Raw genomic sequence first — 144,179 nt, 5'->3', positions numbered from 1 at the left:
ATTATTATTATTACTACTACTACTATTATTATTATTACTACTATTACTACTATTATTATTACTATTATTATTATTATTATTATTATTATTATTTTATTATTATTATTATTATTATTATTATTATTATTATTACTACTACTACTACCTATTATTATTATTATTAAATTTTTTTTTTAAAAATCTAAAAATTTACTTTTTATTTATTATTTTAAGTTTTATAAACTTTATTCTGAAATGAATTATTGACAATTGCCAGATACAAATTTATTTTCTTTGACTATTTTCATTCTAGTATACTATTAAACGTGTTGAGACCTGTATTTAAGGATGTGCCTACTATACTTATGAGCCTTATCTTAAAAAATGTGTAGGTATATTTAATAAATAGTTAAATAAACATAAATCAAATTTTTAATTTAATATTGTGATAATTAGTCTCATGAATATGTTTTCCTGGAATCTTGTATATTTTTCACAGATAGTTATAATTATTTATGGTTTGTACTTTTTTGTAGTCAATTTTATCTGTTATACTATCATAATACCGTTCACTACTCGTTGATGAACAACATGGCTTTCGCCCAGGACGGTCTACGGTCACATGTAACATCACTTTGTGTAATTATATATTTGGTTCTTTTAATGTAGGTACTCAGGTTGATGTTATATACACCGATTTTTCCAAGGCATTTGACTCTGTTAACCACAAACTTCTCCTTCACATACTTCAATCTTCTGGTATTGGCGAGCCTCTTCTGTCTTGGTTTGAATCTTTCTTAACTAATAGGCCTCAGTGGGTAAAGCTGTTCGATGTTAGATCTGAACCCTTTATTGCCACTTCGGGTGTGCCCCAAGGAGGTCATCTCTTACCATTACTCTTTTCCCTTTTTGTCAATAATGCTCAATCGGTATTACACCATAGCCCTCTGTTGTTTCGCAGATGATATGAAATTGTACAAGCTTATTAGAACCTCGGAAGACTGTTCACTTCTCCTGAGTGATCTCGACAGGTTTGTCACTTGGAGTAAATCCCTAGGCCTGAATCTCAACATTGCTAAATGTCATTCGATGTCCTTCACCAGAAATCGGTCTCCTATAATCTATACCTACTTAATAAATGGAGCTGGAGTTTCATCTGTTGAATCTATACGTGACTTAAGTTTTATATTCACGCCCTCTCTTTCTCCGCGCTCACATATAACTAGCATTGTATGTAAAGCCTATAAGTTACTTGGATTCATTAGAAGAGTTTCAAGTGAATTTAAATTTACTAACTCACTCAAATCTCTCTACTGCGCTCTCGTCAGACCAATTCTTGAATATGGTTCAGTGGTTTGGGATCCGCATTGTACTGATCTTTGTCGTCAACTTGAGGGTGTCCAAAGGAAATTCCTCAATTACGCAAGCTACTCATTGAAAATTCCTTGCCCCCGCATGATTATTCCCCTGTCCTATCTAAGCTCAACCTATCCACATTAGCTAGCTGTCGATATTCTCAAAATATTTCCTTCCTCACTAAACTTATTTCTTCGGATATCGACGCTCCAACACTTCTCTCATTAATTAATTTTAGAGTGCCTGCGCGTTTTACTCGCAACTCGATTCCATTTCACGTCCCTTTCTGTTCAACTAATTACATGTATAATGAACCCATAAATCGCATGGTAATAATAGCAAATGAGGATCCCCACTTTATTAGTATATAAGTTATTTTAGTTTATAATTATTATTTAAAACTGTTTCTAATAATTTGTCGTATTGAGAATTTTATTATATTATCATGTTATATGTACCATTTTAATTGGGCGCAAGCCCGTTTATATGTAAAATAAAATAAAAAATAAATAAAATAATAAGTTTTATAATTTAGTTCTAGTTTTTCTATTATAAAACATTTTATTTTTTACCGAATATTTTAGAATAAATTCCATTTAATTTAAGCAACATCAGTTAAAATACGAAACCATTACTCTTATACTTATATTTTAGGACATTTTTTTTAACACCACTTTTGGGTACCAGAGTATGGTGGGATTTTTTTTCCTCTTAAAAACCGGCAATAAACCCACTACCCGGATATGTCGATGAGGTAATGCTTCGGGTGGTGGATCGCCATAATCTGTTCTTTCAATGTCACACATTTTTTTAAGGCAAGTACGACACAGCACTAGCGGTTACCCCTAATAAAAATATATTGTCTTTCTCAGCCTCATTCGTAGGGCTGGATATACTTCTCGTCTAACATGACATCTTGACGAATTCCATCCCCTCCACGAAGACCCACCTTGACGTGGGGGGGACTTGCGTCCCTCAACAGTTCTGAGAGCTATGCCAACGGTATCTTACTACCAACAGGGTCTCCTATGTTGGACAGGTCGACGACTCATGCGGTCGCTACAAGGGCGTTTTGGCCGGCGTGTTGAAAATAGCACGTGACATTGCATCCGTTGTAGTGCCCAACGTACCCAAAACTATCCACATGATACAGAGTGTAGACGTGTCGAGAGTCGAGGGTTATGGGCGCCTAGAAATAGAGGACATCAAGATCAACGGGTGAAAAAACTCATCAAATGCTGATCACTACATGAAGAGGTCCAGCGACATTGACGAACAATTCCAACCGGTAATCTCGGGGGTAAAATTAGCCATGAATTGGCATAGTTAGCCCTTTCTTCTCATTTTATACATTTTTATACATTTTTTTATTTATTTTTATACATATTTTTATAGATTTTTTATATTTTTTTTTTTATAAAATTTTTTATACCTTTTGTTGTATGGTACAACTTTATTGAACTACCCAATTTAATTTGTTAATTTTTTTTTGGTATTTCCACACCAGGTTATTTTTTTTTTTTATCATTTTTATAACATATTTATTTTTTCGTATTATCAAGTTATCTCTCTTTTTATAACAAGTTTCACTTTTCTTTTTATATTTTCATAAATTTCACTACATTGACTTTTTACGTGTAGAAATTTTATATTTTTATGATGTTAAAATTAGTGTTTTCTTAAATAAATTATTATTTAATAATTTTTCATGTTTTGGTTTTTTTCTTTCGTCACAGGTTTTTTTTTCATCTAAATCTCTAAACCTTTAATTTTAGGATGCTAATTTTTTTCTACAATATTACATATTGTATTACAATATACAATATAACTTTATATATGTACTCGTATATTGTGTTATATATTAATATTACAATATTACAATGTTACCGAGTATTCACCTTTTTTTTTATACTAAATTAACAATTTTCATTTTTTCTAATATGTGGTTTTTTTAATATTTTCATTACTTCTACTTCCCTAGGTTTTTTCTATAATGATTTTTAATGATAATTTTTTTGTAATATTAAAAAAATAAAACTACTTTTATGTTAATATTTGAATGTAATTATTATTTTGTTATTATATTTGACTCGTGTTGTCTCTTAAGTTAATTTTTTTTCAGTTTTATTCCTGTATAACTTTTAATTGTATGCCAAGTACATGTACCTAAAGGTTGCCCCCTGATTATGTCCAATTGAATTCGGACCCATCACCAAATTTAGTAACCTTTTAGTAACTACTTGTAACCGACACAAAAAGTTTGTAACCAAACAGTTCCGTGAATACTAAATTTTCGTTTCGGATGGCTAATTTCACACAGTCCTCTGACTGTTTTATCGAATCTGGGCTTATCTCCAAATTTAGTAACCTTTTTGTAACTAAACAGTTTCCGAGAAAATTCAATTTTCATTTTGGGGGCTAACATTTTTTACCCCCTCCCCCCTCCCACACACACTTATTTGAAAATACGCCACTGGTCTGTATTAGAGGTTTAAGGTATCCACGCATGTAAAAATAAAATACCAAGCATAAAGTATTATAATATAATATTATTACCAACCACTTGGAACAAAGTCATATTGATTTGGGAAGAACAATAAAAATAAAAAAATAAAAGACAGGAAAATGCAAAGAAACTTTTCGTTATTATATAAATGATCACGCATATAAAATATATATCATACAATATGTAATCTAATTGCATATCGCAAGCTGACGGCTTCTGGTCGCGATATCGCGCAGGCCCGACTACACGCGTATATATATATATATATGTGGTTTACCTCGACCCCGACGATAAATCATCGGATCGGATTGGGAGTGTACTCACGAGAAAACTCTGCACAAACACACCCTTAATTACTACCCACCACTCACTTGTAACTTATTTACTGCACACGCCGATGGAATAAATTTATACTTGAAAAACAAGTGCAATTACGTTCTCGTCGACGTATCCGACTTGAAACCCAAATCCTATATAAACATTATGTATTATAGATTATATTATATGCATGCTTAATGTACTTACGCGCTATCAGGTTCGGTGATAATTTTTTTCCGTATTAAATTAGTATTGAAACTATTGTTATTCTTATCGCTAAGTTTGACTTCGAACGATTTTGTTGAAATATATTTAGTTCCACACAAAATTATAAGAACATAAGGAATCTGCTAGTATATATGTTATGATTTGTTTATTTACATTTTTTTTTTTTTTAATCTAAAACTCTCCAGAATGATTTTAGTAATTACATTTTAGTAAATACAAATTTAATACAATTTAGAATGTAAGAGTAAATAGTTATTAATTATATAATTGTCTCCTTTGCTCGGTTCAAGATTTATAATTTTTCCATTAACTGTAACATTCAGTCTTTTTGAACTAAAAAGAGCACAAACCCCGGTTTTCGCGTCGTTGGTCGTAATCATATATTCGTACGTCTCTACTAAGATTTGTGATCAGTACCCAGTGATAGTCCATCACTGATGGATCTAAGATATATGACGCCGAGCGCTAATAAAAATGCAGCTCCCTTACACAGATGAAAGTACAGGACATATTTATGACTTTTTTATTTTTTATAAACTTCAGAGCACCAATAGCACTTGGGGCAAACTTATCCTATTTTCTCCCCTAGATCCTACACTATCTGTACCTAATCGTTAAATATTTTGGTGGTCATAGAATTGCCATCAGTCGTCTATCTCTCTTTTGTCTCTAAAGTAGTAAAGTTAACCTTCCTAGACTGGCTAACGTGGTAACAACGTAAGAAAACCGATCAACGAATATTCGTGTAAAACAACCTTTAACTGACATAACATGTCTTAGGCCTAATATCATAAGTTGTTATACTCAATATTCGGTCAATCCACAACTGTATCGGTCATAATGAGAGTAAACGACCATATTTTTAACGTTATTCATTCACAAATTAAAAAAAAAAAAAAAAACCATGAATCCAATTTTAATCTTTCAAGCTAATTTTACTCTTTCTGCTTATTCTATGGTATAAATTTGCAGTATAGTAAACTTGATTATAAAAAATATTGTCGTGACGTAATAGCTGTAAGACTGAGTTATGATTCTAATCCTAGTCCATATAATATACATGTATATGATATATTATAAATCTCATAGCTTTCATGATTTTTTTTCTCATGTACATTTTAATAACAAATACAGCTTGTTTTTTAATAATTATCCCATACAGTTTATAAACGTTTTGAAATTTTTTTTTATGTCTTAAAATAAAACACATATGACTACTTAACATGATTTACAAAAATTTCCCCTTATACCGCGTATTTTATTTTTAATTTGAAGTAAATGTAATCTATTTTCCAATGGAAAAAAAAGTGCAAATCAAAGACAGAGTTGTAATCGTTCTAAATATTCCTTATTTCCAATTGACATTTGTACTCTTAATATTTACTTATATACAGGTATATATATATATAGGATGGGCAACTTGAGGTACGCGGGCCGTATTCGGTATCTCATATTGAACTGTTGAACTGCAGCTAATTCATTAAATGTTTAAACATAATATATTCATATCGGCACAGCTGACATAGCTATATGTGTTTAATAACTAATGTATTGTATTGGTACAGTCATAAAATTAAATTATATAAAATAAATGCTAATTGTTAATTTTAATGACTTTTTTTTTTTGCTTTTTTACTCTGGCTCACCAGATTTCAAAGTTTTATAAATTAGCCATTAGCCCTCTAGTTACTTTGAGTTGATCAGCACTGATGTATAGTAACATCCGCAATAAAAAGGGTCGTCTCTCATTATTTCCAACTTTTTAGAAAGATGATCCAAATAAATTGTACTTTTTTTTTACAAAAAAAAATAATTATTTCAAGCATTTTTATGAAATATGACCTCTGTGTAAACGACAAAAATGGGATACGACTATTCCGTTGCGGTGTCGAATTATACTCGTGCCACTAAAAGGAAGCGGTATGTGTTATTGCATAAATTAAACGACATTTCCTACTGTACAGAAATAATACGATCAGTTTTTTATATTTTTTAAAAGAATTTACAGTTTTTTGTCTGTTTTTTGTTCTTGGTCTTTTTATTTTACCACCTGCCCCTCACGCACAGTTCACCGAGTAACCGTGACGACGATATCAAATGACAACGGATAACGATGAGACGACAACGACTCCATTGTCTATCACGATTCGCCGTGGTCATGAAAAAAACCGCAGTTCCTCGACGACGGAGGTCTCCTTGACGACGAAATCGAGAAGAGGAAGGATCGCGAGGCAGCCGTGAAGAAAATAACATGTAAACGAACACTGCGATGGACGGAGAACGAAGATTGAAAGTATAAAAATAAAATAAAATAAATAATAAAATGTATGAAATCTCAGACGAAGAAAATATTATACGTACGTCATATACATAAATTAGTTTAACAGTTCCTCATCGGTATAGTATAATATCGTTATATGAATTCTTATAATCGCAATATTAACTTACTACGTTATTAGTTTTTAGCCTGTCAAACCGAGGTCACTACTATAACAGAGTGTGATTATTATTCTTGAAACACAAATATATTATTATAAAACAGTCGCGTGTATCGTACAAGCATAATAAGAATACAGTCGCCAATAGGGTAAGAGTGCACTAAAATCGTGAATAAATTACCGTAGTTTTTTAATATTCTTAATAAAATTTATTTTCAATTTATTTAACTAAGCTTAAACTATAGGACTATTGAGCGGTTACGATATTTACAAAATATAATTGAGATTTCAATTAATTTATACAATTTAGAAAGTGTTAAGAATTGTAATATTCGGATAATGTTATCTTGGTAAAGTCCAAGTGCTTCAAATAGATGTTTGAGGATATTTATATTTGTTTTTATATCCAAGTGCTTTATGGAAGAGTTCAGATTTTAATCATAGTACTAATATATATTTTATTATTCGAACTGTAATGAATTCGTTTTTGTTCACTGTGGTTATATAGAAACTGGATTGTTCTTCAACTAAGACTTTTGTGTTTTATGTTTATGCGAACAATATAAACATTATTTTTGGAGCTTAATTTAATGGAATTTTCAAGTATTTAAATACAACTATGAGTTTCACTAATTTTGTTTTTCTACCATTTATATTTTGCGTAATTATTATTCGTACTCTATAAAATATAAACACTAGACTATTTATACATTTACGAATGTTGTAGAAGTGTTAACGACGTACAATTAGTGTATAGTAAACGTCTGTAAAAAAAACATTTTTGGTAAAGCAATTTTAGTAAAGCATTTTTCTATGAAATGTATGTATATATAAGCAACTAATGTTTTATTTCGAAACAGTTTTGTTCCCATATAATTATATAGGTTGAGAGCGTCCGTTGAAAAATCAGCGACAACAATATCGTTGCATACGTTTGGTGTAAAATTCGAGAACGTCTTTCATTCGGAAGTGTATATATTTATATCAATCCAAAGTGTCCATAATTAAATTTACTGTATATACATATATGATATTATCATAATTTGGTCAGCTGTGTTATTGTAATAAGCTACCCATATTTTCTGTAAACATTTTGGCTAAGTTTGACTAAACGTCAAATATTTCTATGTATATGTGTCCAAGATCACAGATTGCAGTCGACCACTACGGTTTGTTGTTTTTTTGTAATTTGTAGCACATTTTTATATTAGTCTTCTTCTTCTCATCCTCAGCTTTTTAGGTCCCTGAGCCATCACTGTCATCATAAAACCTCTCCATTTTTCTATTTCATATGCATCGAGTCTTATTTTATATTTTTGCTGTCGTTTTTATATGTATACGCTATATGAATTAACAGTCGTTTGGAGTTTTGAAAAGAGAAATTAAATCATTCAATTATTTTTTACCCATTGTTATTAGCGATTTAAAATACACCCCAATGCAAATATTTTAATACCACATACAAATGATACAATACAATTAACCGAAAACGGTTATTGGAACAAATAAATTAACAAAAAAAAAAAATAAAAATACTCTGAAACGAATCCAAACATCAGAGAGCAGTTTCATAAAACTATATTATAATCATCAATAAGTCTAACTGTAGAATATATATTATAATAATTTATATAATATCTACTGCGCTGAGTTTTTATTTATAGAATAATTTACTATTGAACGTTTCATGTTAGTTATCTTGAATTTAATTTGGAACTCCTCTTTTAGAAAATTTTTGCAGTATCGAAGCTTACATATTTTTAAACAATTATTTAAAATCGATATTCTTAACTCTCCTAACTTTGTCGTAAAATACAGCTGCGATAAGTACCCATCAATTAAGAATTTAAAATATTAATAATATTTTTCACTCTGGGTCACGAATTTTAATACTTTTTAACACTTTCACTTTGTTTTGAAATAATCGAATATTGAACCAATATTTTAAGTTTATTATTTACAAGAATTTAAATATTACATTGGCCAATACGCTCGTAGAAGTAAAAAATGATATACACACTTCTTATAAACATTATAATTACCTATCACCCTACTCCTCCAATCTAAACACAGGATAATAATTAATAAATCAATTATGTATATTTGGTATCAAAATGCTATAAAAAATATTATTCTAGAAAATTTTAAATTATAGCTCTACACGTGCATTGATATTCAAAAAACACTGGTTCGAATTCCGAATAACCCCTTTTTCGATTAGGAGCAAAAATAAAAATACGTACTGATACATAAATATATTATAATTGTAAATTAATAAAAAACAATACGTAATTCAATGTTTGTTTTCGCAATGATTATCCACCTATTATATGGTTCTCTTATTAATTTATTGCGTATACATTTCTATGGTGATTAGTATAAAATATCAACTGATGTGTATACTACCTCCATCTTCTTCTCCTTCTCCTTCTTCCTGTCACTCACCTTTCTCCCAACTGTTTGGGGTCCGTCACTCTTGTCCTAAACCTCCACTCGTTTATTTTAAAATATCATAATTAAAGAAAATTTATTTGGAATTCAATGAAAACCATGTTAATTAATCGTATATATGAAATAACAACAAATAAATTTCATCATATTTTATCTTGGAAAGGTATCATACAAATCGATATGTCACAACACATTTTCTGATCCTGATGACTCGGGGGTGAAAAACTCGCAACAAGCCCAAAATCGATGTCACACACCGATTCACATGAAAAATTTGCAAGGAATATCTTACAAGTATTCATTTTTAGATTTTAAATAATTTTCTAAAGGTAATTAGATAAAACCCAGGTTTTAAAGATAGAAAAACAATTTAAAAAAATTCTTCATTTGGCCACTCCAGAGAAAATGCGTAAGCTAGTTTCCTCAACTATTTTAAAAACGCCCTGTATATATGTAAACGTGAATAAATTGAGTTTTCTCAAAACGACTGCAAAATTAAGACGACAAGTTTTGAGGAAAATAAATCTAAAGGAAAAAGACATTTTCCAATATCGCCGAGACACAAACTTAATATTATCTGAATACTGTAACTTACATCATTCTAAACCTCTGCACTATCTCTTTTCGCTGCTAGTCATTAGTCTTCATTCGCTTTATTGATTTATTTCTTAACGTTTCACATCCCTCCACCTCTGCCCGTCGTTCTATTTGCTCTTTTAAAACGGTTACTTTTTAAGGTTTTTCATTTTTATTATTGCATAGACAACGCGAAACGGCGAAATGTAATATTGCGACTAGTGGAAACACTTTTTTCCAATAATATTAGTAGTTCTAATATGACGGCAGTGGTGTTAGTATAAGTACAAATATTACACACGTAATATACACGAAAACAGAAAAATTATTAAATTTTTATTCTCAATTGATTTTTTTCCGTGTACACAAACGCCGCACATATGCGTTTCGTTAGATTAACGATAATTGGATTTCGTTAGATTTAGATTTTATTTCGGCATATCGTCTATAGTGCAATACAGTAGTCCGCAGTCAAACAAACGTGTGTTATTTATTATTATTTGAATTGATAAAAAAAAATATATAATACGATGTGTTTGTGTAACTGAATTTCAAATATTATATTATTTTTTACGGAGAAAATACTGCTGTTAGAGAAATAATTGTGAGCCATTTTCGACGAATCGTATTACAATGCGTTGGTTGGTGCGTACGGGGATAAAATCATGGAAAATACTTGAAACCTCGTGCCCGTGCCTTTGGAACGACCACCATGTAAGCCGTAATATTTGTACTCTCTGAAAAGCGACGAATAAGTTAAAAATCGATGTTGAGTAATGTTATTTGCTTGTTATATTTTAGTGGAAATCATATTGTATCGCACTGTAATAATATATAATATACCTTCGTCTACCTTCGTCCGATCAATTTTGAATAAACTCCAAATACCTTGCATAGATCATTGCTTCTCATCAAATTTAGTTTGCTTGTCGTTGGACGAGCAGAGTAATAACTCTAAAGTAAGATTAATAACTTTGAATACTTATAAAACGTAGATTTATTGTTTCAAAGCGATTACCAACGACTGCCGGATTTTTATAGGCACAATATAGAAAATAATGTATACCACAATTTACGTCACGTATCTAATGATCACATAATTACTACCACTTGCTTAATATGTTCACGTCACCCTGTTTTGACGGTTGGGTATTAATGAAAACCGAATCGCGTGCAACGACTTTCCTGCGGATTTCGTGTTCAACAACGGTTACAAGTATATTAAGAAAATATCGTGAAATATGTTTACGAATGATAACTCTAAACGAGTATTCAAACCTATTCTTTTTTTTATTTCTTTTTTTAAATCTAGAAGTTGGTCGAAATCCATGCATTTTAAAAGGTAAATATACTTATAATTCAATATGAATAACATAAAAATAAAAATAAACTATTATAGAGCTTATTATTATTTATATTTTATATTTTTGAGAACGAAGTATGAATAGTGCTTCAAAATGCTGCGCTTCTTATCTTATGAGGTAGGACATGTCTAGGGATGATGTATTTGTTTTTAATTATTTAGAAACACGGTTTGTATTCTTGGAATCTTCTGAAACTTTCCCTGCTCTTTGGTACGTCGATACAGAAGGTAATCAAACTCTGATTTCCGAACGATAACTGTTTCAAAAGAAATCCTCACGGTTGTTTTTATTTCAAGCCAAAGGGTATATTTTCTCAGTTCAGTATTAATAATAATATATACCGAAGCAATGATGATGAATATAAATGTAATGTTGGAAAACAAGTTTATCCAATTTGCCTGCGCATCCGCTCTACCTGCCACGCACCGTAGTCTATAAACGTCAAGATATTTATTGGTTGCAAATCGTTCAAGTATATGCGATTTCGGATGTAGGTACATAAATCATTTATTTAAACATAATAACGTCAGTTTAAACGCAAAAAGTAGTAAGTGGAAAAAAAATAAAAAAAAAATCTAGAAAAAAAACGTGTGAGCCATAGAGTGGATAAATAACCGCCGTTGGAGCAAAATAAGCAGCAATAATAATGCACTCGCCGGATTAAGCATTAAACGCACACGAGTTAACCGCGAGAGTATAGAGGGAAAGCATATTGTTCAAAAGCACTATATTATTATTATTCCCTATTCAACAATCGAACTGTTCAATAACCTCGAATGGATAAAACATAAATACACGAACGCTGAGATCTACATTAAGTTTAGGTAAATTCCCATTCGAAGCAGTATGAATATACCAGTTGGATGCAGATTTGATTACTTATGTATTTGATGGTAAATTATCACCAAAATTATCTGTCCAAGCATAATTAAAATTATAATTGTGATTTGCGGCGAATTATTCTTCCAAACACTCCTAACATGTCTTGCCCCATCAACGGTGCTGCACCAGCGCTCATAATTATGTGACGATGTCACAAAAATACACACAATCCCGTACCTTTGTTATATTATATATATATATATATATATATACAGATCGTAATGGATTTTTCATAAAAAATGTATTTCGGAGATACAAAAAACTTGTTAAATATTACTAGACTACAAAACAAATTTAATTTTAAAGGGAGGAGCCAACAAGGAAAATAACATCTTATTACCTATAACACAATTTAATAAGTGTTTAAATATTAATTGATTTCTAACGGTCAAAGTAAAATGTGAAACCATCTAGTCGTTGACATAGTTGAAATTAAATAAAAACATAAGTGCCTGTTACAAATATCAAATTCAAGGTAAAACCTTTTTTCCTAGAATTAATTTTTAAAGAGTATTTTAGCTTTGTATAGATCTAGCGAATTTGTTATTTTTTCTAACGTTCACCAACAATATGTGCCTGGTGATTTTGTGAAACTAAGCATTTAATCGGCTTTTTTCGATTGGAAAGAATATAGAAAAGCATATTGTCTACTGCGCGTGCAGAATATGAAGGAAATCGAGATTTATGAAGGAAAGAGGACACACGACTGATCCTAAAACATTTTCAGGAAGAAAAAAATGGTAAATAAGCTTCTTCTAATAACATACATATAAAATTACATAAATAGTAGAGATTAGCAAATTTTCGATAAAACAGTTTTGTCGGGTTTAAGGCTCAGGACGATAGCCAGGAACTTGTCGCTCCTAACGCTAATGGCTAAACTACAGCGAGGATAATAACGTGTGATCGAAACAATAATACATTGTACGTAGGTAGTATATGATACAAAAATGTATCAAGTGCGTATATATACACATACTGTTGACGACACAATCGAATAGAAAGTATTGTGGTGACAAACTTTTATCTAAGCCGCCCCTTTTGATCATATGCAATACGTTAAGTATAAATTGTTGCGACCTATTTAAAATCCAATCCGAATTGATTAAATTTTACCGATTGAAAAAAAAAAAAGAGAAGAAAAACAAGCACGAAATTCACATAAATCTAATACGCTCGGCTATACGCAGGTAAACGTGAAGATGTACATTATATATATATATATATATATATATAATTTAATACAATACCTATACACTGTTTTCTGTGCGACTAAACTCGCATTAGAACTTATTGATGTTGTTTCGAGTTTCCAAGAGGATCCCGTAAGCGTTTTATAACGGTTTAATTACTTTTTATCGAAATACTTCCTAGTGCCGTAATAACTACTGTTCATTAAATTGGAATGGATTCGAATACGTGTTATATAAATTCGTTTCGTCTTAATGGTGAACGAACACAAATCGAATCATAAAAGACAATGGCCGGTGACCTCGTCCCGTTATATTTTCCGGGATTATTTTTGTGTGTAAGAGTGCAAGCATCGCGTTTTATTAATGAAAATGATTATCAACCGTTATCCGCAAACGTGGGCCGAATGTTTTCGATTTGCATTTAAAAGGGTCGTAAAAAAAAGCAATATCTTATTTTGATGGCTGGTGGTTGTGACTTCTCTATAGCGTTATAAAAAACCGTCGATCGTTGTTAAATGATTAAATCGGTCAATGACATCCCTCCGCCTGTATATTTCCACTATACGCGACAGACCCTTTTATTGGATCGCAGATGTAACGCATTCGCCACACGAGGAGAAAAAGAAATTAATCGATGTGAAACTTCAATTTTGAACTTTAATTATCTGCAATTAGTGGTAAAATTGAAAATGCGTTCAAAATCTATAGAACAGTATTTTAGTTAAATTTATTATATTAAAAACCTATTAAAAACTTATTACTTTTTTTTAACTACGATACATCGATAAAACATTTTATATTACGAATGAATTGAGGAATGTAATGGTATACTATGATGTGTGTTTTCCTTTGTTTTTTCTATTTTTCTTTTTGTTTACACAATTATGACAACAAGAATTCCTCCGATCATAACAAAAAAAAAAAAAAATTAAGGGGGGTTATTTTACAAATTTCTTAATACTTATTTTAATAATTTACGAGTTACTGATTTTAGATAAAATCGAATATTTGTTTTCGTCATCATTCCAAACATTATAATCGTATAAATATAACATTTCCATTGAATACTTATATCACCGTTTACTTGAGATGGTATGATTTTTTTAAGAAATTGAATATTTTCATGTTTTCTTAAACTTTTTCTAAAATGTCGATAAAATAATTTTGGTTTAACAAAATATCTTGTGAATTTAATATATAAAAACCAACCTTATACATACAAGTAATTATTACTAAAAAATAAATATAAAATTAGCTTAGTATAAAAAAGGATAAAACTACAAAAATTACTTAAATCCGTTATATTGTTGTAGACAATAATTAATAAAACTTTAAATTACGATTTTATTTGTTGCCAAAAATGTAAAATTTACTTAAAAATCATAAGAATAATTAATAAACGTAATAAGATAAAATGTTTATGTTGAATATTTCTATAATGTTTGATTAAATGATAATATAAGTTATATAATGAAAACATTTTATAATTTCAAATTATTTTAATGAAATTTGTGCTATTTATAGACACTTACCATTTTTTATTTTCCTAAATTTTTGAGATATCTTTTTTTTTTTTTTGTTACAAAAGTCAGAATATTAAAAGTTCAACCAACTTTATTCAGAAATTTGGTACTTCTACTATGTTAAGTATCTTTAGAAATATAAATTAATACACTTTTAAATGTTTTGAAAATAATAAAATAAAAAGGTATTTTTAAAATTGTATACGATAACATAAAAATTTCATTAAAATTTAAATATTGATAGCGTTAATCCTCTTGAATCATATAGATAAAATAAAAACAATATTTTATTATCATATCTGAATATAACACTATAGATAACACCCGTTATTCATCAACATTTAATCAGTGCCAAAGTTATAAAATATTTAAATACCAAATAGTAGTGTAATAATTTAATACATACACATAAACACCCCCTCTTGATTACGCCATTGATACGTTGTACCAGCTGTTCTCAAACTGTGCTCTGCGAAGTCCTAGAGCTTAGCGAGAAAACTCTAGAGACTCCGTAGCCATATTTAAATTAATTAAATTTAAATATTATTATACTTTTTAGTTATCAAGGAAAAACACTGGTATGATTACTTGAATTGCGTAATAAATTGTAAATTTTAATGACGTCCATTTAATTTACAACTGGGACTTCCGATAAAATTTGTTTAATCAAACTTCATAACTTGGTTGGTATTTTCATAAAATTAAATCAAGTAAATTTATCAATATAATGTAAAATTACCATATTTTTCACAAAAAATGACAAAATCAGAACTTCTAAAAAAAAATTTAATTTTCGACTGTATTTTTTTCAATACAAAATATTGATAATTTCTATTATCTTGAATATAAATTCATGGTTATAGGGGCTCCGCAAATTTTTTTAGGATCATAAGAGCTCCGCGAACAAAAAAGTTTGAGAACCACTGCGTTATACTCATCACTAATAATATTTAGACTGTATGTTTGAAAGTTTATGACGCTCATCTCGGAAAACTATTGGTACCGGCCAATGAATAGATTAATTTATTGAACTCTCTAATGCAGATAAACAATATAAAAATTCCGCTGTCTGTAGAGTACCTGTAGGGCCTTGGAGAGGAATTAAGGGCCCCTGGGACAAATTAATCCAGGCCCTTCTCACATGAGGTATTAAACTTGCTACTGACATCCAGTGTCTTCTTTTAAAATGTGTATACCAAAGAGATAATGTAATCGCAGTCATGGTAATCCCACAGACTAAATGAAAATAATTATTTATAGCCTATGGGTGTTTCATGAAATTAAATGAAAATTTCTTGAAATGTTATTTGTCTAAGTTTTAAATCAAATTGTAGTGTTCACTTTATTGTAGACTCGTTGTAACTGTACAGCTTACGCTATAATTACTTGGGTAGGTTATTAACATGATTCATATTGGTAATCCATAAATAGCTCGACACCATGACCGAGACGTAATGAACTTAGTCAGGCCCGGGCCCCTAGGCTACAGCCCCAGCTGTTCCCCACTCTCGTTGGACCTGAGCACCTGTATTACAAGCATACTATTTCGTTACCACTGTGTTGCGGAACCACCGTAACACCGCGGGGTCTGTTGACCGTCCTCAGCTTACTCGGGTTGGACGTGAGTCACCGCAGAAGGTGCATAATATGGTAGATACTACGCGATCGTCGAACGAACCGGGGGATGATTGGAGCGCGAAGTCGACCAGAGGGTAAGGTCTTAAAAGCGTAAGCGGTACGTGCAGCGTTTTGCAGCAAACGCTGGGTCCTAACATAACGCGAGACGCAATTTAAACGGATCAACGTATACGGTTGCGCTTATGTACATAACAAATGTTTACCCTCCGCACGTTTGAGGGCTTTATAGAATATGTATTATATAGATTTTCTAATCGAATATATATTTTAAGTCTAGATTTGTTTAATTTTCATATTTTTTATCATCAACATAACGTTTAGAGGAACTTATTTAACGGTACCGCAATGGTATAAATATGCGTTTGTATAAAAATGTTGATTTCGAATCAACTATATAAACACAGCAATTTTGAACTAGGTACGGTAATAAGGTTACGTAAGAATTTGACAAAATCGAAAAGAACTTAACAGTACAACTTTCGAACCCAGACTTAAACTGCACCTACCTAAAAATATCTTTTTAGAGGCTCACGGGACGAACATAATAACTAAAAAATCAATAGATATTTTTATACTTTAACTAACTATTACCTACTACATTGTAATCTATGGTATCTATTAATTAGTAGAGGAAATTCAGATCTTCGGATTTCATGTCCAACTCTAACATTAATAGATTAACTTTTGCTTATGATTAAACTTCCTAATAAAGCATGCAAAGCAGCACAATATAAACACACACACACGTGTATATATAAAAACAAATTATGTAAACCCACTCAGAGAACGTGCCAATGTTTTTTTTTTTTTTTTTAAGTAGCTTTTCCACGCGTATCATGTGTTTTAACTTTTATCACTTATACTTATTATGCTAAATAGTATAGATTGTATAATTATTATAAATATATATAAAAAAAAATAGCTTTTATTTACTATTTTGCTCAACAATTACATTACACTAAAAAATTAAGTAGAAGTAAGTTATATAAATACTAAAAATATTCGAATAACAAAGCTATAAGCTATAGCTATATTTATACAAATCAAAAATTATTTGCTAACTTTTCTACCATGCTATTAATTTGCGATATGTATTGTGATAACTGTAATAGTCGATTATATTAATATTTATCTACGGTAATTTTCTATAAAGTAAACTATTTTCGTTTGTAATTAAATTATTAAATTCTTATTCAGTCCTAAGTCATCATAATAAATACATTTACGATATACCATATGTATACTATACTTATCGTTCAATATTATGTTCATTATAATTATAATAAAAACATGATTTATCAATGTTCTTATTTCATTATTATAATACGATTAGAGTAGTATGTTTAATCATTATACTTTTAAGATCCTCGTACGTAATAGATTTCTAATTTGTTTCCGAAATTTTAAAACAGACTGAACATCATGAGAAATTATCGTGAATTCTCAACTATACGCAAAACAAGTCAGCGCGCGTCATCATTGTTACAACTTAGAGGTTATATATCTTGGTATAAGTTCAAGACTGATGAGATTTATGCAACGTCCATCATGACATAAAATGATAATCTGATATAAGTGGGTGTTTCCCTGTGTACATCAATCATTATTTACTATGGTCTGCAAAATAATAACACTTACAAACGTCATCTGACGTTATATATAAGAAATATGTAATGTATAAACTGTGAACGAACGTTCCGTCACAAAATCCGATTAAAATTAATTATTAAAATTATATTTGATCAATATTGTTATAAATTGTTATAAAGAGAAAGAGCGAGTAAGAGAGAAAATTATATTCATAAACTAATACTCATATGAAATCAATATATGCAAACAGAAAGGTAAAAACCAAGTTTTTTCAGGGTGGTATTAATCAAAAGGATGCACTAATATATTAGTCATACACCTAATAATATTATCACGCTCGATAAAAATGATTTCTAGAAATGTTATGACTGTTTGCCATAGCACTTGATACTTTTGATTGAATTGATCGCACATTTTCATTCAAGTTGAATTGCCATTTTTTTTTTTTTTTTTTGCATTTCGTCGACGTGAACGCGTGTATATAATTATTTTTTCCATTTGAACAAGCAAGTGCGTATTATAAAAGCATACAAGGTATCAACATTTGAAAACATTAAACCTAAATTGATTTTGAAAATAAAACAGTATAAAGTCAATTTTGCCGTACAGAAAATGGTTTTTCAAAATTGATCTTAATATATTGGAAAATTTCCGCTAGTAAGTACGCGCATTATCGATCGATTAGTTTACAGGAAAATGTAATAACGCACAGACATACGCTCGCACTTCGTTAAAAGACCAATACATTTGCTCGGAAGAATTTAAAACTCTTGCGAAACGTTACTTTTGCAATATTATTTTTACCCCAACAGATAGGACCGAGCAGCACATCACGTTTCGTTTCAATTATCGACAAGATACGAACACGCAGTTGGCTCCAAATGCGACGTTTTTTTATTTTATTTTTATAAATTTAATTTTGTTTTGAATAAAGCTGCGGTTGACGTACGTTGTTGCGACCGAGATATTGGCACATAAACAAAATGGATAAAAAAGAAACCTCATTCGCACCCGAAATCAAAATATAAAATCCGTTTGCCAACGAAACGTCGTTGCGTGTATCGTATTTGAATTCACTCTACTTCAAACTTTTCTCCAAATACATAATAGTTAAGATCGACCAAATTACATAAATTACGTTTGTATACAGCGTTATTATAATGTGGACAGTTTAAACTTTCGCCCTTGTTCAAATCGATTTTTGTTTAAAACGAGAAAAACATTGATGTTTTTTTTTCTACCGTTATTCGTAAAAGGAGTGTACAACACGATTTTAGGGTACCTATATTAAATAATTATTATAAAAAATCTCAAACTTTATACCACGTATAGTACTATTTTGTTTTTTTTTTTTTTTTTACACTAAAATTAACGAAGTGTAGACCATATTTAATTGCCAACAAACTTTCACGTGATAACACTCTCGATATTTTTTAACTTATTCTGAATACATTATCTTTTTAATAAATTAGCTATTCGTGTATAACGTGTATGCATAGTTAATTTAATTAACTCGCTGTATATATGACTCATGATGTCCACCGAAAGATGTATTATAGGCAATATTATCGATAATATGTATTACACAATGTGATATACATAATATACTATACCCTTGTTTGACCTTTTAAAATTGGTTCTCTAGTAAATTTCAGCTGACCATTATTATTATGTATGCGTATAAGATCGATTCAACAGAAATTCAAAGCTATAAGTCTTATATTGAATAGTTAATAAAATTATATATCTAGACAAACTGTTCGATCTATACATGTTACATACTATTTGATATATGCATGGGTTCATGTCTAAAAAACAAACATTGAGATTAATCGCTCCATCGTGAATCCGAAAATTCAGTGAAGCTCAACAGAATTGTTTTTCATTGTTTTTCATAACACCTCGAACGATGTATTTTTCGATTTTATCAGGATTTAAATTTTTAAATTTAGATTAAATTTGATAAAAAAATGTAGTGTCTTGAAGGAAATCGGACATCATCTCGACCCAAAGACATGAGTCTGTGTAGAAATAAGTATCGTTGAGTTTATACAATTAAAAACAATACCTTAGAAACATGACATTTTTCATCTAGACCACTCAATAAGTGGGTATTAAAATTAATGGCGTATTAAATGGTTTAAAATACGTACGAGCAGTTCCGTTCATTTCGGAAAATAAAATCGAAGGCAAAGTTAAAGTTTTATTTCGTACCATTATTGTATACTCATTCAAGCCGATTTGTTAATATTTAAACTTCATAGCCACGCTGTTTAACTACCAACCAATATAGTATACGATCGACATAAAACCTTTTTCGACGTTTAAACATCTATTAAAGTCACGTGTTAGTAAGTCAAGCGCTCGAACCGTATCAATTATAATGATATTATGTTATGTTTGTTGTCATATATTTTTTTTCGAATCGTCTCGGATCTTACTTTATTGCTCGGAAAATACAACACCGATGGCCAGAACTGATGAAACGCGTGTACTTATGCAAATGATACAGCATTTTGTCGCCGATATGATTGTCGTTCATTTTTATTGAGACTATTTCGCTGGATTTCAGTGGCACAACACCATCTGCTGCATACCATTAATAATATATATTATATTAATAGGACTTTTGCTTATCGACGGTGTTCTACGTACCTTAATAATAACACCATTATAATACAGTGCAAACTATATGATACGACGAGGATACACAGTGGCGCATTTAGAATACATGCGTCCCGAGATGAAATTATTTTATTACCACCTTCTACTCCAACTTATCGCTACCCTTTACAATCCAAACCTTTCCTTTTCACCCTCAATTTTTAAAAAAAATATACCTCTTGCTTGTTTTGAATAACATATTAAAATAAGTAGCCTACGATTTAACAGTATACAATTTGAAAGTGTTTTTTTTTCAATTAAAAAATCATAAAAAATTATAACATAAATCAATTTTATCAAAGAATTTAGTTACTTATCTTTTTATTTATCTTTTTCTTGCCTACGCAAGTAGATAGGTACTATAAAAAACCACAAAAATTTAGTATTCGTTACTCCTTATAACACAGATTATACAAAAAATACCTTGATCTTGTATTATAATCATTCGTTGTATACGTTATCAGTTGTATTCATATTACATTCAACTTAAAATGATTTGACACGATAATCCATTATCGTATAATCATTGATTAATCAAAAAATGTTATACGAGTACAATACACGTTAATCAATGTTATACGTGTTGTGATAAAAAAAAAATTAATAATACACTCAAAAAACTGCCGCCCCTAAAACAGTTAACATTTTGACGTTATGGGCAATTGCTCCCTTCGCCCCCTCCCCTAAATGCGCCACTGAGGATACGCATCGCTATCATCGTCATCGCGGCCAGTTCCGATGCGCGCGACAAGTCTTACTTGCGGATATCGCGTTCGACCAGATTTCCGATCGTAATGACAAACCCGGTATTGTATACTGTGTACTTTTATCGCGATGGAATATAGATCTGCTCTTCGCGCGTGCACCGAATGCATAATAGCCGTCCCTACCCATTATTCCTTCGACTGAGAATTGTGCTGCAAGGGACGTCTTGGATCGTTATTGATGCGCTGCCCGAGAGGATTAGAAGATTTCTGTTCTCTCGACGTAACGGATCTGAGGATACAGGTGTTGGCGGTCGAGTAAAATAATAATAACGGGGAAATTCCACACAGAGGGCTCTCTATATTTTTTTTTTTTTTTAATATTTTTTTTTTGAAAGGACGAGGGGAAAATTGCAGGCCTTAGCGCCTCAGTGAAGTGCGAAATGCGTACGCCACGAAGTGTATAACTATAAATAGTGCTTAGAAAATCCACAGAATTGCAAGTTTCGTAAAAACGAAGGAATTAGGAAAAACGGCAGGTAACACATCGTACCCATTAAATGTTAATGCCACTCCGGTATTTTTCAACACGCCATCCTACGTAATTGCTGTAATTTTCAATAATTTATTTACTAACACTGTGAAACTATATGATTATGTCGACGTCTAGACACTACTACATGTAGTGGCGATGTGGCCTACCTATTACAATACGCCTAAATGAAAGTTTTATCACGAAAAAAAATAACAATAATGAATAAATTACAATAATACTCATAGAGTTAGATGGTTAGAAACGTGTTTTAATCGATATGGTTTGGGTACTATTCGAATAGAACTATTTTTTAAATTTATTTATTCAATCTTTAAACATATGATTTTGCAATGAACAAAATTAATGTGAGATTAGCAGTCGAGTTTCAATCTTGATTAAAGAATTCGTCCAGGGATAGAACTTCACAACAGTAGACAATTTTTAATCATTTGAAAGGTCCCGGTTCCATTTGCATTTCAAACACTTTCTGGAATTATCTGGGATGTTGAGAACATAGAAGTTTGAAACAAGAGCGGTGGTTGGATAGATTTAAGTGGAAGCGTTTATAGAGTTTTCGAATAGAACTATATAGATTTTGTGCAGTCAAAGAAAACTTGAAAATAAATAACATTGTACGTGTAAAATATATGCTAATTGTAGGTAAGGCTTCGGGTAAAAATACAATTTTACTTTCATATTTCAGTAATTTTCAATATATATTTCAAGCGTTATAAATTCAAGAAGCCCGTAACTCTCCTGCACAATATTACGTACACAGCAGTAGAGAGTAAATATTTTGGAACAATAAAACAAACCCGTCAAAAACCGTGATGTTTATATCCATTCTAATATCTGTGGTATGACTGACAGTGAACGTATTATTTTGAGGTCAACCTACGAACTCTGCGCCCGCTTGTATATCTGGGTTAGCGTCTAAATTAAAACGAGGATCCCTATTTGTTATCAAAGCATTGAAAACTATTCGGAACCACTTGGGATGCCAACTGTGATACCATACCCCACAGGTTAGATTAGTTACGCATCAACAATGACTTCGGTAAAATTCACAACAAATATAATAACTGTTTTAATCGCGGAACTAGTAACCCATCGGCTTTGAGTTTTTATCAAATGATAATAATAATTCAGATACACAAAACAGCCGAGAAAAACTGCTGTAAAACAAGCACACTGTGTTCGCTGTACATAATAACGTTTTGTTTTAGATACTGTTTTTGTTTGTTAGCGTACCAGCGTTTTCGTAGTCCGCTGGGCAAAATACTAATAAATAAACGATTTCGTGGCACTAACCAATTAAAGAAAACCTGTGCGTCGGAAATGACGGTTGCCAAAAATTCTGCCAGCCACGTATATAATACCGGATCATTTCATGATATACATATAATTAATAATAACAATAATACGTATAATTATATATACGAGAATACCTTAACGAATATATGTATGTCCGCTCCGATGCGGTTTTCGTTTCTTTTTTTTTTTTCATTCAACTTCCGACGGTTTGACCTGAACAAAGTTCTCGTAATATTTTACATACGTATACGTGTACGTATATTATAGTATAATAGTAAAAAATCGATCTTCATTTCCTGAAATTTGTTAAAATTCGAATACTTATACATTTATAGCCAATTTGGATTTACCTGTAAATATTGTAATCTTAACTTATTTTTTTATCGAAGATATTCTATATCTAGTCGATCTCAACGTTTTCTAGATTTTCATCTCAAAAATATGTCTATCTGAAGTTCTATTTGAGTTTTTTCTGTATTCTAATCAACGTAATGATTATGAAATATGAATTCCATACGAGCAGGGATCCGGAAAAATCGTTCGACCAAGAACCAAGACGGATCTCCGTTTTTTTTTAAATCGGTTTTGTGCGGAGATTTCTCTTTTTATTATTATATTCAAAAGAAATTCTATTAAAAAATAAACTTCCAGGGATGTCACGACATTTTAGTCAAAAACTTTTTTTTTTTTTTGTCACATCGCATCGATGTGAATTTAAACATGAAGTTAGTTGTGTAGTCCCGCGTGCACGCGTACAAGTGGAACACGTCATTCTTCTTTTTTATCGTTAATAAAAGTGTATTCGTCCCTTCCAGTCCACGAATATACAATTATATTTACTTGATACGTTATTTTATTCATTTAAATATTTTCTTTCGTGTCTTTTCGTGGTACTCCGTGAACGCCCACCGTAATCATTTCGACACTACGGAAACAAAAATAAAACGCCTAAAAAACGAACAAGTAACCCAAAAACGATAAATGACATTACATGCCATTAGATATTCGGCTGGAAAATATGCATTACATACTATTATATATATATATACTAGCGTTGTGTACAAAGTTTAGTTAGGATTTACATAAATACAAATAGTGGCCAAAATGGCTTTCAACATTCAACATTTTCTCTTTTTCCCTTCCCTGCACTACTGTAAAATACACTCAGCTAATGCAACGTGATATATGTAATATATACAATGTGATACATTAGTGTTGTTAGCTTTTTATCCATACGATTATTGCAATATCACTTGTTCAAAGACTAATGGTTCTAGATCTATAACTCCTGGAGAACAGTTTACAAACCAAGAAGAAACGGTGAAGTGTAAACATTTGAAATTAGACCAAATCAAGATATCCACTATCATTGGAATACTATATACAGGAACGATGTAATGAAAAACTAAATATAAAAACAGCAATTTTCACAACAAGAGACTGAATAGTGTAATAAGATCCATCTCAACCATATATAATGTTATTAAGAAACCGTATCTAACATTTATAAAAAGGATAGGAAACGGCTGAAATAATTAAAACTCTTAAGAACTGAACATTTTAACTAAAGTTTTTTTTTTTTTTTGAATTAACGTTTGAATAGAAATAGCCGTTTGTTTTTCAGAGATTAAACCCGACGACCGAGGTTAAATAAAAATATCACAAGGTACTTATTACTTAAACATGAGCATTTACATAGTAATTGTTAATACAAAAAAAAAAAAAAAAAAATACCGACCGTAAAAAAAATAATTTTAAAACATAATGTTATCATAATATAACCGTAAATAAACACACGTGCCATGGTTACTCGACAGATTTATGTGTTTCCTCGTCATATTTTGTTTAAAGAAAAAGGCCATTGACTTTCCTTAAGGATCCCAACACGCTCACAGACACTGCTACTTTTTGGCTACGTGTCCAATACGCGTTCACGGATATATGATGAGTGTAAAAATAATATAAGTTCGTGGGAACTCTCTTGACCCAACGATTGGTCAATAGGATAACTACCGTGTAAAATCCATTTATCTAACAATAAATTTGGTGAAAATGGCATGATCATTTTTAATGAATTATTGATTTTTTAATTTATCCTAAAAATATAAATTTTAGATTAATATATAAATCAAACCTCTTAGAGGTTCTAAAAATATTTGCTACATAATTTAAGGTAAAATGAATACGTAAATAACTTAATTATTTAAAACCTAAATTATATATGTATTTTAATCAAAATAATAAACTTAAATGAAAATCGTAACTTCTAAATGCAACATCAGCTTGTCTGTTTTAATTATTTTTAAAAATAATTCTCCTAAATGATTAGAAAAAACTTAAAACGCGTTGCAACGTACAAACATAAATAATATACTTTACAGAATTCAATAACCGAATGACATTAAACAGAAATTATCGACAAGCCACGCTAATATACCTAATAATTATAATCGATAGTCTTGTATTTAATATCACTAAGGACTTGTGTATAAATATTTATATAAATTAAAAATTAAAACAATGGTTTAATTATATACATTTTGACCAGCCAGAACTCGTATTTCTCCCAATGAATGCTGTACATCTAATCAGTTCTCATAACCTTGCGGAGTTTAGAATAAAATATTTCCTGTAGGGTTTTAATAATCCACATATCTTGATGATTATTAGATTGTATTTTTTATATTGTGTACCCTGTAATGGCCATAATAACAATCCTCATATTTTTAGTCAGATCCTGTTAGTGTACCGATCATAGATGCAATTACGGATGGGTGTATAGGACATTAGCCTCTTCAATATTGTGAATCAATCTTGTCAACACTAATTTAGTAAAATTACAAACAATAGTTTAAATTTTTAATTTTATCACACAGTATGCGACGTCCTCGTATAACAATGGGCCATCGTCGCATGACGAACCCATGTCCTGTGTACATGGAAGAGTCACCAACCCACGGTCGAGGTACGTGACCGAAGCATATGGGATATTTGTTTTACTTAAACACTAATAAATAAGGAATTATAAAATTAAATATTAAAATAAATACATACATAATTTAATAAGATTTTGTTTATTAATCATAGTCATTTTTTAATTTTTAATACAAAGAAAACGTTCCATGATTGCCGGCCCAGAAATATTAAATATATACATTACCACGTGTGCGAATATCGCACACGTTTTTCCTGTTAAATTGTGCCCCAGCGACGACTTACGACGCGGGCATGATGGTGGTGATCTACTCCATGGCCAATCCTGGTGACATTTTCTTAAAAAAAAGTCGAAACACTTAATGAAAATAACAGCAATATGGCTTATTAAAAAAAAAAAACCAATGTGTATTCGTGATCAGTTACAAAAACTGACTCAATCGGCATCTTCAGTCATCGGCAAACTTTTACCATTATACCCAGTGCCGCAATTACACTAACTTGGGTTAGGTTAGGTTAACTAATTGTACCTACGCCATGGGCGCGATTTGCAAAGGGGCGCAAAATTGTGCACCAGTTATATTTTGAATACTACTAATTTTCTGATAACGAAAATAAAGTGTTAAAAATCTCGGAGCTTATAAAATATAAGGTTAGATTATAAGAAAATATAACCTAACCTTATGATATATAATCCGTCAACATTTTCTAGAATATATAAATTATTTTCAAAAGTTTTCCAAAATAGCTAAAATTTTCAGATTTTACAAAAACAACAATATAAAAACAACATTTTTCAAATCCTATAAGCAAATTATTTATATTGATTTTTAAAACCGATTAAACATAATTTTTAGCTATGCAATTTTTGGAAAAAAGCAAACATAATTTGATTATCCTTTTATATCACTATCACAGCAGATATCGCGATTAATAAATCCTCGCGGGATACCCTGCTTATTATACAAGGCGAGGTGATGGACGAAACGATTAACGAACCAACATTTTGAGGGGTTGGTTCTACAGTCATCGTTCTACTCCACCCGTCTAAACATTAAACGCTCGTTAAATAATATAAATGAAACCGTATTAATATTACGATGATCACCGTCATTATCGGCATTCGAATATTTCACGTATTGACAAAATTAATAATAGTATGACACATACTATATAGCCATCATAAAATGTGCTTAACTTAAACGGTTGTTTTCGGACGTTAAATGATATTTTATAAAAACGTTTTCTTAACTCAAGGTCATATCATATTTCCAGATAATGTGAAAATCAATTTTATCGAAAACGAATTTCTATAAAAACTAGATGCAAGTAGTGTTGACAAATATCCACTTACTACTCGATCAAAATATTTACGCTAAGAAAAAAACGCATGCTGCATTCATTCATTTTCTGTTGGTTTTTTTTAGATAAACAAACATAGTACTTATATAATCTTCTTCTTAAGCTTGAAACAGATCATTTAGGTCTAATGCCACTTCTACAATGCCTTTCTATTGCATTCAATCTACTGTCAAATTGATGTTATACATAGGAACCACTCGTGTCAAGTCTCTCTTCACGGTATCGAACCATCTTTGACGTGGTCTTCCTATGGGTCTTTTTCCATTCAAATTTCCATCGAACACTTTTCTTATAAGGTATCCTTCTGCATGCCACACGTGTCCAACCTATTCTAATATTTTGCGACTAAGAAATTTGCAAATGTTCGGTTTATTATTGAGTCTTTATAAATCTTCATTTTTCCTTCTCTCAAAAACTCTTAAGTATACATTAAATGTGAAACTATAAATTCTCCTCAGTATTCTCCTTTTGAAGATGGCTAATTTTCCCTCATCAGCCTTTGTGCCGGCCCACATTTCGCATACATACGTTACTATTGGTCGCAAATAGGTTATGTATAACCTTTTCTTTGTTCACCATGACAGTAACTTTGACATGAAAATCTCTTTCGTTGCGTAATAGAACTTATATAATAATATTAATAATAGCAACGTGTAATATTATGAATGAAAACGTAAAAACTAAGAAAAAATTTTAAAAATCAATATCGCATTATTATTATTTTGAACAGATACTGATTTCGGAAACGTTTAAAAACGTTTGTTCATCTTGCACTGCTTCAAAAAACAGAAAATGATTTATTTGTGTACGCGTAAGCATAAAACATACACATTTCTCCCCAAACGCATATCTCTAGCGCTTGCATTACTGTGCGTTCTACATAATGTAAAGATGAAACTTGTTCAATGTTTTTTTTTTCTTTGTTTGTTTACCATATGAAAATCAAACATAATATTTTTTTCGTTTATAAACTCTCGAAGCGAAGAAGGCGGTACTCCGGTGGGCTTTCGATGTAATAATAATTTAAGATTACCAAAAACTTTTCCAACATTTCATCGTCATCTTTCCAATTCCTTGTGAACATATACTTTCACTGGTGGTTTCATTCGTTCAAAAAAACTTTGACCATTTTATGTGACCAAAATATATTAACGTGAAACTTTCAGTATTTTTTCTGCCCAACCGCCTTCCCCCAGTTCTGTAATTGAAGTAATAACTTCTTTGGGTGACCGTGATACAAAAACAAAAAAAATAAATAATACGCACATGGTGTTAATTTATAATACGAGTGAATAATAATATACGGATAAAAAATAATAATATAATAATATACGAATCACGTGTTTTTTTTTTTGTCAAATAATTATTGCATATAATAACAGTTTATGTAATGCTAATCTATGCAATCTATATCAGAAGTAAAAAGTATTATTTCAGTAAACTGTTATACAAGGTGGTTATGATTAAACGATTAGCAGTGTTACTGTTATTATAGTGCACGTGGCGTATAATGCGCAGTATATAATACAGTACATAAATAGTAAATAGATACATAGTAATTGTATGCAAATAATTAATAGTTACAATATTACCATGTGCATCTAACTCAACCCCAGTGAACCTACTTATTTAAGTTGTAAATTATAATCGTTATCGTCACGATGGTTTATTATTTTATTATGTGTATAAAAAAACAATTTGTAACGCGATCATATCGTACAAACAGTTGGATACAGCGATGTAGCTTTTTTTTGAAGATGGAATCCTTAGTTCTTTCCTGAATAAAACTAACATGGTAAGGTAGTTGTTTTGAAAATCAACTATATTGTAGAAAGATAATCTTAAACACAAGATTTTTTTTTTTTTATATATTTTAATTAATAATAATAATAATAATAATAATAATAATAAATTAAATATTAATTACATAGCATAGTTTAATATCGACGTACATATATATATATATATATATATATATATATACGTGTACGTGTAACTTACATTATTTTTGATAATAATTTAATAACGAGTATACCTTATGTACGTATTATATTAATATAATACTTTAGAGCAACTAAATATATATATATATATATATAAATATTTGTAATGAAAATTACAACACCATATATCCATATATTAACATAATTAATATAATAATATATTAATAATAGGTACGTATAACTACCGTTTTCTAAAAAAAAAAAAAAAATCAATTATCCAGATGAATTATATTATTATAACCATGAAACTCAATTCTTAAATACGTTATAAAAAGGATGATATAATTACGACTTATCGAATTTGGTCCTAAAAAATGTAATAGTTATATTAGTTAATATGATGTAAAAGGTATGTTTAAATATTACTTGCGATTAATAAAACGATTCCAAAATGTTAAACTGGATTTTATAAAATATTATGGATTGTTAATAACGATGGATTTTCTTTTACGTCAGGGAACCATATTAATATATTTGTATTTATGTATGTATGTATGTTAGGTACATATTTTAATATTATAATTATTCGAACATTAGTATAAATATATATATAAATATATATTCCTATTTCTAGACCCTAGTAATATTAATAATAATAGAAACAATAATGATAATGACACTAAACATTGTGTAAACTTATACGTCAAATATTAATCGAATAAATAAACGATAATGTAACGAAAACGGAATAATATTATCTACAAAATAGCGTGTATTTGGTCTGAGATGTCACGGTTACACGATGGCGGTGGAGGTGACGGCGGTGGGCGCTGGTCGTCCTCGTGTCCCGGGATGGCGGTCATCATCACCGGAGTTCATGAGTCTCTGACGAACACGAACTCGTTGTAATGGTTCCAGCGGCTCTCCTCCGAGTCCACGCCCGGCTTCAGTTCGGCCGCAGACGTGCCACCGGCCGTGCCCGATCCGCAGCTGCCCGCCATGTAGAACCCTTGTTCCTGGAGCATGTCGAACGCCTGTTCGATAGACGTGTGTTTCAGAAAGAACCTGCACAACAACATCACACACGTAGCGTTACAACTTTTAATAATATAATAATTGATAATAAATATATATATATATATCGATTTATAATTCTTGGGCCCTTTATATTGTATGCCACCTGGTCTTTATTCCTTAAATCTGCCACTGCAAAAACATCGTTTTAATAGTACTTAAAACTCTGTTTTCGCTTTGCGCGCCTGTTCTGTATAACACTTATACTTCGAGAGTGAAATAATTTTATGATATTGTATGTAGATTGTAAGAAATTCATGAAAAATGTCTGCCTAGTTTATGAGTTTAGTAATTTTACGAATTCGGCATATTATAACCTCTGAAACTACTCAAATAATTGTCATGCATGTTTTTTTTAATCGATTAAATATGTCGCAGAAAAAGTTTTTCTCTAAAATTAAATTCTTTGAATTAATTACGTTATTATACACAACACGTCCAATTCTAGTGATATTTTTCTCCCTCAACCGACCGACGGAGAATTATAGATTTATTTTGTACGAATTAAAAAGTATTAGAAAAAATAAATAACTACTATTAGTTTCTGTGTTGAGTATTTTTCTCTTTTTGCTTCAAATGAAAATGAAAATGTGTGTTCTATTCATACATGTCTTGACTAATAATTACTACGTAAGATTGAATTAAAGCTGGGTGAATCGACAATCAATCAACATTTATACGTTTATAATATACATATATTAAGTAAAAATAAACATTCAAAATAATAAATATTACTGAAGATACTGAAGATACTGAAGATAATCGTTAAGAGGAGTACATATTGATAAATGCTAAATAATTGAAATAGTAATATTAAAAGTAAATTGTCAAAGGAGACATTTTTAATAGATAATTTTTTCACTAAATCTGTTAATTAGACTTATTGGCCATAGATTTCCTTATCTTCACGATTAAAGAGAAGAGCAATGACAATCGCAACAATCGTAGGAATCCACGGTAAATGGTTTCAGATGCGACGCAATGGTATTCTTGAACCCATTTACCCAAGATTCAGTTTAAATATATCAACTATTGTTTGCTGAGGTGCCGCTAAATCAACTTAATTTCAACTTTTTATAGTACAGCAAAAATAAAATGCTCACTTAGAACATACATGTAAATTATAATTTTGAAACAATTAACACGAGTAGGAGAACCAATACTTTATTCGTTACCCCATCTAATCTGATAAAGTTAATAATAATTAGGCAAATACAAATACATATTTTTAAACTTAGAATAAATAAAAAAATGTCTGTTTTCGCCAAAATGTGTTAAACGACTTGAAAATTAGATATAAAAACTCTGTTTAGTATATTTCTACAGCTCTTTTCGGCCGACCCCTATCAATCAACCCTTATGATAAATGGCAACAATATCATATGTTCAGAATGTATACACTACCCCCGTGCACACATCTATGATGACAAGAACAACAATATTTGGTAGTTGAAATAGGATCATAGCAAAGAAATTATTCAAAAAGAGGAGCTATCACCGTCTTGATATAAAAGTAAAATACAGCTACGTATCGGTATGATATGAAACGTAAGCCTATAATTTTTATCAACTTAAGAAGAAAGAGCAATAAAATGTAAATCGCTCGTCTATTATATATATATATATATATATATATATCTAACCTAACCTAACCACAGACGTTTTATTGGTATTTTAACAAATTAAATAACGTCTGTAAGAAGAGGATCGCAAAAAGTTGTTGTAAATGTGCAAATATTTTTCACGCTTTCCCCCTCAAAACTTGTCGAAAACCATATCACTAATAGTTGCGCATGATTAAATTATTATATTTGACGAGAGACATCACCGTAATCGAACACATCCTTTGTACATGATACCAGAGTATGCAATGTAAATATAATAAACTGTGTGCAATAAAAAAAATCTAATTACTTCATTACGAATTTTTTACTCTACATGAATATATATCACTAGGACCTGGACGACTTTGTTGATGACTTTCGAATTTCCCTTTATAACATCATTAACAATGGTTTCCTAGCTTAAAATATGTTTGTTACCAGTGAAATGCTAGACCTGAACAGGCGGAAATCAAATATATTGAAATTGTAAAACCATTGTATTTCAAATGAATAACTTTCCGAAGACGAAACGAGTGTTGTCGTTTGTTGGAAGTATCACCCAGTACGAAAAACGAATACAAGAAGTATCCATGAATAGTTCCGATATTACTATACAAACCTTCGATATACTGCATAATATAAAGCCAGTAGCAATGACGTATTTATGTTACAATGGGCAAGTTTCTACTGCTATACATTTTGAGGTATGGAAAATGTAAAAGGACACTTTAGAATGCGACAAATGCTTATTGTATTTCTATGATAATACGAGTAAATATATATTGAATTCGTTCTGTAACAGGTTAGTTTCAAGTTTTATTTTTGGATTTTAAAGTCAATAGTTTCTATTAACAAATATCAACACTCGGTGACCGGTAGCGATCCTACGGATAGACGGATCTTATCTAAGAATGGTATGGATAAAAATGAAATAATATCGAAAACCGATCATTGTTGTCTCAAACTATAAATCAGAATGCAAGCCACAGGGTACTTATGTATAATAGTTATATATTTCCCAATCATATATAACATCTGACAGTCTTATAGATAGTCTTTTCTGCCAAAAAGGAAAGAAAAATGTTGTACCCTAACAATGTACATAGGCCTAATATTATATACTGTAACGAAAACGGTACACGACCGTATATATAAAATCTTGCATCATAGTTGCTGTATAAAAATCCGGTCGAAGAACGGTATAGCCTTTAGATCGATTACGACCACGCCTACCCTTACGTCACCCATGCATTCAGCGCGTTTCGCAATAAAATATATTTAAACTTGATTTTTTTCATCTTTCAATTTGCATGACTCAAACGTTAGCCTCAACTATTATTACCAGATAGCAATATATAAAATTTCCCACGAGGTTCATTAATATTGATATTGTACTGTAACTAAATAAGTAGGTACATTTCGCGTAAGATTGTCGCAATAGTCACTTTACCAAATCGAAAATGTGTTAGTAAAAAGTATCCATTATACCATATCTTTATTTTATTACAATCTATAATCTTTAATACTAAAAGTAAAAGCATTATTGAATTATATCGATCAAAATAAATTATATAATCAAAAACCTATTTTTACAGACATCTGGTACTTTTGAAGTGATAATAATTTGTGTACGTAATTGTTGCAAACAGCCGCAAACAAAATATACATCACTTAATAAGCAAGAAGTTTTTCTTTAATATGGATGTATTGAATAAAATGTAAAGTTGAATAAATCTAATCCACAGTCTTTGGGGAAAAAAAAAAAAAAAAAAAGACGCGTAATTCCGAATCAATTTCATTATGAATGCACTGAAAAAAAAAATAAAAATATATCGTATTATTATTTCTATTTATAGAACACAGATAGAACTATTTGAAAAATACATTTTCTTTTTCTTTTTTAGTTTTAATGTGACAAAAAATAAATAAACAATTTATGCCCTAAATTAAAATAAAATATCAGATATATTGAAAAATATCTCATTAAAATAGCTATAACTTGAGTTATACAAATATTTATAAATTTCCAGTTACATATCTGAACTAGGCAGGATGTAGACATAATATTTAAAAAAAAAAATTCAATTTTTCTCATTTTGAAATCGAGCAATAAAGACCACCTAATATTAATTTGTGGACCATTGTGCGGTGGTGGTGGCGTGAAGAAACCAAGTCTGCCTAAGACTTATATCATACAATTAGTGAGCAGAACCCTTTTCGGTTGTTTGCATAGACAATCCCTCAAACAAGAACAATAGCGAATATTTACGTATTTACGAACAAAAGAACACTTTACAAACATTTTTAGGCTCATTAAGGATGCATATCCATAAAAAGAGTTTTTACTAAATGAAAACAAAAGTAATAAAAAATAAAAATAACCGAAAAGGTCGAAGCAAAACATTTAGAAGAGAACAGAATAGTTTTTAAAATAACAACTGTACCGTTTTTTTAATATTTTCGAATACGCAATTTTGAGAAATTCTAACAATGTCATAAAACAATAGAAAACAATGAAAAGCATACAATTATGTACACTTCGCTTCAATTGATTAATGTACATTTAATGTTTTGCAAACACTGTTTTATGAAATCTTTTTTACATCAGTTCGATACCATACTTTGACTAACTCGACCATATACATGTACGCATTATTTTTTTTTTTTTTTGTGACATTACATACTGTATAATAACAGGTATTTTATATGAAATTGAAATTATGATCTAATCTTTATAGGTATCACACTATTACCAAATAAAAACTTCAACAGTATTCTATATAGATGTATTTATACCTTTAATAATAACAAATCCCTTAATTTAATTCAGCATTAAATCAGTTGGGTTCGTATCAGTATCCCGTAAATGTTGCCCCTATTTTTTATTTTTTTTTTTTACAAATATTCGACAGTTTAACTCAGTTGTTTAGAAGACCGTTAGAGAATTAAATGAACAACAACCACACATCAACTAGACTAAATATTATTTCATCTATTAACCCTTCTTTAAATTATCGAAGCAATCTTTCTGGTTGAAATCGTGAAACGGACATAAAAGAAAAAGGAAAACACACACATATACCCACACATCATGATAAAACTAATACACCCATCATTTCACTTAGTGTCGAGAAAAACAATTGAAATAAGAAATTCATCATTTTTGTTCAAATTGAAAGTTGATACGTCTCTTTTATTTAACGTGTTTAACGTTGCTACTGTTTATATATCATGATGATGATATGATTATACTTTACTTATATGGATGAGAATTATCTATAGACATACGTTAGTACGGACATTTTAGAGATATTATACTTCACGCAGTCAATCGTGCAATATACAAACAAATATAATACAAAATGCAATGTAAATGAATTATTTTAGACGTAAAAAATAAAATTAAATATATATATATATATATAAATATTTTTTAGAAAAATCGTTTCTGTATAAACCTTACCTAAAGGTTATAACAATAGTAATAACAAATTTACGCAAGAAAATGGAGTACCCCAAGGTTCGGCACTCTTAGTAACTCTCTTTTTAGTATCAATCAACGACGTAGTCCAAAATTGTAGCCTACCTGTGAAGTGCAATATGTACGCAGACGACTTCAATTACTGGTGTAAGAGTAGTAATATTGAAACTGTTAAAAACTTACTATAAACAACTACCAGCAATATTGAAATATGGGCAAACAAAACAGGATTCAACTTCTCACCAGTGAAGTCGATATGTTCAATTTTTACAAAAAAAAAGAGCAAAAAATATTGAAATAAATCTAAACGGCGCCATAATAACTAACAAAAACACAACAAAAATATTAAGAGTAATATTTGATAGTCGCCAAACTTGGACTTCCTACATAAAATATCTAAAAAAAATCAACAATCAATTCATTAAAAATAATAAAAATTCGATCCCAAACTTCATGGGGCGGTGAATCCAAGTCGCATGAAAAATATTCAATGCAATCATCCAAGCCAAAATTAATTATGGCGCAATTCTATATGAATCAACAGCCAATTCAACTCTAAAACTGATCGACACTGTAAACAATAGTAGATTAAGACTAGCACTAGAAGCCTTTCAAAGCAGCCCAACTCTCAGCATCTACAACTTAACCGATGAACCTCCTCCTACACTAAAAATAATAAATTTATTCATAAAATATATAGCAAGGCTATCTAGACTCAACCAAGGTAATAATAGTGACGTAAATGACGAAATAACCACACTAACCAATGAAAATGCAGTAACCCCAATTAAAATTATTCATAGAGAACTCAATGCAACCCCGCCTTAGGATAACGCCTATGTAATTAATACTGAACTAAATGCCCTTTCAAAACAAAATACAGCACACGAGATATTTAGAAGCCATGTCTACAATATCTTAAATGACTCAAGAATCACCAAAAAATATATACCGACGCTTCAAAGGGAAATGAAGGTGTCGATATCGCTATTGCACTTGAAAATACTAATATCACATTCAAACTTCCCAATGAGCGCTTAATATTCTCTGCTAAAGCTTTAGCCATTCTAAAAGCCATCGAAATCATCAATAACACTAAACACACAAAGTTCGTAATCATTAGTGACTCCCTAAGCACCATAAATAACATAAAAACAAAATCAACCCAAGTGACATCTCAGTCCTCGTCCAAAATCAACTTCATGAAATCAAAACAAATAAAGAACAAATAACAATAATCTGGATCCCTGGACATACCGACATCGTAGGTAATGAAATCGTGTACAAATACGCTAAACTCGCTGCATCCAACCCAGACACAACCAAACTAGACATTTCCCCATATGACGACATCAAAAAGGCGGTCAAAACACAAATAAGGAAAAAATGGCATGTCCTCTGGAACTATCAAGACACAAAACTAAACCAGATAAAAAGAACAACATTCAGATGGGAAAATCATAATTTCAACTGAAAATAAGAAACCACTAAAAATCGACTTAGAATTGGACACTCTAGATTAACAGATGGATACCTCATGACAAAAGAAGAACCTCCCTCCTGCGAAGGATGTGGGACTAGCATCACCATCAAACACATCATAACTGAATGTCAACCTTATCAACAGAAACAAATAAACCTCAACATGACAGAAACACTCGACTCACTACTCGGTCCGGATTCCGATCAAAACATGAAAATACTAAATTTTTTAAAATCAACAAACTTAATAGACCAAATATAATGTAAATATAATCTTATAACTAATAATATCCACATATTAAAAAAAAAAAAAAATGAAACTAATGACCTATGATGCGGGTTGTAAAATAATAGATCAAAAAAAAAATAATAATAATAATAATTATTATCATTATAAGAATGTGAACGCAGATCAAACTATTTATCAATTAAAAATATTTTAAACATAGGTTTGAGTAGTTCCGTAATTATTTTACACCGCAAAACGAACAGCAGTAGCGCGGGTAAATGGAATTCTGTTTCGAATAGCGAGGATAAAATAACGATCGGAGTGAGATGGAGGAAAATTAAAATTATGATAGGGTTTGGGTGTACAAGAATTTGAACGTCACCCAACCACATGGCATATACATAAGCATCATCACAAAATGTATATGCGACTGTATTTTATGCAAACATATTTGTGCGTCCAAGCGGCAATAGTGTTACGAAGAATTTAAGGACAAGCCTATCATGGTTCTGGCGAAGCAATTATACGCATAATTTTGTTATCTATAACGACTCAAATTACCCGGCTCGAATACCGCTCAAAGTCGGCAGTGACAACTCGTCTGGATAGAAAAAAAACGCTTTTCTTAAGAACTAATATGACTCGCAATATCTCCAACAGCCTCAGCGCATAATTAGTTTGAAATAAATGAAAAACTATAATTTCTCTGTACAGTAAATACATATTGCACGATATTATACAAAACATTGGGCACGTGAAAAAAATCTAAACATCTCATCAATGAATTCAATCGGTATGAAAGAAGTCGAAGAATTATATTAATTAACGCAAGAGAGAATATTTTGATGAAGAGCAGCAACGACATAATAATAATGTATGCATATTTCATCTGAACAGCGAGAAATTATAACTGTAGAACGCGACCAACTACAGGGTACAACGTATACGCTATAGAGTCGGCGGGAAACCAGAGCAGAAAATAAATCGGGTACTGTCAGCAGTAAGGTTCTAATTACAATGATCTGTACAACATGGTCGTGGATGAAGGATGAAGGCCACGGTCGTATTAAGCACGGTAATAATCATTATATTATATAATCTGTGATGTGTACAATGGGCGCTTACTTCAAAACTTGGACCCTACGTGAATGAAATACTTTTAGTGTCTATCGCGCAGAGTAAATCGGTGAGCATTTTACAATATTGTTCCGATATCCGCGTAAAAATCCACTGTTATTCGGACGACCAAGTGCCTCCTCACCTCCTCTTTACTTCTTATTGGTTAAGGAGATACATTCTCACTCACCTCCCCTCCAACATGACATTTATATCAAGTTTAAAGTTTTAAGTGTTTTTTTCACGTAAAAAATACATGCGTGATCAATGAACTAATAATCTTACGAACCGTGTATTACATAATACGTATAGCGTGTTACACGTAAACGGTACCACTAGATATATTAGATACATAAGTATTCATGATTGGTTTAAATGAAAAAAGTCCCATCAATAACAATTAGTATTGGCACCTAAATTATTATTATGTATCAATTGTAAAACTCGGAAGTCGTGTCATTCGTTTTTGTTTTTACGTGCGAAAAAAATTAAATCTGAATCGACGGTACTCGTGGTAGCCATAAACATTTATTATTTATTTATTATTTATGTACTTTTCACGTTAACTGTTATATTAAAATTCGAAAATCCCCGAGTACAAACATAATGCGTCTTTCCCAGTCAACCCCTCACCCTTTCCCGAAACGATTATACTTGAGTTCACGTCTCTCCACTACACATAGTAGCACCACTGTGCTACGAAACCCATTCCGATGTTTACGTATCCAATAGCTACATAATGACGGCCATTATTTGCACATTACGAAGTTATTATCCTGGACGAGAAATAAATTTATTTTTTTTGTCTCCTTGAAATATCTCCTAGTGCAACGATCATAAGCCTAATAAAAATTTGTCAATTAGTGATTCGTACAGTTTGCAATCAATAAGTGAGATCGGCATTCGTAAGCATAACAGGACTTATATAGAAAGTTCAAAATTAGTATCGTTTTGAAAAATGTTTCGAGATTGGTAGACGACGCTGTTCATTTTCATGGTAATATTTTGTTCCACAAATCCAAAACAGGTCTCTGAAGGGGTTTCAACCGATACGATAGTACGCGGACGTTGTGTGAAGTACAAACGTGCGAAAGATCAATGATAATAAACATGTATTACCATAGTATTATGTATTTGTGACGTTTTCAAGTGTCATTCAGGTTCGGAAAATAATAGTTATAATATTTATCGAGCCGGAAAAACCATGTCGATTATAGAACATTTTTTCGTTTACCAAATATTTTTTATCCATTTGATAAATCGCATGTTAGATTAATATAAAAAAAAAACCTTTATTTTACCATTGTAAAGCAGCGAAAAAAAAAATCAATCGTGTATATTAACCGGAAACTTATATTTTATAAAGCTCTATATTTCCACTATGTAATAATTAAATTTAAAAAAAAACCCCCAATCAAGACGACATTGAAAAGTTCCATTCAATTTTTCAAATATATACTGCAACCTACTCAATATATATATTTACTTAAGTATATTGTAATATGATTGCCTATGATGCGGTGGCAGATTTACATTTTTCTTGGTTCCAAACACCAGGGCAGTTTCGGTATAAATACAATAAAATTGGAAAATTGTAGCCATCGTCCGCAGATTTCGATTTGATTAGGAAAAACAGCGCCGCCTCGCATTCATTTCCATAATCTTTGCTTTCATTACTTAATAAAATATATATATACTATCTCCGCTCTCGCTCTCTCTCTCTCTCTCTCTCTCTCTCATTCTCTCTCTCTACTCACTTCTCCTGCCCAACAATGCCATTTTCGTGTTCATGCTACTAATGAGATAATATATTTGACCTCACTCTGCTCACACTCTATTCACATTCACAGCTGCTGTTCTCCAGTCTTGTCTAATGTCCCAAACCCTTTTCACCACTTGTATATCTTCTTCGTGCATGTTCCACACCTGACATCACGTATTATCCGTTTTAATACGTTCATGTCGTCTCATCTTCTTTAAAGTTATTATTAATTACTACTATAAAATGTGTATTTTTCGTTTTAGGACGTTATAGGACTTACGGTTTAATACACATATTATATCATAATAGTAATAATAATAATTTTAAAGAAGACCAGACGACGTGACGTATTAAAAATATTTATTTTATAATACATGACGCCAATTCCCGATATGATATTGTTTTGTATGCGATTGAATTGATATTCATGAAAACACTACAACTGCAGGGGTGATACGATGTAAATTAACTTTACTAGATCTGTTATTGAAAACATCCGTCGTCGTGCTATGAATACACAAACGACGACAACTTGTGGGTTCGATGAATAAAAGGTAATTTTTTCTGTGAATAAACGTTATTACTTATTAAACACACGGTGAAAACTGTACCCAAGGCGATTGCCTACATAATTCGAAAATCCTACATTAATAGACATTATACGAGTATTTGGTCCGGTAAAATTATATTACCTATTCAAACGTTGCAGATGGACAGTTTTTGTAAGACGAAATAAGCACCGTCGTATATTTACACTATAATTCTGCCTAAGCATTTATCAAATATTTTACCGAAGAATGTACCTTGGTCCTAGATTTTCAAAATTGACAATAAATTAACACCCCGAGTTTCAGATACAAGCTGAAAAAAACAAATTACGTGATCGGTTGAATCATCGTGTTATAAAATTAATAATATTTTACGTGTATTCAACAGAAAAACAAACCTAACCATTATGCGAAAAGAGAAAAAAACAATCAGCAGAAGTCGTTATGAACACACGGTAGTGATTTTTAACTGGATAATTTTTTTTTTTTTTTTTCGTTCACTGGTCCCAAAACTATAACCAATCCATAAAGAATTATGCGGTACCTGAAATTTTTATTTTCATTTATTCAAATATATTTATGTGCCACGATTTAATATTTCTCGGCTAATTTTTGACGTGATATTAAATGTTAATTTTTTTTTTTTTTTTGCTCATGAATTAAAAGCTATATTATTCTATAATACGAAAGGAAGAAATGTAATCGTAATCATGTGGTGTATATATAATGTTATTTGTTGGTAGTAGCGATTAGATTGTTTAGCTGCAAGTTTTGTTTTTGAAAAAATAATGCCGACGAAGAAAAGTGCTTATTTATAAAATACGAAAAGTTTATCCAACTTGCAAAGTAATAATATCGTTCATATTGTTTCGGTCGCACACGTGCGTGCTGCGTATATACGATGATAGTATAAAGGTTTTGTCGGACCGTAAAACATGTTCTCGGACATTAATAGAAGTATTATTGAGAATAATGGCTGCTTTGACGCAAGGCCTATTGTGTTCGATTTGCTGAAAGTTTGTTTGACGTACATACCACCAACGAAATAATACTAGTACGTTTTCTTTTAAACCAATTATTTACTTCATCGATTTGTTTGAAACTGCACCCCCTCCCCCCCTTGCAACAAAAATACTCGCGTCTGCTGCCAGATCTCGTTTCATTAGATCAGAAAGCGATGACCTGCCCGTGAAACTACTTTCAGAATCAACTTTTAAATTACTGTCCGTCAGCAAGGGTGATACTGAACCTTACTGAACCCACGGACGCCACGAGTCAACACACTAATAGTATGTTCATTTTTCAAAACAGCTCTTTCTGAAAACGTGATTGTTCACTATATTCCGCACAATATTCGAATTGACGGTTGATTTTATTATTAGTTCTGATGAAAATATTAATCGTCTATATTATACTCTGCGATTTTACGCGTACCTATATATTATGTGCTCTCTTCGAATTTCCATTCCAGTAAATTCCACGCATCCAAAACGCGTACGTTTTTAAAAAACGCAAAACACATAAATAATTATTAGTTGGGTAGTTGTAAATTCGATTTAATGAAAAATGCGGAATATTCATAAATGTCACGGTAAAATATGAATATTTTATCATTTTAATCCCAGCGCATGTTATATTTGCTTTTATACTGAATAAAACTATTTTTCCATTTTAAATACATTGTGTGTATAGTTAGTGTATAGTTAAAATTAGTTTTCAATCCGTAACAATTCTGTAACAATTATATTGCGTTCTGGTTCTTACAATGGCTACTAGTTTCAACGAAAATAAATATTCATAAGCGCACTTCAATATCAATGAGCGGTAATACGATTTTTCCCCCATGCTTATTGTACAGCAGCGACAGAAAAAAAAAATCAATGCACTAATTTATGTAATTAACGGCTACTATACTTGTAGAGAGCTTAAACGACTGAACTAATGGGGTTTTTGCCGTTTCGTTCAGACTTCAACGTAACGTCGGTGATTTTCACGACTGTGTATAGAATGGCGACGTAATCATTATGGATTGGATGACATGGGGACAGGTTACTCGAGAGCTTTTTTTCCTTTCATATTAACTTATGACAATACGGCAAGATTATGATAAATCGAGTACATAGTATGTAAAGTCCTTAATCTGAAATGTAAGATTATTTTATATTTCTGACGTTGTTCGAACTTGGAATGTGATAAGAAACAAACTTGTATTGCTGAGTTTTCAAGTTTTTTAAAATATACATACCGTACGTTTATGAATTAAATAAATTTATAATTCCATAATAAAACTCGATACTTTCTATAAAAACTGTCCCAAATACGAGGCAGTTGAAACTTTAAGCTCTTTAGTTAACGATTTTCCGAGTATATAAAAATAATGTGAGGAGCTTATATAAACATTAACTCATATGGAATGTGTTCAGAACTTAAAAAGTGAAAGTTTTATAAAATATGTGCATTACATTTATAAGGTACTGTATTTAACCTATTAGTGATGGCTACTTATACTTGAAAAAAAGTGTGTGGATTATAATTCAAGTGCCTTCCACGAATGTTTGCTTATATAATCCCAACAATGAAAATATCTCTTAAATTCGTTTCGTACTCATCGCCATTATTTTCCTTTGCTTAAACTTTAAAATAAATGTTCACACTTATGAATCTATGTAGCGAAGGTTACTGGTATCTTTATTTGTATCAGTGAGGAATCAGCATCGAATAAATCATTTTGAAAGATAAAAAAAACACAATCTAAAAATGTAATACTCTTACGGTTTGAGTTACACGGCAATCTACTCCTTATAGACATAATACACAGATAGCCATGTAAACTTATATAATTCCAACTCTTATCAATAATTTAATTCTAATGGTACCTGTCAAAGTCACCTATCTCGATAAAAGCTTTTATTACATTTCTATCGTACGTTTTTCGCTGCAAACCATTCTATTATTTGTAAAATATTAACGTCAGCTAAAAGAAAAAAAAACCGTCGTTTCGTCGTTAATTATTTAGGTACATAAACATAGATTACGAGCACTTTGCAAGTTTCACAGTTAAACGAATATATCTGTTATTGTTTTCCACCAGAGCCAAATTCATTACTACGGAAACGTGGTATCGTTTTTTTTTTTTTTTTATCGAAAAAAGACAGTTTCACCAGTGCCAGTAGGTACTCGTAAACATACCGCACAGCTTGTATTATGTGTTTTGTTGGTTTTACACGAATACAACGTAATATATTTACAAGGCGATCATTTTAAAGTAACAACACTATGACGTTTGAGCTCGTTCATCGTTTTCGAAATCGATTTTTCCGCCTAGAGCACGTTTTAAACAAACAATAATATTACGCTGCGCATATATTAACAACAACAACAACAACAACGGAACCAAAAAAATAACGGCTAACCGGAGGGTTGTGCGAAAAGATCGTCTGCTATATTTATTTCGAGGTGGTATCGCCCACCACCGCAATATTTGTTTAATAATAGTCCTCGACACGGACGAGTAACTGACTTTTTCCGCCGACTCCTCTCTTAAACAATAGTCGCCGTGCCGTGGCCATAAACAACGCTAAACGAGACGTAACGATATCGTCAGGCACGTGTTGCTTCGGAACCCATTAAAATGTTCGTTTCGCACACAAAATCCCGGCGCGCGCCCGTAGGAAATGACGTCGAAGTCGAATCGTCGTGGACGAACGCGAAAAGATAAGAGCGCAATGATGTTCACGATAAGGGCGCGACAGGATCGCTGGACCGCGTCCGAAATCACCCCCTAACCCCCGCGTACCACTCCGGGACACACTCACCTGGCCGTGTACCGGTCCGTATCGCCGTGGTCCGGGTCCCGGCTCTCGTTGAGCGAGTCGCCGAATACGTCGCGGCACAGGGCCACGCGACCGCATATCAGTATCCGTGGTATCTTGCGGAAGTTGACGTCGGACAGGCCGTCGCGGCCAAACGCGAACGTGCCGCGGTAGCCGACGGTGATGTAGCCGGGCTTCTGTTCGCGGAGCCGCTCGGTGAGCCCGTCCAGTCGGTAGTACGCGGCCTCCAGCCGGAGCCGTTCCTTCTCGCGAAAGCTCTCGGGCAGCGACAGCTTACCGTCCCTGAGGAAGTCCAACACGTACCGGAACAGCACGCCGTCACGGTCGATGAAGTACCGGCCCTTAGTGTCCTTGGGCAGCGGGTCGAGCCGGCCGCTGAAACGGTCGGCCAGCAGCGACGGCTGCGCCTGCACCAGCGTGGACACGGCCGTCGTGTAGAACACGCCGCCCACGTTCAGATCGACCACCTGGTCCATGTCGTGCCGGTCCGGATGTGTCGGTGTCGCTGTCGGCTCGGTGCTGCCGTGTAACCGGCCACGAGCTTATCGCGCGAGTAACACTGCGGTCGCGGGGCACACACTCGCGCGCGCGGCACTGCGGACGGTACACGTTACGCGATGTGACTGCGACAGGCGGGACCGTGCCAGTGCGACTGCGACCGCGACGACAGGCACGCGCGCTCGCGGGGGTCGTCCCGAACTAAACGTGGCGATGTTGTGTGTCGGCCGCGCGCGCACCGTCCCGTCGTAGCACGCCGCCCGTGCGCGTGAACGTGTACGTGGTGTACGTGGTGTACGCGTACGGGTGACGCGGACTGACCGGAACGCAAAGCGCACGCCGCCGCGGGCACGCACTCGTCGTAACGTTACCGCCGCCGATCGTCTCGCTCTCTCTCGCTCTCGCTCCAACACCGCACCTCGTCCCCGTGCGCCCTATCACCGCTTCGCAGCAACCCGACGTCGTGCCACGACGAGTCACGTGATGGGCGTCCGGGTGGACGGGGCCGCCCGCGTTCTTCGCGTAATCAATATACCCCGCCGCCCCGTCCCGTCGCGATCACGACGCTTGCGCCGGCCACCATCGCCACGGCGTGATCGCGCGCGCCACCGACCCACCCGCCGTCGACGGTGCCCACACTTGCCCCGCGTGCCGTCACGGCGACATATTTCGAGATTTAATTAAAAATAATCGCCACGAGATGCGACCGCGCGACCATTGTCTACTGTAGCGGTAAACGTGTGCGTTCAGGGTGTACGCCCACATACGGTTCCGACCGTGCTACAACCCCCTCGCTGTTGTTCTGGTCACCTAAAAAAGATCCTGCCTGCTTACTGTTGTCGTTCAACTGTTGTTATTTTTGTTTTTGTATACCGATTAGTTACCGTAACTGTTCCGTAGCGATCGTTAGATAATAACCTCTAGTGATCCACGCGAGAAACCAGTCGATGCGATTATAATGATTAAGGCGGTTCTGCCATGAGTTCAAACGCGTTACCTGGTGACAAAATGTAGATTATAATCTAAAATTCAGATTAAACAAAGAGTCGGGATCACACGGGTTTCGGTATACGCCTTCGTCGGGTCGGACATGCTTTTTCTCGGAGGACAATCTTCTCGATCCGCTTGCGTGTAATGCCCGGTACTCGTCGACATTATTCTCGAGAACACTAGTTAAATTAAGTAATAATGACTTGAACCGGACAAAAAAAAAAATTACTAGGATTTTGACATAAAAAATTTGTATTAAACGTAGACGGCTTGTGGTTCACTTTTTTTTTCACAAGTTTTTATTTGTAGTCCTTTACAGCACATTCTGTAAACATAAATAGACCAAACCGCCGTCATGGTGCTGTCCGAGGAAGAAAAAAATATAATAATCTTCTGCACTTCGCACACACGCTGTAAATTTTACTCTAAGATGTGTGTGTGTGTGTGTGTGAATACGTATGGTTTACGCTTACTGGCGATTCTAGACAATGCGACGACGACCAAAAAAAGTCAAGAACAGTTGGCAGAATAGATTACACCCCCGTATTACGTTGGACTCACCCTCTCCACTGACGCACACACTCGTACGTAATACCCATGTATATATATATATGTGTGTGTGTGTGTGTGTGAGTGTGCGTTCGAATATATGTCGCAAGGCTGGATCCTGTGGTGAAAGATCGTATATTATTTTTCTTTTCTCACACGTCCCACAAGAAACTTACTAAATACCGTTTATGCTGTTGATCGAATTCTAACCGTTGGCGAAAACCACATACCGCACGATCGAAACCGTACACTCGGCCACCAGAAACGGACTTAAGAACTATTACATCTACCAATCGTTTTAGAATAAAAGGTGAATCTTGATTGTACAGTATTATATGCACGATTTGTGTAAAAACTAAAACGTTATAAGAATTTTTATGATTAAACGTAAAGCCTACTCCAGCTATACGAGCAGCATTCAAACGTTTTAAGTAAAAAATATGAAATTAAAGTTAAAACTTACAATGCTGCAATATTTTTCTGCTCTCAATCGAGACGTGAAAAATGTACAATTAATATGATAACCTTACAGAAATTAGACTTTAGACACGTGAGTCATAAATAGTTTAATACTGAAATTAAATTGATATTGACTGTTGATCAATATACTTATACCTAACTACCAATGTTAAGATATGGTGTTGGATATGGTATTACGTTCATTAAACCAAACAGTTACCAAATGTCCAAATGTATTATGAGTATATTACATTGAGAAAATACAATATACACTTTTTAATTTTATGTCATCGAAAGGTGATGAAGAGGAGTTGGGTGGATATAATAAGTTTTACTTTGCTCCACTTAAATGTATAAGACTCGGTGCCACTAATCGGACGTTAATTTTCCCTTCGTCATCGAGGAGGTAAAACTTACTCAGAGTGGCTACCTTACATCTTTCCCCTTTGATAACGAAAGACATATGATATGCGTTGACTTCGACCTGACACTACAAGTTGGTGTAGGTGTGAAACAAGAAGCTCTTCAATCATCCTTTTAAGTTATAGCCAAAATCAACGATCACATTGTTAACACCATTTCATCACATTTTTGAAAGTAAAAAAACCGGCCACACAGCTCGCTGCCCTTTTAGAGCGCCCACTGCCCAATACGGTCGGGCCGTAACACGTTTGGATATAGTAGGCCCTAAATGCAACAAGCTTGAGTACATACTTAGTATATAACTTAGTTATACTGATAACTATATACTGATTTTACTAGTTTACTTCCGGATTTAATCTTTCACAATGAATATGTGTAGTGATGTGAGTTTGTATTATACAGTGATATAAAACTGTATTATACAAGGTATACACATGATATACAATTATTTTATACAGACAGTATAAAAAAATAAAAACGAAAACGTTATTTTTAGTTATTTTTAGTAACTCAACTATTAATTTTTTAGTTGTACTTATAGAATGGATCTCCAATAAAGTACAGTATTATTATAAACTAGCTGAATTACCCGTCGTTGCCGGGTTTAAGTATATAAATGTATATAACCTGCCAAGATTAAATTTTGTTAAATCTATTGAAATTTAAATTAATTAAGATTTTTGAAATAATATTTTATACATATTAATTTAGTTTTTAAGATAATGATTATTATCATAACCTATTCGATAAGTTATAGCTTTTGGCGGCAGAAGCTTTGTTCACGATAAATTTTAGCACTAAAGGTTCAAAATAAATGTTTTACTAATAGTTTTTCAATATGTTATCTACAAAACTTCTTTGTAGACAATGTTCTTCACTGATCTATTAGTAGGCGACAAAATCACCAAGCTACTGGGTTAGCTTACGCGTGAGCAAGCTACGTAGAACTGCCCATGTGAAAAACAGTTTTCTCGCAAATCTATTCCTGCAAATTTAAGAGTTTGGCCTTGAGACTTGTTTATAGTCATTGTAAAACAGACTTTCAGGGGAAACTGCAATCGTTTAAATTCGAACGGATGATCATTCGGAATTAAAGGGATTCGTGGTACAAACACAGTTTCCCCTTTTGCACATCCTGTTAAAATTGTGGCTTCTACTATATTGCGATGTAAAGCTTTGACTTAAAACCTGGTCCCATTGCACAGTTTAGGTGGTTTCAAATTTCGCAACAACATAATAGGTGTGCCCACACGCAGAGTAAGCCTATGATATGGCATGCCCGGTGGTTTCAATGAATTTAAAAATTCAACCGGATAATTAGTTGCATCGTCCATGTTGACCACCGTATCTATAGAAGTATATACTTTTTCTTCCCCTTCGAAAGACATCAGCAGTGTATCATTGATAGCCGCCGCTTGGTCATTTTTGGAGTGAGTATAGCACGTTCACACAACCATTCCATAGGCTTATCATGAATATGAGCAATATCTGGATAAATTTTTGATATTAAATCCTGAACCGTAGTTACAACTGTACACAAATTTTCTGGGATAGTTATCATTTCATCAAACGATGGATAATCACCATTGCCAATTTCAAGTAAAAGATCTGAAAATCCACCAGCAAACTTTTCCTCTCCCAAGTGTACCCTCATATTTTTTGACAGTTTGAGTATATTAATCTTAGGCCATAAAGTAGATCTTTTAAGACATGACTTGACTTCATCAGTTCTGGTCCCTTTTGGTACTACTGGTAGAGTCTGCCTAAATTCTTCAGCCAGTAAAACCGTTACACCACCCCATTAACCTTTTATTTTCCCTTATATCCTTTAGAGATCTATTTAAAGCCTCAACACCACCCTTATGCGCCATTGTAATTTCGTCCCACACTATTAATTTTGTATCTTTTAAAACTTCCACAAAATTACTTTGTTTTGATATATTACAAAAGGGAGTGGCCGAAGTTGTTAGATTGAGTGGTAATTTGAATATAGCATGGGCCATTCGACCACCCTCGAGCAGTGTTGCTGCGATTCCAGAAGATGCTACAGCTAAGGCAATTTCGTGAGTACTTCTAACTTTCGCTAAAATCAAATTGATTAAGAAAGTTTTTCCAGTTCCACCTGGAGCATCTAAAAAGTTTATTCGACCCTCATTATTATTAACATTTGTAATAATTTGATTGATATAATTATATTATTTATTTAATTATATTGATAATAATTTGATCGCTACGACAACGACAACGACAAAGCGGCCAAGTACATATAATTTACAGCACGTGGGCATACATTTTATATAAGCAAACGTTTTCGTCACGCACAGCTATAAATATAATATGTAGGATAATCACAATAAACGACAACGGTGCTACCGCGGCTCTATCCGCCGACAACGCGTTAACGCAGACTTAGGACCTTTAGGTTAGGTTAATTAGGTTTAATAATACAAATTACATGTAAAAATTTTCTTTTACCGATTTCAACCCTTTAAATTCAAAATTTCGAAAAATCCTTTCTTAGCGCACGTCTACATCATAATAGCTATCTGTATGCCAAATTTCAGCCAGATCCGTCCAATGGTTTGAGCTGTGCGTTGATAGCAGTCAATCAACTTACTGTTTTATATATACAGATTAAAATATACAATATTATTGTAATCGCGTTAATTTAGAATTCAGGTGTTAAAAATTACTAAAATCAATTTATTGTACTATTATAATACTCAAATATTTTAAATATATGGGTACAATGAAATATTAACATTATATTGAAATAATAAGTATTAAGTATAGTTTTCTCCTTATTTATATTTAAAAAATATGTATTTCTATGTATATCATACATACGTATGTTACCTATATCATAATTGCAAATCGATAGCATAACTAAATATTAATTTGATGAATTTGGTGAATAATTCTTGTATTATGTGTTTTTTTAATTTTTTCTAACTTTTTAGTAATTTTTTTCAGTTATTCCATTTTAAAATAATTCATATTTCATAATTAACAATGGGGTGATAACCTTTGTTAAATTCCTTATAATTTAAGGTACTATAAAGTTCTATACAGTATAATACGATATTATACAAAAAATAAATAAAATACTGTATTTTAACATCACTAAATATGTGTAATCAATGAAAAAAAATATTGACTCTTGACTGAATTAATAGCATATTAGTATAATTACTGTCCCACCCGTATACGCACCGTATACCTATAATATAATACTTTATTTTACGTGTGTATATTTCTTTACAAAATTTGTTATGACTATGCAGCGTATACCCTAGTATACCCTCCAATATATCCCTGATAGACAAAGTGAAAAAAAGTCTAAGAATCTCTAAGATTTTAATTTTTCGAACAAATGATTTTCTATGATAAACTATCAAGCTACACCGAATTAATGAGGTTAGCTAAAATCAGTGAAAATTGGAGAATGCATATCCGACTGCAAACCAGTCATAAGTTTGAATACAAAAAGAAAATAAGACAAAGGGCGTTAAAAAAATCTCGTTCTTTTGATGCCGTTCAATTTTTAAGAATTCGTCGGGAATGTAATTATTTTTTCACAAAAAGGAACACAAATGAGAATACATTCCGTTCGTTGGTTTAGAAGAACTTGAATGATTTTCTTCGCTCCTCTCTTCGTTAATTTGTCCTTAGATATAAATGATTTAAATCATTTTTTTTTAACTAAGAAAATTTTTTTTTAGTCATTCAACTATACGAGGAAAAGGAATTAGTTCCTTTCTGCGAGCCAGGAAATGAAAATAATTTGGTACCAATCTAAAAAAATAAACGTGAACATGAAATAGCTATTTTTATAAAAAAAAACTGTCTAAGCACTATTTGATTGTGAAACGGGTATAACGTGTGCGGAAAAGGATTAAGCAAAAACCAAAATCCTTCATACCACACACTACCTATCCACTCTTCAGTTTTTCGATAAATTTTCATAATCGCATGCGCATGTTCAGTCCTATTTCACTTACGTTGCGAAGATATTTAAATTATTCTGTGTTGTTTTTGTTTTTCACTTGACGAAACGAGATGGTATGAATACATGAATAGTACCTGCTGCTATTAGCCCAGGATATATGGCTTTTAGTAAAATATTCTCTAACAACTAGGTAGATACACGTAGTGAGGTGCATGCGGTTAATATGATATAATATGTGCACGCATGCCCGGGAACTTGAAATATACTACAATAGAACTATGCCATTAAGCCATATTGCATTTTCAACGTTAATCGTTATTTTTATCGTCTCCGTCGCTAGTTTCATGTACTAAACTATATCTAAATCGCTCGTAATGTATATACTATATACATACTTATAAATTATTTGTGCTTAGGTTATGCAATACGTATAGAATTATAATTATAATTATCATATAATAGCTGAATTACCCATCGTTGCCGGGTTTAAGTATATAAATGTATGTAACCTGCCAAGATTAAATTTTGTTAAATCTATTGAAATTTAAATTAATTAAGATTTTTGAAATAATATTTTATACATATTAATTTAGTCATTATCATAACCTATTCGATAAGTTATAGCTTACAACTACCTGAACCTCTTTACAGTTTGGTATTCTGTTGAATACATATAGCATCTCACTTCTCCGAATATTTTACCTTTTGTCAATAAGTTCATGGTCTTTTTGACTTTTAACCGAAACACTCTTGCAATTATATCATGTCGATCATATGATCTTTGACCGGGAAGTAACAGCTCTTTTATCTCGTCCCAGCGAGGATTACATGTAAAAGTAATAAAAAGGTCAGGACGACCGTAATGTCTAACGTAGGTCATAGCATCTTGTGTTCTTTCGTGCATGTACCTTGGCCCACCAGTAAAAGTTGACGGGAGTATAACCATTCGGTCTAACTGATTAGCTTCTATGTCTCGTCGTCCAATCGCATCTTTTAAATCAATATAACTATCTGCACGCAATTTGGCTTGGTTGTTTTTGATGTAATTTAGTCTTTCAGTTTCAATTTTGGCGTATTCATCTACCAAATATTGACTGAAAAGAAAACGATAATTAACTAAATCGTTGTCTTCTCCTTCTCTGACCATTATTCTATAAGAGTAAAAACTTGATGCAGAGACAGTTTTTTTAAGCGGTAACTTGGTTTTTGGAACGCGTTGTGGTATATTGATTGCATACCCATCATCCCCCCCAACAAAACATTAAAGGATACTGCAGTGCGTCGTATGCTCGATGTATCTCACTGATACGGTGAAGCGAGTTACTTCGGTTTTCGAGGATGATGTCTCTTCGATCAAACTGCTGATCTACTAACACTAAAGCAACTTCATTTGCCGTTGATGCATTTATATATGCATTTATATAACTATGCATTATACCTGCCTCTATGTTCTTCTGGTGGTTTTTTATCTGCATGTATTACAACTTTAAATGACTCTGAAGGAGGTATTTTATCGATGGTAAATTGTAATGATCAATTGTAAATTATGCGGTGGCATGCCTAGTAAATTCAATGAGTTTAAAAACTCTGTTGGATAATATACAACTTCAGTAGCATCGCAAACTGTATCTAGATTTGTATGACACCAAGTTTTCTGGTAACAAATTTTGTATCTTGAGATTCAATTCGTTGACCTCCACATTTTTTGCTACTAAAATTGCTCTTTCTGCCAGCCACTCATGATTTGTGTATTGTCTGTGTATACTGGGACATATCTAGTCAATGAGAGCATCTTGCGAATAAATGATTGTGCAGAAATCGTTCGATAATTTTATACATCCCGTTTCATCTGTAGTAACTTTCCCATCTCCAATATCTAACAATTGTTTTGAGAATCTTTTGCACGCAGCTTTTTTTGATTGAATCGAAATCGAAGTATCGAAATCGTTCGCTATCTATCTTTATATATATTTCGACCATGAATTGTTGACAAAGCTTATGCATCGTAAAATAACTTAGTCCTGATCGCGTCTAATCATCAACCGATATGCATAATAATTTTTTGAACTAACATTCTTATTTGTTTTGGCACCTGTTGTGGGATCTTTTTGTTTAATATTTATGCAATACCCGTCATTTACTACCAAAAATAAAATTAATAGTTTTTAAATAGTTTTTAATAGTTTTTTAATAATTTTTTAATAGTTTTATTTAATTTAATTCATTTTCAATAGCGCAGTTATCGACCTGGTCAAAAAACATTAAACCGATTTCAACCCTTTAAATTCAAAATTTCGAAAAATCCTTTCTTAGCACACGTCTACATCATAATAGCTATCTGTATGCCAAATTTCAGCCAGATCCGTCCAATGGTTTGAGCTGTGCGTTGATAGCAGTCAATCAGCTTACTGTTTTATACAGTGGCGTAGATACAATTTTTTTCTGGGGGGGGTTGTTTAAGAGTAAGTTCTTAAGTGTTCTTAGTATATCTTAAAACGAGGTCATATGTAATAATATTACATTTAAAATGGTATTATTATTATGTCCCGTATTTAATGAAAATTATTTTGTTACTCAATTTTTAATATATACCTAATCATAGTAAAATCAAAATATTTTACTATAATATGTAAATATTAATAAATAATAATCAAATATCAATAAAAAAAATTTGTGGGGGGAGGGTGGAAACCCCTTACACCCTCCCCGTAACTACGCCACTGGTTTTATATATACAGATATCCTCTCATTTTACATACCCTATGTTACGCACAAAATGTGCTTCGTGCTCATACCATATGTGTACAGGGTAAAAGATGATTAATCAATTACGTGTCAAAACTGTATAACAATCAAATATAATAATAATATTTTTATTTTTATTTTTATTTCGTGGCTCGAGATCAAAAATGAACACGTGTTTCATTCAAATAACTTATTGTTTCATTATATTTCTCTGATTCGTAAGCAGTTATTCGTAAGCAGTTATAATGGAAATATTTTCCTAAGAATTTTTATTTTTATATTTTCGTTTTATGACAATTTCGTTGTGTCTTCAAAACAAACTGATTGCTATGAAAAATAATTTAAATTTCAATTAAAATCAGTCACGGGTTTTTTTGCAACCCGTAATAGTTAGATCTTGGTAATAGTTCCAACAATATATTTTAACACTTTTAAACAGCAATTTTACATTGTTCACTGTACCAAGTTATTGACTTTAATCGCTCGTGAGATATCTATACTCACAACTTGACTTTATTTAATTTACTAGACATTCATCTATACGAGATTTGTGGTTTTTGCTAGACCATTTATTAAGTCCATTTTTTTTTAATAGTGAAATTCGTCTTTTGACGGCAGTTCGGCTCGATGAAAACCTATTACCTTGAGGATGTAATAATAAAAAATATAAGTTCTTACATTTGATCGACATCTGGACAACTGCGGTAGCTAGAGAATAACGAAAAGAATCACAGCAGTTCAAGATAAATGATTGATTGCAGTGTCTTATTAGTTTTTGTTCGTGAAGCGACTGCCGTGTCATAATAATACAGTTTATTCGATTGATCGTACCCTACCCCACATAGCATAAATATATTTATTCAATATTTTAAAAAAATTTAAATAACTGATAAATGTTTAATATCCATCGGTTATACATTATTGAATAATGAATTAAGTAACATTATTAATTAATAATTTTAAATTTTCATTGGTTTTGAAATATTTGATTTCAAATGTTTATAAATTCTTAATAAGTATATGTGTCAGGTGCAACATGAAAAATCAAATATATATGAACGTTGTATAAAGTTTTTATTCCAAGTTTTTATATTCCAATAATATCTAAATATTGTTTCAATCGTTATGATGGACAAATGATATGCGATACGTACATGATTAATAGTATCTCTTATATACATAGGCATATCTAGGTGGGCTTGGGGGGCTTAGCCCCCCCAGAATTATTTGTATTATTCTTGCTCATTTCGTCAAGTAGTCTTATTTTCATTTAGTTTAATGTTTTTTTTTTTTATTATTATTATTTTTGTTTTTGCAGCCCCTCCCCCCAATATATTTGATCACCCTACGCCTATGCTTATATACCGTCACGATCAATGACCAATCAACACGCATACACATATCGCATAATATTTATATTTTTATTAATTGTCTATTTTATGAATACTCATATCAGATGATTAAGACGTCACCACCCACTAGAACGATCGCGAAGTTATAATACAATTATAATTCCTACATTTGTAAGCATTTTTAACTGTCGTAAAACCTTTGAAATGAGAGGTATAGTTCCTCCGTGTGTTAGGTTAAGTTGCGTTGTGTACACATATCGCTGCGAGTTTTTACAATATATTTTCCAATACGCAAATCATCACATTAAATTATTATTAGTATTACCAGTATAGTAAATCTCCAAAGTCAGTCGAATATGTAATAAGGGTGGGTAAAAGTTTTAATCTGGATAATCCGTATTCATCGAATTCCTTCAGCATTAGATGACATTATTCTTATTATATATGTTTATTTGTATATATGTATTATATTGTAGATTTTCATACGATTAAATTTTTTTCTTCGACGTCTATAATTCATCATAAATTATTTATAATTTTTAATAGTGTTGAGTTTCACCACAAATTAATTTAACTATGATAATAATAAAATATAATATATATTCTCGTGTCACGGTTTTTGTTGTCACACTCCTTTAAAAAGGCTCCACCGATTTTAATGAAATTTTTTTTGTATATTTGATAGGAATAAGAATAGATCACAAAATATTTTCCATTTTCCTACCTTCAATCCTTATTTTTTAATCAAGATTTAAGTATTTTTGTGGGAAGTCACGTGGTAAAAGATGAGGGTAACTCGGTCGACCAGTCTCCTTGAAATCCGTCTCCTTGGTAAAATACTAGAATAATATAAATATACAAATATTATATATATTTTATATCATTCAATTATATTATTATATTATATTATCTAGAGAAAGTATAAAACAAAGGCGTCCCACGTATATCCCTGATTTTAATGCAGGTTTTTTAATTAATAGAGTGATTCAAGAGAAAGGTTTTTTGTAAAAAAAAAAAAAAAAGAAAAGATTAAAGACTGTATTGAACTGAGTAAACAGTACCTAATTTGTACAAAAATTATAAAGTCATGTCAGGAAGACGTCTTCGTTCGAATATACAGTAGTACAGCCGTAGTATAATGAATGCCAAAAGAGCACGTTTAGCAAGAAATGAAGAATCGTCGTGAGGCTCGCCTCAGCCATCTTCAGGAAAGATATGGAGTTCAGAGAGCCAGATAATTGTCTGTAGAGTGCGAGGCTCGCCTCAGTCAGGATAGGGATAGACATCGAATACAGAGGGCCAGCGAATAGTCCGCACAGACACACAGTAACACCGAACATAACGAACAATCGAACAGCCACCGATCCGAGAGTAACTAATTCATGAGTAATTTAAGAAAATTTTGCCATGAATTACGATCCTTCGATTCCTTACAAGGACGATTGTATAGTATCAATAGATACCATACCAGTAATGTGTGAACATTTCTTAGCATTGGAATTCAAGAAAGAATTTAAACGCATGTGTTACTTACAAGGAAAAGTAAAATTAGAAGAAATTCTTCCTCTGCCTGAACTACTACACTCTCTCCTTACGGATGATCATCCAAAATCCATACAATTCATGCGCAATATACACCGTTATAATAACGCATTTCAAATGACGTCTTTTCAATAGTAAGCAAGCCGTTGAGCGTTGTTGTGTGCCAACATTTAAAATTCAAGGGCAAGTGTATCACTTGCTGGGAGCTTGCTACCACATCGACCCGATGATCACAAATGTCTATAAATCTATTTTATTGCATATCCAAATAATACTAGAGAAGAGCTGGAGCGGGTCACTAGTTATTATTACATATTATTATAATTATATATATAATCAATTTCGTTCAAACTACACTCATGGCCGCCTAAACCCACGGACATAGCCTACGGTAGGCGAAAACAACAAGAATGCCGAACCAACACCAGCTACTCCTCAACAACCGTAAAGCATAAAATATTGTCTCTATGAAATTCCCTTTTTTTTTTATTTATTATTACCTTTTTAAAATGTATTTCTGATCCTTTCGAATTATCTTAACAAAAAATAATCTGGTTGCGTAACATATTATTATTATTATTATTATAAAAGATATAAAATAAAAAAAAACAAATTACGCAACTGAAATACTCCGGTAACCGTTCGCGGAGCCGCGTAGTGCCAAAAAATCATATCCAATGCATTCCCCCTCTCTCCTGTTTTGCCGACTATTTCCTTTCAATTACATACATTTTTTTTTATTTTAAATTTATTATTTCATGTAAAAAACTATTATTATTATTATTATTATTATTAATTTAATCATCATTGTAATAAAATAAAATTCAATTCAATATTTTCAAATTTTAACATAAGTGAATAAGAAACCCACGAGCTCAATCGCATACGTATACGCGATTTGGCCTGTGGATCACCAGCAGAGTGTTCCCCTCGGCTAGTGGGTACAATTAAGCTCCCTAAAAAGAAAAGGGGCTGAAAGGTTACGAACTTAATAATATTTTTGTGATCATTTTATTACGATAGTGAAAATCATAAATTAAGTTTAACTAAAAAATATATAAAAATTTAAAAATTAAAATATTCATTAACTGTTAGGCGGTACAAAATTCAATGAGTTACCTAGTATAAAATAAAATAATCGGAATACCGTTTCTCATCAGTAAATACAACAATTTTGTCGATTTGTATGTTTGTTACAATAAACAATGACAGCAAGACGCAAGCAGGCCAATTTGCGCCGTCAAACGAATAGAACAACAAACATGTGAAATAGTAAAACAGAAAAAACAGACAAATACTCGTAAATCCAACAAGATAACGACACGGTTACAAACGTCGACGGATATCCAATTTATTGCCGAAGAAATACTGATAATGGCATACAATCATTCACGATAAATATCAATAACGCACGCTTCAAGTGCACCATTAAATGATTTGAATTTCTTAAAAGATCTGCATAAGGTAATGGAATCTATAAATTGGCATTAAAAGTATTTTCGGGACATTTATGGTATCTTAGTTATACAGTTACACTTAGTTATACATTAATTGGCTTAGTATTTTTTGACTAGCGAGCTTCAGATGAAATTAAACTCAAAATGTCTAAAGCATTAGATAAATGTGGGGCTGATAACCCAGAACCAAGAATAAAACTATCAAAAATTCTTATTTTAAATAGTGAATTTCTGACAAATAATACGTATAAACTTTTTATGGTTATTAATATTAAAATTGAATTTTTAAAAATTCATCCAAAAGCTTGGAAAAATAACAACGAATATCTTGATGCGTGTGAAAAAAATTAAAAAATTTTAAGTGGTAAATGACGTAGCAAAAACATTGATGACATAATTTAATGGAACTCTTACCAACCAAAGAGATCAACAGCATTATCTTCTTCAAGTCATCAAAAAACATATACTTTTACCTACCATTAACTTGAATATGCACCATTCTAAATGTTGTAATTAGATCTGAACTATTTAGTAGTATACGACAGCCATCCCGATTTTCGTCTTTTATAACTTTTGCCCTAATATACCATACTAGACAGACGCATAGAAGCTGTTTCTAAAAATAAGTTAGTATGTTTATATCTTGCAGGTTTATCGAGTATAAATGATAAAATCAGTATTTCCTCAGAAGTGCAAATACTCAATGTATTAAGTCAAATTGTGCAATGACGATGTAACGCGATGGATCTATAATTTAAGCGACTACGTTGAACTGATCTGTAGAATCGAATCCAATTTTTATGAATTTGCGAAGTCGTTATAGTGTAGTTGCATCGATGAGGCTTATTCTGTGGTCTAGGTGAAATATATTTGTAATTCTTAGCAGCAGAATTGTTGGTGATTTGACTGGCCATAGTGTAATATTTTATAACACCCGGAAAAAAAATGAGAAAAGACCTGTACTAGTTGTGATGTCTGGAAAGCGACTAATTTAAATGTTGCTTTTGCAGAGATGTCTTGCTATAGCTTATCTTATTATAAGAAATGGTATAACGTACAGAATTCGACCGGCATGCAAATCAATTTAAAAATATTTATTGTCTTTCTTGAATCAATAAATGTAATCAATAAATCAATAAATGAATGTAAAATAACTTTCTGTTATATATTTGCTAAGTATAGTCTAATGATTCGATAATATTAACACTTTAAATAACTATATTATTACACTAATATAATTCGGTAAAATAATAATATACACATGAAAAATATTAAAGGAGGTGTAGTAGGGTTATTCAGTATTAAAAGTTAATAGTGATGAATTTATCATTATGTAACATAATTTTAAATAATACATATATGAGTGGAAGTATAAGGGGAGAGGGATATTACGGGAAAATATTCCAGTAACGGGAAGATAAAAGGAAAGAGTATAGATAGGTTACGTGAACGACCGGGTGGTGCAAATAAAATTAAAAAAATTGAAGAAAAAAAATGAAAATAAAAAATAAAAATGAAAAATGAGCAGAGGCGATGGTGGTGATGACTGAGCGGCATTTGCGGTAGCTTTAGCAGGGTGGCGGGTGGTGTATATAACTGTGGGTGTCATTTTTTAATTTAAATCACTTTGACGATAGCGAATTTATCTTATACGGTCCCTCGCTCGTACGCGTAGTACATGTAGTCAGCGGGCGACGAATAAACAGAATATTATACATATTTGGAAACGTTCATGAACTCTCTTCCACAACAACTGCTACGTAAAATTTGTTCATTGACGCGAGGTCACAGAAATGGTGCAAAAACATCGTCCGGGTGTTCATCTGTGCCACCGATTTAAATGATTAATTCGCGAACGAAATAGTATTTTACGGCGCCGCAGCGGACAATGACCACCAGTCTGTTTTTCGACCCTATTATTTTTTATTAATATTAAAATTGTATTTACAATCTATGTACGACAATTATAATAAGTAAATGTGATACATACAGAAATTATTATAGGATGGTTTAATTGGCTCGAGGTAGAAAACCGTTCAGCAACAGTACGTCCTATTTAATCCGATGGATTTCTAATGGACAGGAAACCCATTTCGAAACTAAACACGAACATGCAACGCACGAATCGGATAACGGATATTAAAAGGTTTTTGAAAAAAAAAAACAGCCACCAACTCCTCCGCAGTGCACACATCACATAACAACAAACACTTAGTGAACTGATCATTGTTGAGAGTATCGAGTATAACAGACCGAACTAGAACAATAATAATGTTAAAATGTTTCGCTCGAAATGGTCGTGATTAGATTTTGTGTACTGCTGCAGGTTCTATAAAACCCGCGCCGCGAGGGTAATCCGAAGTGAACGCGTCTTAACGCGTTTTCCCGTTACGCTGCGCGAATTCTAAATAACAATTATATGTTAGATAATTGAACGGTTTGAAATGGAATTCGATTATTTGTTCGCGTAGACGTTACCGGAAGATATGTTATCGTTCGACATTTTCAAGCGTAAAACTGTTCTAAGTCGTGACGTTAGTTTAAATCCGACACTCGATGGCTATCGATAACCGATTTAAAGAAACTTGACAACCATTGCATATATTCAAAATAAAAATAAAAATACGGCACCGTATTTTGAAGACGTAGCAATGTTCAAGGCAAATAAGTATAAATTTTTATTTCCATCCAAATCGCCATTGTGCCCGCGTGTTTATTCCTGCACAATTGCAGTTGTAGTTTTTAACTTGTGCGCGGGATGAATCATATTGTATGTACAGCACAGGCGCGTTTTCAGACTGGTGGCCGAGGGGGTACAAAAAATGTTAAAACCATGAGAACTAATTTTTTTTTTTTTAGCCATAAAGAAATGTTTATTTTTTATGTTAAAAAACTTGTAGTTATAGGAATATTTTTTAATCAAAATCAAAAAGTATATTGGCGTATCAAAACAATAAAAATAATTTTTTTTTTTTTCGTTTATTATAACTTAAAATGTTTCAACACACTGGGTGTTATTACAAGTATTTTGACAGTTTTAAATTTTATAAGTAACATATTTATAATATAAGTAATATTGATAATAATGATACTAAATAATGAATGTTAAGGTAAGATAATTGAGATTATTGTTAAGAATACAATTTTACGTTTTTAAATAGAATTAATGAGGATATTTATTAATATAATTATAAAAGGAAAAGAGATAAGACTATGGAATACTGCTATTAACTTTAAAAAAATACATTTAAAACTAAAATAAAACACATACTACTGTACTGTGCTCTATTGGTATTGCCAGTACCGAGTACAGACCGCAAGACTATTTTTTTCATCCGGTTTTGATTTTGTTGTAAATAAACAGTTCATCGAGAGGGGTGGGCACTTCCTACTCGACCCTTCTCGAAACACACCTGTGATGTACAGTAGTTATCAATACTATAATATTAATTACTGCGAAGCGGCGGTAAATTACTACCGCCTTCGGTTTTATGATTGATTTGATATTTTCGAGCCAGTGTATATATAAACACGCATTATACAATATCCTTGCAACGCTTGTCACTTGTGGCCGCATAAAATATTTATCGTTTCGTCGCTCGAAATTTACATTTATATTATTATTAGTCCAAAACGTAATCGTAATCGGCGCGATTTCAAGTGCACGCTACTCGGCCGGCATTTACGGTTACAGGTAAACACGTTATATTCCTATTAACAAAATACTACAAAATTATTTATGTGCACACCGCAATAGATGTTTATGGGCGCAAAGGAACGCGTAGTACTGTTTCGTCTGTGTTGTCCCGGACTGTCCTTCGAACCATATTTTTTTAACACTGTGTTACAACAATCAGGTGTACACGCATAACTGCTGTATTTAATACTTTCTGTAATAGGTGAACATCATTATGTTACTTATTTGATAGACATAAATCTTAGGAGATTTACGAGCCATAAGACAGACCTGTAACAAGGTTGTAAATATTAACCATAGAGTGCATAGCGCAGATATAGTCTAGGCAGTTATGTCTCGGGGATTTCACTAGGTTTCATTCTATCAGCGAAAGTCCTGTAATGAATTAAATCGAACATAAATTAACTGTGGGTTATTATATGTCTTTAAATCAATTATTCATTAACTATTATATTATAAATTAAATGATATTACCTCTCTGATCCTTGCCTGTTGAAACCGTAGCCAATATATGAGGTGTTAAATGTGATGACCAATAAAGCAAGAAAAACTTTTTTCTTTAATTTACAATAATACTTATTAATTTATTTAATTTCTTCAACATATCTTAACGTACATATATTTTAAACATTACAATTAACATATAATATACCTTATTGTATAGACGATCTGCGTAGTCTTTCAATGCTTTTGACCGTCTACACCAATAGACAATAATAACGCGTATGGCCCAGTGGCTAAAAACGGAGCTCCTTATATCTAATATTATATGTATGTATGTGTGTGTGTGTGTGTGTGTGTGTGTGTGTGTGTGTGTGTCTTATCTTATTCTTAACGACTAACAATTATTGTAATTATTTTATTTTATATATATATATTGAATCTAAAAAGATATAATGGTTTAAACGCACATCATTACAGTCCGCTAACATTTTATGTGTACCTGTCATGTGAATGCGTTTTAGATCAGAGGTCACCAACCTGTGAATCACTCAGTCTTTATTAGAGTTCCGACAACACGTCTTCGACTTAGTACTTATTTTCTATTAAAGTTTATCGTAACATAACAATTTAAATCTTAATTTAAACGAACCAATCGATCGAGTGATACAGAATCCGGAAGCAGATTTGAATTCGTCTTTATATTTTCTTTAGATCAAATTTCGAAAAAAATTAAATTTATTGATTATTGAGTTTCTAACTTTTTTAATTATATTTTGTAGGAATTAAGGAAATAAAATAAAAATTGGGGATTTTCATCAAAATAAAACTTGATAATGAACTCAAATCCGTTTTTATTTTCCTCGTCGCTTCACTTGATCGATTGGAATGAAAATATACATTTAAATTGTTATGTTGCACGTGTGATAGACAGCACAATATCACCGCTTTCGATTTAGTTAACGCCAAAATGGATGAGCAACAAAATTTTTTCATACAACAGTGGACGGTCGTCAATGACGTAGTCTGTGATTATGCCTTTTCTTGCTACAGTTATGACGAAACATGAATAATGAAACAACGTTCGTACATGGGCGGTACTGTTAATACAAAGAAGCGTTTAAAACCGCAACGTTGTTAATAAAATATATTATTATCTAATATTTTTATTATGAAGAAAAGAAAATCTGTAAATTTCTTTTGATACCATAAAATCTAGCATATAATAATCCTTTGAAGAAAAAACCAAAAAAACAAAAGTTTTTAAAAATTAAATATTGTTCCAATACAATATACAAATAACTAATATTAAAAAGGTATACATTCAATTGTAACTACACTAAAATAAAAATAATCAAAATGAAACAAATATGGAAAACGATGAGAGAAAAAAAGGATCGAAAACCGAAATACCCATAACGGAATTTTCTCGTGGCTCACAATAAATATTATTAATCATAGATAGTTTTATCGTTACACGAATCTTGATTACGTGTTGGCATAACACAACAATATCAATGCATGTGCCAGCTGAAGGACTGCAGTTTTTCCACTCACAATTCGGAATTATATTTAAGTTTTCGATGGATTTAAAAGACCTAAAGATTTTACAAGAAGAACAAATAATATACATGTATAAAATAAAATAAAACAAAGTGTTTTTTTTTTTTTTAATTGAAAATGAGATCCATCATTTGGAAAATTGGACTTATAACATTTTTATCGTTATGTTATGTAACCAATGGGATACTACTGGATTAATAAATACTCTAAAAAAAGTTTAAAACAAGTTCCTACGGTTTTTAGCTTTCAAGTTGAATATATCTAGAACTCCCCATACATCTTACCATCCTTTACTTACTTATCTGAATCTGGAATCCCTTAAACAACGTAGAATCAAACTTGATTTATATTTTATTTTTAAGTTATTAAATGGTTATATTGATTGTCCTAACCTCTTATCTCATCTGTCGTTCAAAGTTTCCCCAGCTCACACCCGATCAACTAACCTAATTTATTTAAAATCTCAAACTACAAATTATGCAACTAACACACCACTCTTGAGAATCATGAACTCTATAAATAACTATAATATTGATCCGTTTTTTTTTCTACTTCCTTCAACTTTTATAAAAATCATATTTCAGCTGAACTAACAGTACATATAACTTAATATGTTTATTTAATATTAATTGTATTTTATTTTATAATTTTTTGTTGAACTAAACTTTAATTTATTCTGTATTTTTTTTAATAATTTTCTCGAAAGCTTTTTTAAAATGTATTCATGTAATTGGGTCTTAACCCGTATATTATTTCAATAAATAAATAAATACCGATTCGAAAGTTTTTTCTTATAAATTACGTACCTCTGTAAATGTATATGTAAGCTATATAAATAAAAATAATTAATACACGTTTTGTTTTTTTCTATTCATTGTTAAAACCAAAGTTTGACTGTTTTGAGCGCTGTTCTGTACCTATATATCATACATAGTTATTAGTGCGAAATTAGGCTGAATCATATTCCGAATCGTTAACGAATTGCACACTGTTTATCTTCTTTATTTTTCCGTAAGGTATATTTTAAATAAACTTTAATTGTTTTATATTTTTTTATGATAAATACTTTTAATTACCCTCATAGTGTAATATAATAAATAGTACTTGAAAAATAATAAAATTTTCAAATATATACTTTTTCGTACTGCACACTTAAGTGATTTTGTCATACTCCCCTTTCAAAAATATGTAAAATTAAAAACAAATACCATAATATAGAAAATAGAACCACAACACACTTTTTAATTCCATGCTACACGCTTAACGTTTCGTATTACACAAAGTGTGTCGTACTGCTCACAATTTTAGTCCCTGAATTAAATATAAGGAAATCGTAATGATTTTTCCTAGGGCCTCGTAAAACCTTGCGACAGCACTGGTAAAGCCGTTGGTAAAATCGGTTTTCGCGCTGTGTTGCGGACTACGGTAGATTCGGCCGAAAGTGGTAGACCGCTGGCCAGCTAACAAGTGGGCCCTCGTCGTCGATCGATATTGGATATTCACCGGTCGCCGTTCTCAACCACCGTCGTTGTTGCGTCCACATTGGTCAGCGTCAATCCTTGTCCACCGTCATCGATCATCGTCAGTCACTGTTAATTCTCATCCGTTGGTGTCGTCACCGTTTTCCAACCGGCGGCGTCGTTCTCGTTCTGTTCGGTTATTTCATTAAGAAATTGATTGAAAGAGTCTGATTAGAGATAAAGATAACATTATTTTGCTTTACTTTGTTTGTAGTTCTTTGTTATATTGTTGGGATATAATCGTGATTTGTATTTCATTTGAATTTTGTAATAAACCAAAAATACAAAAAAAAATAGGAAAAGTAAGGATGAGTGGGATGTAAGATGGGGGAGATAGTATATATGTGAATGGCGGTGAGGTATTAATGTATAAAAGGGTTGTTACCTTCCTTCTTGTTCAAGGGACGGCTCTCAGGGTTAAGAAAGTTCGAGAACCGATCAGCGCGATTATACAGTCTGCCAAGCTAAATAAAACAGAACTTACTTATTTTTCCGTAGACCTTCAGATGTCGAGGTTGAAAGAAAAAGGACAAATGCAGAATTTAATTGCACTGGATCCAGATACTCTTCAATACTCGTACGAAAAACACAAGTCGAACGGATTAAAATTATAAGTCAAAATAAATCGCATATATAAACTCTTGTTGATCTTACGATCGGTGCGCATGCACTAACGACCTAAGATCAAGAGCTCTGTAAAGGGTGGTGTGTGTCCCTATTATATAGGGACACGCGGCGGCATGGATCTTGGGCGGTCCTTTGAATGTAGGGATCTCAATAATATTTATTGTTCGACTCATGTTCTTCACGCAGGTATCGAAAATACCGTTATTTATTTATTTGAAGTAGTTTTAAAAATCACGTACATATAAATAGTATACATAATAAAATATTTGTGCTGTCTTTTACAATCGAATGATGGACATCATTACAATTTTGTTATTTGAATTTAGAAGTCGATTAGATTGTGAATCTTTTTCTGTTTATGATACGGATGCTTTTGATGTGGCTGTGGTGTGAATTCTTGATTTTTATTTTAATATTTTCTGCTAGCTGCTCGCAGAACTCCTTTAAGCTGAGGTGGTATTGTGGATTATCTGATTTGAAGTAAACAATGGTTGACCCATTATAGAGAACGTAGAAATATTCTATGGAGATGTATGACGTCTTATAATAGTTTCCGTCCCGACCAAAGATTACTATCACGGACGGCGATTTCCTATGTGCTTTTGTCTCTCGACATATCTATATATAACTCCACCGTTGTTTCTTGCACGGAGTTAAGGTTGGTCTCATTGGAAATATCCTGGTTTTACCTTTCTCCTGGTACGCTCTTCAGAATCTTGTCGCAAAAGGGTGGCTGGTAAGCTGCCTTTTTGTGTCCCTATCTCCTTATTGGTACACGGTGCCGCGCATTGTGTTTTTATTCGTCGAATAGTGTGTTATTTAGTCTTCGTGAAGAAGGCCTTTTTGTGTTTGATAAATTGTTGTGTACCATAATAACCATGTAGAAGTAATGTATATTTTTATCGGCAAAATGATACTATACGTTATTAATAATCCTTGCGTACATAAGCGTAGGTTGTGATCGATCGATAATGATTATTATATAATGTATTATTATCCAAAATCATCATTAAAATTTGTAACCACTCGTGGCCACAAACCGAGATCTAAGTTCTGACTAAAAATTAACTCAGTGGTACGGGACTTTGAAAAAAAAATACTATTATCAAATATAATTTACAGATCAAATATGATTTTGAACAGCATAAGATATTATACATAATCCATTTACATTAAACTCCGAGATACTAGTATTCCTAGGGCTATAATCATTTAAAATATTGTTTTAACAACACTTTTTAGGAAGTTCGGCTACTGAGCTAATTTATCAAAATTCGAGCTTGTGGGAGAAGAGAATTCAGATATATTATCGGGAGTTACAAATGACAATGCGTTCGCGATAATTTCTGTATAATATTAAACATAGACGTATAGAACGTATAATTGACGTATAATTGTATAACATTTTATGTTACTCAATGAAATAAGAATGTGTGGATATTTGGTGGGATTTTTATTGACGACATAAATACAATAAGTGGACACTTTGTCTCTTTTTCTCAATGTACAATAGAATAAGGTCAAGTATTTCCAATGGATAATGTAAACATATTACAGCCACGAAGGATAACAATTTTTATTCAAGTCCTACATTTGTTTCTTATAGTACTAATCAGCAGGGCAAACACATCAAAACCTAAAGGGCTTATAAAATGCTGTACCCCGAGAATCCTGGCATGTTCGCCAGGAGCATTAGGAATCATTTCAATATTTAATAACAAACTGGAAGATATGTGAAACTCGTTACAAGTACGAATAAAATATACTGTTTTTATACGCGTATAAACGACCGCGTATAGCTGTTCGGCGAGGGTATACCTGCTAATTGCAATACATATACTGTCCTAATAATGATAAGTGAATTAAGTTTTATTTTATCGACTCAACGACTAAAAATCAAATTATAATTTTTAAGTAAAGATAAATATTTGGTAGAAAAAAAAATTCTGAATCATACCCACATGTATAAAAACTGAGACGATTTTATCGTAAACGTAATAATCGAATTTCTGTAACAGAAATTAGGCAACTGGATTATAATTCAATCATATTTTTAAATATTTTTTTCAGTTCAAATAAAAATAAAACCACATAAAAGTCACTGATACTTTTTACAATATTTCTCACAACCAAAAAATTAGGTACAGTTAAAGTATTTTTTGATTCGACGTTCAAAACCATAACATATTGACTTTTTGAATGGTCACGAATCATATTGTTTTAACCACGAATTAAGATATATGGTATATACCATTTTATTGTACATTATTTAAGCCCCAATCATTTTGAAGAAAATTAAATCACGTCTACTCCCTAAATAATCACCTATTTACGTGCCTGAAATTACATGACTTTTTACTACCATCTTCATGACCATGATTTTCTTTTCTTTCGGCCCAGTTTTTTGTGATGATCTTTTCTCAGCAACGATTTGGTCGTCATCTTTAACCTTTCCAATCTTTCATTATTTCTCTTATGTTCCTTGCATACAAGAAAGTTCAGTACAACTTCTACCATATCGTTTTTGACTGCTTCCACCTTTTTTTCTCCAGATTATCCTTATACCCCTTCTTTCATATAATTTGTTATCTTCTTCGTCCGTAATAGTGGTTTCCTTATCTAAATTTGAATATATAATTGCCCCCTTCCTTACACTGTTACGGACTTACACAACTTAATTTTCGTAATGTTAATTATAATAATGGCTGGATAAATAAACGTAAAAAAAAAAAAAAAAACACGATATGTGTTTATAAAATTACTGTTACGTATCGTCCGACAGGGAAAACTATTGGAAAAACTCCCAGGCGGAATGCAATCGCGTGCGTTTCGGATCTTACGTAAAATATGCAAAATGTACCTGCGCTGTACACATAACGTACATAAATCGTTGATGGTCGAACGTCGCAGAAACGAAACGTAGTAGGAGAATGAAATGCGCTCTAGGTTAGGCTATTATCTATTTTTCGTGTCGCGAAAATGCCCGTTACAATATTTTACCGTCTAGTTATACGCCCCCGTAGGCGAACCGGAACGACTGTACAAAGTCACTTCCGATCGCCATTTCGCATAAATTTACACCGAACATCATACTCCACGCAGCGGTGGTGTACACTTCCGTCGCGACGCAGTGGTACGCACGTACGTGTCACACTTATACCTGCTCTGCCTACAACTATTACACACCGCCGCAATGTAACACAACAATGCATTCGTGTGCGCATGATGTCCACCAGCAGACGTTTTGAAATATTATATTCAGGACCGGTGGCAGTACCTGCGTATACACATGAATTAGGTCAGTGATTCTCAACCTGGAAGGTGCGCCCCCCTAGGGAGGCATGACAACATTTCAGTGGGGGCGTGAAAATATTGAAAAAAATAACGAAAAATGAAAACGTTGCCGTCTTCTACGCCGTGCCTTGCCGCTATGTTGGTGGTGGCCGTGATCGATTTTTTTTTTTATCCAAATAAATTAATTTAATGTTAAAAAAACTTCATTGAAGTTGTATTCTTGTCAATCTAATAGCCAACATTAAAGTATAGTTTAAATATAAATATTATACATACATCAATCTTAGAGTAGTAAGGGGTGGGGCGTGTACTCATAAAATAGTTTTAAAGAGTGTGCGGGTCTCAAAAGGTTGAGAACCCATGATTTAGGTAATAATTTATGTTTCGTGTAACGCCGCGCGGAATTTGTAGGCCGAAAATTATTTAGATCACGTTTATACGACTCGGCGCGACGTTTGTAAACTTTGCGCGTGTGAACTTACGAGCACATATGTATATATATACGTCTAACAATGCTCTCTGTGTACGCGCATTATACGGAGGGATTCGGGCAAAAGTTCATAATGATTATATACACCGTAGCTTTTTGCTCGCATCCGGCGGTTGCCATGCGCCGCGCCAAAATCCATTTCGATGACGTCACACAAGAGCCAGACTTTTAATCCTACTGCTTTTAAGATTTATGGTCTGCCCCCCCCCCCCCCACACATCACTATAAATCACTATAAAATTATTATTATTATTATTATTTCACTTGACGAGACCATTAGAAAGAAGTTTAAGATTTTATTAATCTCATCGTGGAGTGTTCTGTGACAATTATGTGCTTATCGCATTCGATGGATTGCGCGTATTTTGAAATGCACGAATTGAAAAAAATGACTCGTTTGAACGATAAAAATAAAATATGTACGTATTAACATGCTACAGGACCATTTTACTACCATTTTTCTTACAAAATATCATAACTGAGAATCAAATATATACACTATAGCGTGCGTACACCAATGGGCTAAGTTGTAGTGAAACGTGAACTGAAAAAATACCAAAATATATGCCAAAAGTTTCGATACGTAAAGAGTGGTTCTCCGATCGCAACAAAATAATGTACACCGCATCCGTGACCGCTATATTAAATATGATTTTTGAAAATGTCTACTTTATCGCGGTTGACGAAATATGCGTTAAGAAAAAATTAAACGGTTATATCGATTGTACAATGCATGGTATAACGAGCTGACACTAAAGCTAAAAATATAACATAGTAAAATCTGTTGAAGTACACCGGTTACGGTTGTTACTTACGCTGTACAAAATCAATTGTGACATATGTGGGATATGTACGAACCAGATTTCGTATATGAGATGTATATTTATTTATTTATTATTATGAAACGAAAGGAACTCGGCGCAAATTTAGATTTTAATATTATCTGTACATCGTCAGGCAATTTATGATATATCATTGATTTAGTTCCGTACTATACGGAATTATCCAGTTTTTCAACTTTATGTCCCGTTGTTCCAACCAAGATAATACGGGATACATTTAGTCCCGTTATGTCAAGTCTGTCCAATATTAAACATGATTTTTTTCCTTACTGCTAACGCATAACTCATTACTCAATTAAATCTCTACAATGATATTTTTGGGCTGTTTTGACCACTTTAACAGTTATATCTTAACGGTCACAAGCTTTACATTTTCTAATTAATTTTGTGTCAACATATCTGTGCAAAAATACATTTTCTCTCATATTGTACACAAAAAATAAACATAGAAATAAATTTAGTGTAGAAAGTGATTTTATATTAAAAATTACCAACATAAAACCTGATATTGATCGCCGTTTACTTAAAATAACACCAACCGTCATTTAAGTAAACCATTGTAATTATAATAATAAAAATAACAATGGAACATATTTAATTTAATTTTTATGCATTAAATACTTATATGGATATTGTCATAATTTTTTAGTTCCAAGTAAAGTAAAATTCCATAAATGTAAAATAACGTATACAGTTTCTATAAGCAAAATAAAAGGTAATTGAGTCAGGTGGTACGTGAATATGTAAAGATTGAGAACCGCTATTTTAATATTATTATTATTATAAGTATAGCTATTATAACTTTGGTTATGGTAAATTATACCTATGCGCTATTATTATCATTATTTTAATTATTTTTATTAGAAAATAGCCACTGCATACTCGTATTCTTATTATTTAATATATATGAAGGGCTAAAGCTTCGTCCGTGATGTTTCTCCCTATTCGCATCACTTCAGTGCAAATTAATAATAATACGGAATGACGACTGGATATTCGAAAATTTTACAGGACAATAATGTCGTAGACATTGCAGGACCTTATATTATATTGTACTGTTTACAATTGAATACCCCACTCGTTTGTACGATACCTATAAGTCAACTGGTAAGACGTTATAATAATGGTTCATAATGATAACATTAAAAATCTTCCGTGCCTTTTGTGCTCGTACAGTTTATCCTCTACCTAACGCAAACTCTCAAGAGTGATAAATAAAACAAAATCAAATTAATATATAATATTATAATTAATATAATTAATTATAAAATACAACCTAAACGTAAATAATATTATTTTTAGTGTTTCAAGCATTTTAGAGTTATTACAATTATTTTATTCCGACTTTGAGATCGAAAGAACGCGCATTTGTTAGTATAAAAACAATTGTTATTTTTCTTCTAAAATCTAATCAAATTTGATGCATACGTATACTTATACCACGCTTAACATAAATGAATGCGTGATGTACCGCACTTGTAAATTATATTATTATTATTATTATTAATATTAAACGTTACACCATGAACAAATCGATAAAAACAGTGCGCACAGTAAACATTTAAAAATTCCATCTGGTGATGGTAATATTAATTGTACGATTTCAACATTATCCGATAGTGTAATAAGCGTTGACTTGCCATAAACACCAAAAGAACATAATATGTAACTAAATCTAATGCGACTAGGAAGGAATCACTATAACGAGAAATATATTTAAAATCTTTGCAATTTGCCAAAAAATCTGATTAATCATGACTAAACTCAATGGCATTGTTTGCTATAAACGTATAATATGTATACAAATAGGTTTATTAATGTTTAATTAAAAAACACTAGAGTCTATAAAGTAAAAAGTACGCTAATTCGAAGTGAACTAAAAATAACTAAATAAACAAACACGTTTTAGAAAAATCCCAATGATTTTCCATTTAACCTAGTACTTTTACAAAAATAACTATGATTACTAGAAAAATAATATTTAAAAAAATAAGCCCAATTATTATAGGTTTCGTAAAGCACGAAACGTAATTTATGCCCAATAATAGACCCAACTTAATCAAATCTGAATATTTTGATAGTGATATACGAAGAAAACTTACTAATTACTACTAATATCAAATAACCTCATAATAATAATATACAAATATAGTAAATCCTCATGGTACACCCTACATATGATCAAATTAAAAACGAACAAATTCAATACTGTACAGATATTACTAGAAATTTAATTTCTGTAAGGATAAACATTTAAGTATAATAAACAGATCATGTTTTTTATTCCCTCAATTACTCTCCAGAAAACGTCATCGATTCAATTATTGAAAGTATTGGTTAAGTTTCTTGTGAATATTTTACACACAATTCAACCAATATTAATATCTGGGAGTCGAAACAACAGTACATTTTTGTGGGACACTAATCGAATTTAAAGTCAATGTACGGTTAACGTTTTACTATTCAAATAAACATAAGATAGTATAATCTCAACCGAGAAAATATAGTTGTATGACTACATCAGATACTTACAATTAATAAAATTGGTAGATTAGTGTTGTAAATATATCACCTAATTAAGAAAATAATAATGTTTTACTGTTATAGGAAATAAACAAAAATAATAAATGTACATAAGAAATATAACAATAGTCATTTAAAAAGGCTTCCGAGACGAGTACTAGGTAGTCCTTTCTATGAAGTTGTGTACGACAGACTTGATTTATTAATTATTTCATTTCTGTTTTTTTTATAAATTTTTATTTATTATGGAGAGTAAAATTTCATTATTATTGAAGATTTTAATGGTTTTGGTAGTGTACTTATTTTGGACACGTTTCATTTTAAAAATAGGTATGAAAATGATATTATTTTTATTTTCTCATCCAGCACTCGTTATCGTGGTCAGGTAAGAAGTAATATAACATTCATCTAGGTAACGGACATCTCACACTTGAACATCCAGTAGTCATTAATATGGTCAGTTGTTCGAACGTAAAACGTGAGGTACCTCATTCTTCTGTGCAGTGATCGTAATTGTAGTCACCAGAAAAAGAACTATATAGGACTATTAATAAAAGACTCTTAACTTGTTCGACAGTCGGAAAATTAGACTGCCTACGAAATACTTGTTTTATACGTCAAGCTCAACCGTGACGCATACGACAATTAGGATTCGCAAAACATAATTTAATTAACTGATATTAAAATAGGAACCATCAAAATAAACGGGGAACCGAGGTTTAAACAGCGCTGTTTTGATCAATTTAGTGTTAGATAAATATTGTTTCAACTACGTATACGTTTTAAAAGATAAAGTATGAATTTTAGTAGTCAAAAAGAAATAAGATAAAGAAAAATAAAGTCCACATACGTTGTGAGAAAGGTCAACAGTTTTCAATTGCTAGTAGAAATTAAAACGATATGAAATTCAAAAAAACAAAAACCTAATCTCAATGCCAGCGCATAAATTAAAAAGCACGAGTTCGCATACTCTAAATGGTAATTTAAATATTTTTAAACCGTTCATTGATTCGAACAAAATGTGTATTTTTCTTTACGAAAAAGTGGCGCTATATTACTACGCATAATATTATACTTAACGTGCGTCACAAACTCACAGCACCGCTTATAATTTATTCCGTAGTCATACTATCTGGAACGCAAAAGCATATTATATACGCATACTCTGAATCGGTATTATTATTCGATTGTGCAAGGCCTGGCAGTTAAGGGCTAGCGTATTGTATCGGATCACAATCAACCGGATAGACGAAGTTCAGTTGGAATAAAGCTTTAAAAATCCATCGCTGGAAAATCAAAAAAAAAAAAAAAACAATTCCACGTGAACTCGTTTAGAATGGAATTTGGAAACAACTGATTTTTTCGGCTAGCTTTGGATGGTGGGCTAATAAAATATAAATTTAAATTACAACCATAGGTTTTTATTTATTATCAAAATGGCGGGTATATATAGTTCAAAACGGTTGGTTTTAAATCGTTACTGGAAACTTACGTAATCGATTTAAAAGCTAATATTCGGATAGCAGATGAGTTTTGGGCCAACACCCCCGTTTACGAATATTGTGTCGAGCCGACGAAAAACAACAAAAGGTCATTACTGTTAGTCGGTTGGTTAATTAGTTCCTATACCGTGATTGTATGTTTCGAGACGAGGCCGCGATCCGAAAAACAACAGTGAGCTTCAAAGCTAAAAAACTGTAACACTCAATGCAGCGATTTCAATTCGTTCGATTCGTTTGAATACGGAGCACCTGGTTAGTCAACCCGTGACACGCTGTACGCGTTTTCTTAAGAGGACGTGATAGACATTCGAAAGAGTATCCCGGGTGTAACGAGTAATATATATGTTACGGTGAATGATGTAAACGTGGTAAAAGACGTCATTCCCCGGTAAATGACATCATTTACCTAAAAATTGGTAAACGTTGTAAATGCAGACATTCTCCGGTTATTGTCGTCAATCACCAGTTTAATTGGAGAATGATGTTTAATATTTTTATGTCGGTGTGAACGATCAGCTTCATTAGTTAAAAATATCATGATGGAAGTAGATAGATAAACGAAAATCCCAACTAGAAATAACGTCGATAACCCGAGTAATAATATGAGATAATCTTTTAGTTTATTAGTTAGTATCGACGGATATATTATAGCGAGTTGTATTTGCTACGAATGTGTGTTTTATAATATTATTTGTAAAAATTTGTGTCACCAGTGAACAAAATATAATAAAAGTTAGATTCAGTTTTAGTATTTAAGTATGCTGAATAAATTTAAAGCCTAAAAAAATGTTCAAAGCTTGATGTCGTGACATGTCGGTATAACTGTTCGTATCCCAATACCAGATGTTGATAGAGCACGAGGTTCTCCGCGTAATTTACTTGCCGTTATTATTTCATACGAAGATGACATGTATAAATTATGTAAGCCAATTTTAATTTGATTATGTTTATTTAATTTAAATAAAATAAATACCCGAATGTTTGAACCAGGTACAGAATATGGGGTGTTGAAACACAAATATACACGAGCACAAATTTCTCCATGTAAAGAAAAATTTCTAGAGCTAGATGAAGCCATCAAAAAAATTAAAGACAGGGAAATAACATTAAAAGAAGCAGCAGGACATGGAATAGCTATTCCATCAAGGATTTAATCGATGCAACTGAAAAACTGGTTGTGGTACTAAAAAATGTGCTTGCAATGCAGCGGAAATATTGTGCAGTTCAAAATGTCATAGTAACCAAATGTGTACAAATAAATAATTTGTAATATGCACGTATTTTATTATTTTTTTATTTTAACAATAAATCATTATTATAAATAGTACATACCTATAGTAAAAAAACCAGTGTATTATTTGAGATTTATCATCATTTACCACTAGTTTTGGTAAATGACATCAATGACCGGTGAAAGATGTACATTTGAATTTAAAATCTGGTTTTTTACATAATTTACCTACATAATTGAATCATTTTGGTAAAAGACGTCATTCACCGGAGAATGACTACATTCACCAATATTCATCTTTTACCGTAACATATATATAGTATATCGTTGACGATACGGATTATTGTACATACGATTACGTGATGCTTGATCATATTCGTAGATCTATAGATAAAACAATCACATCTTTACGATTTTTTGACAAGAAACTATAAGGCGCGGGACATTACAATGCGGTATTGTTATTTCATGGTAGCGGGTCTTTATTTAAACATAAGATAATTATTTATGATGTAATGTTTTTATTTTATTTCAATTTATTACACTACCTAATTATTTATGGCTACAACGAAATAAAAAATAAAAACTTCAAACCTCAACAATGTTAACTTAGAATCCGTTATCTAAGTAAAAAAATAAATCACAGACACTTATGTGATGGTTATAAGGAATTGACTTACTGTGATCATTATAAAATTGAACATGAATAAAAATGAAGATCATTGATTTGGAATAGGGGTGTGCAAGGTTCTGTTGAGTGGTCAAATGAAAGGGATAAAGGTTGATATACGATGTGGTATGCAGAATTCCATAACACAGAACATCCGAAGAAGAATCGACATCACATATACATTTTGTTGATTTCGTATTCACGGTTTTGAAAAGTTTCGAGGAAAAAAAACAACAATTTAAAACAATATTTTACCTAACGGTTCAAGTACAGTGGATATAATTATAATTAAGGCGAGCAAATGAGAACCCTAGAGAATAATAATAATAATAATAATAACACGTAGGGGAGGATAGAGCGAGAAAAGAAATTGGAATAACATTAAAACATACGCGTGACGTCGAATCTCGATGAATGCGTGAAACCCGAACAGGCAGTTCACTAACCGGCAGTGCATGGACGAAATTCGAACAACTGAAAACATAATTGCTGCAATAAACCGCCGAGATAATATAAGAGCTCTGCGCATTTTCTACAAAATATGATGTATATTTACATACCGAATAATCGAATTTCACGTGACAACTGTTTCCTCATATAAATACGCGAAATACAGAACAATTTAAGTAACAATGAAGCTACGATATAACTTCATTTCGTGTTGTGGAATAATAGAGCATGATCTATGAAAATTTGTGAGATTGAAATTTGTACATTCTCTTTAAGGGGTGAGAGGCAGGGCAGAAATCAAATGAGATTCCTAAGCTTTTTAATCCTTTTTCCGATAGCCCGATATGTAACGATACTAGTATATTACAAAACATAAATCCACGCATTTCTTTATAATAAACAATTATTTTGTTATGACGTCGGAGATTCCAATGATAGTCGCTATCAATCGTTCATAGTGATTATATTAATGTATTCGTTAGTAGCTTTTATAATGGTTTGGTCGGCCTGCGAAAAAATAAATCGCCAACAAAACGCGTGGGTAATCTGTTAAACATTAAAAGCTCAACCCTGAGTGCTGACAAATTGAGGTGTTGGATTTTCGAGGTAATAAAACATTTGTAATCGACCCTGGAAATGTGTGCTGAAACTTGTGACATTTAATGCAATGAAAAATGTAGAACGAATGGGTTTTTTTTTTTTTTAATATTGTAATATTTTATGCACTCGCTAAAAACTCTACAGAGATAACACGAGAACGTTAATTTTGTTCTCTTTGAATGCGATAAACACAGGTCAAGTCGGTTACTCCGAAATTTATTCTACCGATTGCAGATTTTTTGTGCTACTTAAGATCACGGAGGATCAAGCATGCGGGTGTGTATCAATCCTGTTAATGCGAGAAAAAATTCACGTGGTGGGTGCTCAGAGGGGGTTGTCCTGCGTCGGTTCTGGGGGTTGCTAGGTGCGGGTGTACTCAGAGATAATACGATTTTTTATACTCCCGAGATTTGTGCCGTCTCTGTGCCGACCGTTTTCGACAGCCACGCCCGAGCACACGTTAAAATATTCGCACATAATGCGTTTTCGTTGTGAATTAATTATATAAGGTTCAATTATGAGATAGTAAACAGAGCAAGAGTTATGAAATATCCATCGTTTTTACGCATTCATTAACCCCTCGTCAATTCGTTTCGGAGACCCGAGGCATTCGAAACAAATCGATGATAATAAACACACGCGCACACACATACACACGCACACACGTACTCGTTGTTCATGTATGCGTACGCTTTCAATCATAACGAACGGTCGGAGTAACGTGTGCGACGAATTGCGCAAAGCTCTGGGGTCACTGATTAATATTTTCCCAGGACCACGTTACGAATTCAGAAAATTCCTGCGGACCACCAACATTCAACGCACATGTAAAACATATTTTATAACGACTACTACTAGCCGAAATTAACAATGAAACAGGTGACAAGAAGTATGCTAAGATATTCTATACAACCGGTATACATATACGAGATATATTGGTTGCCGTCGAAAAAACATAATAATGTTCAAGTATAAGAAATCGTATACAACATAAATTATTCTAACTGTCGCGCTCACGCTTTCAACTATCGGTTTCTTCTCTCCTTCTTAGATTTTAGTTCACCAATGTCGTCGGATGCGCGTATTGCATAAAAAACTGTTAATGTTATGAAATAAAAAAAAGTTCACCCACATCACCTAGACCCTCAACCTAAAAAATATTCCTCCATTTCTTTTCAATAACTAACAAATCCTTATGCACAACTCCGTTAAATACCTAGGTGTCCTCCTAAATAAAATACTTACCTGGGCAAACCATATTAAAGGAAAAATAACACCTCTTAACTTTAAATTACAAACTTCAAACTAAGACTATTACTCCGATCCAAAATTGCTTTAGCCAACAAAGTGCTAATTTACAAACAAATATTACGTCCAGCAATGACATATGGCATCCAACTCTAGTCTAGAGAGCCTCCAAAAATTCAAATCCAAACAAATTACAATCATTCCAATCAATAACTCTTCGTGTTCTTTCTAATGTTCTCTGGTATGTCAGTAATTGTACTCAATACCTCCTCAACCTACCAATAATATCAACACTTGTTCCTTATCACTATAATAAATTTCATAAAAACTCCTTCAACCACACCACCAACCCCATCATATCTAATCTATACTCCCACACATTACCGGACAACCCACTCCGTCGTCTTAAACGTTAAATCAAAAATATATATTAGCAACTAGATTGCAAATTGGAAGTAGTGTCGATGGACGCCCACTTCCTTCAAGCCGTCATGTCAAAGAATCTGTCGACCTATTTACTTATAGTATTACTGTATATACAGATTGTAAGATTTCTTTTTTAAACGGTTTAAATTTTTCTATTTTTAGGTCTTTATAAAATTAGTTATTGCTATGTATCCGAGTACAGATGTCGTAACGCGAAGCGAAAAGCTTGAACAGTACGAATTCGAGAAAGTTTGACACCATCTAGAATTTCTATGCCGACGGCCCAAATGGGTCTTAGAAGAGATTTGCAAATGGAAAGTTCTTATTTGAGTATAGAGCGTAATAGATGTCACTATTAAACGCATTGTGTTTGATTTTTTAGATGGGCCCCCAAATGAAAATTATATTTATAAAAAAAAAAAAAAATGTTTCAACTAAAAATAATTATCATTGAAATCGAATATTTTAAAATATTAAATTTTATTTTATTTTCACAACAGAATAATAATAAATATTGATGAGTAAATAGAAACAGAAAAATATGTTTAAACGGCAAAGCCAGCCTCCTGAACAAACGAAATCATAATAGTTACAACCTGTTCAGAAATGGAATTTAAATATATAATACATAATATGTTATAACGTATTCGGTTGACTACGCCGGACGCGCGTAATGCGAAAACCGTTACCGGTGCTCGCGCCAATAAGTACGCGGATGAAGTATAATATCGAGACACGCGCATTTCGCATATACATACGATTATTATTAAAATGCGTACGTCTAAGGGGGACGTAATACAGGTGATCAAATCATTTGAGCGGAAAATTACGTTTTATTTTACGTGGGACAAAACCATTTGGTACTAATCCGTCGTGGTAGAGCTCCTTTTTTTCTATTATTTATTTATTTATTTTTTTTTTCTAAAGAGAAGGAAGTAATCGATGATTAGACGTTTTTATTTTATCACCAACAAATATGAGTTCAGTTATTTAAATGTTAACGTTTCTAGAACTTAACATTTTTTGTCCAACCATAACCATAAGAAATTATTGAAATAAGATGATCGAAAAAATAAGAACGTTACATCATGGATGATTATTTACATGTTTCTTATATGTTTTTTTAAAAAAATAATATTAATAATAACAGGAGCCTTTAATAAGGATATACACTCAGTGGTTCTATCCTGCGTCATATGTTTTTTCCGACAAAAAATCGTAAATAAATGATTATTTTCATGGGCGCCCGGAGGGGGGGCAAGAGGGGGCATTTGCCCCCCTGCAATTCAATAGAATGTTGAATATTTTAACTTTTATTTTGATTTATCAACATTTTATCGATATTTTTACTCTAGTGTGTGCCGTGTGGTGTTGTTGATCGTAATGACAATATATTATAAGGCGTACCTACAAAATAATACGTATTACATTAATCGCGCAAAATTAAATACGTTTCAATTCTGTGAATTGATATTAATCGCCTATTGTGTAAACCACTTATGACGATCGACGCACCACGTGGCTACATCCGAATTGGTTCCCGACATTCCAGGCAACACACATCCGAATTGGTTCCCAATAAATACTTTCGAAAAAGGCGAAATCCAATCTAATTATATTTGTTATTTAATATTATTATTTTACTAATATTTTGAAATTTCCCATCTTTATAAGTACCAAGGTGGATTGATAAGTACGAATTTCGGAATGGATGAGATAAATTATCATTTAGATAAAAACCGTGATAAAACGGGCGTTATATTATCGATATTGACGGATATCTAGTCGTATTTATAAGTCAGTACGGCATTCAGTAATCCGCCGTAATAACCGCAAAGTGTTTGTATTAATGATTGTATTTGTGTTTAAATCTTTTCGAATATGGAATTTATGTACAGTGAAAAAAATAAAAACTTATTGTATTTGAAGGTTATATTTTTGGGTTTCAAAAAAAGTTGGCAGACGACATTGACAGTTGGACATGTGGAAAAAGAGCACGTAAGTCGTATTTGAAAACAAATAATTTAAATACAATTTTTGATAAAAATATAATACATAATCATGAAAAAGACGACGAAAAAAAACTTAATAGACAGAAATTAAGCAACATTTCAAAACGAAAAGCTCAAGATGCATTACATGAACAACCAGCAAAAATTATTCGCTGTGAATTGGCTAAATCCGATATTGAAACCATAGATTCTCAAAATGTACGTAGAATTAGAAAAAATATACATACTAGTCGATGTAGTACAGTACCCAAGTTGCCCAAAATATTGAGCGAGATTCATAATATCTTAAATAATTATAATTTAATAACTAATTGTGGAGAAAATTTTTTATTTATTAACAGTGCTGAAAACAATATTATTGGTTTTTCATGTGATAGCAATTTGGAAGTATTGCGTCAAATAAAATTTGTGTTTATTGACGGTACTTTTAAAAGCTGCCCAAAGCTTTTTTGCCAACTTTTTTCAATTCACGGTGTAAAAAATAATTACTATGTTCCTCTAATTTTCTTTTTACTTCCAAATAAAACGAGTGATACGTATACAAAAGCTTTCCGTTTAATTCAAAATTATTTAAGCCCGAATGAAATATATGTGGATTTTGAAAGAGCCATTCATGTAGCGATCTCCGAAGTATGGCCTTTAGCCCAATTAAAAGGTTGTCGGTTTCATTTGGGTCAATCATGGTGGAGGAAGATACAACAATTAGGGCTTTCAAATGAATTTAAAAATAATGATTCCGAAATAGGACAAACATTAAAATTGTTTTTTGGCTTATCTTTGTTATCACCCAAAGAAGTTAACGATTGCTTTACTAATGATTTGATATCATTAAAACCGATTAATGGAAAACTTGAAGAATTCTTTGATTACATATTAGAAAATTATATTGAAAATGATAGTTTATTTCCACCATCAATGTGGGCTGAATATACCAGTAGTATAGAACGAACAACTAATTGTTGTGAATCATTTCACAGCAAGTTCAACAGTTGCTTTTATTCCGCACATCCAAATATTTTCCAATTCATGAACGTATTAAAAGAAATTCAAATTGAAACTTATGTAAAATTATAAAGTACTGACAAAAAACAAAATGTTAAATCTAAAAATAAAGAAACGTATATCAAAACAGAAATAGAGAAATATAACAGTAATGAAATAAATCGATTAGAGTTTATAAAAAATGTTTGTTAAACATTTTTACTTCAATAATACTTGAAAATAAATTGACGAATTAATATTATATTTATTATATTATTATAAAAATATCATTATACAAATTAAAGTGAAAAAAAATCAATGTTATATATACATACAGTCCTAAGTCTGTATAAAATGGGAAGGAAAAAAGAAAATATTTTGACCCGGGAACCAATTCGGACGTTTCGGAACCAATTCGGACACTCCGCACCACGTATACATAGCTTCAGCTTTTATTTAACTAATTTTTTAGGTTGTAAGGAATATATTTTTAATGTTTTTTTGGTGTTGGATTTCATATAATTCTAACACAATTAATAGTTTACAAGGAATAAACTTTTTTTAATGTATTTTTTTTTTTTGCGTTTGATTTCATTATGCGCCCCCCTGATAAATTTCCTGCGGGCGCCAATGATTATTTTGTTTCTAGATCCACGGACACGATCACGATCGCGGGTCCTGCAAAACCTGCATGCGGTCTCGTACAAGCACTACCGTCGTCTTCGTCAAGCCCCGGCGCACACTTCTGGTATCAGGGGCGGCTCCGAGGAGGGGGGCACTGGAGCCATAGCCCCCTAGGCTTTTCAAAAATTTAAATTTTTTTAATACTTTTTATCCTTGGAAACTGTAAAATCCCGATTATTTAATTAGATATCTACCTAACAGTTTAATTTTTCCTAAAAACCATATTACGAAATTAATATGAAGTGTGTATCATAATATAGGAACGTAGTCGGATTCTATGTCTCAATACAAATTTGGGGAAACAACTATTATCAATTAATACTTGAAATGCCCCCCTGGTAAGTCACCGCACCTGTCGGCTATCACGAACTTAATTATCTCTGACAATAAGAGTTTCAAACTTTGAAAACGCACATTATATACAACATTCATGGGCATAATACGACGTTTACGAGAACCGTGAGCGGAAAAGATTACGCGCGCGCCACACTCGACGACGGGCGGGTCTTTCACCGGAGATTATTGAAAATATTTTTATACGGCGACAAGATCGATTATTTTTTTTTTTATTAGATCTATTTTTTTTTTCACCAATCGTATTATTTAGCGACAGATCGCTATGTTTAAGGGTGTTAACCGAATTCGATTACAGTTACGAACGGATTGCGGTCGTCGCCTTAACATAACAATGGACTTTCTATCGACTTCTGCACAGTTTCTTTATTCGCAAAATTTCACCGCAGTTTTTCTTTCCCCCCATTCGAATTCACTGTACGCGATAATAGTATTGTTCTGCACCGTCGAAAAAACAAAGAAATCGAAAAAATTTTCACTCGAGACACACGATACCGGATCACTGGGAAGTGCAATTAAAAATGCATGACGTTCAGTTCATTATAACGAGTATACATTGAATTCGCATTGTCCATCGCACAACACTTTAACGTGACGTAAAAACTATTATGTTGAAAACGACTTGTCACTTGTCGTGATAAAAAAAACCCCCTCGCCGTACATAGCGCGATAAATATGTTAGAGCTGTTGAGTGTTGTCGACGAACGCCCATCGTACGGTGAACGTTTTCGTTTTCGGCAGCCGTTGTAGTTACTAATTCATATTTGATCCGTTGACCGGCCGTTAAGATTTCTTTGTTTATAACGAAAAAAACGCAAAGTTTATGTTTTTTTTTTACAAAAAAAAAATTGTTATGAACATTTTTTTGATTATCGCATAAAAATATCCAATACATTTTTAGTCTCATAATTACAGCCAGTGATGAGTTTTAAAAAGAAGAAATACGTGTTTGTGTGCCGTACGTCGTATACGGTATTTGGTATGACGGCCAATATGTTAGTATAAATTATATTATAGTTTTAATAATTTCCGTGTCGTATTGATGATATTTATGCGGCTTCACCAGCAGGCCCGGTTCAAGTGTTTAAGCAAACATAGGCGAAATTTAGTTTTTGCCACCCCTTAAGTGTAAATATTTTATCAAATATTTTTTTTATACAAAAAATTTTCCAGGAAAAATGCCACCCTAGGCATGGGCTTAAGTCGCCTTCCCCTTGAACCGGGCCTGTTCACCAGCGTCTATTACTATCGCGAATTAATGCCAAATTTTACAAAATCTTATAACAAAAAGAAAACAACAATTTAGTCCGTACAGAAATGTGTGCTACGCAATTCATGTTTTGAACATTATAAAATAATACCATAGTATATTTTATATTAATATAGTTTATTTATAGCCTTATTGATTCTTTTCATAATATAGATAGCAGGTATATCGTATACACCGTCATACCTCTATGTTTCTATCTACATACTTGTGCGTGTCGTATTATTATACGACATTAGAATATGCATTTTTTGTTAACAATATATATTTTTTTATAAATACGGTATGGGCTTGGGGGGCCGTGGCCCTAGCCCCACCCCCTGGAGCTGCCTCTTGCATAGACAATATTGTCCGAACAACGAACACGAAAACAAATTACCGAAGACAATAGCCGCGCGTACTTGGTAAAATATCGAAACAAGGCATGGCAACGAATAAATAAACGCGCATCGTCTTCAGTCGAGAAAACGCTCCACTGACGAACGATTTACTCCCTTCGAAACGTGCACAGGGGCGGACTAGCCAGGTTAAGGGCAAAGGTGCAATCGCCTGTCATGCCTTCGATAATAGGTAAAAAAATTTACTTTCTATTAAATTACCAATTTCGATATTACCTACCGCTACCAGTTGCCAAGACCAAGTACCCAGCTATTAAAATGACACCCATGCCAAACTTTTTAGTGGTTCAGTGAACCACAAAATTCATAATCAAGCCGCCTCTGGGTAGGCACCCTATTTCACATTGCACGTGTACGCGGTTGTACAATGTGGGTAGTTTTTGTGTCGTCCTCTCCGTACCACGAAATCCGAATATCTATAGTTTCCGGAGAGTTCCGCGACGAAATACAATATTGAAAATCGGAAAACGTATATATGTCGCACTGCTGACGAAAAGATGGTGGAGGGGTGGAAAAAAGAACGCACCCCGTCCTAGCGGTATTGATCGAAATTAATTAATTGTCTTACGCGCGTTTTTTTCGCGGCGGTTCTCGATTTATTATCATTCCTACGAGTTATACTTCCCGAGCGTCAATGTAACACACGAACGGATTAAAAAAATAAATATAAGTATACACCTAATGCGTACGTCACGGACTGGACCACTGCGCGGCGGGTGTAATCCTCCTTACGAGACTGCATCGGTCCCGTCTCTCTTCCTCTCCTTTCCTCGCCACGTTCCTTCTCTTTGGTGGGCCACGCGGGCTTGCCATTAAGAACGATGCGACTAATTGCTTTTCAATCACAACGCAAAAATAATAATACCTAGAGAATACTACAACGGCGGCGGGCGTTTGTGCACCAGCTATACGGGTAACAACGACATCTGCGATGGTTTATCCGGGACGCTGGACACTCTAAAATAAAAACTCGTGCCAAATACTCGTTAAAAAAAAAAAAAAATGACAATATGAATAAAAATGACTAAAAGAATACTCTGAAAACGTTTTTAGTTGATACTTCGCGTATGCTTTCATTATTTTAATAAAGCTTATAATGTAAACGTATTCAGACCGGAAAGTGGTTATTTATTGTTACTGTCGACGAAAATCTGCATTGTACCAAAGACATTAGATTTTACAAAATTAAACAAAAATATAGTGAATAAAATAAATATATGTGGGGCCCCGCAAAATTCTGCATCGGACTGACGTTAGGGAAGGTGCAATACCCAAACCCCCCACCCACTCATTAATGACTTATTTACATAGTCGGCAATCATCAACAATTATAATATAATTATTGCAGAATTTTGTTTACGAAAGTAGTCGGCAAATTTATTTATTTATAAACCAACCAATCCCACCCCCAGCATCGATATTTGCTAACGTGAGCACCATCATGTTGTTCCATCGTCTTTCACCGACGTACTGTCACTTCTTCCCGCCATCCGCTGACTGCGACGGCACTCCATCGTCCAGCGCAATTACGAAGTTGCTACGATGTTTAGAATAAAATCGGTTGAATTTTATTCTTTGGAAAAAAATATCGTAAAAAGTACAACTGTTCTCGGTGTTATACAATAGAATATTGTGCACAATAAACTATCATTGTAAAAAGTGTATAATTTTCCTGAGAAACATTTTTCTGTTTCCAACAGAAAATCAATACTTTTCTTCCAAAACGTTAGTTTTACTTACTTCGGTTACTTACGCGATAGCTCCGTGGCACTCGATTAAGATTAGTAACACGTAGGTAAAACACACACGAGGAAACACCCAATCCCACAATCTAATTGCTTATTTTTTAAAGCAACAAAAATATAGCAGTCCATTTTTTCTTCGTTTTGAATTATTCGTCTATCTATCACTCTTATGTCCGATCAAATCACGAAAAAAAGATAATAAGTAGTTCTTCCGTTGTATTGCGAATACGGTCACAAATTTGATAGTTTGTACTGAGTTTGATTATTTTTTTTTTTTTTTATACTTTTATGAAATAATAATATTCGTCTTTGAGTTTCCTAGAACTTCGGCGATAGGACTCGATTGGTCGAATAACTCTGTCCTGATTCCGTTCATATTTAGAACTTCAGCTCATTTTTTTTTTTAAATTTATTTACTTGTTAAAATATTAAATCAATCACAATAATTGTATTCGAATACGTATCCAACGACATTCAATACGTGTTGATACGAACAGCGACAATATACTGACATTCTCCGCGTTGACACAATTGACATTGTTGCCATAGTTTTTTCTGAACAGCGCAACTCGCACGAGCATGCTTCGGTTGGAGTTAGTATTGAGTCACTCACCGAACGCGGTAGCATCGATGCGAAACGTGGACCCCGACTTAATATGTATGCAATACCCGTTCAGATGTCTGCAGTATTGTGTTGCGCACCGGGTTCGAAATCGAATTAAGGATACCGACACAAACCGAGTTAGCGTCCGTCATTCTTCTGCATACTTGATTGTTTATTATCCGGCCAATGGAAGTTTCGTCACGGATTTGACAAAACCGTTGTTGTACGTTTGAATAATGTTACGTTCGATTGAAAACTCGAGAAGAGGACGTCTCGAGATAACGTAATCCTAATTCCTAACGTAACCTCTCCCAGAAAACGTAATCCTGATAGAAAAAAGAACCCAAGATCGTACCGTCGTGTTCCGAAAACCTTTTTGTTTGTGTGTCACGTTCGGCGTCACGATCTGCTCACAAGACTTATCACTCACGTTCTGGAAAAACTGTGCAGTCCTCTATATCTCCGGTAAATTATTTTTTGATAATTTGACTAATAATATTTAATATATTTGTTTGTATTCGAAATGTAGCCAAAGGTTTTAAAACAATAATTATGATTTTTGATTTTCACCAGTTGCAACAAAAAATTTCAATGATATTCATATAATAATTAGTTAAACTATCAAAAACAAGAATTATTTATAATTCAATAGAAAGAGGAAGATTCGCTTTGAAAAATTCAAACAGAAGTTAGTATTTTTTATTTACTTCGTTTGTAAAACAATTCGTGAATTTGAAAATTATGTAGGAAAATATTGAATCATTTGTTTACCGTAGTACAATTAGAATAATTAGTAACATTCGTGCGACAGCCTAGAAAACAAAAGAAACCAACAACCATCGACCTCGAGACGAAAAAGTTTCGGACGAGTCCCTTAGTCAAACTTCGGTTACCCGCGGCGGTCGTTATTCGTTGGAATCGCCGTCGAAATTGTATACTATTGAATACCGCCTCCATCGGATGTCGCGTTTGCGGTCAGTCGGAGGAACACAGGACAATCGGCCGAGTGCAAGAAAAGTCTGTGGTCCGGCCAAAACGTTTTGGGGTACTGCGCGTTCGTCCAACAACCTGTACTGTGCCAAACGAATTCATTATAAAAACTGTGTCCGAGTTACGTGAAAAATAATAAAAAATAATAAAAATCACTATCAACGGGCGTCTCCGATAAACGGTCACTCTTTCGCAACAAGTCGATGGACGACGGGATTTTGTGATAATTTTATGAAAGATTAACGCACCGAAGGTAGTCGGCTGAGGATCTCTGCATTTCGCCTCCGGTAGATGTCCGCGGATGCACCTGGTCCGGAACCGTCTCGACTCCGTCGCCATGGCTGCTCACAGACGATACGTCGTCCAATTGACTGAGCCAGAGCCCTATCAGAGAGGTCGTTTGCGGTTCTAAAGTGGCCGCAGCGTTTCCCTGCACGATTTAAAAACTCGTAATTATATTGTCCTTCAGTCGTCCGCAAGATTAAGTACCCGTTTTGCCGAACCCGTGCGCTCAACGTTGTCCGCTTTGCATCTCCGGTGATTGTAGCTCTGACAAATTCGACATTTCACCATTGGAGTTGTGTCGCATTCAGAACATCTGCTCAGCCACTTATAGAACGGTTTGTTCGCAAAAATATGTTGAATAACTGTTTGTGCCATCTCCTTTCCTGTGATGGACCAGGAGAAGTGAATATACTAGATATTTTACATAAAATCGTAACTTTTGCAACAATAAATCACGTCGACACGTTTAAATGCGGTTATATAGCAATGATACACAAATTTATAAACTTACGTTGTCGAATTGATCATTTGTTCGGCTAACAGAATCGTATCGGCCGATGAATATATTTTTAATATCGTTTTTAGCGATGTTTTTTAGGTTATTGAATTCAATCAAGCGATAAAAGAATAACGCATGTTTGGTTTCCTTTAAAATATCGTATGCACATAATATTATGACAGTTTTTTCCATGTGTAAACGCCTAACGGCCAACTGTATTCAATTCTACTGACCAGCGTAAAATCTACAAAAATATACTTTACAATTTAATTCCATACCTCATAACAACTCCCACCCTCAGATTACCAAAACCAAAATTCTTTACTTATGAAAACGTTTCAGTTCTAATATACACTGCATATAGAATTTCGAGTCATACGAAATGGGCTTTGCTCTTGTAAATGAATTATTGCCTACATTTTCTCTTCGTTTCCAGAGATCCTCCTCGGAAATGCGCGTCGCAGTTACGGTAAAATATCTCCACCACGCCCTTACGGGCTTCGGTTGTAAATTTTTCGAAGTTTTCTACCAATACCATAATACGGACATTATGTATGCATTTCTAGAACTTCACCTCCTACTCTTTCCCTGAACATCGAAATCGTATTTAAATATTAATACGAATAAAATATCGAGTTTGATCGGTCATCACGGGAGTTTTACTTGGACCAGGTTCACGACAGTCTGTCTTGTTATAAGGTTTTCCCACTTAGTGACGGCGCTAATTTGCGAGACCCTGGGAAAATTAAATGTTGGGTTATATAATTTCTATTAATTAAATATTTTAAGTTCAGTTAAATTTAAGCACAGTTAAAAACTATTTCAGAACCGCGAGGCCCTAGGCAACTGCCCCTATTGCCTATTCCCACCGTTCCTGGAATATTAGACAACATCAAAAATGATAAACAAGTAAGCTAGATAGAATAAATAACTTTTTATTACTTAAAAAACAAAAACATTCAATACATTAATAAAAATGTACTCATTTACAACCTTTTAGTACAAGATTACACGCAGAAAATGTCAAGAGGTATTTGGTATTTTGTTTACACTTTTAAATATTCTTATTCTTTAGTCTTCTTGGTCTTCTAGTTCTTGGCACTCAGTTATTCCAGTAAAAACAGTAATGCACAAGAATAAGTAAATGTTTTCAAACTACTTTTCTTTACTTATGAAAATACAGTATAACAATAAAAATTAATAAGAAAAAAAGAAATAATGAACTATTTATAAACTTAAATCTAAAAGTTCTAAGTCTTTTATTTTTACTGAGGTATGAGCAATACATATCCATGTAACACAGTTTTCATATAGTTTAAATGGTCGTTTAACATTACAAAACAATAATTTAAGAAAATCATATAAATAGTTTAAATGAAGATGAGGGGCTTGTTTAAAAGATTCATTCGTAGTTAATTCCATAAACTTTTTGCATTCCTTTGTTATAGTGTCTGCCAAATTCACATTCAGAAGATTTCTATAACAATAAAAAGATTCAATATGATGAACATAACTCAAGTACTTTTCAACCTACAGTGAAGTTAAGCGAATAGGTGTGTAACAGTTAATAGGCCAATTTTCAACACAAGCCTGACATTCACAATTAAACTTGAAAAGATCTGACAACTCATTAATTCTAGTTTCTTTATTTTCTTTCTTGAAATCAACACCATAAGACATCAGTAACTGTAATCAAAATAGAAATCTTACAAAAACAATTTTTAGAGCTTAAAAGCAAAAATAGTAATTGAAGTATTAAAAGTAGTAAAAATGAATTTCAAAATAAATATAAATTTGTAAATCAATAATATAAAAATATCAATTAAGAGAACGTGATAAATTAATAAAAATGTAAAAAGCAAGAGATGATGTACACCGTATTTGTATCTTCCTCCGGTATACCAAAACGCTGATGATCGCATTCAATCATAAGTGATTTCGGGAACCGTACATTATTCAACAATCTATAATTTATCTCCATGATTTTATATGATTATTATAGTACCATCCACTTTTGTAATATTATTCAGTCAACTTCACGCTCTTAATAATAATATTAATAATATTATGACAATGCTCAGCTAGTTCTCTTTATTTGATGAAAAAAATTGATTTAATAATTACAGATTTAACCCAAGTGATTCAATCCAGCTCCAATTGGTGTATAATCCTTTTAAGTTTTATTTTGAAAAATTAGGTTCTTAAAAAAAGGTTATACACTTAACAAATATTGAAAACCAATTTTGTTTTAGTTAAATATTAGTGATTTAATTTAAATCAAATACAGGTATATAGAAGATTTCAAAAATGTTCAATTAGTAATTTGAAATATGTATGAATTTTCAAGTTTAAAGGTATTTATAAATGTGAAAAGAAACTTCTCATAAGCAGATACAAGATTTTTTTTTAACATTTTAAGAAACAAATTTTTATAAGTATTATTAATTTAATTACTGTTGATTATTTTTGTATAAACATTATTTTATGAATGATTATGAATAACCTCTCCACCTCAGGTATAGGTTAAGATAAGTTATCAATGAACATTACTTAAAAATAAAAATATAAACTATAATCACCTGACTTCCTTTAGGAATTGGTTGTATTGCTTTCATAACTCTAATTCTGTCACTCATATCTCCACTGCATCGTATGTTTGGATCACAAGAATGGTTAAATAAATAAATTGTAGGATATAAAGAATATGCAATTGGTAGAGTAGAACGTTTCGTCAATTCAGCAGGTATACAAGGTGCATTCACAGTTAACTTTCGACAATGTGTATCCAAAATGAATAACATACGTACTAAAGAAGCACCAATTGTATTTAAGTAACTATTTGGGATATCAATACCGCTTATCATCAAATATTCAAACATTACTGCACCAAGGCAAAAATAAAATAGCAGTAAATCCATTGATATTTCCTTTTCATTGCAATGCATAGAAAAAGCAGTAACAAAATTTTCAGAATTATAAACATGAGAATCGCTGAAGCCTCTAACCATAGGCTCTTTATAAATCTCAAGCAATTTTTTAACCAATACATAATAATTTATCAAGTTCAATTTGAAATATTCACGGACAAACCACCTCATAGCAAGTTGATTTAAGTTTATATCTCCTGGTAAGGATTTGATGGAAAACATAATTGGACATTCTAATGCATGACCATCTTCATTAGCCTTTTGCATACATTCTTTGCTACAGAAATAAACCTACAAAAAAGTTTAACACATTAAAATTTTTTGCTAGTTAACAATACAATTATGGTTACATATGTCTGCAGTCATATTTAAAAATAAAATACAAATTTAAATTGAGTTTGAATTGAAGTAGTAGTCTTTTGGAATCAAAGGTATACTTAGTAAAATAACTGTTTCTGGAATACCACAGAATGTATAGATAATTGCATCTATTACACTTTTATGTACAGTCTTAATCTTAAGTCTTGGAAAGTAATAAAATTATAGAGGTATGAGGTTTATTACACAAAAGGATTATTGGAACTCCAATTTTCAAACATAAATTGTGTAAACAAAGGAACTCTACAGGATACTGAATATCTTACGTTTAGTAAGTCCACAGATTAATATTTCAATAGAAAGTTATGTGTATGAATAACTCTTTTTTTTAAATTGTAGCAAGGCGTTCTAATGTGAGGTATTAGAATTCTGATACTTTCTCACGAAAACTTTTCAAATCCATAATGGCTGCACAAAAAATATTTGGAATGTCCATTTTCCTATCATTATATTCAAATAAAACCTAATATCCTATATGAAGTTGGAAAAATCCTCTGCTTCAGGATGGCCTTTAAGGTGCACCTTCTATTTAGTAGATTCTATACCTCCCTTGTGAGCAACAGTATTCTAATCCCTAATTATCAATTAAAATTTCTTAAGCTGTATTAGTAAAAGTACTGGTAACCAAACTGCTTGTGTACACTCAATACTTCTTATCCATCTTATAGTATGGCCAACGAAAAGTAGGATATCAGAATGTTTTCCATCTAAAATAATTTTCAATAACATAATAACATAATATAAACAAATAAAGTTTTTATTTTTCAAATAACTTTTATAATTTTACTAATGTTTAGTTAATATTTACAGTAATAATAACAATAATTTCATAAATAATATAGAGATAAATACATTAACTTTAGAAAAAATTGTCATCATAGTCTTCGTCAGGGTAATGGTTATTGGCACTAACAAACACAATTTATCCCTCTTCTTTCATTAAATCTTCATCTTGAATTTTGTTACAATTTTTGCAATATTTTGTCTTATTCTTAAGTGATTGGTTCTAAAGCATTGTTTACTAGTTGTTCAATATCTAATTTAGAGGTATTATTTTTTTCAAACACTTCCCCCTTCATTTGCGCTCAAATCAGTTCAAGCATTGTAGTTTTAACTTTTTCTCGTAGTTCACACAGTTTTTCTAAGGGAAGAATAATATATAGATTTTTTCAAGCCACTTTAGATCATCTGTTTTACGAGTGTTTACTTTCAAGTAATATTCGGCTGGCATAGAATGGTAGGAAACATTGTCCATTACTATTACATATGGTTTTTCTAAAGTGGTTAACATATCAATAAGCCATTTTTTTAAAAAAATCTCTTATTTGTGAGTGTGTCCAACTACTAAATTTACAACAAAAGAAGTTAACTCATCATGGCATACAATAAGTCGACTATCCTTTCCAATCAGTACTTTGAGTTCTCTAGTGTTTTCTGGATTTTGCCAACAATGACCTCAAGTATGATTCTGGTTTATCCAATCTTGTCCAAGTAAACTACTGGCCTTATGTCATAATTCTGTCTCAATTGATTTAATTTTCATAAAAATTTCACTCAAACGACATTCCTCTCCGTAAGAAATGTCAGCCCATCATTACATTTTCTGTACTTGAAGTTTAAATTATACAATAGTTTTGACAGACGATATTGAACCAGGATATTCAATTTTTTCTCACAATGCTATAAATATTTTTTCAATCAATTGATCATTATCATAAGAACTATGAACAATTCTTCTGACAACTTCATTGTCAAAATTATGGATATCTTAATTATAGCCATTAAGTATGTATTGTGAAAAATATTAAACAAAACTGTTAAAAAAACATAATTTTAAACAATATTTTAACAAAATTCCAACTTTAAAAACATGCACTAATAACATAAACCAAGGATATATATCACAGAAAATAGGTATAAAACGTGTACCATGATAAAACTTTGATAATTATAACCACACAAAATGCTATCATATAGTTTAACTTAACTTGTACCATTAATATACGATTTGTAGTATATGCCAACCCTAACAGAATTATGAATATGTTACCCTAAAATGCGTCAAAAGACCATGTTAAAACCACATGCTATATCAATTACTATCTATGAAATATGCTTGCTACATGTAGTCATTTCTAGTCAATTTTTCCAAAAATAGAACCACTGAATTTACGAAAAAAATAGCTGATAGGTGCATGACAATCACGACCTTCTTTTCGTTGGCCATAGTATATTATCAATACATTAAATTCAAGTACACACCACAGAAACCTAGAAACCTGTTAGCTACCGTGCTCCACTTTAACATCAATTTTTTTTAAATCCTATCTTATTGCACACTTGGAATATTTTAGAGGAATTACTAATCCAAATCTAAGTCCATACATTGACTAGGTTTTGAGAAATAGCTATCAATAAGTGAGGGGTATTTGGCTTTTATATAGATATATAATTAAAAATTCAAAATGATTAAAACATATTGGTGGTTAATTAATTTAAACCCTAAGGGCTACAGAAAATCTATTTCTATACCACCACTGACAAATATTGATCATATTCCATGCATTTTATTAGTTCTGAACTAAAATTGAGTTAAGATCAAAATTGACTTATTTAATTTTAAGTAAAATTTTAAATTCATATAATCACTAAAATTATTCATTCAATATATTACAAAATTAGCATCAGGTTGTTGCTAATTATTAATGTACTATAGTTAGGAATTTCAATAAATCTATAACTTACTAATGAACAGTTTGGACAGGGTATAATAGAGCAAGTCAGTTTCATACACTTGTCATAATGGCATAATAAACTATTATGAAGAGAAGCACCACTTATATAAGGTTCGTCAACTGCAACAACATCACCTATAAATCAATATATAATGAACAAAAATCAAATATTAAGATTTAATACTTGTTCAAGGTATATTAAATAAAATATTTAAACCAAAGAATTAATTTACAATTATGTAACAGATAACTCAAATCATTCAACTTTTCCTCAAATAATACCAAACTGCTTTAAAATTAATTGGTTAATAGGTTAAGATTAATACTTATACAGCATAGAAGTTCAAAAAAAAATTGATTAAGGCTGTTGGAGCATAGCATGTTTAAAGGAGTATAATTTGGCATTTTATACGACTAATACATTTGGACTGTCGTTGTGCGAGTAGTAAATAGACATAAGTGTATGTACTCCGTTATCACATTTTCTCGCCCATCTATTATAAATTCTCGAAACTATGATAGTAATTAAAATTTACATTATACAAGATTTTATCATTTATTAATACCTACACATGTAATGATATTTCAAATAATTCTAGTTGAACACTTAAAAATTAAAGCACAAATAATTAATAATTCTTGCGTAATTTATTTAATTTAAAATTAAATAATAATAAAAAAAAAGACATTATTTTATGCATTGGAGTTATAAGCCATTTCTAATGGGCAATCAATCCACGGTCATATCTTGAATTAATTATTTCTATAATCAAATTATTCATATAAAATTATGTAAATTGATGCTCCATGAAATTGGCCCAAAAGTCATAATCTCTCAATATTTTTTCAAATTAGACACCTAGATTTGTGAAAATAATTATAATTATAAATATTATTTAAAATGTGTAAAGAAACTAGAAATTGTATTTACCTTTTGTAGTCCAAATACAAAAATAACAATAATTTCTCTGGTACAATATGTAATGCACCTTGAACTTGATAATAATAATTTGCATTTGTTTTTAATTGTTAATCATTATTTTTTAATACACAATAATTTATTATATTGTTATCTCTTACTTCTTTTGGAGACATTTTATTTCTACTAATTCATCATCTCTGATCAATCCATCTGGAGAGGCAGCTAAGTAGAATTTTTCAATATCTACCATCAATCCAGATGGTTCAATATTGACACCCAATGTATATGCCAACTATTCTTTTGCCTCTTCTTCATGTTCAACTCCATATTTAGTTGATAGATTTCCTTGAAATATTTTCCTTCCGTACAATATCGTTTTTATAGTTTTGACTCGTGAAGTGGTTAATCTAATATAAAATAATTAAATTAAATTAAAAAGAATAAAAATTAAATTGTTATTTTTGGTTGATACTTTTAAAATAATAACAAAGTACCTATTATTAATTGAAACCCATCCTAAATCTATTAATACATTTTAAACAATAATACCCATACGCTTTAATTTTTATTTTTATTTTATATTTTATTTATATGGATATTGAAGAAAATATAAGAAATAATTTTAATACATTATTTATAAATTTAATTATATACTTTGTTTTTTAAAATTATATTAATTTAGAAGTATAATGTGTAAGCTTCTCTGTAAAGTCGCTCTAATGTGAACAATATTATCATTTTTATAACAAAACATTTTTGTGTATATGGTAATATGGTTATTTTGATAATTAAAGTCAATTCTTTTTTTACATTCTCTATGCCAATCTTCACACTTTTGTAGCCTTTTGGAACTCTTTTCTAAGGAAATAATGTCTTCTTTTGTAAGCTTCAGGCTATTTAGATACAAATTTGTTCTGTTATTTAATTCCGATCTCGAGAAATCTGGATGTGAAACAAAGTAATTGCCGCGCAGTCGTTTGATACGACTAACCAATAAACTACGCATTCATCTTGGTACATTTTCACCTTTACTGCTTATTTTATTTTTTTGAAAGCTCATGAAGTTTATTAATATAATTCCTCAAAATATGGTTGGAACATTCTATTTTTTTAAAAATGACGTCAGGACCATAATAACGTTTCGCCAAACGTAAACGTTTCATGACATTGCTATTGCCATCACCCATATTACAAATATAATGTATGATTACAAAAATAAATTGAAATATAATACAATCTATATTTATAAGGGTCACTTGATACTTGCTACGTGTCAATTTTTCATAAAAATAACTTTTTTTTTTCAGAAATATTTATTAGAAAATTAATGAGACTAAAATAATTTTTCGTAACAACTAGCCCCAAACTTTCCTACTAACCAACTAACAATTGTATTTTATTTTTGAAAAATTATGTATATAAACACAAAATATGTATACAACATAAAAGATAATGTTTGACTTAGTGCTTACCAATCATCCAATTATATATTAATTTATGTATTTCTAAACTATTTTTAAAACCATCCACTAAAATGTCTGCTTCCATTGCAGTTGAAGGTGCATTCCAATTTTTAAACCAGAAATGATCTTTACTTTCTAACTCTAATTTTGAAAACCGATAACAAATACAACAATATTTGTTTCTTATGTCTATGAATAAAATTTTTTTGGTTCTCTGACCAATTATACAAGACTGAAATTATATTTGTTAATTATTAATAATAAAATGATATAGCTATACTATATTTACCACTCCTGATAATACACAACCGGCGTTTTACAGTCACACTAAATAACAAATGGAGCAGATGGAGAAACCAACGAAATGGCCTACCACAAGGCAGTGTATTAGCGCCTATGCTATTCAACATATACACCAACGACCAACCCATCATCAAAGAAACAAAACATTTCCTATACGCAGACGACCTGGCCCTAGCAGCACAGGACACAACATTTGAAATAGTCGAACGTAAACTCACCAGATCACTTCAAGAATTAACAAACTATTACACAAAAAAACCAACTAAGATCCAACCCAGATAAGACACAGGTATGCAGCTTCCACCTTAGAAACCGCGAGGCAAAAAGAGAACTAAAAGTTGAATGGCTTGGAAAACCACTGGGAAATACAGAACATCCAGTCTACCTAGGGGTCACACTGGACAGAACCCTTACATTCAAAGAGCAGTGTAAGAAAACTAAAATGAAAGTTGAAGCAAGGAACAATCTAATATGAAAACTAGCAGGTAGCAAGTGGGGTGCAACTCCAAACACAATCCGTACTACTGGATTAGCACTTTGTTTCTCAGCAGGTGAGTATGCTTGCCCAGTATGGAACCAATCTAAACACACAAAACATGTCGACACGGCCCTTAATGAGACATGTAGGATAATAACTGGTTGCCTTAAACCAACGCCACTTAAATATATATATCCATTAGCAGGAATAGTCCCACCAGAAATACGAAGACACGCGGCCACATGCATAGAGAGAACCAAACAATCAATGGACCAAAGACACCCCATGTATGGTTACTTGGGCCCCCCAAAGGAGACTTAAATCTCGAAGAAACTTTATTGCCAATTCAACCACGATCTATGTTACACCGGAACAACACAGAATTAAAAAGTGGAGAGAAGAGTTACAATGCAAAAAAACCTGTCCCACCGGCCGAGCATTTACCATGTGGAGGAAACCAACCCTGGATTATATGGAAGACATTAAATAAGTTAAGAACTGGAGTAGCAAAAACAAAAGTAAACATGAGGAAATGAGGATACCAGAAAGAATCGGACATATTATGTGAATGCGGTGAAGACCAATCAGACGACCACTTACTACAATGCACCTTAGCATCACCAAGATGCACGACTGACGACCTGGCTTTAGCCAACGAAAAAGCAATATCGGTTGCTACTCACTGGCTAAAACAAAATATCTAAACACTTATCTATTCATTAATTTTATATTTTGTATTTATATTTTAACCTACCTATTAACTTATTGTTAGATTATTTTATTATTTTATTAATAGCATATAGTCACAGCACCGGACACGATAAGAAGAAGAAGACTCCAGATGATGCATAGTAATTTATTTTTAAGACCTTTTACTCCAAGCACTGTCTGTAATTACAGCTATTTTAGGACGTCCATATAAATCTACCTCTCCTCTTTCGATAGCCAACCTTGCCTTTTCCTTACCAGCAGCTTCTATCTCATTCCAAACTAAGTTGTACATATGATGATAAACATCATTATGTACATTTTGATACATACAATTACAAATATTTAACATATTAAGGGTAGCACAAAAATTTCTTCCATTTGTGAAAAACCTTAACCGACATTAACGATCGCTGTCACCATTGCCATATTAATACTTAAATTTTTTTTTTTTGGATCTTCATTAAATACATCTTCAGTAAGTCCAAAATTATTCCATTTAAAAACAAATGTACTAATAAAGCCTTTCCTTATTTCATTCACTAAATGTAAACCACAAAAAGAACAATCAAAACCCTTATGGTGAATAGCTTGAATAGACATAATGATAAAACTGTATATCTATTATTCTTCTTCCATTCATTTCAAAGGTCCTAATATTAATAATATCATTAATTAAGCATATTATACTACTATAAATACATATATATCATTAAAATACCCGATGTTGAATAAATTAATATTTCTAAAGCTTTTAAAAATGTTTTGATTAAATTAAGTGTTTCCGCAATATTGATTACACGATAACTCAATCGGAGGGTTTTAAAATTCTTACAGAACATTTTTAAAAACATTTTTTAGACATAGTGTATATTTCAAAATATTTTGACAGTTTTTATACTTTTATAGGTATTTGAAATTTCAGTAAAATTTAATTAAATTACCATCAATATTTTGTATTATCTTGTATTCCATTTCTAAATCTTAAGTATTAAACCTAAAAGTTTAATTCATTTTTAACTATGCAAAGATGATGCATTTGAATATGTTATATAGAGAATAACAATTTTAAATCTAAGAAAACATAAACAGTTCAAATATCAATACGTAGTACAGAAAACGTGTAAATGCTTTCAAAGTTATATCATCTAAATAAAATATTTATATAAACATACATTATTTTAATATCTCAAAGAGTTTTCCAAGTTTCAATAAAAAATTTAAAAAAATTATTTAATTTCAATGAAACCTGATATCCCGTAAATGTTTTTTTTATAATTTTTTGTTAGTTTTCCTTAAATATTTGGAAAATTAAAAACTTACTTTCTAAATATTTCAATAAAACAAAATGTCTCGTCAGTAAAACAAAAATGTAAAAAAAGTATTAAGTACATAGTATTTTAAAGACGTATAATAGTAATTTTAAAAACATTATAAGCTTGCAAATGTCATACATTTAGGTAAATCGAACCTACAAATATTTAAATACTGATTACTTACTTTTCACTCATACTATCATATCCAGATGAACCTGCTTCTGATGTCGCTACTTCAATATTAGTTTCAATATAATTATTTGGCGTGATTATTCCTGGAAAATTCATATTAGAACCAGTTCCAATGTTCTAAAAGATTTAATTTATTTTATTAAAAATCGATAATTAATGGAATTAAAAAAATTAAAATAAGTATTTAAATAATAAATTGTATATTACTCGATTGTCATTGACATTTTTTAGAGGTCAAGTTGGCTAAATTATGTTTTGGTTTTTTTTTTTTTGGAAAAAATAACTTGCGTCGTAATTTTGTTCCAAAATACCAATCTTTTCCCATTTTAAAAAAATTTTTTCACTGTTCAAATTAAAACTATTTTATGTATAACCACAACTGTTCACTAAACTGAACACCAAAAATCAAAACACTATAAAAGTGCACAATATAGCAAAATGAACGAGTCGCAGTAAATATTTCTGTACCCGTTTCTGATTCCGCAATCGTTCAGTCGGGCACCAGCTAATGACGGTCATTATCACGATAAAGACTACAATAACCGATCGACTTTTAATAATTTCAAGAACAACCTCATAGCACATGCACAAGTCACCAAATTTAGGTATTGAATTTTTTTTGTTTTCAAAATTGGCACGACAAAGTTAAAGATTTATTTAGATTCTTTTAATGACCCAATTTACATTTTGAAAATAGCTGTGTATTAGTTAACCTACTACCGATACTAATTGTAGGCTAGGTTATATAGGAAAAATAATTGAGATTTTAGAACGGTTTGCATGTAAATAACATAAAATTAATTTAATGGGTTTTAAGAAGTTAACAGTATTTTTAAAGCCTTATTGAATAAAAAAATTAAAAATATTTCTCCTACATAACCTACAAAAGGAATGATGAATTCATACATATATTCAAAATTGAAATTGGACATTGGGAAGTATTAAACTAATCTTTCTCTTATTGGTCTAAAGGCATACAAAATACAGCATGCTCCAACAGCCTTAACCATCACCATCAGTACCAAGACGACTCTGACAGATACCATAAATTATAAAATATATAAAATTTGTAGGCTACAATCTTTAAAATACCAGTCATTAATATATATATAAATATATATATATATATATATATATAACAGTATCAAAAATGTGCAGACATAATACTTGAATGCTCCCTTAATGGTGTTTGATAACAAATCCTACAATATCAATATAATGAATAATCAAAGACTTACCTGGGTTAATGTCTTCTGTAGCAAATACTCCTCTTCCCATTGTTGGAGAGCACTGGAGTTTAACCAATTTAGAAAGTGCTGGGATGACAGGATGTTTTCCGCCACTTAATTTTTCAATAGAATGTTGATCTACAGGAATATTCCGCTCTTCCAAATCATCACATTTTTTAATATACTCTTTTATTAACTTTTTATGCTGGGACCTCTGTTCTGCTGTCATAACACCATCATCTAGACGCTTTAAGCATTCACTATAGTTTAATTTGGCTTTTTCTCCTCGTCCCAAGTTGTATTCAGTATGACCAGCCTGCTCATATAACTTGTACAACAATTGTGTTGGGTACTGTGACTCTATAGCTCGGCGAATGTCAGTTAAACAAAGTTCGTACCTAAAAAAAAATGTTAATAGAAATGTATACATAAAAATCGTAGGAAAATGAAAAATATGTAATTGATAATGGACATTAACAATATTATTGAAATAAATACACAAATAATAATTGTAGGCCAATAATAACTTATATTATACATGAATAGTTATACATTTATTAACAAGTATGAAGAACTTACCTAACCTCAAGCGGCAGTTTCCATAGATGGTAGTACACGGCAGAGCGGTAGGCCAATGCGTAAGCATGCTGAACAGTACCTGGCTCAGTATACTTCACGCACTTCGTGTACGTTTTGAGCGCCAACACAAAATCGCGGCCGTGGAAGTGCTCGTGGCCTATGCGTAACAACTTGTCCGTCATCTCGCGTTTGATCATCAACTCCTTGCCAGGCCGCATCAGCTCCGTGGGCAGCATGCCGTGTACCTTGAGCAAATCACGTGCATACGCGAACCGAAGTTCCGGCGAGTCCAGGCCAGCTAGCGTCTCGTACACGTTGTCCAGCGAGCCGGTCATCCGAAACCGTCTGCTGTAGAACGAGAAATCGGGATCCATGGCAGATCGATATGAATTATCGAGTTTTAACGTTTTTCCACGATCAATCTGTATCGCTCTTTATGTGACCCAGCGGAAACGTGACCATAGATTAGTATGTAAAACCAATTAGTGTATCTAACTAAACGCAACGGGGGTACGACGTTGAAATAACCGACAGCGCGTCGTACCGGGACGGAGCCGCGAATGTAGATTGCCAACATAAATTGCCACGGCGAACTCGGTTCGAAAGACTTGCCATTCGACATTTCGCGACCATTGGTTGGCGAGAGTGTCAATGGTATGACCGCCATTGCGGTGGCGGTCCCAATATTTCTCGGAACCAGCGCGGACACGGGTACCACGAAATCAAGCGGAAAAACCGTGAGACTATTTATAAATTACATCGTGCAATGTCGAGCTACGAAATGTCATCGATTGAAATATTGTATTACAGCGGTTCTCAAACTTTTTTTTTTGGACTCAATTTAGCCACGGTGCCCTGATGTGATTAACATGAAAGACAGGACAAAAAAAAAATTCATTGATAACTAATTTTATTAATTTTATTAAAATTTCACTTAATTATAAATTAATGAATTTTTAAACTTAAAAATTAAATAAATAAAAATTATTGTTATAATAATATAATTACTATCCAAATTACGATCCACGCGTATGATACGCGTCATTATAATCTATTGACTTGTATTGACTGTTTCACATTAACGCGTATCGTATGCTGCGTATTTTATTTTCAAAAAGTATTGTGTCAATTTGAAAATTTAAATAAGTAAAAATAAAAAGTAGATATGTCACAGTTCAATATTGATACCGAACTTCTCATCATTGAAGTGGAGTCCCGAAGAAATTTGTGGCACGCTGGTGATGAAGAATATAAAGATAGAGATATTCGTCTAAAAAGTTGGCAAGAAGTAGCAACAAATCTAATTGATAACTTCGAAGACTTTTTAGAACTCATTGTACAACTATCTGGTAAGCAAAGGCCACAAGACTTTCGTCTTCAAGCGTCAAAACTCGAATGTCGTCTAGCGGTGAGTATAAATTAAAAATATCATATGAAACGCGTAGACGATACGCGTAGATGTGAAAACGCAGAAACAGAGCGTATGAAAACGCTCTTTTCAGGCATTTTCATCGGTCGCGTTCCATACGCGCGGCTGTGAAACGGGCTTTAGACGCACGATTGACAATTTGAATTTTTGCGACGCAACTGAGTAGGTATTCCATACAACTACAAAACTCAGTCGCAAGAGACGCGCAGCAGGTATATAATCTATATTGTTATCATAAGACATTTTAAAATTATATAGGTAAATCAAATAAACAGTATCAAATTAACAAGTCGACGATAATCGATCACGCGTCTAGTGCGTTTTGACCACCTACCAAGCGGTCGTCAGTTGCGCGGCGGTGTTGGGAATAGGTTTCATTTAAAAATAGGAAAAGCCGTTAAAATTAGAGTCGCGCGTTTACAGACGCGCACTAAGTAGTCGCACCTTTAATATATACAATGAACAGGAATTATAAAATGTAATTGATAAGAATGACAATACTTAACAAATGTGAATAGAATAGACAAATAATATTAGACATATATTATCTGTCTCATCGTTGCTCTCGTCGGGGTGTGCCCCCAAAAATATTATTTAAATTTAAATATCTAATATTTATAACAATTTATTTTAAAACTTTAATTGATGGAATACTGAGGTCTGTTAAAGTTGTAATAGTTTTTATACACTCTCACGTAACTTTCAAAATGATTTTTACTCAAATTATTATTCTATGGCGCATGTTAGAATATAATTATCTACAAATACAAGAATGTATTTTTATTTGAAATATGAATTAAAAAATATTAAAAATTATGTCTTATAACAATAAATAATATTTATAAATACTTCTTAATCGCGACAAAAGAAGTACGTTATAAAAGACTTAGTTTCCTGGTGCCTGGAGGCCGGCGGAAATATAATTTATATTGTAATTTTAAACATTATTTATGTACTAAAGAAAACATAAGTAAATATTATTAAAAACGTCATACTTTAAATTATAACCAAAAATTAATACTCTAATGACAAAAGAAAAAATGAAAAGGGGTATCCAGAAGTCTAGACTACTTATGCAGACGAAATAAAAAAATATATAATAAAAAAATTACTAAAACAGTTTTTGTCAACGGGTTCCTTACCATGAGATTGACCCGAATGGCGGTAACATGTGTCCAAAATACCCAAAGGAATAAAATGGATTTTGTATGACTAAACGGGTAACTTACTATAATACGAATAAGAAAACAAGAATGTGTCTATTTGGTAAATGACGTAAAGCGCCGACGTACTATTACAAATAAATACTAATGACATACAGCATTAGGGACGGGCGCCCATGGGGTGGAAAATATAAAGCTAATAATACTAATAATAATCATATACAACATATATAAAAAAAGATGCCGTATCGACAATAATACAATAATATTTTGTTAATACAACCATAAAGAAAAACCTGTCCGTGACGGATACAACTGAACTGGATTCAGCAGCACGTCCAAAATGACGTTAAAACGATGACGCCCACGCAACTTGACTCGTCCAGCCGTAACATTCTGATGCTTCTCACATTAATATATCCAAGCAAGTTGTTACGCTTTGTTTTGCCAATGTCTTCATTTAAAGAGGTTTTCTTTCTGTTTTTATTATTTCCGCGACCCAGCTGCGTATTAAGATATTCAGGACGCTACAACGTGTCTCTTTAATATCGTGTTCTAATCGGCCAATTCAAATTTTGGGCGTTTTTCTAATATGGACATTATCTATTATCAATAAGCTCGTTGTTTTTACTCATTAAAACTAGATACATCTATACAGTGTGTTCAACGATAAAAGTAACACGAACTATTTTGAAAGCATGACCTTATATGCCATTCAAATTTTTTATAATTCATAGAGGACATAAAATTACATTTTTAATAAATCTATATTTTTTAAAACAAAAATTTTGCGAATGCACAACACAATTTTTTTTTTTTAATGACAGCCCTATTTTTGAGTTCAAATTTGAATTATGTGAATTTTTTCAAGCAACTTTGACATTTAAAGATTTGCTCTACAAAATTGACTGATTGAGAATGAATTAAATTTTCGATTTATAACATTTGTATTTATCGTATTTTTCAACAGTCTACTTAGAGTTATACAAATTTATAAGTGATTCCGTATGAATTTTTCTTAAAAATTAAGTGTACTGCCATAAGTACAAGTAATTTACATTACTTCTACAGAAATATTAATATTAATATAATTTCTTGTAAGTGGTATAATTTTAGTTGATTAAAACTAACACATAAACAAACAAACCAACACATATTCTATTATTTTAATTCAGTTTTAAAATAATTTGATTTTAATGAACAATTAAATTATGTACAGATGAGTTTTGATTAAATTTTACAGTTGATCGTATAAATTGCTCGAAGTTATTACCATTATTTGCAATGCATGTTTCACAATATCGCAATACTTCTGTCACAGAAAGTATTTGTTCCTCGTTTAACTGTGCACATGCAATAATTATTGATTTTTCAAATCTTGAAGATCATTTAGTGAGTTGTAATAGATTTATAAATACTATGCTTAAAGGCTGGAATTAGATAATTTAATTCTTTATCAAAACTCAATAAGTATGATTGTATATTAATTAGAAAAAAATTCTCGAGAAGAGTATTCGATTATTAGTCTATGATATGGAATAATTTTAACATTTTCTACGGACGTAAAAATTCCTTGTTCCACCTCTAGTCATCGAAATCAAAATTCTTAACTCATTAGAAATTGTACTTTATTGTTACAAAAATCGGATATAGACTTACTTAAAGCTTTTGAACTGCTTCAAACGGCCTTAAATAAAATGAAAGAAAATGCGTGATCATTTTGAAGTATTTGAGGAAGCTGAACAAATAGCAACTTCGTGGGGAGCCAACATTCAAGAACATGAGAAAAAGAATAACTACTAAATATTTTGATGAATTAAGTAGAGATGAACATCTCTTTGATGCTGAACAATACTTTAAAACACAAATTAGTACCGTACTCTCGATATTTTTGAAAAACTAAAACACCATTTCAATGGTATGAACAAAATAATAAAATTCTTTGCTTCCATAATACTAATTAACATATGTTAAATGAATGAAAGTGAACTTAAACATTCAGCTACCTTTTTAGTAGGCAATTAAGAAAATATAGATTAATAAATAATTAATAGATTTAATGAACCAAATTATTCAATTATAACAAACGTTTGAAAATCAAATTTCAAAATTAAATTCTGTATTTGACTTGTCAAAATTTATAAAGATAGACAATTATTTAAGTGGCAAATGTGTCAGATTTACGTACAGCTTAATTTCTTTTTTAATAATACCAGTGACGGTAGCAAATGCAAAAAGTAAGTAGTATTAAATAATTTAAAATAATTAAAAACAATCTTCAAAGTACAAAGTACCAAATTCGTTTGTCAAGTTTAGCTATATTATCAATAGAAAACTGTCAAAAAATTAACATATCAGATATAATATCTACTTTAGCAAATAAGAAGTCCAGAAAAATGTTTTAAGTTTATAGTTTTAATTGTTATTCATTGCAATTGTAATTTACCTATTTTGTTAGACATCAATAATATTAAGTATTAAATTAATAATACTTATTATTAATTAAATGATTCTAAAATAATAAGTGTTATCACATTTACAAACAACAATGATAAAGGGTATCTCATCAGAGTGCATTAATTAACTTCAAATAGGATTCAGCTATAGTAGTGTAATCAAGATTTATTTTCAGTAGAGGGGGTTATATAATAGAAAAAACTGAATTTTGGAAGGTTAGGTGGGCGAACAAGGTCTAAGGTTAAGTTATACAAATAAGGGGTTACGACCCTCCCCAGTTGGGTAACTACACGGAAAATCAGAGTACTAACTTCTTAGAGTAGTTTTATTGGTTACCAATTAAAATATAAAATTTCAATATAATCATAAACATAATTCCAAAATCACAATGTGGAAAACAAAATCAGATAATTTAACCAGTCTTTGAAGATTAAAAGTTAATAATCAGCATTAAGTTTAATAAGAACTCATAATGTAACCTGCAATTAATATACTATATATTTAGAATGAAACAATATTGTATGTAATATTCGATTTATATTAATAAATTTATACTTAATACTTTTATAAAATTGTATGATAAAGAATTATGAAAATATAATAAAACAAAATATTTACAAGAAAAAAAATTACAAATCATTTTTCAACTTATTAATTAAATCTGAAAGTTCACATTCATCAATGCTCACTAAGGTATGAGCAAGACTTATCCATGTAACACAGTTCTCATATAATTTGAATGGTCGTTTAACATTACAAAACAATAATTTAAGAAAATCATATAAAAAGTTTAAATGAAGACTAGGGGCTTGTTTAAATGATTCGTTCGCAGTTAATTCCATGAACTTTTTGCATTCCTTTCCAACAGTGCCTGCCACATTCACATTCAGTAGATTTCTAAAATGAATAAGAGAAAAAGTTAAATTTGATGAACTCAAGTATAGTAATTTTCAACCTACAATGAAGTTAAGCGATTAGGTAAGAAACGGTTAGTAGGCCAGTTTTCAACACAAGCCTGACATTCACAATTAAACTTGAAAAGATCTGACAACTCACTAATTCTAGTTTCTTTATTTTGTTCCTTGAAATCAACACCATACGACATCAATAACTGTATCAAAAGAAATATCAATCATATAAAATAAATTAGTCGAGTAGGAATAATACATACATGAGTAATAATTTAAGTAAAATTAAAAAAGTAGTAAAAAGTAATGTCAAAATAATTTGAATTTGTATAAGCATATAAAAATATCAATTATCTTGGAAAACTAGGTCCTTAAGTTATAAGCTAACAAGTACTGAAATCCCATTTTAAGTTTATACCTCTTAATTGTTTTAGTCAAATATCAGTATTTAATTTAAATCATGTTTACATTAAATTTGTAAATAAAAGTTTTCAAAGATATTAAAGGACAAATCATAAGATTTTATGCATTTTTTAGATTAAATTAGGTTTTTTTAAATGTGAAGGGAAGCAGATTCTAGCACATTTTTAGGTATTTCGATAGCTATTATCTTTCCTAATTTATTTCATACCTATAGACATAAATATTTGTCCTTATTTATTTTACAGTCTATTACTATAGTACAAACAATGTTTTAAGTGCTTAAATAATCTCTTCACACTGGTATATAAAAAAAGTATAATGAAACTTCCTGGTGGAAAATTAATAAATCAACTAATATATAATAAAAATTGTAAGTAATCAAATCATCAATTGCATTCTATGTATAACTCATTTGATTTTTTTCCCTAATAATATCAGTTATTTATAAATTATCAGAACCCACAATTCGAAACTATTAATTTTTATTCAAATAAAATAATAGATTTAGCAGAAAATTCAAAATTCAACAATTGATAACGAGAGGTTTCTGATTAGTTATTATATTTAGTTGGCACTTGAATTTCAGAATAGATTAACAAATAATTGATAATGAAAAAATAATGTTTTTTCATTATAATTAAATAAAAATCATATAAAATTGCTAATATTTTTAGTTTGTTATTATGTTCTACTATTATTGACATGCAATGTCTAATTTAATGTCTATGCCATAATTCATTGTTAAGCCATTGAATATATTTTTTTTTTGTTGAGCTATAAAAGTTCTTTCTTACTGAAAGCCCTTAGTAAAAAAATAAGAATAAAAACTATAATCACCTGACTTCCTTTAGGAATCGGTTGTATTACTTTCATAACTCTAATTCTGTCACTCAAATTTCCACTGCCTCGTATATTTGGATCACAGGAATGATTAAATAAATATATTGTAGGATATAAAGAATATGCAGTTGGTACAGAAGAACGTTTAGTCATTTGAGCAGGTATACAAGGTGAAATCACAGTGAGCTTTCGACAATGTACATCCAAAATTAGTAACATACGTACCAAAGAAGCACCAATTGTATTTAAATAACGGTTTGGGATATCAATACCGCTTATCATCAAATACTCGGACATTACTGCACCAAGGCAAAAATAAAATAGCAGTAAATCCATTGATATTTCTTTTTCATTGCAATGCATAGAAAAAGCAGTAGCAAAATTTTCAGAACTGTAAACATGAGAATCACTGAAACCTCTAACCATTGGCTCTTTATTATTCTCAAGCAATTTTTTAACCAATACATAATAATTAACAAAATTCAATTTGAAATATTCCCGGACAAACCATCTTATGGCTAGTTGATTTAACTTTGTATCCCCTGGTAAGGAATTGATGGAAAACATAATTGGACATTCCAATGTATGTCCATCTTCATTAGCCTTTTGCATACATTCTTCACCACAAAAATAAACCTGTAAAAAAGTCAACCATTTACATTTTCTTCTCATTAACCTTACACATAAGGTTATAAATAACTAAATTACAACAAACTCTCAATTTAAATACACAATACAAATTTTGAGGATAAACATTTTTTAGAAAAAAAAAAACTTGTCAATTGAATTAAATTACAACATATTATGGTAAAATGTAACTTGAACCCTAAAAGCTAGTATGTAAGTAAGCTAATATGTATTGCTGCTTCCTATACTACTACTGGCAATTATTAATCATAGCACATGCATTGTTAGTTTAAGTTGCAAGTGATATAAAGATAAAAATTGAAATTTAATTTAAAGACCTATATTCTCAAAAATTTGAATAGCATCAGGTTGTTGTCAATTATCAAAATACTAAGTTAGTTATAAACAAATGTCAATAAATTTATAACTTACTAATGAACAATTTGGACAGGGTATAATAGAGCAAGTCAGTTTCATACACTTGTCATAATGGCACAATAAACTATTATGTGGAGAAGCACCACTTATATAAGGTTCATCAACAGCAACAACATCACCTATAAATCATATATAATGAACAAAAATCTAATATTAAGATTTTAATACTTGTTCAAGGTACATTAAGCTAGAGTCAATTTACAATTATGTAACAATTAACTTAAATTATTCAACTTTTCCTTAACTTACCAACTTGAGCCCAGTACGGCCTAACTTTTGAAGTTCAAGCCTGTCCAAAATACAATTTTACTAATGATACCCAGCCCGACCCGATTTAATTAACTTAGATATATGATCCAGGCCAGTCCAATACGTTAAATAAACTTAAATATATACAATATAGCCAGTCCCACTCCAAAATTTCACTGAAATATATGGCCTTGGCCATATTCAAATAGTTTAAAAACACTACTTTACAGTGTACACTGTTACCAATTACTACTTACAACCTAATACCTACATTGTGTTAAGTAAATAAACGACCAGTCTTCGATACACCCGTGCCTACACACTTCACGTATGGATTACGATTAATATATGACGCACTTCGATCATTATTCACAATAAGCAATACGAGATACAAAAACAATCAAAATAATAAACATTAGAAAATGTATTATAAACTGTCAATACATTTAACTCGTCCCATTGATCAGTAATATAAATGATAACCGAGTACAAAATAAGGACTGTACTATTGAGAATAGTATTCCCAAAGTTATAGATTATTTTAAAATACGTATTTCTGAATTTTATGTTATCAGTAATTCGTTACAATACAAATCAAATGATAAATTAGATTTAAATGAAATATTTATCAATATCATAAACGAAGCCCTGCTTTACCCATTTAAACAAAATTGACCCGGCACAGCCCAAACCCGGTTTTGGTGACACCAAGCTCAGCCCAGGCCAGGATGGCCCATTCTGTGCAGGGCTCTACCTACTACCTGCATCAGTCGCGTAAACCGAAAATATTTTTTCGAGATGGACTACTGTGTTAAATTACCACTACTATCTAAGAATTTTTTAACAAGACTTGTAGGTACTTATCTAAATTTTATTTACAAAATGTCCCAAAAAGATTTAACGTTGGACGCAAATTCTAAATAAGCGTAAAGCACCATTAAAATATAACATACTTTTAAAAATAATTTTTAAGTTTAAGACATTTGAGGGGAGGGGGTGAAGCCCACTAAGCTCTCCCTATATACGCCACTGCATGCATGAATATATTAATTTGACAAATTAACAAAGTAATGCAAGGAAATGTATAAAATAGATAGTATAAAAGTATAAATAATATATATATATATATATATATTACCTACATGTTTTAGTTATTTTATAAATTATCTAATTATTTCATAAACTACAGATTCAATTATTTAACTACAATATACATATATATATATAATTAATACATTATAAAATCTGTGGATTATTATTTCATGACTGGCAATATCTAATTCTTAATATACATTTTTTTCAATTTCTTTTATTAAAACTTAATATTTGTTGGTAACAGATTCTAAAATAATATAAACATAGTTAGGGTAGCCAGATTTTGAAATCCCTAAACTGGAACATTATATGGAAACAAAAAAGTATATAATTTTTTAATTTAAATATTTATTAGCTAATAGAAAATACATTATTTTTGTACCTAACTATGCCATATAGATAACCATAATATAATAAACAATATTGTTTCATGTTTCATTATTAAATAATACAATATTAATGTTATTTTCTGTTTCAATTAACTGGATCAAATGATCAGTTGGGACTCCAGGACACACATTCAAAACCGGGATGAATGGCAAGCCAAAATATAACAAATGAGCAAAGATTTACCTGGGTTAATGTCTTCTGTAGCAAATACACCTCTTCCCATTGTTGGAGAGCACTTAAGTTCAACCAATTTAGAAAGTGCTGGGATGAAAGGATGTCTTCCACCAGTTAATTGTTCAATAGAAGGTTGATTTTCAGGAAAATTCCGCTCTTCCAAACCATTACAGTTTTCAATACACTCTTTTAATAACTTTTTGTACCGAGACCTCTGCTCTGCTGTCATAACACCGTCATCTAGACGCTTTAAACACTCACTATAATTAAATTTGGCTTTTTCTCCTCGTCCTAAATTGTATTCAGCATGACCAGCCCGCTCATACAACTTGTATAACAATTTTGTTGGGTACTTTGACTTTATCGCTCGGGGTATGTCAGCTAGACAGAGCTCATACCTAGAAAAATGTCAATAGAAATGTACAGATAAAAATAATCAGAAAAATAGGAAATGTTAAACATAACAAAAAACTTTAAAATAGTTTCATTTAATCTCACAAATAGTTATTGTAAGCCAATTTTATTAGTAATTGATAATTATGAATTTTTTAATGGATATGAAGACATTGATGTTACCAACATAAGATAGAGATGGGCAAGATACTTGAAAAAATATATCTAAATATAATGACGGGTTACACAAGGCTGATAAAACAGGAACATTTCATCAACAACATCTAAATTGGTGACAGAACGTTTTGGAATCCACTCAAAAGCGTTTTTGTTTTCAGCGACTTTTGCCTGTTTGGTGTAACAGGTATGATGCGATAATTAGCAATTGGTATTTTAAAATATAAACGAAGTATAATTATATCTAACATTTTTATTCGTATATGTTTCCAATTTATTACTTTAAGTATAAACAAAAAGTTGTTTTATTGTTGTTTCCAATTTGTTACTAGATTAGAAAAATTAAGCTGTGTTTTTGTTGTGTAAGCCTAGTAAAAATGTGCCATTAGATACGTCAATTTCTCCTAAAAATATGATACAATTGAAATTTCTCAAGATACAAAATAGTAGATACATTTTTTGTACAGTTTTAAACACAAAATCTTTTCTTTTTATTTTAATATTTAAGTAGGAAAAGTAATAAAATTCATAAAATTTTCCATACCGTTTACTTTAAATAAAATTAAAAAACATGAACGTTTTAATATAAGCTACAGTAATAATACCCATTATCTTTTTTTTGGATTATATAAAATATAAATCAAATCAATTTAAATTAATTCTTTACTTATTACTTTATTTAAAAAATAACAATTATTTTTAAGAAATATTAAATTTTTGAACATTTTATCACAGAATCAAAAGCTTGACGAAAATGAAGCTAAACAAAAAAAAAGAAAAACATTTTTATAACTGGCACTGAATAACACAAATTATGTTTTAAAGCAAATAAATAATTTAGCCTAATTTACCTAAAGTAGGTCTATACTTAGAAACATGTTTTCAACATACTATGTCTGTTTGAAACATGATTTCAATTAATTATATCAGTAACCTATATACATAAGGCAAATGTAAATATACTTTTATTTTTTCTCAGAAAAAATATATTTTCATTTGTATCTTGTATATTTATGTCATCAAAATTTAAATACAAAATACACAGCCATAAAGAGTATCTGGATACAAGATATAACTCACATGTTAAAAGATAAAATACAAATGAATCGAAGGTACTCTATATTCCTGAATATAACTTAACCTTAAAAAAAAAAAAAATCAGAAATTTGGGTGCATATATATGTATAGGCAGATTTTAAAATAAGGGAATATGCAAGGAAAGTCAGTCTTCTTACCTCTCATAGTGCTTATAAAATATTTTATTTAACATTTTTCTCTAAACACTCAACTAAAAAATTCACATGCAATAGTTGAAAAATTGGCTTTACAATTTAGTTTATGTCACTACCTATGTATTAAACAGTGTTCTACAAAACTAATACTAAATAAAAATCATAAGGTATTATGATGTATGTTTTTTTTTTTGCTTTATTAAAATATATTTATAATCTATTATATAAAATAATAATTTAAAACTTTTAAATGTTAAAACTTTAAACATTTATACAGTACATGAATAGTATGTGAAGAAAATAGTTCTGTAATACCTCAAATATATATACCTATTTATAATTACTTAGTAATTATATGGGCCTATATGGAACACTGATAATGATATATGGATTATAATCCCGCTGCCTTTTATTGCCACTATAAACCCTGTTCATAGTTAAGTACAAAACAATAAAATTACCAATAATACAGCTTTTAAATATCATGTTTAATCACAAAAAAAGTGTAAGATATTTAACTATCTCTCAAAATAAGAGATCATGAAAACTCGTGTTACTGAAAATTTTAAATCCGATGTGGTTAAATGTGTTGAAATAGATAAAGAAATATAAAATTGGAAAACAAAAGGGGAAAAAAAAATATTTAGTTGTACTAACTGCGATTGTAACAAAAATACACCAAAAATTTAAAATTTGTTGTTAGCACTGATGGAAGAGCTTAGTTAAACAATTTTAATTAAAGAGTAAAATCAATAATAAAAAGATTACTTCAGATATAAATACGGAACAAAAATAAAAATAAAAAACTTATCAACGCAAAACTCTTTAACCGTCAGGTAATTGAATTCATTCCAACATGCATTTAACGTTCAGAAAGAGGAACTCAAGGATTAGAAACTATCGACGGTGTTGACACGGGAAAAAAATTTGTCGGTAAAATAGATTAAAAGTCGATGATAAAAATTAGATGAATCCAAAACGCGAAGTTGTACCGGTACCAATTTGAAGCGTACGACGAAAGGGTATACACCTACCGGTTAAGGTGGAAGTACGCCGCGGACCGGTTGGCCAACGCGTACGCGTGCTGAACGGTGCCGGGCTCGGTTCCGACCACGCACTTCATATACTCGTTGAGCGCCGCCACATAGTCGCGGCAACGGAAATGATCGTTGCCTATGCGTCGCACCATGTCCGTCATCTCGCGGTTGAACACTACCTCCACGCAGGGCTGTACTAACTCCGTGGGCAGCATGCTGTGTTCCTTGAGCAGATCGCGCACGTACGAGAACCGAAGTTCCGGCGAGTGCAGACCGGCCAGCGTCTTGTAGACGTCGCCCAGCGAGCCGGTCATCTGGAACCGTTTGCTGTAGTACGAGAAATCGGGATCCATGGTTGAGACCGACGATGAACACCACACTGTCGAGATTGCAATTGCCGAGATGAAAAACTCTGTCTTTATGTTCCGGACGGAGAGCAGACGACAATGGACAAAAGCGCGACGACGAAATGATCGCCGGTGCGTCGAGTCGGGATGATGGAGCCGCGAACGCGCCCCGGACCAACGCGCATTGCCAACCTAAATCGCCCCGACGGAACCGATGCGACGGACTTTACGGACGAACTTACGACTCGTTCATCGCGATCGTTGGTTGGCGGGAGTGTTTCGTTCGTACATTCGCCGGGCGGCGTAAATTTTTCCCGGAACCGGCTCGGACATCGGATACCGCGAAATCAAACGGAAAAACCCCGAGACTATTTATGACTTATAAACTACGCGGCGAACACAAAGCATACGCGAAGGGAATAGACGTTCTCGATAAATCACGAAAATAGTTTTGAACGAGAAAAATATAATTCTCTTCCTGCGTTGTAGAACACGACGAGATACGTGTTACAGGTAATTTAGACTTCGATTTCCGATAGGAACAAGGCCGGGAAGAAACTCATCACTTATCGATTTGAACTAGCGTTTTCACTTTCCATTATACGAATGGGCTATAATAATGTTAATAAAATGAAAGTTATTACTCGACGGACGATATGGAATTTCGATTGCATATTATTATTAAAATAATAAAATATCCAATATAAAATATCGATGCTTTATTATTTTGTGTATAATGTACGTTAAAGAATTTTACACTAGTATTTTTTTGTTAATAATTATACCAATCTCGTTTTGCTACGATTATTTTTAATTGAAAAGTTATACAATTCATTCTCATACTATACATTATTATGGCGTATAACTTAACATATATGTTAAGGTATACACATAACATTTTACAATTCGCATAGGTATGTAGTGATGTTAAAATAAGGAATTTTATTTATTTTTTGTATAACACCGTATTATACCAGTATTATACCGTATAGAACCTTGCAGTACCTTAAATTAGAAGAAATTTAACAAAGGTTATCCCATTTTTAATTATGAAAAATAAATTATTTTAAAATAGAATAATTAAAAAAAATGGATAACAAGTTAGAAAAAATTAAAAAAACACATAATACAAGAATTATTCACCAAATTCATCAAATTAATATTTAGTTATGTTATCGATTTGCAATTATGATATAGGTAACATACGTATGTATGTTATACATAGAAATACATATTTTTTAAATAGAAATAAAGAGAAAACTATACTTAATACTTTTATACTTATTTATTATCTCATTTTACCCATATATTTACAATATTTGATTATTATAATAGTACAATAAATTGATTTTAGTCATTTTTAACACCTGGATTCTAAATTAATACGATTACAATAATATTGTATACTTTAATTTTTATAATAATACTGTACTTTATTGGAGATCCATTCTATAAGTACAACTAAAAAATTAATAGTTGAGTTACTATAAATAACTAAAAATAACCCTTTAATTTTTTTTTTTTTTTATACTGTCTGTATAAAATAATTTTATACCATATATATAATACCTTGTACAATAGTTTTATACCACTGTATAATACAAACTCGCATCACTACGCATATGAATGTAAAATTTGTTTTCTTAAAATTATCTTTCACACATATATTAAACCTACTTAATAACCATATGATTATTTAAAATGTATAAAATAAATTATGATACGAGCAGTGTAAATCAAATTATGTTTTAGTATATTCATATTATGATTTTATGCACTGTTAAAATGCTGTCGTATATTTCAAAATCAGTTTGTCCATTATTACCAAAATCAATATACAAACAATTACACTTAAAAGTGTCTTTAAAATCTCGGTTTTATGTTTCATTAGGTTAACAATATAAGTTTTATAAAATTTATTTTGTCAAAAAATCACTTACATAAGTTTGACTTATTTTACTTTCACAAAATTCATTATCGTGAAATCCCTTTTATAGAAAGAAAAAAAATAATAATTGAACCAGACATTCTTCTTTTTGTAGAACCAGTGGTGCCGGAACAATTTTTGAACAGTGGAGGCTTACCACAGCTACAAATACAAAGGAAAGTAAAGTAAAGAAGAAAAACCTTTCAATTACTTTTTTCCAATTTTGAAATCAATGTCAATAAATGTAATATAGTTTTCTTTTTTTTTGTTTGACGAGCTAAAGCACAAGGGTAACATAAAACCATATATTTTTCATTTACATAATGAAGTCAGGAATACTTGTCGAACCATTTTGATTAACTAGACCTTCCATTTGTTTTAGAAAAAATAAACTTTTTTTTAGTATTAACTTTTCAATCAAATTTAAATTTTTTATTGATACGGGATAGTGCAATCAATTTGAATGGGTGGCAATGTGTATTACTTCTAATGTTGATGATCTTGGTTGTACATTTTCATTTTCTAGTTAAAAATTTAAATAATTAATTAAAAAACTGTCTATAAATTGAACACATTTTTTTATTTTTTTAACATAATTTTATATTTAACAATCAAATTTGAACAATAACAACAATAATTGATATAACAATAAATAGCAAAGGAATAATAGAAAGAAGAGATCTCCCATTGGAGATAATAATAAATATAATAAATTGAACATATAATGCATTATTTGTTTAAAATATTGTTCAATTTATTATAACATTAAAAATACGTTATAAGTCGGAATAAATACATACGTATCGTATTATTATTATTTAAAAACAACCCATGGAGTACAATAACTGAATCGGTATTTCCGTCGAAGTACCAATGGGCACACGTGTTATCGTTAGGCGTGAGTGAGTGAAGCGCTTCACCTATTGAATTTTTAGTATACAAATGTTATATATAATTAAGTTTAACGACATTTATTTTGAAAATACGCGCCTTGGGAATGATGTAGATATTGTAAGCTCGTGATATGCCAAGCATAGTATTAGGCTTGGTACAACAAACACGTCGCCCGAAGCTCGCCGTGGGAACCCGCCATAATACATTTATGCATATTAGTATCACAGTAGTACACTAGTACCTACTACCACTATACAGTATACCTAATATGTTTTTCTACCATTATATGAATACATCATAACTATACAGTTGTACTTAATAAAAACAACATATTTTTTATGATAGAGGCGGTCAAAGGGGGCAACTGCCACCGGTGGCAAAATAGTAATAGTAGGAAATTCATTAAAATACACTGAATAATCATCGAAAAAAAGTTTAATCATACTAAACGTATCAAAAGAAAGACTTCGTTGGCAATCATTTAGATGATACACAACAATAATAAGAATATTATTTTAACTGCCAAACAAGCTCATCGAATATTTGATAAATGTTATCGCTATAAATATCTGTAGTATTTTCCGATAATAACAATAAATAATGGCTTTGTAAATGTACTGGAATCATTGTCGTTGCCTAAATGTAAAAGATTTGTAGGTCGCTTAAAATAATCAAAATTACGTTTCATATATAACCGGTAACATGGAGATTTCCATGAATTTATATGTACACTTGAGTTATAGTCGTGTTCTCACGTTAATCTAATGAACCAACTTGGCATAGGTTTTTAATACTATAAATTTAATGGAAATTAAAACAAACCGTTCTGAAAAAAAAGATTTATTTTAATCAATGATAAAAAAATACTCAGACTATAGAATTTTCTAGTAAAACTAAATAAAATTTCATTGTATGTCAAAAAAATATTAGTAGACGGTACTTTCAATTACCTACTGTACAAAATATTTTTTTCAGTTATTTACCATTCACGGTTTTAAAAATTAAAATTATGTACCATTAGTTTTTGCATTGCTTCCTGACAAACATAGTCAAACATACAGCTCATTATCAGGGACGCCCACAGAAATGTAGCTCAGGGGGGGCAAAAAAATTGTAAGTACCTAAATACTTATAGAAAGATTTACTGCTACATATTTCATCTACTCATATTTTGTATTACTATCATTAATAATTTTTTAAAAATCAAAACTCATTTAAGTTTATATAAAATTACATTATAAGTTATTAGTTTTAATATTTATAAGAAAAAATATAATAAAGTTTAAACAAAAAACAACTTTATTTGATTGAATTCGCATCATATTTTATTATTTTATTCAAAAAGTAATGACAATCTCCTTTTGTTTGAAGCAAATAAATTAATTGAATCATCATTTGTTGATTAAAAAAAAAGTTAGATACTTGTTAGATACAAGGATTGTCGAATAGTCACTGAATACCCAAGATCAGCTTTATGTAAAATAACTTCCAATTTTGTAAGTGACGCGAAAATCTCAGGGGGGGGCAATGGCCCCCACTGGCCCCTCCCATCCGGGCGTCCCTGCTCATTATTTTCAAAAACAAAAAAAGATTTGTCTGAGTTATAATTTACTATTCCAACTGTTTACAGTTGTATCTGATTTCGAAGTTTCTATTCATAATGCAATTCAAAATAAGTGGCCGACAGTGAAGAGTAGTGGTTGAAATTTTCATTTGTGCCAAAATTGGTTTAGAAAAATTCAACATTAAGGCCTAACGAATCATTATAATAATGATGAATCGGAAATTTGTCCTAGTATCCTAGTACAAACATTTGGTTTACCATTCTTGGATTTTATTTATATTGAAAATTGTTTTATATTTGATCTGTTGAAAATTAAACCATCTGACAACAACATGGAACAATATTACGATTATTTATTTGAAAATGACATGTTATCATATTCAGTTTTTCCACCAAAATTATGGTCAAATAATGATACTTCAACTAACCTAACAATTATTTGATTATTATTTTTTTCAGTGCAATTACGGTTGCGGCCGACCACCGCGGACCACCATCAGGGCCGGCCTTAGGGTAGGTCATCTGGGACATTTGTCCTAGGTCCCATGCGAATTTTAAGGCCTCACGCTTAATAATAGTTATTATAACACTTATTTGACGGTCGAAGCTTATATGTGTCTTATCGCATCAGATCGCTGACGTCCGACGCCAGCAATTAATTTGGCCAACATAAATTGCGACCCGTATTTTTCTGCTGTAAATTTTTATGTAGTAAATTGCGCCCGGTGTTTTTCAGGTACAAATTTCTGTATAGTAAATTGCGCCCAATAGAAATATTATTTTTAAGATAGTCATTTAGCATTACCCAGAGGACACCACGAGGAGGACTATCACTGACTATCACTATTCTCCAAAAATGTTTTTTTTTTGTTTACTCGAAATTAATAAATTAATTATTAAAAATAGGAAAATTAATTTTTTTTTAAATATTATGGTATTAACTATATATTTTTTAAAAATATACAATCATAGATTTCTTTAGGGTCTTCTCCATTCAGCAAATGTTCAAAATATTCTGCCCATCTTTCTGTTATTTCCATCTTTGCTGTTATCAGTTTTTCATCCTTATTTTTTATAAATGTTTCTTATCAATGTTCTTTATATCCTTTTCTCATCTCATTCATTTTCTGGTATAGTTGTTTACTTCTGTGTGCTCTGTGATCTGATTCTGCCATTTCTATAATTTTATTTATATATTTTCTGTTTTCTCCACTGCAGATATTATGGGCTTCCTTTCTTCTTGTAGTGTATCTTATTCCGTTGAGTTGGTTTGTTGTATCCGTTAACCATTTTATTCTCGCTTCTTTTTTTTCTTATTATGGTTTCTTCGCACACTGTATTAAATCAGTGTTTCCTTTAAGATTTCCCTTGTTTTCCGATGATTTATTCTGATGTCTTTTTTAATGATGTTTTTTATTATCCCTTAAAGGGATTCAATAGTATGAGTCTCATTAATATCAGTTAGTTGTGTTAATTTCCCCACTTCGTTGTCACTTTCGTCCGTCACTTTTGTGACTTCTCCTCCGTTGGTGCATGTACATTTATAAATATTATATCAAAAAACTTGGCCTTAACTATAAGAATAGCAATTCTATAGTAGATAACTTTGAACTCTTTTATCGTATGCACTCAAATATGTATTCAACATATTAAATTCCAAAACTCTAGTTTTTTTGTTTATTAAGTAAGAAGATAGGCAATTTGATGACAGTAGTAAATTTCTAATTGATGTAATTTATATTATTATAACGTAATAACAACATAACATTATTAAATTTGCCAATTATAAATTGTTTCCTATCCATTTATTTTTTTTTAAAAATAATTTTAATATCAAAAAATAATTCATAAAGTATTAATAAAAATCAACGATATTATTAAAAATAAGGATTTTTTTTTTTTTGATGACAGTTTTTTTGCAAGCTTAATTTTTTTTTGTTTGAGAAAATTCAAAAAACATTTACCATGCGGTAAATAGATTGACTATTATGTTATGTATTGGAATTGTGAACTATAATATTTTCTTGGCTATGATTTCTAAATAAACTTAAAGGTAAGTTTAAAATTGAAATATATGGGCAGTTTTTAGAAAATGATAAATTTGTCCATTAAATGAAAATTATAATTGCATAAATTGTCTATGTAAAATAAAACTAAAAAAAAAATTAAAATGAATAGTTATATGTATAATTTAATACATTTGAGTTGTAAATCATTTATTTATTTGTAAACATAAAAATATTTCATAGATTATTCAGTTTATTTAAATTGAATATATTAATAATTCACATGGAACTTCAATTTTGGAATTTATCGGGACGGACTTAGTTCGTTGGTCGTCTTACAATTCCCAGTTTCCACCATTTTTTTTGCTGTAGGCACGGTAATGTCCTATATCGTTAATTTGTCTGTTTAACTCATGCGCGTGAGAACATATTTCTCTTAGATGGTACTTGACATTATTCACTCTTACGATTTGAGGCACATTTTCTAAACTTATTAAAACTTGTTGAGCCACTTCAGAATCGATATTTTGGTCGGTTGCATTCTCTGAAATTACATTTAATAATATTTTTATAAATAACTATATAATATGAAAATGTTTCAGGGACAGTAAAATACCTTCCCAATTGAGTAATTAATGCATTGATGAAATTCTTGGTTAAATTGTTTTTATTCCTTTACAATTTACTCCTTTTCGATTTGTATTTTGACACTTGGAAGTTTCAAACATTAACATTGCTTTAATATCTTTTTCCAATAAATTTAAGTGTACATTAATTACAAGTATTGTTATGTACGACGAAAACAAAGGATTAGTTTTTTTTACATGTGGGAATTAAATCATTTAACATTATCCGTTATTGTCGGTAATTGTATTAATAATTCTTTAACGCGTTCACGGCTACGTGTCAACTATAGTTGACTTTCTCTTTAGGGTTCTCTTTAGATAAATCCATGACAAGTATAGTTGACATGGTGTCCATTCATTTGTATACATAATTATTAATTATTTGACTCTGGTTTATTCTAATAAATATAATGATAACATAATTTTTTTAAACACTTTTTTGTGTATTGATTGGTGTACTTTGTTTTAAAATCCAACAACTGGATATTAGTAGTGTTTATTGTAGGCATACTATTTTTCTTTTTTTAAGAGTAATTATATGTTTACAGTTTAATTTTCGACAATTTGTAATTGGATGGAGTACATTCAAACTCTCCATGCTTTTTGACTATAATAATAATATGTCAGGTATAGACCGAGCAGACCAGATAATAAGTTACTACCCAAATCCAAGGAAATGCTTCATCAAAGAACATTATAGTTTTTTTTACACTATGGATATATGCTTATGGAATTCTAATTATTTGTACAAGTAAAAAACATGTACGCCACATTTAGATTTTAGAAGAAATGTAACTTCAGTTGTGTATTTAGTTGATAAATAACTCCATAGATTGCATATATTTCCAAAGATAATACATAATTCCATAGATTGTATACAGTTCCATAGATATAATATAATTCCACAGATATTATATAATCCATAGATTGTATATAACTCCAAAGATAATACACAATTCCATAGATTGTATGTAATTCCAAAGATAATATATAATTCTATAGATTGTATGTAACTCCATAGGTATTATAGAATCCATAGAATGTATATAATTTCATAGATTGTATATAACTCTATAGATACATAGATAATAAAGAATATATTTACTATATTTAGATATAATATCTATATATATAATATTAGATATAATACCTTTATGTTGTGGTTTTTTTTATACAACTTTTCAAATAATGGTGTGGTCGTGAACGGGTTAGGAACATTTCCCACCGTTGTTTCACATGAAGCCAATTTCGTACCATAATCTAAATACTCTATATTAAAATGTAAATACTTCATCTGTTAACAAAAATATAAGTTTATTTAGTTGATGTATATCATAGATTATTATATCATAATGTATAACATATAATATCATAGAATCTACTAAGTGATTTTCGAAGTCACAATATATTTGATACAAATGAATATTATACCAGAAATTATAACTTATTTGATATCACAATGTCACATATTTCATACACATTTATTTACATTAACTGAATAAAATATACATGTTATAAAACCAAATTCTCAGTCATTATTCTTCTGATTATAGAAATCAATATAATCATAGTATAATACTCGTCTCAGAACAATTTTTAATAAAACGTTTTAAGTTAAATTTTTCGCAAAAATCAACAAAAATTTGTATAAATTATTTTTTGGAAAATGTAACAACAATCATATTATCAATTGTTCGGATCGAATTCTCTTTATATAAAGTAGGTACTTTATTTATAATTAGTATAATTGCTTTATTATGTATATATTGTAGTTATACCAGTATTTCCGCTCGGGTCGTGTATACTTTGGCAGAAATTCCATTTTTGACTATTCCAGCAATGAACTTTAAGAAAACGTTTTTTTTACCACTAACCGCAGTGTTGTAGTTAACGCTATCGCGATATGCTACCATTAATATTGAAGCAACAGAGTCAAATGCACACGTGTTACAAGTATAACTTGTCCAAAGTTCCTAGCCATTCAACTTTTCATTTCTCCAGAAAGAGAACGTAGAGAACCATTTTTTAAAATTGATAAAGTCTTATTTTTTTTTCATATTTTGTTATTTTCTTTGATGAATTTTTAGCCTTGGGTTAGACTGGATTCTCTTCTTATCAGTTGATTTATTCCAACTTTCGGTCAAAACCGTTTTTTCTGCCATAATCTCTACATCACGAGAACATGAAACATCGGTTTCACTTTTTTTCTGGTATTGTAACTAAACCTATAGATTTGTACTATCGTAGAGACTAATTTTTTTAGAATTATCGGTTGAAAATTTAAAAACATTGAAACCCTATTGAACTCACCGCAACTCGGTGTTACGTGTGGTAGGTTTACCGTGCAAACATGGCCAGTTTTTAAAAACTCTCCAAATTAGAAAACTTTCCGTACATTACAAAAATAACCTAACCTAAATAATTTTAATGAAGATCGGACTGTAGAACGATTGTTTAATTTGATTAATTTGTTTACTATTCTAAAAGAATTTAAAATTGAACAAAAGTTAGTAGATCAATGTTATGATGCTGTCATGGCTGAGAACATAACGGGCTTGCAATCCAGGATATAAACTATTTCACCGAATACATTGCTCACTCACTGTTTAACACATAGATTAAATTTTGTTTTGTAACATGGGTGTAGTTTAAATGAAAAATGTCGCATATTTTTTGCTGATAGCACTGGTATATCTTCCTACTTCCACAACTCAACGTCCCGTACTAATGTGGCTGATGAACTAATTGGAAAACGCGTTCTCCAATTTGTTCAAACTAGGTGGTCATCAAGGTCAACATTTCTACATTTATTGGTTAACGAGTGGTCCAAATTTCAAACAGTTTTTGAATCTATAATTAATAATCCTAATTCATTTTCAGAATCTATTTATGGTGCAATTGCATTTGGAATTTAAAATTTTTTTGAATTTGCCTTCCTAGCACATAGTGATATATTTTTAATAACTGATAATTTATTAACACATTATAGAAAAAAAATCATTTGGTATTGAATATTGTTTAAGAAAAATTAACGTAACATGTGATCTAAAAAAAAAAGAGGAATGAAACAAAGTTTTTAAAATTCTTTAATGAAGCAGTTACCCTAACAGAGTATCCAAAAGCTAAAAAAAATAAATCAAACATTGAAATAAATTTTAAAATTCTATTTTTTGAAATAATTGATAGTATTCTTATGCAATTGAGTATAAGATTTAATGATACTAATAGATTGTTATTCTTACAATTAGCTGATGTATCGAAATTCAAAGAATATTCTAACCAGTTTCCTATTAGTGTTTTTAATAATCTAAAAGAGACATCTTCTAATATTTTCAATGATGAAAAAAAAAATGAAAGTAGAATTTGAAGTTTAATATAATGATGACAAATATCAAAATCTAAAACATATTTATGATTTGATTATAATATTTGAAAAAATGGTATTAAGGATATTATGTCTGAAGCATATAAACTATTTGTATTAATTTTTACTGTTCCATCAACAAGTGTTTCTATTAAAAGAAGTTTTTCTTGCTTAAAAAGGATTAAAACTTATTTAAGAAATAGTACCTTACAACAACGTTTAAGCTGCCTTTCTACAATATCTATTAAAAAATTATTAATTCAGGAACTTGAAGAAAATGAGCCATTTTATGATGAAATTATAAATATTTACGCTAGTAAACTACAGAACTATTAATTTAATATATAAAACATAATAAAAACACTATTAACTGATTATATTCCTGCTCATTACACATTTTCTTATTTTAATAATTCTATACTATTTGTTTTATTTTTTTTTTTTTAAATCACAAAAAATTATTACAAGTAATATATACACCTAGATAATACACATATACCGCTTAATTACTGCAATTACTTAACAAGAAGGATTAACAGTTAAAAAATATACAAAAAGAAAGAAACGATTCTGGTTAGATGGCAAAACCAGCGTCCAAAATAAACTTGATTATTTTATGGATGATGATTTCTGAGTTGGAGTCGAGAATGGTAAAAAAGGTTTAGAGGGATCAGGGGCGGATCCAGAGTCGGGGAACTGTGGATCAAGCCATTTCAAGAGTTTCAGTTTCATTATAAGGAATGAAACTGAATTAGAAATGAATACCTTGTAAAAAAAAAAAAGAACACAATATGCTCATAAAAGTGTATAAGTATATTTATAATACATTTTAGAATTAGTGATACCATCTGTTCGAACACGGAATAAGTTTCGCTATCTTTATGGATACTCTCCCTTCCCGCGGTTCCACTCATGTGTCTCGGCCGTAAGCCTTGCTGTTGGCCGCCGAGCCTTTTTTTGTCTTTTTCGGGCAATGTAACCGAACGCAACGTACGCGCTCCGGTTCTCCGCGTCCGGACACTGGTGGCGATTTTGGCTGTTCTGGCCGGTATGTGTCGGTCACCAACCAAGGAGCGAGCAACTCATGGACGCCGTCCGATGTAACAACTTTTGTTGATGTGACTTACGTGCGGTCCTCGTATTCCGGTCTTTAATAACGTGTGTGCCGGTCTCTTTATTATCGTGGCCATCGTCGACGTGCCGGTCGTGTGCGCCGTAACTTGTTGAAGTTCCGGTGGGCCTGTGTGCCGCCATTGTTAATACACATCATATGTGGTTGCTGTTTCATATTTGATGGTCAATGTTAGTCGGTCGTCGGATGTTGATCGTCATGTGGTATTGTATCCGGTGTCCAGTATGACAGGTTTTCTTTTGTATTAATTATTATTATTACTATTTTTTGTGTTATTATTATACATATTTTTATTTTGGCGCCCACTAATTTATTGTTTCTTGTACAAATATACGTGTTTCCGACCTAAAGAGTTAAGTGGTTAACCCTCCTGCACTCTCGTCCTCAACACAAAAAAACGCAAGTCGTTGCCGACAACCGCCATACTTGTAGGATTGGCAGCGGCGCAATCACCATCGATAATGACTTACGATTTATTTACGTATTTACGATTAATAAATATAATCTAATTTTATCAGCGCAACAAACGTACGGAATAAAATATGATTTACTTAATTTTCTACTAAGACGATATAATTTAGAATATAAATTATGATTTGAAAAATTTTAAATTTTGAATATACATGGCATTCATTTTTCAAGGAACTCCGATGGGCCAACTGTCCAAGAGACTAAAAAGTGAAAAAAATTTCCAAGAGGCCAATTTTCTCAACAAATAATATTAACTTTTTATTATGACATATAATAGATATGTTTTTATATTTTATATACCCTATCATTAAGTTTATTATCTATGATTTGTATTTATTTGTGTTACTAGAAACTAAGATAGAATAAAAAGAAACTAGTTAGTTCAAAAATGTTTTTTTACCTATTATTATTAATTTATTTGTTAATTAAGACATGTTACATGTTATTTACAATTATTTTTATTACAGTTATTTAATTACATGTTTGTTGATAAGAAGGATGTGGAAGACAATGCCCTCCTAGGGTTAGCATATGTTACAACATGTTGCCTCCTCCAAAATTGAATGTCAGAATTATTGATGCTTCCAGGGCCCAACGCCGCGATTGCCTACATGGTTACGTTGTTGCAGCGGCCTGGCGATGGCATTGATCATGTCAGCCCGGCTGATGGGTGACACGTGCACCAGGTTCGGGCCCATGTAACTCTGATTCTTGACCAGAGCCATATGCGCCAGGTGCACGTTGCCGAACTCACAGTAGGAGTCGCCGGTGGGACAGCCGAACTTCGTCAACATGACATGTACTTTGACTGGTAGCACGGACGCGTTGGCGAAGAACCGCGTGATGTCCGTGGTGGTCACCCACGCGGGCAGCCCGTGTACGTGCACGCAATCAGAACGGATGCTAGTCGGGGCAATGTTTGACCGGATGGGTGGTGGTGCGGAAGACACCAGTACTGGTTTGTAGTTAAAGTGGCGACCGCGGCGGCCAGTGGTGGCATTCTCCACGGGAAACCGTCCGGTACCTCCGCTAACGGGCTGTGCTTTCTTCGTGGTCGCGTTGTTTTTACCATTACGTTGGTAAGGATGAGGCCTAGATTTTTGCTGCGGCTGCTGCATTTGGTGAACGTGGACCTGCCGAATTTGGATTATCTGTTGTTGAGCAGTTTCAATGATTTTTTTCATCTCGTTGTGAGAGCTTAACAACAATTTGATCGGTACACCATTGATGCATCCACCGTCAACAAGCATAGCCTGCCTAGCATCCTCATAAGTACTGTTAAATAATTGGAAGTAACCATAACAAAATGTAAAAAAAAAATTTTCCAATCACCAAATTCATTTTCTTATTATTATTTACTTAAAACCAATGAAAGCATCGCCATTTTGCCCGCCGACGATATAAATTCGACCATCGGGTATTGACAACCCTTTAAAATATTTCCTTATATCTGTGGCATTGGCTGATAGTGGTAAATATTTTAATCTTATTATGACACACATGATTTTGCCTAAATAAATAAATTTGTTTTGTTAATATATATATTATAATTATCTTATTCTGATGTTGTTACAATATTAAACATGTAACTATAACTTATGTAATATAAATAAACTTGTAATATCATTAAACTAATAATATAACTGTAACTACAACTTATAACTGCTATTTATGTAGATTGCAAATCATTATCCGAGTGTTGCGAAAAGTACAGAAGCGGGACTTGAACTTGACTGTTCATGGAGCTCAGGTAAAAGTGCCCATTGGCGTGTCCCCCTGTGCCATGCACAAATTGGCTCACGAGGACGGGGAACTTGCAACTGCTAGGGGTGAGTGATGTATAACAATATTACTTGTATATAGCAGGAGACGTCTTCAGGAATTACTTGTGTTGAAAGTTGCAACTCCAAATTAATTAGTAGCAAAATAAATTGTTCACCTCTTTTGATTGTTTCAGTAAATGTTCAATCTAATGACTGTATTTAGCTAATGATATTATAGTTATATTAATGTTGTTATTATTTTTTATGTTGTTATAGTACCTATATGTTAATCTATTTATTATTTATTATTCTGTAAATGAGCCAACTATGGTGGCGTTTAATTTAATAAATCAGAAAAAAAATAAAGCTATTATTATATCATAGCCGCTGAAAAGCATGGTTCGGTAATGATCCTGTCGACGTTGTCCACTTGCAGTATGGAAGAGGTGGTCGAAGCGGCGCCGAACGCTGTCAAATGGTTTCAACTGTACACATATAAAGACAAGTAAATAATATACAAACATATTATATATTGCAGCTTGTGGGCCATTAGTCTACGAATGGTCAAATGCGCCCACTCGCCATTTCTTGCGTGTGATGAATTATATTATACTCCCCATGCATTGTAGGAATTTGACCAAGTCGTTGATAGGCCGAGCAGAAAAGGCCGGATTCAAAGCACTGGTGTTGACTGTCGATTTACCCGGCGTACACGGAATCCGTTACAAGGATATAAAAAACAATTTTATTCTGCCCAGTCACTTGAAGTAAGATGATTTTACATAGTTTTACACAAATGCACTCATCAAAGACCGACATAACATTCGTTTATATCATCGTGATGTTATAGATTAGATAATTTCGCCAACGAAATTTCGAAAATGGATCCAACCGAAGGCTCAGGATTGACAAAATACGTAATGAACCTTTTCGATGACGGTTTGTGTTGGGAAGACATCGAATGGATAAAAACGTAATTATTGTAAACGATCTTGTGGTGACATGATGAAGCATTCAAATCTAGGCGAATTTTTCAACCTGTGACAGTTGTAATTCTCGTCCACCAGCTAGTGTGGATCTAAAAAAAATCTGTTTTGCCTCAATTTTTATTGCAATTTCATCACGTCACTTTTAGGAACTGTATTATTATCGCGATCAATAGTTATACTTAACGAAAATGAATTATTAAAATTTTTGTTGTACTACGCAGCTTTACAAAACTGCCAATTATAGTGAAAGGTATTATGAGCCCTGAAGACGCAAAAATCGCAGTCAAAATAGGATGTAGCGTTGTGTTTGTTTCCAACCACGGAGGAAGACAATTGGATACAGTTCCTGCTACAGTACGTAATAGTCATATTTGTTCGATATGAATAATTTATGTTATCTTTACGTCCTATTATGGAAATATTGTAACAATAATAATGTCAATCTGTTTAATTAGAAGAAATATATGCTATTATTATAGATTGAGGTCCTGCCAAGCATAGTACAAGCAGTTGAAGATCGCATCGACGTATACTTGGATGGCGGTGTCAGACATGGAACTGATGTTTTTAAGGCTATAGCTCTTGGTGCCAAATTAGTATGCATAAACAATAAATTATTATTAATAAAATGTTAATTCTATATAGTGAAATGGACGAAATCATAATGGTTCCATACCGCTTTTTATACAACATGACATGTATTTACATTATTCCATTTCTAGGTATTTTTCGCTCGACCTATTTTATATGGTTTGGCAGCTGATGGCCAAAAGGGCGCAGAAAAAGTTTTGGATATCCTGATAAGTGAATTTGATAATTCAATGGCCTTATCAGGTATTTTCTAGTCATAAATGATATTACAACTAATACGATCATTACGCCAATAGATATTTTTATAAATTTAAAATGAATTATTTTTGTTCAGGTTGTTCTTCGTTAGATAAAATCAAGAAGAGCATGGTTGCACACAAATCAGAATTTTTCAAATTGTAAAAACTATTTGAAATTGGTAATTTGAATTGCTTGTCATAATGCAATTATAAAATATATTTCATCAACGAATCAAAAAAAAACCTAGGAGAAAAATATATGTAGTTTCGTATAAGCAAATTAACTATTATTAAAATAAACAATATACTTCATAGTACCTATAATATTTTGTTTTAATTTTTATGGCTAAGAAGACGAAATATCCTATTTCACCAAAAAAACGTATATGTGATTTAACTATACTGAATATCATGCTTACATACAGGGCTATCCGGGAAATGGGCAAGGGGATCATTTTGCCCTAGACCCCAATCTAGGAAAATGTAAAAGGGCTCCCTTTAAAGTCCAGATTGATTAAGATTATTCGACGTTACCAATTAGACATTACTGATAGTAATATAATATTTCTAAATTATTTTTCTTTATGAAATATTAATAATTTTCATTAAATAAAATTAACTTAAATTTATATTTAAGCGTTATTATATAGGTTATATTTTAATTTTTAAATAGTTCTAATTGTAATTTATAATAATTTAGCCGGAGTGTGAAGAATGACATAATTTTATACAAATTTACGTAGAAATTCATCATCGCAAATATCAACGTGACAATATCTTAATTCTTATTTTTTTTGACTCTTTATAAACTATCAAGGAATAAATTTAATTTTTATTAAATGTGGTAACTGATAATACATTGTTGAGAAATTAATGTAATTCATTGTATATATGCATTTAAATGTTCTTGATGGTTGAAGTTTGCAAAACTATATTTACCAACATTTCGTAAACTTGGTGTGTATATTTTTATCATACTTGTATATTTTTGTGATGATTGAAGGGACCTCGAATAAGTTTGCCCTAGGTCCTAAAAATCCTTTGGATGGCTCTACGTATACCTTTAGATATGTTAAACATATTTAATGTATATGCTCAAAAATATAAATCAATAAGGTTTTACACTGTTGGATTGTAATAGTTTTAAAGGTACTCCGAACCATTGTAACATATTTTTTGTACATTTCATATAACAATAACAGATGATAAATACAGTTCCTCAGAGCTCGAATTCAATGTGAAATTAAACATCAAAATATGAACACATTTATATTTTAGATGGTGATACTATTATAATAGTTCATACATTTAAATTAGTATAAATCATATAACTATTAAATTCGTAAAAACGTTGGGAATTAAATTTCTATTTCGTGAAGTTAAGATACCTAGTAGTCTTTAAATTTTATACGAAGCAATTATTAGTAAAGAGTCAATTAAGAAGCTAATTAGATTTGATGGCCGATAGTCTATCGTTGTCTATGTTTACCTGAGTAGACTTTAGTGCCACCGAAACGAAAAAAGACGGACGTAAATATATAATATGCATACGTTTTCACCACGTGTCAAAATCACAGTAGTATGCGTAAAAATCATCAATGTGAGTAAAATTTTCTAAAAACAAAATTAGATTTTGTGGTTAAAATTTTGTTGGTCTAGATAGAAAGTAATAAAAAAACACCTTTTTTACTCTGTAATTATACGATTTAATCCACTTATTGGTACCAAGTGATAATGATTGTTGTAAAGTATTTTAGTAAATTAGGAGTATTGACATAGAATAGAGTAAATCTAAACTAAATATATTTTGTAGTATTATTATGTATTAGTTAAATACATTTACGCTTTTGATAATCTTATTGTTTTAGTTATATACTATTACATTTATTGTTTTAGATAAGATTAGATTTATTTTTTTGATAAATTCAATATTTTAATAAAATTTATACTACGAATAAATATAGTAACATAAAAAACTAATAACTATAAAAAAGGTCGAAAATAAAAACCAAAAAATAAAACACTTATCATAATATAGTATTATATGAATTAAATATCATAGTTATTAGCTAGTAAGTATTGAAAACTTTCAATAATAATTTTTATTTTCTATTAATTAATTTTATATTATTTTTTTTTTTTTTGTACAATAATTCAGTGATTAAGCCGTGCATACAATTACTTTCTATGTTGTGGAAATGAAAATATGTATTAATGATCTCTTTTTAGTATATGAGAATATTATTAATAAAAATGTTCAAATAACAAAAACATTTTTCTTTTAAACACTAGTAATAACTAAAATATTCGTAACAGATTGTTTTACGGTAAAACTTCTATAATATATATAATTGTAATCAAACTGAAATAAGTTACAAAATTATCTTTAATGATCAAAATGTATAAATTCGAATATTCGTAAATCAAATTAAATAATTTTAAATTTGGCACGTTTACGTGTCTCGTTGTCGAGAAACCTAGTTGCAGTATATCAGTCTCATCTCGACCGTGAATTCGGTAAAGGAGATAAAATCAAATAAAAACATTAACCTCAAAACTCGAATGAAGTTTCGAATCTTTGAAAAGTAAAAATCAAAGTAATTCTATGTTGTCTTGTTTTTCAAATCATATTTCTATTAAAAATATTAATATTTTATCAGAAGATTTATAGTTTACGTAAATTTTACACGTTATTTCAATATAAAAATCAATCAAAATGGCTTTGCACGTTCCGAAGGCTCCAGGTTTCTCTCAAATGTTAAAGGATGGTGCCATGGTGAGTTTCTTGGAAATTTTACTTGTAACGTGTATATTTGTATTCACGGTTCGTTTCCGTTGATGTGTTTCAGCACCTTTCTGGTCTTGAAGAAGCAGTGTACCGCAACATTGCTGCCTGCAAACAGTTTGCCGACACAGTTAAGACTGCATATGGCCCAAACGGTATGAACAAAATAATCATTAACCACATTGACAAGACGTTCATCACCAACGATGCTGCCACAATCGTTAAAGAGCTCGATGTAAGTGTTACTTTTTTTTTTCAATTTCTAATTTTTGAATATGTTATTCAATTGATTTCACGTTAACCTATTTATTTAGATTGAACACCCAGCAGCAAAAATCATTGTATTTGCATCTGAAATGCAAGAACAAGAAGTAGGTGATGGAACCAACTTTGTCATCATTATGGCTGGTGCATTGCTTGAACAAGCCGAACACTTGTTGAAAATGGTTGGTACCTATAATATAGAACATACTAGTGTATTTACGTATCATTATTGCTAAAAATATAATTTTCTGTCTCCTCCCACGTAGGGTTTAACTCCAGTTGAAGTATGTGAAGGCTTCCAAATTGCCCTTGAAAAGTCTCTTGAATTACTACCTACTTTAACGTGCCATGAGATCAAAGACATAAGAAATAATGCTGAACAACAAGTTATTATGCAGTCTATAAAATCATCTATTATGAGCAAGCAATATGGCCAAGAACAGTTTATTACAGATCTTGTATTAAAAGCCTGTAGTAAGTATCCAATATATTACATAACTGATAAATATTAATATTATTAGTATAATAATCAGGGTTCACATTTTATAGTGTTTAAAAGTATTAAAATATGCACCATAATTTGCCTAACCTAACAATTAAAAAACATCTAAAATAGCAACAAAAAAATGTCAATCAAAATGTAATATAATTAATTTACTAACAAGTTTATTTTATTTGTTGAATTAATATCTATAATATAATCTTATGAATTACACTAAAATGAGCTTCTGGTTAACAATTTAAAAAAAAAAAATTGTGACAAAAACAAAAACGTGGAAATTTTTCATATTATACATGAATGAATATTAATTTTTCATTTAATAAAACTAATATTTATAAAAAATACAAAATTAAACATAATATTATTATGCATATTAGTAAAAATATAGCACTTAAAACTTTGAAAATTGTACTAAAAAAAACTAAAATACTTCAAATATGCAAAATAAAATTTCATTTTGAAATCCCTGGTACATAAAACAAATTTATATCTCACTTTGCTATTTTTATCTGTATGCTAAACAATTAGCAAATGCTATAATCGAATCTTGGTAATAATTATTAATACAGTATTTATTATATCATTTATCAGTGCTGGTTTTCAGATTTAAATTGTGTAATTGTAATTGTCTCCAACTTAGTTATTAGCCTTTGCATTTTAATTTTATCATAATTAAAACACCTTAATTTAAAAATAAAAAAATAATAATATAAAATAACCTTTGGTAAAATGAGAAATATTTATGAATTTTTTTTTTCAGCTTCAATTCTGCCAGATAAAGCCACATTTAACGTAGACAATGTTAGAGTTTGCAAAATTCTGGTAATTAATATTTATATTATTGTTTATGTTAATATATCGTCGATAAACAGACAATATATTTTTAGGGTTCAAATTTATTCAACTCAACTGTTGTCAATGGCATGGTATTCAAACGTACAAATGAAGGAGATATAACTAAACAGACAAATGCAAAGATTGCTGTATATACATGTCCTATTGACATAACAACAACTGAGACAAAAGTATTAATAAACCTTTGCAACCAAAAAAATAGTTGGTTTTATTTAATACTGTATTTATTCATTTTAGGGAACAGTTTTAATTAAATCGGCTGACGAATTACAAAACTTTAGTCGTGGTGAAGAAATGGTGCTTGAAGAACAGATAAAAGCTATTGCTGATGCTGGTATCACTGTAATTGTAGCTGGTGGTAAATTTGGTGACATGGCTTTACATTATTTGAACAAATATAAGATTATGGGTGTTCGTTTAATGAGTAAATTCGATTTAAGACGATTGTGTAGGTCTGTTTCCGCTACAGCATTACCTAGACTTGTAAGTATTTGTTGTAGATTTTTTTTATAAAATTTTTTAAATATTGTAGTATAGTGCAGTGGTAATGCAAAATGTTTGGATTATACATATCCAAAACTAAAAACATTTAATTGCACCTCCCATTAATAATTAAAACATTTTTATTTAAATAAAAACAAATTAATGCCTATCTCAAAATAATATATGGTTGTGTAATATACATTATAAATATTTGCCTTGCATCTCCCATTTTTCCTACAATTTTCTTAATTATTGTGTAAAATTGCAAAAAAAAAAAAAAAGTAACATATTTGGTATACCGGTTTTTATCTAAATTGAATCTTTTTTTTTATTGTAACTCAAAAAATTGTTGAGCCATTTATAGGTTTTTGAAAATTTCATGTTTTCTTAGCTTTTTTTTCATAAAATGTCTTTAAAATAAACATTCAACATTCTTAAGATTTTTTTGTAGCTAAAAATATTTTTTCTGGAAAATCACTAAAATGTTTTATAAGCATTAGAAAATTTAATTTTTACAAAATTTGGTATTTTAATTATTAATGATATTAATTATTTGCTTGTTATTCTATAAATAATAATCATAGTGACTCAAAAAATTACTAAGTGCTTATATTAACATTTTAAAGACATTTCATAATTTCTATGTTATTTCAATTAATTTTGTTATGTTTATAAGTTCTTGAAATTTTTGATTTTTTTTTAACCTACCTAAAACTAAACATATTAAAAAATTTGGTTCTATTACCATATAAACCATCTTTAGACATAAAAACTAATCTATCTGATCTCTATCATTAGGAATCATGTTTTTAGAGCAATTGTACTTTTATTTCAAGATTAATATATCAATGTAACAATATCATAACTTGTCCCTGTATCTTACCTGCCCACAAGGTCATATTTGAACTGAGAGTTTTTTTTTTTTTAAATTATTCTTAAGGCTTTTAAAATTTTCATCAATGTTAAATTAGGCATAATTATTAAGCTATAATGTTTTTTGTTTTCAGACACCACCAAACAAAGAAGAAATTGGTTATGCTGATTGTGTGTATGTTGATGAACTTGGAGATACTTCATTAGTTGTATTCCGTTTGGATGGCAAGGACTCTCGCATGTCTACTATTGTTGTACGTGGTGCAACTGATAACTACATGGATGATATTGAAAGAGCGATTGATGATGGAGTAAATACATTTAAAGGAATCACAAGGGTATAATATTATAATATAATTATTTTTAAGTATAGTCTCACATATTTGTTAACAAATAAAAACAAAATTATTGTAAATATTTTTAATTTTTCTATAGAATGGAAAATTGTTGGCGGGAGCTGGAGCCATTGAGATGGAACTTGCCCACCAAGTAGGTCTATATGCAGACACACTGCCCGGATTAGAACAGTATGGTGCAAAAAGGTTTGCAATTGCTCTGGAAGGTTTTGTTAAAATCCTAGCTGACAACACTGGTGTGAAATCCAATGAAACTCTTGCCGATCTTTATTCTCAACATAGTAAAGGAAATAAATTTGCTGGTTTTAATATTGAAGTATGTAACTATTAACCTATTTTATCTTTTTTAATTATTAAATATTTATTAATATTTTTTTCTTATAGCCTAAAGGATCAACAATAATAGATGTTAGCGAAGCCGGTATATTTGATTCTTACCTATCAAAGTTCTGGGGATTACAGTATGCAACACAAGCAGCTTGCACAATTCTGAGAGTCGATCAAATTATTATGGCTAAACGGGCGGGAGGTCCTAAGGCACCAGGTGGACGTGCACCTGACAATGATGATGATGCGTAATTATTTATTCTGCGTACACTGTGTTTTATTTTTCACCTATTAATTTCAAGTTACTAACTTTAAAATTCTTATTAATAATACTAAGTATATTTTTTACTTGTAACTGTAAGAATCAATTTTGTAAAATTCTAATAAATCAATAAAAAAAATGATTCTTAATTATTTAATCACTATGTATTTTATTTTTTATTTTCAAAAAAACTTTTAAATATTTATTTTGTGATGTGAGCAATTTGTTTAAACTATTTTATATTTATAAAAATGATTGCGTCCGGTAATAAACTACTTTATAGAATTGATAAAAATCATATTTTATCATTTTGCTAAATGTCTTACAATAAATTAATTATGATGATTTAAAAAATATTTATATTTTTCACTCAAGCTTTAACACTATTAGGAAATTTCAAAGACAAATATATAATTAATTTTAATATTAAAAATAAAAGTGTGGCTAAATATTTATTAGTTGATGAATATTGGCTAAGAATATACCACACATTTAAATATTTATGATAAATAAAAATAGTTATGTAGAAAAAATTTTACTTGTTGAGTAAACAATTTTTTTATAAGCCTTTTTTCTTTCTAGTTTCTTTTAGTATTTGAAATGTTTATATTGTGTTCTAGTGACTAGAATCTAGTCCATTAGGATAAATTAATTTCATTGAAATTTAAAACTATGAGAAATACATTTAATTGCAATCTCAAGGGTTATAATTGTTAATAATATTTGTAAAATCAATAATTTATTGTATACATCATATACATGGGTAGGATAATTTTTATTAGGTGTTCCTAGTCTCACTTTAACCCAATGAGGTAAATATTCCCTCTACATTATTATAATAATTACAACTTAGCTTGTAATTATTGTTTATTTTAGAAATTTATATATTATAAAAAGAAAAATACTAAAAGTGATTGTAATACTTTTGTTTATAACTCTTATTTGTGACCAGTATTAGATTTGTTTATTTTTTTAAAAAATAAGTTATTAATTTTATATTTGTTTACCACTTTGATACCCTATTATAGTACGATACATTTTAGCTTCGATTAATAATCATAAAGATATATGTAAGTAAATCAAAAATGTAAAGCACTTGGGTGTGCAGCACATTCGGCTCACCTCGTGCGTACGCTTGTGGTTTATGTATCACCGTAGATAAATTAATCAATTAAAAGCCGATTAACTAATGGATATAGATTAATATGCTAGCCTGTATTAAACGCGCAATTTCAATCTCTAAGGCAGTGGTGCGCAACCTGGGTGTCGCCAATAATTTTACACCAAATGAAAATTTTGTATACCTTCTGTGTATTATTTTATAGTTTTATACAAAATAAAATTATTTTGTACCGTCGATGGCTGTGTCAATCGTAATATTAGGTCATATTTTAATGTTGCGATAACAATTTCTATTGAACCACGCAGTTATTTTAAAATTTTATTTAATCAGTAATTTTATTTAATCTCACGCTTATTATGAAATAGTCCGATAGTCAAGTTGAAACGGCCTCATCACCACGTCTTTTTTTAACAAAAACTACTGTTTCTAATTCCAACGTTACGTGTCGACAATTATCACGATTTTCATTCTAAAAAATTTACGAATTCTCCGTAATATGTACAAGGGAACGATCGAGCCACATTTTTAATTTTTGTAATTTGAATTACAATAAATATTGTTAAAAATTCAGAAAAATACAGAATTTCAAACTTAAATATTTAATTAACTTAATACAATTTTTAAAACGTGCCTCTAAAGTTTTTAAGTCAGCACACTCATTATATCTTGTTTATATAGATTGTAAATATACTACTTTAATAAAAAAAAAAAAAAAATGTGCATCGGTCGATCCCTTGTACATTTTGTGGAAAAAAAGAATGTTTTTTCAGAATGCAAATCGAGATAGTCGTTGCGACGTATTATTAGACGAGCAATGGCTTGCGATTCTGGGTTATCTTGCAGATATTATTGAAAACCTAAATCATCTAAATTTAAGCCTACAAGGGAAAAAATACTAATATTTTATTTCTTTCTGATAAAATCAATGCTCTTAAACAGACAATTCTTCTGTGGAAAAATTATATTGACGATGACAAATTTTAAATGTTTTTATGTTTATCAGAATTTCTCAGTGATAATGATGTGGATATTAATATGATAAAAGAAATTATAACTGCTCATCTAATAAGTTTACAAACAAACTTTAATGTACGGTTTGAAGATTTCCCAGAAGAAATTCTAGGTTGGATAAAAAATCCATTTCATGTATATATCAATGAAATAAAATTAGGAAATTTAAAAATAAGCGAAGAACTTATTGACTTGTCATCAGATGAAAATCTACGTGTCAGATTTCGAGAAAATAGATGTGGTACATTTTGGATTTCCATCAAATCTGAATATCCAGAATTATCAAAACAAGCCATATCAATTTTACTTCCTTTTGCAACAAATTATTTATGCGAAACAACATTTTCAACACTAACGATAATTAAAAACAAATATCGCTTCAGATTAAATGTTGAAGCTGATTTAAAAGTAGTAGTGTCAAATATCAAACCAAACATAGAATTAATCATGTCTACAATGCAAGCTCAGGTCTCTCATTAAAATAATTAAATAGTAATTTTATAATTATAAAAATATTAAAATTTTGATTATCATTATCGTAATACATTTTTTAATTTTGGATTTTATAAAATTCTAATTTTGTATTATTTTTTTTATTTTATGTTATCGATTAATTAAATTAAAGAAATATTAAAATTGCCTAAAATTAACGATTTTATGTACATGAATAAAATGTTTGTATTAAGACTATTAAGTAAATTTATATTATACATTTACATAATATTGGTAGAAAGTGGTGTCGTATTATCAAAATAAATAATTTTGGGGGGTCGTGGATCAAAAAAAGTTGCGCACCACTGATCTAAGGAATCATCTTCAGTTACACGGATTATAATATACCACGGTATTACATAAATCACCGGAGAGTACACAGGGCCTGATTAACGGAGTGTAAACCGGTATGGTTTTTCTAAATATTTTAGCCTTTTTTTCAATTATAGGTTTTACTAAATCTAAAAACTTAGTAAACATTTCGGAAGTTAATATTGTAAATTATTTATAACTTCGAGTATCATTTGTTGTCCTTAATATAAGACTCTTACCGTGGTAGATTTAATTTGATTTGGAGCTTGTCATCAACGTGTTTTTGTTTTATAAATCGTAGTGTTCTGAACGAACGGCAATTGTTAGTAGAATCGCGTTCGTTCACGTTCGCCCCATAATTTGAATGCACTTCGCCGCACAAGACGATGTTTTCTGTCGATTCCTAGACATTTCCTATGCTAGTCAATGTAAAAACCACCTGTTAGGACGTTTGGTTTTTCTTTCTCTAATCGGATAAGACGTGCTCCTTTATTCAGCAGATTACAATCAATTTTAATGAGTTAGCAAAAAAAATTAAATTTTACTCGTTTACGTGTACTTATTGTTTTATTTTATAGCGAACATTCATCGTACATTTGGGTTACATCGTATAATGACAGCGATTTCCAACATTTTTCAGCCATGGAGCCTTATTTTTTACCAATTTTTTCTCGTGGAGATCATCAAGAAAAATGTTATATTAATTTTTATTTTCCTGTGTTCCACGAAACGTCATATAATACACGATATGTATACACCATGTATAGAAACCCAAAATGAGATGATTTATATTTAATATTGTATTTATATTCAGTGTACCTGGCCGGATAATAATTGGAATGGGAATTCGTATTATCTAAAATTGAAAATTATATTTTCTTATAGGAATTTGAATATTGTTTTTATACGTATGGGTGAATTGTTTTTGAGTTGACGGACCATTGCAAGAATATATAGGCTCGTTTTTCTAAATAACGATCAATGATTGTTATATTATTACATTTTGATTGATAAAACGAACGGATCCTTGAGGGTTCCGTGGAACACAGTTTAGGAACCGCTGTGTTATGAGATCCAGATCATTTACCCAGATGTAATGATGAACGGTTTTCGGAAAGCTGCATTTGGCACGTTGAACGACACTGAACAGGTTGATACCTCCACCTTTTGAAGAAAAGGGCTTTTAGCCACTATACAATTTTCGTGATTATGCAACAGTGGGCCTCGAACTTGTAATCAATAGCACTCGGACTTTAGACGAATGTAGAGAATGAGAAAGAAGAACGATCCGGTATTGATTTATACAATTACTGTTGTTTTGCAACGCCCATAAGAAATATGAATAGTGATCTGCTGTGTAGAAAATGCTGAAGAAATATCGGGTCGTGTAAATAAAATATAAAAATGTCCTACTGACACCCATATCGCGAAACTCAATCAAATAAAAATAGATATATACTTTTATTAATAAAAATTAAAAAGAATAAAATAGATAGAAAAAATAATAATTAAAATACGTATAAATTAGTTCATCGTTAAATTATGTTCAATAATAAAAATAATAATTAATTTTAAATAAATTATCTTAGAGTACGGCTCAGTTGTATGTCATCTTTACTTCGTCAAGGATCAATTACGATTAGAGTGAGTTCAAAACCGCTTCCTGTCATACGCCACTTTCATTACTCAAGATTGACCACCCACTCCATGATAATCTATCCGTTAGATCTTTATTAACTATCACTACTCTTGCTTCTTACCGTGTAGATGCTGACCTCTCCTTCATTACTTCTCTCCTGAATGACTCAGTAGATGCCTCAGACCTGTCTTCTATCTCTTTCCGCGTTCCTGTTCGTTCTATTAGAAATCACTCTTTATTCCATGTCTTCACCCACCGTACTAACTATTCTCACACAGCAATTTAATAGATAGAATGCTCCGTCTATTTAACAACTCCTCTGAGCTGATTGATATAACATAACTATATATCTTTACCAAACGCTTAGATTTTATTTTTATTTTACACTAAAACGTACTACTATAATTGTCTATTGTTAAGTTCGACTTAGTTCAGTGGCGTATTTATAGGGAGAGGGTACTGGGGTTTCAACCCTCTCCTCACAAAAAAAAAATTTGAAAACGTCAAATTTTAAAAATATCAGTAATATAATAATTTTAGTTTGTTTATTCAATAAAATATTAATGTATAATGAAAAAAAATATTAATATCGCTAATAATTAAATTGTAATCGAATAATAATAATAAGAATTGACCGCACGGCATTCACAGACACATGGTATATAAATAATTTGATGTGAGGAAATTATCTGTCTATATGTCGATGTTCTTGCCATGCTTTCGATTAATCGAGATTTAAACTTTCAAACCGATGAAATTATTGATGATTTGGCAAAAAAAAAAACAAAAACTAGAATTTATAATATAATTTATAATTTTGTTATAGTAGTTTGTCAATAGTTTGATTTCAATAAGTTAATAAAAAACCTAACAATAAGTTGATAAAGAGCACTTTATACCAGTGGTGCCCAACCCGTGGCCCGCGAAGGTATTCTATGTGGCCCATTACGAATTTTCTATAATAAAAAAAAAATTTAAAAATGTATGAAAAAAAATTTAAATTATTTATTTATTATATTATTTTTATTTAAATTTATGAATTCGTTTAAATAATTATTCCAAAAAATATTATTAAGTATACTTCAATTCATAATCTTTTCAATAGACAATAAAAGATAAGAAAACAAGTCCAATATATAAGATTATTTTTGTACTTTTATATTTTGTGGCTCGCTTGAAGATAATT

The 144,179-nt window shown here is 31.2% G+C and overlaps 8 protein-coding genes across 9 annotated transcripts; 3 read left to right on the top strand and 5 right to left on the bottom strand.

Annotated features, from left to right (window-relative positions):
• Positions 1-30,104: 30,104 nt before the first annotated feature.
• On the bottom strand, positions 30,105-45,407 carry LOC112691758 (BTB/POZ domain-containing protein KCTD8). The gene is made up of 2 exons (XM_025566153.1): positions 44,610-45,407; positions 30,105-30,563 (listed from the first exon to the last, which is right to left on the bottom strand). Exons 1-2 carry the CDS (start codon positions 45,101-45,103, stop codon positions 30,374-30,376), a joined length of 684 nt encoding a protein of 227 aa, XP_025421938.1. The 5' UTR covers positions 45,104-45,407; the 3' UTR covers positions 30,105-30,373.
• A 3,526-nt stretch (positions 45,408-48,933) lies between these two features.
• LOC112691060 lies at positions 48,934-65,872 on the bottom strand. Its single transcript, XM_025565194.1, has 4 exons — positions 65,796-65,872; positions 62,763-62,845; positions 49,474-49,677; positions 48,934-49,316 (listed from the first exon to the last, which is right to left on the bottom strand). Exons 1-4 carry the CDS (start codon positions 65,870-65,872, stop codon positions 48,934-48,936), a joined length of 747 nt encoding a protein of 248 aa, XP_025420979.1.
• Positions 65,873-88,519: 22,647 nt separating this feature from the next.
• On the bottom strand, positions 88,520-89,728 carry LOC112691852. Its single transcript, XM_025566274.1, has 4 exons — positions 89,547-89,728; positions 89,240-89,418; positions 88,999-89,180; positions 88,520-88,828 (listed from the first exon to the last, which is right to left on the bottom strand). Exons 2-4 carry the CDS (start codon positions 89,408-89,410, stop codon positions 88,666-88,668), a joined length of 516 nt encoding a protein of 171 aa, XP_025422059.1. The 5' UTR covers positions 89,411-89,418; positions 89,547-89,728; the 3' UTR covers positions 88,520-88,665.
• A 1,025-nt stretch (positions 89,729-90,753) lies between these two features.
• LOC112691780 lies at positions 90,754-103,293 on the bottom strand. Its single transcript, XM_025566182.1, has 6 exons — positions 102,765-103,293; positions 102,195-102,583; positions 95,585-95,709; positions 92,114-92,752; positions 91,069-91,220; positions 90,754-91,011 (listed from the first exon to the last, which is right to left on the bottom strand). Exons 1-6 carry the CDS (start codon positions 103,136-103,138, stop codon positions 90,762-90,764), a joined length of 1,929 nt encoding a protein of 642 aa, XP_025421967.1. The 5' UTR covers positions 103,139-103,293; the 3' UTR covers positions 90,754-90,761.
• A 5,107-nt stretch (positions 103,294-108,400) lies between these two features.
• Positions 108,401-116,404, bottom strand: LOC112691508. 2 transcript variants are annotated; one of them, XM_025565776.1, is made up of 6 exons: positions 115,794-116,404; positions 112,967-113,355; positions 111,044-111,168; positions 109,982-110,620; positions 108,773-108,924; positions 108,401-108,710 (listed from the first exon to the last, which is right to left on the bottom strand). In XM_025565776.1, exons 1-6 carry the CDS (start codon positions 116,147-116,149, stop codon positions 108,443-108,445), a joined length of 1,929 nt encoding a protein of 642 aa, XP_025421561.1. In that variant the 5' UTR covers positions 116,150-116,404; the 3' UTR covers positions 108,401-108,442. The 2 variants fall into 2 exon arrangements, with proteins under 2 accessions (XP_025421561.1, XP_025421568.1); XM_025565783.1 differs by having other exon boundaries at positions 108,627-108,710; positions 108,870-108,924.
• A 13,091-nt stretch (positions 116,405-129,495) lies between these two features.
• On the top strand, positions 129,496-131,872 carry LOC112691046 (peroxisomal (S)-2-hydroxy-acid oxidase GLO5-like). The gene is made up of 9 exons (XM_025565172.1): positions 129,496-129,506; positions 129,805-129,956; positions 130,275-130,395; positions 130,520-130,657; positions 130,741-130,863; positions 131,101-131,233; positions 131,359-131,475; positions 131,602-131,713; positions 131,805-131,872. The coding sequence occupies exons 1-9, from the start codon at positions 129,496-129,498 to the stop codon at positions 131,870-131,872; spliced, it is 975 nt and encodes a 324-aa protein (XP_025420957.1).
• Positions 131,873-134,271: 2,399 nt separating this feature from the next.
• On the top strand, positions 134,272-138,474 carry LOC112691138 (T-complex protein 1 subunit theta). The gene is made up of 10 exons (XM_025565295.1): positions 134,272-134,485; positions 134,559-134,729; positions 134,809-134,940; positions 135,025-135,232; positions 136,021-136,082; positions 136,148-136,285; positions 136,353-136,598; positions 137,606-137,809; positions 137,907-138,143; positions 138,212-138,474. Exons 1-10 carry the CDS (start codon positions 134,426-134,428, stop codon positions 138,404-138,406), a joined length of 1,653 nt encoding a protein of 550 aa, XP_025421080.1. The 5' UTR covers positions 134,272-134,425; the 3' UTR covers positions 138,407-138,474.
• Positions 138,475-140,574: 2,100 nt separating this feature from the next.
• Positions 140,575-141,030, top strand: LOC112691042 (protein FAM200A-like). Its single transcript, XM_025565160.1, has one exon. The coding sequence runs from the start codon at positions 140,575-140,577 to the stop codon at positions 141,028-141,030; it is 456 nt and encodes a 151-aa protein (XP_025420945.1).
• Positions 141,031-144,179: the final 3,149 nt, after the last annotated feature.

Source organism: Sipha flava, unplaced genomic scaffold (assembly GCF_003268045.1).
Source record: "Sipha flava isolate LNK unplaced genomic scaffold, YSA_version1 115_pilon_pilon, whole genome shotgun sequence".
NCBI classification, from domain to species: domain Eukaryota; kingdom Metazoa; phylum Arthropoda; class Insecta; order Hemiptera; family Aphididae; genus Sipha; species Sipha flava.
The sequence above is the reverse complement of the archived record's forward strand: the minus strand, read 5'-3'. Positions and strand labels throughout refer to the sequence as shown.

What these genes read in the sequence shown, in the direction of transcription:
- LOC112691046 (XM_025565172.1), top strand. An exon ending in ATTCTGCCCAGTCACTTGAA is followed by an intron (nt 130,658 to 130,740) that starts GTAAGATGATTT and finishes GTGATGTTATAG; the next exon opens with ATTAGATAATTTCGCCAACG. An exon ending in GACATCGAATGGATAAAAAC is followed by an intron (nt 130,864 to 131,100) that starts GTAATTATTGTA and finishes TGTACTACGCAG; the next exon opens with CTTTACAAAACTGCCAATTA.
- LOC112691758 (XM_025566153.1), bottom strand. Translation starts at nt 45,103, where the DNA reads ATGGACCAGGTGGTCGATCTGAACGTGGGCGGCGTGTTCTACACGACG. An exon ending in ACGGACCGGTACACGGCCAG is followed by an intron (nt 30,564 to 44,609) that starts GTGAGTGTGTCC and finishes GTTGTTGTGCAG; the next exon opens with GTTCTTTCTGAAACACACGT.
- LOC112691508 (XM_025565776.1), bottom strand. Translation starts at nt 116,149, where the DNA reads ATGGATCCCGATTTCTCGTACTACAGCAAACGGTTCCAGATGACCGGC. An exon ending in GCGTACTTCCACCTTAACCG is followed by an intron (nt 113,356 to 115,793) that starts GTAGGTGTATAC and finishes ACATTTTTCTAG; the next exon opens with GTATGAGCTCTGTCTAGCTG. An exon ending in TACAGAAGACATTAACCCAG is followed by an intron (nt 111,169 to 112,966) that starts GTAAATCTTTGC and finishes TATGATTTATAG; the next exon opens with GTGATGTTGTTGCTGTTGAT.
- LOC112691042 (XM_025565160.1), top strand. Translation starts at nt 140,575, where the DNA reads ATGATAAAAGAAATTATAACTGCTCATCTAATAAGTTTACAAACAAAC.
- LOC112691780 (XM_025566182.1), bottom strand. Translation starts at nt 103,138, where the DNA reads ATGGATCCCGATTTCTCGTTCTACAGCAGACGGTTTCGGATGACCGGC. An exon ending in AAACTGCCGCTTGAGGTTAG is followed by an intron (nt 102,584 to 102,764) that starts GTAAGTTCTTCA and finishes ATTTTTTTTTAG; the next exon opens with GTACGAACTTTGTTTAACTG. An exon ending in CAATTCCTAAAGGAAGTCAG is followed by an intron (nt 91,221 to 92,113) that starts GTGATTATAGTT and finishes TTTTGATTACAG; the next exon opens with TTACTGATGTCTTATGGTGT.
- LOC112691060 (XM_025565194.1), bottom strand. Translation starts at nt 65,872, where the DNA reads ATGATCGATGACGGTGGACAAGGATTGACGCTGACCAATGTGGACGCA. An exon ending in AACAGGCAAGGATCAGAGAG is followed by an intron (nt 49,678 to 62,762) that starts GTAATATCATTT and finishes TAAACTTTTTAG; the next exon opens with ATGCTCCAGGTGGAACTGGA. An exon ending in TTGTAATATATCAAAACAAA is followed by an intron (nt 49,317 to 49,473) that starts GTAATTTTGTGG and finishes TACTGGCTGAAG; the next exon opens with AATTTAGGCAGACTCTACCA.
- LOC112691138 (XM_025565295.1), top strand. Translation starts at nt 134,426, where the DNA reads ATGGCTTTGCACGTTCCGAAGGCTCCAGGTTTCTCTCAAATGTTAAAG. An exon ending in TCTTGTATTAAAAGCCTGTA is followed by an intron (nt 135,233 to 136,020) that starts GTAAGTATCCAA and finishes TTTTTTTTTCAG; the next exon opens with CTTCAATTCTGCCAGATAAA. An exon ending in TTAGAGTTTGCAAAATTCTG is followed by an intron (nt 136,083 to 136,147) that starts GTAATTAATATT and finishes ATATATTTTTAG; the next exon opens with GGTTCAAATTTATTCAACTC.
- LOC112691852 (XM_025566274.1), bottom strand. Translation starts at nt 89,410, where the DNA reads ATGGCACAAACAGTTATTCAACATATTTTTGCGAACAAACCGTTCTAT. An exon ending in GCACGGGTTCGGCAAAACGG is followed by an intron (nt 89,181 to 89,239) that starts GTACTTAATCTT and finishes TAAATCGTGCAG; the next exon opens with GGAAACGCTGCGGCCACTTT. An exon ending in TCCTCAGCCGACTACCTTCG is followed by an intron (nt 88,829 to 88,998) that starts GTGCGTTAATCT and finishes GGCACAGTACAG; the next exon opens with GTTGTTGGACGAACGCGCAG.